Below are 144,179 nucleotides of genomic sequence, written 5' to 3' on the forward strand. Positions count from 1 at the left end.
TAATCTCTCCCTTTGTTGACTTCCTTCCCTGCCTCACCCAGAATCTCCACCCCCTGCGACCACCACCTCCCCCCTCCCTTGTGAAAAACCCACCCCCTACGGCCACCCCTCCCCCACTCCCTTATAAAATGACGTCAACCCACTCCCTTCGACCACCACTTTATCTCCTCCCACTCCACGCTCTTTATCTCATCTTTTCCACCACCTTTAGCCTCTCATATCAACCCTTGTGAACAACCCCAACCCCCTGCGAACAACCCCACTCCCGTACCCCTGTGAATTAACAACCCCTCGTCCCCTGCGAATTTCGTCATTGTTGATGGTGTTCAATGTTCGTGATGAATTGATGATGGTTTAAGATGGTGGCGACGAGTTGTTTGGCGAGTGGGGGATGGTCACAAGGGGGCGGTATGGTGCTTTCGAGGTGGTGGTGTTCGCAGGGGGTGTGGAGAGATTTTATGAAGAAGTTTGGTGGTGTAGAGTTTTGGTGCGACTGCGTGGCGGTGGTTAGTGGTGTTGTGGGGCGATATGGGGGTGTTTGGCAGTGGTCGTAGTAGTGGTGCCTTGGTAGTGGTGTTGTTTGCAGTGGTGTGTTGGTTGTGGCGTTTGTGGTTATTTGTTTTAGTTAAGTTAATTAAAAGTTAAGTTGACTAGTTAAATTAGAACGAATTAGAATAAGGTCGTGTGCAATTAACCCATTCTATTGGTCGTCAACCTATTTCAACAGGTCACGATTCAACATGAGCGTATTGTGCTAAAAGTTGGGTTATTAAAAAAATAATCAAAAGGTGGGATTAATTTGAGCGACCCAAAAGTTGGGTTACTAATATAATCAATTTTTCCTAAGTTTTTAGGTAGCATTTGTCATATTAAACAACATTAATACTTCAATTAGTATTGCACCAACCTAGTTGTGGAGATTGTTACATTTACCCACTAGTTATAGATAATTAAAAATACTTCATCCGTTTCGTTTTAAATGCAACAAATGAATATTTTATATCTAATAAATAATACCCATTTGTTGCATTTAAAACGAAACAACGGAGGAATTAATTAACTTTGCTGAGTTGTACTCTACTAGGTAGACAAGGTTTTTTCCCTCGGTTGTATAGTTAATTTCTATGATGGGTCACTTTCAAGTTAAAATGAGTCATTTTTTAGGTTTACCCCAATTTTATCATATATAGTACTGTGAGCATGATAAACCCAAGACTATTTTTTTGCTCATTGATCATTTGAAATAATCCAAATGAACAAAATTTATGAAAGGGAGAGTTTCAAATAAGCAAAGAATTAGTCTTGAGTATACCATTAATATGGTACAAGTACACCTCGCTGTATGATGAATGAATTTGGTTAAGAGAGGTTACTTTAAAACAAAATATAATTTTTAACCTTAAACGAGTCACTTCTATTCCCTCCGTTTTTTAATCTACACATTATCACTAGGGGAAAAAACAGAAAGGGCTGCGCAGGAAGGGTTGCGCTTTTCCTAAAAGCGCAGCCCTACTAGTGAAGGGCTGCGCTTTTTTTAAAAAGTCCAACCCTACATAGCAGAAGGGCTGTGCTTTTTTAAAAAGCGCAGCCCTTCACTTAGTAGGGCTGCGCTTGTAGGAAAAGCGCTGCGCTTGTAGGAAAAGCGCAGCCCTTCTTACCTACAGAAGGGTTGCGCTTGTCCTAAAAGCACAACCCTTCTGCTATGTAGGGCTGCGCTTTTTAAAAAAAGCGTAACCCTTCCTAAAAAAATTTGAAATAAAAAAGTTCGCGGGCTTCAAATATTAAGCGAGCTACGTCAAATATATCCCTCATTCTTCTCTCTCCTCTCTCACGTCCCTCATTATGCCTTTCCTCCTTCTCTCTCATCCTCTCTTCTCTTTCATCCTCTCTTCTCTCTCATCCTCTCTTCTCTCTCAAAAACTCCCAAAAACGTTGCGACAAAAACGCTGAAATGATTTGCACTAATCATGCCGACGGAGTCCGATTGCCTATTGTGATACCTTTTCGGAAGCGGAACGGGCCAACGAGTCAAACACACGGCTATGCCGTGATGTTTAGGCTTTTTAAGCCATCCGAGTTCGTTTAAGCATCCAAATAGGCATTTTAAGTTTTTCCGAATTTTTTTTCCTTAATTATGTATTAGGGTTTTGTTTTATGTATTTAAACATTATTAGGTTAATGTTTGGAGGTAGTTCTTGTATTTTCAGATCTATAATGTTCTTGTATACTTCTCTTTGTTTTGATTAATGTTCTTGTATACTTCTCTTTGTTTTGATTAATGTTCTTGTATACTTCTCTTTGTTTTGATTAATGTTCTTGTATTCTTCTCTTTGTTTTGATTAATGTTCTGTATTTTCAGATCTATAATTCTTCTCTTCTGTATATTAGTTTTGTTCCTTTTTTTCATTTCGTTTCGTTCTTTTTTTTTGTTTTGGGTTTAGTATTTTCATTTTTGTTTCGTTTCTCTTCTCTTCTATTTAATTTCAGAAAATGTGAGATTATGAGTAAAAAAATGTCGAATTTTTTTTTTTTTTTTTTGGTAGGAAGGGCTGCGCTTTTCTAGCGCAGCCCTACTTAAAAAGTGAAGGGCTACTACTGAAAGGGCTGCTGTCAAAAAGCGCAGCCCTACATGCCTTTTTCAGCGCAGCCCTTCTTCATTTTTCCACTAGTGTATGCACTTTGACGCTATTAACATACATAATTTTGACCATCATTTGTGATTTATATATAAGAAAATATATAGTAAACCTGCGTGTATCATGCTTATGGTACATCCAAGACTATCTTTTGCTCATTGCTCATTTGCAATTCTCCAAATGAGCAAATTTATTTCTAATCACTTATTCTCATTTACCCAGATGAGCAAACTTTCTCATATGGGTAAATGCTTCTACTCATTTGAGAAAATGAGCAAGCACTTTTGCCCAAATGAGTAAACCTCAAACGAACATAAGTGCCTGCTCATTTTGAAACTGCAATATTGATTTCAAATGTGAAACTAAGTCCACCATTATAATAATGAACTTTGAAACTTCAATATTTGTTTTGCCATTCATGAAACCCAAATTTTCAAATCATATTTTATAGTTCATCAAGTTGGTTGGCTAAGATGGGAAAGAAACTGTCTAGAAGAGTAAAATTTAGAGGTTGGAAACAATAAAAGAGAGAGAAATTTTGAGGTAAGAGAAACAATGGAGTTAAGATAAATATAAAATTGGGAGAAAATTCATAGTAAAACTGGGTGTACCATGCTCATGGTATACCAAGACTTTTTTTTGCGCGTTGCTCATTTGATATTCTCTAAATATGAAAAATTTTACTCACTTGTGCTTATTCACCCAAATGAACAGACTTCCTCAAGTGGGCAAAAATACTCATTCGAGAAAACCAAGGAAACACTTTTGCCCAAAATGAACAAACTTTTTTTTTTGCTCATTTTCCAACCGCCATATTGATTTCTCATGTATAGAACCATTAATGAACTTTGAATTTTCAATTTTTGTTTTTGCCATTAATGAAACCAACTTTCTCAAATCATATTTCATAATCCATCAATTTTTAATTAACCACGATGAGAGAGAAATCATGAATGAGAGAGAAATTTGGAGGTGAGAAATAATGGAGGAGAGAAAATATTTTGGGTAAGAGAAATAATGGAGTTATGAGAAACCTAAACTAGTGTTGATTCTCAAATCATCTTTTGCATTATCGATCATTAATGCCACCATTGAAGAATCTCGAGCACTCTAGTTTTAATTTCAAGCTAAAATTAATTCCACCATTAATGAAATTCAAAGCTCAAATATTTGTTTGTGCCATTCATTGATTTCAATGAAGGTTGGTTAATGTAGGAGACAATTTTGGAGGTGAGAAACGATGGAGGAGAGAGAAATTCGGAGGTGAAAATCAATGGAGGAGAGAGAAATTTAGAGGTAAGAGAAACAATGGAGGAGAGAGAAAATGGAGGTAAGAGAAAAAATGTAGAAGAAGAAGAGAAAAGAAGGTAGAGAAATAAGTGATTATAATTTAGAATGAGTAAAGTTCTACTCGTTTGGAAAATTTATTACAAAATTGTCCTTGAGTTTACCATGAGTATGGTACACCCGGGTATACTATGAATGGACTCTAAACTGGTGTTGGTTCTTAAATCATCTTTTGCATCATTGATCATCAATTCCGTCCTTGAAAAAGTTATGGGAACTTCAATGTTGATTCTTAAATATGAAATTACGTCCTCCTTTGGTGAAATTTGGAGCTCGTTGATTTAATTTTGCCATTCACTAATTTCAAAGAAGGTTACAAAACTGGAGGAGAGAGAACCAATGTAAGAGAAAAATTTAGAGGTGAAAAACAATTGAAGAATGAGAAATTTGGAGCTAACAAACAAATGGAGGAAAGAGAAATTTGGAGGTAAGAGAAACAATGGAGGAGAGATATAAGGAGAGTTAAGAGAATAATAAAGAAGAGAAATGAAGAAGATGAGGAAAGAAGATACCGAAATAAGTGATTAGAAATGCTTAAAATATTGCTCTTTTGAAGAATTTATTACATAATTACCCCTAGGTCTACCATGAGTATGGTACATCCAGATGTACCATGTACGAACTCGTGATTTTCTTAGACTCGATGATATATATTTTTCAAATATCAACTTTTTTTTTATTTTATTAAAAATATTAATGGTCAAAGTTTTATATTGACAAGCGTAAAAATGAAACTATATAGATTAAAAAAATTAGAGGTAATATATAAGTAAAAGTGGTTAATGACAAATGGTTATCATTGTCTAAAAGTAACTTTTTAGCTTAAAGGGGTCACTTTTATATAACTGACTCATTTAGGGAAAAAAGTTTCCCTTATTGTACAATATTTGTCATTTATCATACAAGATCATTGTTTCAACAAATTATATTTCCTCCATTTCTTTACTTGCAATATTTTCCATTTTAAGAAGTTGCATGTTAATTAGAACATAGACATTTTTGGTAATATATTCTTATACACACATAATATTGTCTCCCCATTTGAGTAGTTAATGATGATATATATGGTAATTAATTTATATGTATCTATTATTTTAATAAATATTTTTAAATAAAAATAAATGATTTTATTAATATCAGATTTTATCTCCTTAAAAAGCTCATTTTTGAATTTGAAACAATACATTTGATAAATATAAAAACAATCTTCAAAAGGTCGAATTTAATAAAAGAATCGGTCAGATCTAAGTTCGTCTAACACAACGTAATGAGCATGGGCAACATTGATGTTGTACACTAAAATGAAAAATATATACGAAGCCAGTGTGCAAGACATACAAGTTGCTTGCCTAGTGCACAACTTTTTCCTATTCGCATAATTTTCGGTTTCATTTGCCTATAATTACCTACGTTTCTTCGAACTAAAAAATAAACTTTGACGAATTACAATACGCTTTAATATTACAGACACTTTTCATAATATAGTTCAACACGTCACATCTCATCTCACGATAAAGACATAAACACATCAAACACATTCATCATCATTCAATCTTCCATAAGTTTTCGTTGTAAGCGCCACAATTGCTCCTCCAGAAGGTCATTATTCTCCCAAACCCAAGCCATACAAGTATATTTCTGAGTATCCATAATATTTCCTTTTCTTATTAATTTGCTTGAAATTATGATAGACCGTCGTACACCTGTTAAAAATAATTCATGCAAAACCTTCTAACAATGTAGTAGGGTAAGTAGGATCGAATCCACAAAGAGATGGTCGTTCTAATCTAACTTCTAAGGTATGGAGAAAATAAAAAGATCAGAGATATTATAATTAAGGTTCTAAACTATGAAAATCAAACTAAAAGGATCTAGGGTAATGTTTCACCGTGTTAATAACTAAAATCTATCAAATTATAATCAATAGTTCAATTAATCAGATATCTAGAGCACATGTTAATCCTATGATCGAGTCTTAATGCTCTCAAATCAACATATGCAGTACGATCGATAACATAATCGGATTTGCTAACTGTAGGTAAGCCTCTAAAAAGTAAGGTCTTGGTCAATGCAAACAATTATTAGCAATATTTAATTAGATAATTGATCAGATTGCAAGATTAATAATAAAACAATAATCAATTAGAGATATTGATAACTAATTAAACCATCAATAAATATCGATCAAGAATCATAACGTATAAACATGGATTCCCCAACCTTAGAAATAAAAACTACTCTAACATGACATAAATAATAAAACCTAAATGTACAAAAAAAAAAGCATAATCAAAGAAATCAGTGAAAGAAAGAGAATAAAAATACTAAACTCATGAATTGATGAAGAAAAGAGAAGCTAGAGTTTGCCATGAAAAAACTAGAGAGAAAAAAAGAAGAGAAAACTAAAAACTAGAACTAGAATAAAGAAAATAACGTGTGAGGGAGGAGAGAGAAAGGAAGACTTATTCCTAATCTAAATAATATTAACAAACCTAATATGACTAGGAAAATAATTTAAAAGATAAGGAAAGTCTTGAATAATCATTAAAGGGGCGGATTAGTGATCCGCACGTACGGTAGCAGATTCAAGCAGAAATAATGTAATCTCCGAAAAGCATAACTCCTTGAATAGAAGTTTGCTCGAGGCGTGCCATACTGCCACCTAACATTAGAAAGCTCTTTAACTCTAGTTTCCAAATCTGCTGAAATTATTCAATTCCAAGAAGCACATCAAAAGTTATCATCAAAAGAGTAGACATGACTCCTTTTTCACATTTCTTGTAATAGCCCTATTTATAAGAGCATTTATTAAATGCTGATTATATTTATTAAGTTAATTATGTTTCGAAAATCTTCTTTTATTTGAGTTATAGAATATGAATTTTATTAGCCGTATTTGTAATATATTTGTCATATTAATTTTATGAAGTTATTATTATATTATTTTATATATCGCGTTTAATGAGCAATTTGTTGATTTGTAATTATCCGATTAGGAAATCAAAGTCGGGTTCCCTTCCTTCCTTTCTGTTGTCGGTTAATGAGGTAATAAACCCCTTATTTCTTTTTGGTCGGTATTCTCACCCAAAACCAAAACCCTCTAAAACTAGTTCCCTCACCCCCGTAAAACCCTCACGCCTCTTCCTCTCAGTTGTGCTCCTCGTGTCTCTCTCCTCCTCGTACCTTCTTCCTGACTTGTGCCGGAGTTTCTTCCCCTTACTGCTCGCCGGATCTCCTCCCCAGTGCGTCGTTGTTAGGTTGTTTTCAACTCGTCGCAGCCTTGTGTGGTGCTTGTTTATGCCAATTTCTGATTAGGCAGAACTTAGCTGAGGATCTACAGCTAATGAAGATGCAGCTATGAACAACAAGGAAAGCTAGCTACAAAAATGAACAAGTGCGACAAAAGAACGGGACTCCAAGAAATGGTGACGCGGAATTCACCAGGAAGAAGGGTAAAAAACCGCGGGTGGAATTGAGTCCACCAATCCACTATATCTGAGTATTACATCTTACAGCTTATAACTTGTGCTAGATACACTTTTTAGTATAATAAAGAGCAAAGAAGATATTTGAATGTAAATGATGTCTAGAACTTGTTTTTTACCTTAGATAATTCTCCACTATTTATACAAGTGCATTTTATTTAACGTTGTTTACAATTAGCCGTTTAGCAACTAACTCCTACTATCTTGCCACCATTTCCTAGAATCAAGGAACAGCTCCACCTTCTGCTCAACCACGGATCTCGCCCTATTTTTTAGGCATGACTGCTGAAACAACGTCTATTGACCAAGTCTTGATCAATAATTTATGCTCCCTTTTTGAATTATCTTCCAAAACTTGCGATCACTTGCAATTGCTGTTTCCTGGCTCTCTTTAGTTGATCCCCAGATAGTAATGACAGACGTCTACCTGCACTTTCCAGCTTAAGCAAACATTAGGCCACAACAATTGCCCCTAACTTGTGATGCCAACCTAGGCGCACTTAGTTAAATTCACAAGTTACCAAAAAAGAAATGAAATACTTTAGCAAACAACATCAGTAGCGAATCACTAAACACATGTAAGCTGTCAGCTTTCAGGTCATATGCTAATATCATTCCTGCAATTAGGGCTTCATACTCAGCCTCATTGTTAGTAGCTTTAAAATCACAACAGATAGCACGTACTATCATGTCCCCTTGTGGCGACTTTAGTACTATACCTAGGCCAGCTCCTCTGAAATTCGAGGATCCATCCACATATAGCTGCCAGGATCCGGACTTACCTACTTGATTGATGTGACGCACTTCTTCTTCAGCTGCAGCTGCTAGGTCAGGATTGAAGTCTTCCACAAAGTCAGCTAAATCTTGGGATTTTATAGCTGTTCTAGGCAGATACTTAATGTCATGCGCGCTTAGGGATATAGCCCATTTGGCCATTCTCCCTGAGCATTCTGGTTTCCTTAGTACAGCTTTGACAGGATAGTTAGTCATGACATGAATAGGATGAGATTCAAAGTAATGTCTTAACTTACGTGATGCCATGTATAGAGCTAGTACTAATTTTTCTAGTGATGTGTACCTGGTTTCGGCGTCCAACAAGGATTTACTTACGTAATAGACTAGGAGTTGTTGGCTTTCTGCTTCCCTAGCTAGCACTGCACTTATCGCTTTGCTGCTGACGGCTACATATAGCTGGAGTGTCTCGCCTGTAGCTGGCTTCGAGAGCAGGGCGGTTGGGCTAGGTAAGCTTTTAGATCTTCTAGCGCAGCTTCATGCTCGGTCGTCCAGTCGAATCCCTTGTTCTTTTTCAGCACGTTGTAGAACAGATGGCATTTAGCGGAGGATCTGGATATGAACCTATTGAGCGCAGCTACTCTCCCAGTCAGCTTCTGGATTTCCTTTAAGTTTCGAGGTGATTGAATATTGATCATTGCTTGCACTTGGCTGGGATTAGCTTCTATGCCTCGCTGCGTGACGATGTACCCCATAAATTTTCCTGCAGGGACTCCAAAGGAACATTTACTAGGGTTCAGCTTCATCCCATACCTTTTTAAGACCTCGAAAGTATCTTGAAGTGAGCCACGTGATCTTCAGCTTGCTTTGTCTTGACCAGCATGTCATCTATATAGACTTCCATCGTATCTCCCAGCTGCTTCTCGAACATTTTGTTAACTAGCCGCTGGTAGGTGGCACCTGCATTTTTTAACCCAAAAGGCATCACCTTGTAGCAATAAATACCTCTTTCAGTCATGAATGCCGTCTTTTCTTGATCTGCAGGGTCCATGAGTATCTGATTATAGCCAGAGTATGCGTCCAGGAAAGTGAATCTCTCATGTCCAGCTGTAGCGTCTACCAATGCATCGATATGTGGCAGTGGAAAGGGATCTTTTTGGCACGCCTTGTTGAGATCGGTGAAATCGATACACACTCACCACTTGCCATTTTTCTTGTCGACGACAACCACATTAGCTAGCCAATCTGGATACTTGACTTCTCTGATCTTCCCAGCTTTCAGCAGCTTCTCTACTTCCTCATTGACTATTAAATTTCTTTCTGGCGCGAACTTCCTCCTTTTTTGCTTGACAGGTTTACAGTTGGGGTCACCGTTTAGCTTATGAGTGATGATGTCAGGTTCAAAGCCTACCATATCTTCATGACTCCATGCAAAACAACTTATATTCTCTCTCAGGAATTCAATGATCCGCTGCCTTTCTTCAGCTGGTAGGGATGCCCCAATTTGAACAGTCTGCTCTGGCTTTGCTGGGTCCAGCGCTACTTCATCTACATCTTGCTCTACTGGTTTAGCTGGCACTGGACCTTGCTGTAATTGCTAGCTGGACTCTTTCTTTGCTTTGAGGGATATGCTATAACATTCTCTTGCCAGCTTGCGATCGCCCTTGATTTCTTGCACTCCCCATTTGGTAGGGAATTTGATAGTTTGATGATAGTTTGATGGCACAGCTCGCATTTTATGAATCCATGGTGTCCCCATAATGATATTATATGCTGAGGGGAATCCACCCCATTGAATTTAGTCTGCAAGTTGACTCCTTTTGCATAGGTAGGTAGTATGATTTCCCCGAGCGTTGTAGCTGGCTCGCCATTGAATATGAATAAGACGGTTGCTTTTTTGAGGATGTCAGCTTCCTGCAGTCCCATGCTTTCGAGGGCACTTTTGAATATGATATTAGCTGAGCTGCCGTTGTCTATTAACACTCTCTTCATAAGGGAGTTGCTGATGGTGAGGGATACGACAAGGCCATCATGGTGGTCAGCTTCTTCATCTCCATCCTCCTCGTCAAAGCTGATGGTCATGTTTCTGAGCTTTTTCTCCTTTGCACTTCTATATTGCTTTGGTACAGCTTTGGAGCCTTCTCGGGCGAATCTTTTAGCTGCAGAGTAGGTTACTCCACATATTTCTGATCCACCAGAGATAGAATTGATTACCTTATCATGCGTAGGCTCAGGTGGAGGACGAGGTTGTTGCTGGCTGGGACCGAATTTATTCTCTTGTTGTCCTTTCTTCCCCATGAGATGCTCTAGATAGCCTTTCTTAAGCAGCCAAGCCACTTCTTTCTTGAGGGCGTTGCAGTCCTCCGTGCGATGGCCATGGTCGCCATGATAGTTGGACCATTTGGTGGTGTCTTTCTCGCTATTTGGCATGTCGCTCTTGCGTGGCCACCTGGCCGTTGTCCCTAGCTTTTCAAGCGCGTTCACTACGCCTCCTGCATCCATGTTAAAGCAATAGGAAGCAATAGACGGGTATTCATTGTCAGTAGATTTACCTGCAGCCTTGCTGGCTACGCTGTTGGTTTCACGCTTTTGATAAGGCTGGTGACGCCAGTCATTCTTCTTCTAGCTTTGGGCTTTTCGATCGTAGCTGGGCTCACCCCCGTACCTAAACACCTCGTCTTCTTCGACGCGGATTTCAGCCATAGCTCGAGCCCTAACCTCCTCGAACATGTTGTAGGGGTACCTGGTCAATTCATAATATAACCTGGATTTGTACGTTAAGCCCCTTCTGAATGCTTCGATGGCATTAGGAATATCGAGGCTTTTGACTGAGATCATCTCCTTGTTGAACCGGTCCAGGTATGGCCTCACAGCTTCATTTGTCTTCTAAGTAATCCGGTACAGGTCGCCTGTATGTTTTTCCAGGACCCTGCTGCTGGCAAACTGTAGATAGAACTTGTTAATCAGAGCAGCTAAGTTTGGGATACTACCTGGTTTAAGGCTTATTAGCCATTGTAGAGCTGGTCCGGATAAGGTGGCTCCAAACGATTTGCACATGGTGGCCTCTAGGAGGTGCTCAGGAATGGATGAGGTCCACATCTTCTGCTTGTACTACGCTACATGATCATAGGGGTCCGCAGCTCCATCATACAGCTTATTAGGCTGGGACACGTTGATCTTCTTGGGGATCCTGGCCCTTGCAATTTCATAAATGAAGGGGGACTGCGCATAGCCATTGGGAGATTCCTCAGCTACGGGAGTTGGTGCTCCAGGCAACTAACTTCGCCAGCATGCGGAGTATCTTCCTATTTTGAGATTCCAGGAGTGCCATCTTCTTAGCGGCAGGATCTGCTTCCTCTTCGTCGGATCCAGTCTCATTCCCCTCATCTTCATCTTCGCTAGTGCTGGAGTCATCGAGATTGAGATTACAGGGGGTCAGTCCCTGGCCACGGGGCTTGGGAGTTTTGCTGCTTTTGACGGACTCCAGCTCCTTTCTGAGACTATCAATAGTCTGCTGAGTTTCAGATTGAGTGCGACGAAGATCTTCTTGAGCTTTCAGCAAAGCAGCCTTCATCATTTCGACAGTATCATCAGCCATTTTTTCTAGAATGAAATGCGTGTATTTTCTTTTTGGGATTTTTATGAAAATTTAGCTGTAGAGCCCCACGGTGGGCGCCAAACTGTTTATGCCAAATTCTGATCAGGCAGAACTTAGCTGAGGATCTACAGCTAATGAAGATACAGCTATGAACAACAAGGAAAGCTAGCTACAAAAATGAACAAGTGCGAAAAAAGAACGGGACACCAAGAAATGGTGACGCGGAAAACCCCACGAAGAAGGGTAAAAAACCGCGGGTGGAATTGAGTCCACCAATCCACTATATCTGAGTATTCCAGCTTATAGCTTATAACTTGTGCTAGATACACTTTTTAGTATTGTAAAGAGCAAAGAAGATATTTGAATGTAAATGATCTCTAAAACTTGTTTTTTCCCTTAGATAATTCTCCACTATTTATACAAGTGCATTTTATTTAACGTTGTTTACAATTAGCCGTTTAGCAACTAACTCCTACTATCTTGCCACCATTTCCTAGAATCAAGGAACAGCTCCACCTTCTGCTCAACCACGGATCTCGCCCTATTTTTTAGGCATGACTGCTGAAACAACGTCTATTGACCAAGTCTTGATCAATAACTTATGCTCCCTTTTTGAATTATCTTCCAGATTTGCGATCACTTGAAATTGCTGTTACCTGGCTCTCTTTAGCTGATCCCCAGATAGTAATCACGGATGCCTACCTGCACTTTCCAGCTTAGGCAAACATTAGGCCACAACAGTGTTCGTGTTCTCTCTCTCTCTTGCCTCTATTTCCCGCGTCGTTGATGTTGTTGTTTAGCGGCACTGCTGCACAGTCTTCAATTCGGTTCGTGGTGGTGGTGCCACCGCTGCTGGGACTGTTATTGTTGCTCGTGTGTCCCATCCCACATCCTTTTGTTGTTGCTGCTGTTTGTCGTTGTGTTGCTGCTGTCGTTGTTGCCTTTGTGGCATCCTTGGCGCCACCGTTGACTGATGCTACCATCACCTTGTTGTTGGTGATGCTGGTTGTTGCCGCTGCCGGAACCTAGTCCCTACCCTTGTCGTGGTCTCCTCTGCTCTTGAAGCAGAGGTAATGACTACCTCTTTCTTTTCCTCTTGAAATTATGATTTCAAGTTTTGTAACTCAATCCCAAGTTGTTGTTGTTTGTGCTGTTGTGTATTGTTGTTGTTGTTAATGCGCTGTTGTTATTATTGTTGTTGCTCTATTGTAGTGGTGTTGTAGGGTTGTTGTTGTTCTGTCGCTGTGGTATTGTTGTTGTTAGGGTTGTTGGGGTGGTGGTGTTGTGCCACTGTTGTTGGGTGGTGGTTGTTGTATTGTTAGGTTGTGGTTGTACGTTGTGGTATTGTTGTTGTTCTTGATTTAGGTAAGGTTGTGAGTTAAGTTTTAGTTAGTTTGGTTCAATAATTAGAATTCTCATTATGATTTGAAGATTATGGAATTGGGATGGTTAGTGTAGATAATTTCTAAATTGGGAATTGGTTATGATTGTGTTTTTAGTTTAGATTAGTTTAAGATTGGTTATTGATTACTTTTATTGTTATGAAGGTTAAGGATTGTTATGAATTTCAAGTGAGTTGATGAAGTTACGAAGTTAGATCTTAAAGTTCTTATCGGTCAGAGCTAAAGAAGGTTACGCGTATGAGGTAACTTTTATGTTCAGTAAAATAATTTACTCATGCCCTTCTGTGTAGATCTCTGTGTTCTGTTTTCGTAAATAACTTCGTACTATGGCCATAGTTATGAATGTGATGTTATGAGTTGATTCTGAAAATATTATTGGATAATTATGAATATGCAACTATTTTGCTGGCTTAGTTTAGGAACTGAAAATAGGAAGTGGGCAAGGTATGAGTGGATGATGGTTACACTTTTGACCTAATACGGTCGGCTACTTACTCTCCATATAACGAACCGTGGGGATAGTGTTGCTGGGCTCCATAACGAACCTTGGAGGCAGCGTTTGTCCAAAGCCTGTACTTGCCACTGATTTGTTTAATAGAATAAGGTATGCCAACGTTGTAATGAAAAGGAAATGATTTTGCATAAAATGTTTGTAACGGGCAAAATTAAAGGTTACGAGTTTCCCACTCATTATAGAATTTTATTTGTTTTGTATTTCTTCCCTGAATTTGCAGGTTTAGTGTTGTGAGTTCGGAATTGGAAGTGAAGCAAGATTATGATGTCACCCTAGATTAAGGATTGAGTTTGTATTTTAGATAGTTGGTTCGAGAATAGTTATTTATATTTCGTGGTATATAATATTTTGAGAATTTTAGTGGAGTTATTGGTGTAATTAAGGATATTTTTCCGCTGCGAATTTATTAATTAAGATTTGGATTCTAGTTTATGGTTGTTCAGTGTGTTTAGCTAGCAGCTTGGAAGAGCGTGCTGTTGCATTTCTTCTAATGATCTTCAACTTTGTTTTCGCTCAAACTCGTACTATAACATATCCCTAGTGATCCTTATGCATTTCACCTTCCTTCCAGGTGGTCCTAATCCTCAAGCTTTGCTAATCATACTCCAAATACGTTCTCATTACCTGAAATTCATCAAAAACAAGAAAACATACCGAATATGAGTAGAATAACACAACTTAAGAATATAATGCAATTTTGAACCTAAATATGAATCTAAATGCTCTAAAATGCAACCTAAATGCACCTAAAAACTATATATAAATATGATTTATCAAGTTACTAACCATCTTTTCATGATGTAGATGATCTCTAAGTGAAAATTCGTTCATTGTACGTTCTTAATCTCTACTCCTTTTTATTTTGTACATATTTTCATGATTGACATGCTTTCATCACCCACATAATATTATTGCTTAGAAAATTGTTCTAACTCCTAATAAGATAATTGGACAATTGATTTAAGTATCTAGTAATTTTGATTGCTTAATAACATACCACCAAAAATGTAGTCTTTATGTGTTTAATGAACCAACCTAGACTAATCTTTTTTAGAGTGTTAAAAATATTATTTGGTTGTTTTATTGCAATAAATTTGTCTATGACTCATGTTAAGCAGAGTTAAGCAATTGGCCAATGTGATTCATGATCATGTTCGTACCCTCACCCTTGAACTCAATTTTTAGCTCATGACTATTTATGAAGTTATGACGGAAAATTATAAATTGGATAAGTCTTAAAGTTGTCCCTAAGATTCTCTAATATCCAATTAGGTTTATGAGTTTTTCCTTTAAAAATTTCTTGGCGACTTTCAAGAACTTTTTTTGAAAAAATCCTTTAATGAGGTAGTCAAATACGCTTGTGTATGCAATTTTTGCCTATTATTTGCATGTAAAAACATTGGTATGTATTGCACTTAAAATCGCATCTTAATATATCGTCAAATTGATAAAACCTTCGCCAAATTGACAAATTTGCATGCTGGGGAAAGTGCGCCAAATGCACCTAGGCACGCCTGGCGCACCACTCTTGCGTTGGACGCACAATTTTTGCGTCCCGCGCAATAATGTTGCATGGCACGCAACCTCTGCATCTCATGCTATTGTCAATGTGGCCATTGTATTGGTCAAAATTGTCCTTCATTCGTCTCGACAACTTTAGAACTCGTCAAAAGTGTCCTTCACCGGTCTCTAAAATTGTAGAACTAACCAAAACCACGCCCAAATTGCCAAATAACATGTCAGGGGACATTGCGCAAAATGCGCCGCGCACATTATCATTGTCGGACGCGCAGCCTGTGCATCTCATGTTATTGCCAATTTGCGCGTTGTAATGGCCATTCACATTATTTTTCCGTTTGCATTCATTTAGAGTCATGATCATTCCTAAGTAATTTTGTCGAAAACGAATCTCACTTAATTTTGATAAAAAGTTATTCTTCTTTGTTCTTTTTGAGTCCTATCACCACCGTGTCTTCCTTTCTTCTATCCTTATCTCTGTCCTATCTTTTCATGTCATCTTTTAGGATTTGTTTTAGTGACCATCTTTTTTGTAAAAAAAACACCAATCTAGTTAGGAATTTTGATTCCATTATTAGAAGTACATCTAGCCCAAATGTCTAGGTTCACCCAATTTCACTTCACTTAGAGTTCTTAACCTTGTCAAACTTCATCAACGTTAGGATTCTTAACCACGTCTAAGTTCATTCAAGCACGAATTCTAAGGTTATTAGAGTTCTTACCATCGTAGGAGTTCAGAATCCATAGAAGTTATTCTCGCGTAATAGTAGTCTAAATTCATTAGAATTCTATGCATTTAGGAGGCTAGGTCCACTAGCATCTCACACGATGCATTAGAAGCCGTGCATTTTAGTATGTTTTAGTATTTAAACAATTTAATTCTTGAAGGGTTGACTATTTGAAAGTCAAAAGAATTATTTTAATGATTTAAAGAAGTCAAAATATTAGTTAGTCATACTTTGAAATATATTTGTAAAGTTTAAAACACTTTTTGGGTTGTGAAAAGGATTTTAAATTGGGTAGGAGGAACCCAACCACTCAAATCATCAATCACTAAATATTAGTTTTAGCCCAATCACCTTTTCCTAAGCCCAAAGGGAAATCTATATAAACTCCAAAAATCTCAATTTCCTACATACTTATTTTCTCTCTCCTCCTTTTCCCCCCAAATTTCCGCCCCCCCCCCCCTCTTATTTCTCTCTTTCTTTTGTTTTCCTTCCTCTCCTTCCTTTGGCCTTCCTCTTTCGAACCGACCAATACAACCACCACCGGCTAACCGCCACCATCCGACAGGAATGCCGCCTCCCTTCTTGTCGTGTCTTTCTCCTCTTCTTTGTTTGGTTATTTCTTCCTGCTCAAGTTTTATTTTAATGTAAAACTTATATTTTTAAGGGTTTATTTTAATATGTTTATGTTTAAAATCTATAGTTTGATGATTTAATTATGAATATAAGATTAGATAATTTATGTAATGAAGTAATTAAATTTCAGATTTACTTATTACTCCCTCCGTTTCCTGAAGATCTTCCCTCTTTCCGTTTAAGTGCGTTTCCAAAAGATCTTCCCTCTTTTACTTTATTCCTTATTAGGAAATTTTTTTTCCATTTTTATCCTCTCATGTCCCTATCATATGGTCCACCATTACATTATTAATTCAATTTTACTCCCTTCTCTCTCCTACTTTAACCCCTTTTTATTTGTTTATTTATCTTAACCCCTTTCTCTCTCCCACTTTACCCACTTCATACCCCACACAAATGTATCCTTCTTGGTATCTGTAAGAACAGTAACAAGGAAGATCTTTAGGAAACGGAGGTAGTATGTTTGAATTGGGATTTTAATAAACAAAGCATGTATTTTTAGGGTTTTATGAGTTGGAAAATCATAGTAGTATATTATATTTTATGAAATTTAGTTTTCTTATGATTTCAAGTATTTTTAAGTATCTTTAAAAAGGGTTTTGGTATATATTATGTTGTTGGAAATTTAAAAAGGATGTTGATGATGGAGTTCTTATGATTTAAATATGATTTTTAAAGGAATTTTAACAACTAGTGGAGTAGTACTATACTAGCAGGTTTTAATATTAAGTTTTAAAGATGGGAAAAAGGGTTTTAAACACTTTTAAGAATGGTTTAAAGCATTTTATTATTACTGGAAATTTATAAAGTATTGTGTCGTATTCCATGTTTTGATGATGCCAAATAATTAGGTCTTGTATAGTTTTATTTTGGAAAAATATAAAATCCTATAAATCTTGTCTTGTTAATTTTTATATATCTTGTGGAGAAAGATTAATGAGATTTAATCTAGTCAAGATATCATTTATATATTTTGGTTTTGTTATATGATATGTTTAATGTATCTATTAACTTAGAATCTTTGGGTAAAAGATGATCAAGTTATTAGAGATATTTTCCTACCGTAAATAGTGTGTCGAATAGGTTGAAATGTGTGGCTAAAATTGTAGAACAAACTGCTTGGGGATAGCTAACTACCTCAGTCCACTTGCTGAATGTGCGCCCACTGCAACGACTAGTGGAAGTTGTTAATATTGTTGCTACAAACGTGGAGTAGTGCAGCAAATAGTGGATCATGATGCCCATGATTATGGTTGGATAAGAACGTGGGGCATTACTCTTATAGAAGAAGATAATCACAACAACTACTTAAAGAAGAAGACTTGTTTTGGAGAAAAAATAACTTTCAAGCAGTCAAAGTTTAATTTTTTCTTAGAAAGTTTTCTGTAATTTTATTCTTCTTCTACAATACATATCAGTGTAATATTCATAGTGTTTGGGTGAGTGAAAAAGTTCAGAATTTCCATGTAACCAAGTGAGAGAAAGAAAAGAGAAAAGAGAAGATTTCGAGTGAAGTCAAGAGGGTCATCAGTTCAGGGGGGGGGGGGAACCGAGTGACTGGGAACAAGTTGCTAAAGAAATAGTTAAGGGTCCAATAATAGGTTGTAAAGAGAGTCTTTTGGCCTATTATTAGAAAGAGAAGTATTGAGTTAAAATCCCTTGGGGTCAAGGTTTTTCTTTCAATTGGGTCTAGGAAGTTTTCCTTGTAGGTTAAATCTTGTGTGTAATCTTTAATTTTTTTCATTCTGACTTTCTATTTTGCGAATTACATTCGAAAATTTCCCCTCAACAACAATTCACCTCCTCTTTTAGTTGGTCTAGTGTTCATGCTAGAATAACAATTGGTATCAGAGCTTGGTACCTCCGAATCAGTTAACAATCAACAACTTGTACTTGGCACCATGAACGTTATGGGAGAAAAACTTGATGAAAGGTATTTTACCTAGCGTCCATCCATGTTCAATGGGAAGCATTACCCACAATGGAAGAACTGCATGGAAATTTTCATTAAAGCGGAAAACTACCAAGTTTGGAGGGTATTTGAACTTGGCGATTTCGAAGTTAGAACAAAAAATGAAAAGGGAGAGCCGCTTATTAAACCCCTTGAAGAATTTGATAAAGATAATTTTATTAAAATGGAGATGAATAATTTGGCTAAAAAGCTACTCCATTGTGGCATTGGTCATCATGACCACAACAGAGTCGTGGGTTGCAAGACCGCAAAGAAAAAGTGGAAACTCTTTTAAATTACTCATGCAGAAACAAGCGAGGTGAAAAGATCGAGATAGACATGCTTATGCATAATTATGAATTATTTCAGATGAAACAAAAGGAGCCTGTTCAAGACATGCTCACTCACTTTTCTAACAACATAAACGAACTTGAGTCACTTGGAAACATTATTACTCCAGAGGAACAAGTTCAAAAAGTTATAAGGAGTCTTCTATAGGATGAGAAGTGGATTGCTAAAGTTACAGCTCTATCGGAGACAAAGGATTTCGCCATATATAATGTGGAGCAACTAGTTGGTTCCTTGATGACCCATGAATCACATCTACTAACTCATGAGACTGAACCTGTAAAACCTAAGGCTCTTGCTCTCAAGATATATTAAGAAGAGTCAGAGACAGACGACGAAGAAGCCGCCATGATTGTGCATTTAAGAAGCTTATGAGAAAGTTAAAAATGAGAATTATTTTTTAAGTATGGAATTGGCAGAGTGGAAAGTCTTTGGTTCCTGAAGGAACATCTTTCTACTAGTACCAGAACAGATTTCGAAAGACTAAAAACTAATTACGAAAATGTTCTAAGTGATAATCTGGTACTTAAGAAGGAAATGGATTCCTCTAGGAACAAAGATCCTAATCCAGTAAGTTGGATACAAAAGTATCAAAATAAAGGAAGAGATGGACTCGATTTCAACTACAAGAAGAAAAGAAAAAGAAAAAAATATGTTGATCTATCAAGCAGTAAAATATGTTCTTACTATGGGAATAGTGGGACACATAGTGGCTAACTGTTCCACCAGGGAAGAATGTATTGAGAGAAATACCTACCTTGTTATGCAAGTATGAAAGACTAAGAACGATTCAAGTCCAACAAAGGAACCCAAGCAATACTGGGTTCCTACCACTGACTAGATGCTTTGGATACAGGCTGAAGTGAGAGGGAACAACCTGTGGTTCCTCGCCAGCAGTTGTTCTAAGCATATGCACAAATAAATCAAAGTTTCTCTCATTCTCAGCTTACCATAGAGGAACAACGACCTACAGAGATAACCTTACAGGTATATAGTAGTTGTTGGTAAGATTGGTAATTCTCCGTCATACTCCATAGATAATGTATTTTTGGTCGAGGGCATAAAGCATAGTTTACTTAGCATTTCTCAGTTTTCTGATAAGGGCAATATAGTGAAGTTTACTAACGAGTCATGTGCTGTAAGCAATGAAAGTACAACAACCAAGATCCTTGAAGGGACACGGAAAGGGAACACCTATATGGTTGACCTGAACCTTGTTCCTGGGAACAACCTTACTTGTTTGAGCTTGATCGAAGAAGATCCTCTACTATGGCATAAGCGTTGTGGTCATGCCAACTTGTCTTTATTACACAAACTAAGTGGGAAAGACTTAGTGGTTAGGTCACCTACAATTAAGTCTACGTCCCATGGTGTTTGTGATCCATGTATAAAAGCCAAACAAGTAAGATCCTCTTTTAAATCTAAGAAAATGGTAAGCACACAAAGTCCATTGGATCTTCTTCATATGGACTTATGTGGCCTGTACGTGTCCAAGTAGATCGAGTAAGAAATATGTATTGGTTATTGTTGATGATTTCTCTAGATATACATGGATTATCTTCTTTCATAGTAAGGACGAAACCTTTGATGAGTTCTTACTTTTGCTAAAAAGCTTCAACGAACAAGTGGTTTTAAATTGAAATACTTAAGATCTGACCATGGTAAGTAGTTTGAAAACTCCAAGTTTGATAAATTTTGTAGTAATGAAGGCCTAGATCACAATTTATTTGCTCCAAGAACACCACAATAAAACGAAGTAGTTGAAAGAAAGAATCGAACTGTGAAGGACATGACAAGAACGGTGATTATTGCAAGTAGTATTCCGAAGAGCTTTTGGGCCGAGGCAGTAAACACAACATGCTACATCATTAATCAAGTCATGCTGAGGCCAATAACTTTAGAGACACCTTCTGAACTCCTTAGAGGAAGAAAACCACATATTTCTTACTTTCGTATTTTTGGATGTAAATGTTTTGTTCATAACAATGGAAAGGACAAACTAGGAAAGCTTGATGCTAGAAGCGATGAATAAATATTTTAGGATATGCTTCAAATAGCATGGCATATCGAGTTTATAACCAAAGAACAATGTGCAGAGGAGAGTGTCCATATAATTTTTGATGAAACTAATTCCCTGCAGAGTTATAATGATAACTTTGAAATTGGTTTGACTCGACCTGAAGATTCAAATCATTATGATGAGCAACTAACCCATGCAGGAAAGGAGAAGAAGCATGTTCCTGAACCTGAGAACCCTGTGCCTGATCCTCAGGGGGAACAAGTAGTAGGAGGAACTCAGGAAGAAGAAGGAACTCTTGAACATGAAGAAGATTAAAAAATTCAAATACCTCATGAAGCTCCAAAAGTAACTAGGAGATTTGATCCAAAGCCTTGGAAACACCAAAATTCTCACCCCTTAGAGTTAATTATAAGTGATATTGAAAAGAGAACTCAAATGAGATCCCAAATGAAGAATTTTTGTGTTTTTCATGCTTTTCTATCTATGACATAACCTAAGGATCATATGGAAAAATCAAAAGAGGCAGATTGGATCAATGTTATGCCAAATGGACTGAATGAGTTCCAGAGGAACAAGGTCTGGCACTTGGAGCCCAAGCCAAAGAACCAGAAAGTAATTGGACTTAAATGGGTCTTTGGGAACAAGTTTGATGAGCATTGAACAACTGTAAGAAACAAGGATAGACTTGTAGCCAAAGGGTACAATCAACAAGGTATTGATTTTGATGAAACATTTGCTCATGTTGCTAGGATAAACGCAATTAGAATTTTGATTGCCTTTGCCGCATTTATGGAATTTAAGTTGTACCAAATGTACGTAAAATGTGCATTTTAAAATGGCTTTTTACTACAAGACGTTTATGTGGAACAACCTCCTGGATTCAAAAATCTCCATCTTCCAAATCAGGTCTATAAGCTTGATAAAGCTCTATATGGGTTAAAATAAGCTCCTAGAACTTGGTATGAAATATTATCAAAATTATTACTTTCACATGATTTCATAAGAGGTAAAGTTGATAGAACCCTGTTAGTTTGTTCAAAAGGAACATACATATTAGTAATCCAAATCTATGTTGATGATATAATATTCGGTGCTAGTAATGATTTTCTCTGTAAGGAGTTTGTTGATCTTATAAGTAGTGAATTTGAAATGAGTATGATGGGAGAATTGAACTTCTTTTTGGGCTTGCAAATCAAGCAAACTAGAATAGGAACAATGATCCATCAACAATAGTATGTCAAGAAACTGCTGAAGAAATATGGACTAGAACAATCTAAAACCAACCACACTCTTAGAGGAACAAGAACAAGGTAGGACGAAGACATAAATGATGAGTGCGTAAACGAGAAGTAGTATAGAGGTATGATAGGTTCTTTACTCTACTTAGCTGCAGTTAGACTAGATATTGCTTTTAGCGTTGCTTTATGTGCTAGATTCCAATCAAATCCCAAAGAATCTCCCTTAACCGCGGTTAAGAGAATTCTTAGGTATTTGAAAGGAAGTGATGACTTATGTTTGTTCTACGCTCGAAGTGATGTGTTTGATCTAGTTCTAGAGATTATGTTGGGGACTTGGTTAATCACGAAAGCACATTAGGTATTATTTAGTACCTATGAACAAGCTTGGTCTCATTGAGCTCAAAGAAGCAAAATATTGTTGCCTTATCCAATGTAGATACAGATTATGTGGTTAATGCTGCATGTTGTTCCCAAATTCTATGGATCAAGCAACAAGTACGAGATTTTGGCATAAAATTTAAGTGTGTTCATATCTACTGTGATAATACTAGTGCAATATGTATCTCCAAGGATCCAATACACCATTCTAGGGTCAAGCACATACACATTAAAGCATCATTTTCTTAAGGAAAATTCTCCTCGAATTTCACAGCTCTCTTCTGCTCATCAAGAACTAACCCCTTGGCAAAACTAGCCAACTCCTGAAATTTCACATATAACTCATGAACGGTCATATCCATGCATGATGTCATTAAAATTTGTCCTCTTCCTCATATGGGGTGAAAAGAACTCCTCATAGTTCACCTTCTTAAACTCGGTCCAACCAAACTCTTTCTCTTCCATGAGCTCTTCTCCTTCCTCATCCACAATCACCTTAGTAGTCAAATCAAACTTGTTCTGAGTCCACTAAATATCAGCATCCTCAACCAGATCGTAGGCAGCAACATCAAAGGGGGACGCGGTGGAGGTTCGTCTCTGGGAAGGAGATTCAGAGGTGGTGCAAGAGTTAAAGTTTGGTTTCAGTGAGGGATTCTTGTGTTTTTTCTTTTTCTTTTTTTTTGTTTTCTCTCTCTAGGGGTCTCTAGCATCTTTTGGAGCAGTTTTAGAAGTAGTCTTCTATATCACAACAAGAAGAATGTATATGTATCATAGTGTATTATGTTAAAAAAATTGAATTAAAAAATTAAAATATTTCAAGAAAACCAGTATTTGGAAACAATCTCTTATTTCACAATAACTTTTTTAATTAGTTAAATAGTTAAACTTAAAAGACTAGTTTTAGATAATCAATGTTTTCCTATATTTAAGAGATGGGTTAGTAACCTCAACCGGTCTCCTATAGGTAGTCTCTTTGGCCATTTTTGTAATAGTGACCCTCATCTTTCAGGGACTTGAAAAGTGGTAAAATTTTTGTCAAACTCACTAATCCAGTTCTCCATCTTGGTAGGGTCACCCTTACCATCAAAGAAGAAGGTTTCTTCTGATCAATTGCTTTAGATATCACAACAGTCTTGGAGCTAACATTGCTAGAAATAGGAGTAACAGGAGTATTAAGGGTAACAACTTAAACCTTAGCAAGTTTCTCCATAACATCAGTACTAGTTAAGGCTCAAGTGGATTGAGCTATCTCGCGCATCATACCATTCGAATTTGAGCTTCCAGCATGCGCGTGTCTATGCATCATCTTAAAAGCACAATAGAAACAAAGATAAACCAAAAATAATTCACTCTCACTAGATAATTCTTAAATAAAAAGGAGAGAAAGAAAAAAAAATATATGAGCACTCAAATACTTCACAATCTTATCACTTTCTAAACTCTAATAAATTAAGCAATAAAATGAAAAGAGAAGTATATAACATCAACACATAACAATATAATTCCATGTTTCCCCATATCACATCCTCGCAACGGATTTTCAATTTTAATAAATTTATTTACCTATTCTTGTTTAAGGTCATCTTAAAGAAGTCATAGTAACCTAAAGCTCTGATACCAACTCTGACAACTCTGAATTTTCTATACTTCTAAAAACATTTTATAATAAATAAACTCGAAAATTTCAAAGGTGCTACGCCGCAATAACTAATAATTATAACTGGAAGGCTAATGTTTCTAACTAAAAATAATAAACATAAGTTTTAAATAATTATTACAGACCAACTAATAGAATGTAAATCACTATGACAAACCAATATAAGTTATAAAGTCAAATAAATAATTATGGAGGTCTTACTAATGTTTATTAAGTTTAAGGAGATCCAACACACTCCATAACCCAACCACAAGCTACAATCTTCAAGTCACAACACATTAAACACTGTAATATCAGCCAAAAGCTGAGCAAGATTTAATACTATAATAAAACAAAACTATTAACCCTAAACCCTTTTAGCCTAATTAATCCTAAATCCTATCCTAATCTGCCCTCTAACCCTAATTGACCCTAAACCTACCCTAACCACCCACCCACCACCCCAGCCGCAGCCCCCTCCCCTTTCCCCGACAACCCCACCTCCTTCCCTTTCCCCGGCAACCCCACCAACACTAATCTGCCCTTTAACACCAACGAATGCCGACACACCAGCCACCACACCCTTGACCCTCGAACTCAGGTGCAAGGGAGGGGGAAGGAGGGTTGTGGGACTGCAGAGGAAGGGGAATGGGAGGGGGTTGCGGGATTGTGGGAAAGGGGAAAGGGAGGGGGGACTGCGAGGGATGGTGGGTCACAAGTGTGCGACTGCAGGTGGGGAGGAGGGACATAGGTGCGCGACTGCAGGGGTAGGGTGGGGTCCGAAAATCCGATGGGGCTGGGGTAGGGTTGGTTGCGAAAATTCGGTGGGGGTGGGGTAGGGTAGGGTGCGAGAATCCGGTAGGGGTGGGGTAGGGTGGGGTGCGAAAATTTTGTGGGGGTGGGGGGCGGGGGAGGGGGCTGTGAGGTTGCGGGGGTGGGAGTAGGGGTGGGGGTGGTGTGTTGGCGAGGTTGCGACTGGGGGTGGGGGTGGGCTGGTGGGGCTGGGGTTGTTGGGGGTGGTGGGCTGGGGGTGGGCATTTAGGATTAGTTAGGTTTATAGGTTTTTTTTTAGTGTTTTTAGGGTTATTTAGGATTTAGGGTAGTTGATTAGGATTAGGAGAGGATTATGGCCTAATGACTAACGGAAGTCTAACACCGTTAGTCAAAAGGGTAATTTGATGTATTTTTCGAAAAAAGTGAGGGGTATATGATGAATTTGGAAACTTGAAAGGGTATAAGGTGCAAAAAAATTTATCAGGATATATGGTGAAAAAACCGTTAATAAAATCATGCCCCACTAAAGTTTACATTGTTAATTTAGGTTGAGGTTCGTTTTGAGAAGTTACCACCAGAGTTGGAACTGTCCCAAATTAATCTAAAATCAAACCTTCTAAAACAGACCAATTATAGTTCATACTAATAGTATATTCACTGGTACTAATATCACTTATTAATAATAAAAAAATTCCATTGTAAAGCATGGAATTTAGAAGTATTATAACTAAAAACAAAGATTAAGATGATATATTCCATGCAAGGTGAGCTGGCCGTCCAATTGGACTCAAACACTAATCAAATTGTATCAATGAATATACTTCCTCCATTTAGAAATAGTTGCACCATTTCATGTTTTCATGCATGCTTGTCGATGTGTGTTTTCAACCATTCATATTTTTGATTATCAATAAGTAAACATTATAAAAGTTGATATTAAGAAAATATATGTTGAGATGCATCTAACAAGATTTCACATAACTATATTTCTTCTACAATATAAATCAACAAAGACAATCAAAATATAACATGTAACTAGTAAATATTATGCAAACGATATAACTATTTTTAAAGGTAATTAGGTAAACCAAAAGACTGTTTCAAGCCAAATCGAATTTCCCTTATATACTCTCTCACACCAACCCTCCAACCAAAGAAAGACCCAATTGAGCTAGAAATCTACTTGTCCCAACTCCCATATTAATTCAATTGATCTCCATCCAATTGGAGGTTTTGAAAAAGAGAAAAAAGAGTTATTGCTGAAAAAGTGGAGGGCGGTAAAAAGAGTGAAACAGGTAAAAGAAAAAAGAAGACAAAAAGGTCTCTTAAGTTGGGTTAGTCCTTTCTCATTTGGTAGTTGAAAATGGATATGCTGATGATGCATAGGTTTCAACATCATCAGCTGCTCTGTTTGAGTTTGTGTTTTTGTTTTTGTTTCGCTGTCTATGACTCGTCAAGCACAAGAAGCTGCCCCACGTTCGGTTTCCGTCTTGATGGTATCATCTCTTCTTAATTCTCATCAACCTTTCTTCATCTTCTTCTTCACTTATTACTTATTATTCTCTTCTCTTTGAGATCTGCAAGCTTCTTGTTATTATCTTTATTTCACTGTTCAACTCACGTGTTCTTCTACTTGCCCAAAATATTTTAAACCCATAACTTTGATCTTTCTTATATTACCTTTTCAATAATTCTTCATTTCATTTCACCTATTCGCAGCTTCTCTAATCTGCCCACTTCTGTTTCTTACAAGGTCCATTTCTCTTCTTTTTTTTTTTTTTTTTTTTTTTTTGCTGTAACGACTTCATTATCTTGAGTTTTATTTCAGTCTTATATTTCTTATTTCCCTGTTATTAGAAGGCTATATTTTTTTTTGGTGCTAAATTACTAGAAAATTACAATTTGGAGTTCAATTTTTTTTTATGCAATTTGGGTTTTATGTAATTTTCTAGTGGGTAATGGGTATGATTCATTTTATGTCTGTTACCTTTTTTATGCTAATATTTTTTATCCTGCGAGTTTTACCAATAGTAGTCAACTAGTCACTGTGCTACTACAATCCTTTTTGTTGTTTGTGATGGGGGATAGTTAAATCATGTGAGCTTGACAAAGAGGGTAGAGATAGAAAATAATAATAATAATAATAAAAGACAGAAAACGGCACCTCACACTTAATTTTGTTGTCATGTTTGTGTAATCACCTATTTCTGGGGGTATGTTTTTTTAATTGGTGTAGAGAGAGCCACAGGGGCTAATGATGTAGACGGGATTTCGTCCTAGGTCCTTGGGATATGGGTGAATGTAAATATGATCTGCCATTTTTGGCACTGTAAATATTATTGGCATAATAATAGTAATCCTGTGATTTTAATGATGGTATGGAGTAGGGTCAGAAGAGACCTGACACAAACAGTTGAAGGAAAAAGACAAAGAAACTTCAATTTTGTTAGCTTCAAGTGGCAAATATGGTTGAGAACATGAAATTAATCTTATAAGCACGTTGATAATAGATTTATAGACTTTTACAGAGGAACTAAATTTACCAGTCTCTTGGAACTTATTGTACAGGCCTGATCTTGGATAAAATTTGGGTGTGAGTGTCAGACATATTGGTACTTTTAATTTAGAGAGTCAGCCTGTTTCGGGCTGGTTGGAGATGCTAAGATGGCAAAAAAGGGAAAAATTGCGCTCTATCGAGAGAGATTGGATGAGACGCTAGCCTCTGATGATCTTACTGATGAGAATAACCTGAAGATTCTTGTCAAAGATCATATCTTACGGTCATCATTGGACAATATGTCCACAGGTGGGTGTTCTTTAGCTTTTATGCTAAGCTGCTATCTAGTGGTTCATTTTGTGTTGTATTTAGCTATTTTCTATGACACTGTATCATCTTGCAGATTATATTGATAATATTACAGAAAAAAGGGCCCCGGAAGTGTCGAATTTTCTTGAGATGCTGAGAAGTGCATCTGAAAATTACAATGCTTTATCACAAGAGACTCATCATACAAGTTGGAAAGTAAGCAATTAATCTGCAGCTTAGCTATTAAGGGAAACATGTGAATGAATCTATACCAATAGTGTTAAACAAAAAAAACCTAACATACTACCCTGCCTAACGCTAATGTTTAATCAACAAAACCTCATTTGGCCTCTACTGCTTCCTCTTTCAAAACAAGAAATTCCCAATAAGGCGGGGTAGGTGAGGAGGGAGGGCTATATGTGCACAACCTTATCCTTGCAGAATATGTTACTGGAGTTCGGGTATTCATGTTGGACACCAGTACATGTCCAACAGTCCAAGTGTGCAACTCTGTTCCTTCATTAGTCCATGATTTTGGCCCAATTTGAAGTGTCAAAGTGTCCGTACCCATGTCGAAGTGTCGATGGTCCAATGCGGCCTGCGGGTACTTGGAGTAAAATGAGGAGTTTGAGTAACATAGCTTGCAAATAAATAAAGACTAATTTTTGCTAGATTCTTGATTCATAATATGTTGACTGCGTACAGCATCGTTTGAACTAAGGGGGGCTGAAGTACCAGTTTGATTCAGTCTTTTGTAACTTAATGCACAGGCCATTTTGTTCTCTTTTCTTCTTTCTCCCAAATAAAAAAATACTTTATTTATCAAAGATATAGTGTATGTTGAACTGCTTGCATTGTTTAAGCAATTATTTTCATAGGAAGTTTCTTATGGGATGTCATTCTTGATCTAGAGTTAGAGGTGTGGTTAACACTTAACACTATTAGCTGATGTGGTAGAGTTTGGTGCCTTCATTGTGCCCTTTAATTCAGAAAAGAGCTATGTAGCCGTGGCTGTGAGGAAAGGTTTGTCATGTCTATGTCTAACTACCCTTCGTTCCAATGTTCCAGAAGAAAATTCTAATTAAGAAAGTGTGAATGACATATCCTTACAGAATATACCACTCAAGAACTCTAGTTGGGCCCAATGGTGGGCTGGCTCTTCTATTTGTTCACAGATACTTTTTTGTTTTCTCAATCCTGTTTAGTCTTTCCTTTATGCTTTGGGATCTTAGCAACATTGCTTTTCATGTTTATGTGTCGAAGCTGTTTGATTTCATTTTATAGATTCCATGAAACAAAGTAGCAGTCCCAGCTTGCTTAATTGCAATAAATAATGGGCTGACTTTCTGCTTGACGGTAATGCTTTACTCTAAGCTGTTCAAGGGAGTTTTTGTCCGAGTTCAATATCGTTTGATCTATAAGGGGCTCTCGTTCACTTAAGAGTTCCATTCAATGCAGCTGAAGTTAGTTGTATGTCTTTAACAGTTGAAACAGGATACTGAAGATTTCCGTGTCATGTATCGGGAAGGACCTGTAGGTTCTCCATTTCATTCACTACTTGTAGAAGGTTATATAGATGCTCCTCTAGATGTTTGTAAGTCAACCTAACATAGTTACTTTTAATTTATGTAGCTTCTTTCCTTTACGCCATGTGGTAATTGAAGAGACAAGTCTTTGAGATGATGAAGTTATGCTTTTTGTAGGTTTGTGTGTTTCATGGGAATCATCCCTCTATCCACGATGGTAACTGTTATTCTCTTCATCATCTTGTGAAATTAAAAAATTTCTGTTGTTTAATACTTTTACTGTTTCTCTCTGCTTATTCTACTAGGTTTCCTGAAACATTAATTCCAACTTTCAAAGTTGCAGAAGCCAAGTGTTTGCAGAAGGTCAGGATTGGTGAAGATATATCTTTAGTGAGGTTTGTGATAACGTTGCTTAACATAAGCTTTCCCAGTTTATTTCCAACAGAGTTTTGTTACTGGGTGCTGACTGCTGAGTGCTGACTGTTCTTTTACTCTTTGGAAGAAAGGGTGAAGCTTTCGTGGCCATTATCCAGTAGAGAGGCTCTTCTCCACTATTTTGAGTTTGAGTACCTTAAAGGTGATCTTGTCGTCGTGCTGCTGAACTCGGTAATTGTTTTCTGTACTCTAAACATTCGGATTTTCTCAATTATAACTTCTCTAACATTGTGTATGGTTCACTTTAGATTCCTAACGCGGATAACATTCAATTGGAAACTCATGGCTTCACCAATGAGGGAATACCGAATGCTGATAATACTGTAAGAATTGATTTAGTGGGAGGTTTTGCTTTGCAAAAGGTGACAGAAAACAGGAGTTATTTTAGGTACATTGTTGTTACTAGTTAATTTTACACTTGATCAGGCAACTGAGTTCTTAGTTGTTATGTCCTGAAAAGTTCGTACCAAGATCTAATAAAAAAAATTGATTCTTCTAGGTAATATTATTATGATAGTAGATCTGTTGCTGAGATTGGAGTTAGATGTCATTTTTTGTATTCCGAAGTCAAATTTATGCAAATTTTAATGTCCAATCAGCAAGTCTTTTATGTAAGGTGAATTGGCTGTTTAGACTCCTCTTTTGTCATTGCGCATATATCAGAATAGGAGCAGATACTCAGATTCAAGACTTCTTCCTCACCTACACTAAACACTGATCATCTGCCAAGCTTGTATCACTGAGACAGATTCCCTCCTCTGAATCTCAGGAGGAGCTATAGTTGTAATATATCAATCTGTCCTTGTCCTCGATATTTTATTTTATTTTGAGAAACTTGTCCTCAATATTCTTGGTCAACATTATTACTGCCAATTAGCGCTTTATAGCCTGATATTGGTGGAAAATAGGTCCGTCTGAAGCTCGAGTCCTCATGGATTGGTCATTCTTCCCTCTTTCTGACTTGAGGATCCAGGTCAATTTTTGTAGCATAGAAATTTCAAATGTAGAGATGATCCCTTTGCTAGTCAACAAGTAGTACGGTAGAAAACTATAGTGTACAGTTTTAGGTTCGGATTTTTATTACTAGAAGAGAGATGGATAGAAAACAAAAGCGATTATGGCTATCGAGAGGTTTTGGAGGAAGAGAAGGCAAAGGTTAGTTATCTGAAGAAGTATTTGCTTAATTTCCTTGGAAGATGTTCTGAAATTGGGAAATGTGAGCTCATGAATTTCCATGTAATAGAGAGGTCAACAATTTCTCGGATGTTCACCACAACCAAAATTGACTGGATTGATGGCACATATGTCTTGACTGAAGTACTCTAACTGTAATTTTAACCTGATCACTTCATCTTCGACTCTAATTATTTTTCTTGCTATTTGCAGGACAATAGGCAACTTGGACATCAAACTTGACTTTGTTCCTCCATCACTTATTAATTTCATATCAAGACAATTGATAGGTAGCGGTTTCAGGTTCTATAAGAAGGTAACAATTTCTACTCAGTTTGCACTCTGATTTTTTGGGATGGTCAATCTAGCTTAGATGCAAACTAGTAGAGCTTGGGGGATAGCCTGAGATTCACCATCAGTCATTTAGTGTGTTTAATGGGTGCGGATGTTATGCTGTGGTGGGGAACTTCACATAGATGCTAACAATAGTAGAACTGATGTCATGAATAATATACATATCTGATACTGAGAGAGTGACTTAACATTTCGAGATATCTTATCGGCAGAGAAACTCTTACCTGAATTATCCTTACAGTTTGGTAGAAAGAATTTGGAAGGAAAGGAAAGGAAGTGGAAGGAAATTTGTTACTATCCAATGTTTGGTTCGTTAAAAAAAATTAAGTGAAAGGAAATGGGAGGAATTTCACTTTCCTTTCCTCCCAAAAGTGAGGGAATTTGGGAGGAAAGATTTTTTTTTTTTTTCTTTCTCTTCCATTCTTTTCTTTTCTCTTCCTTTCCCTTCCTTTCTCTTCTTTTCCTTTCCTTTACTAAAAATGAACCAAACACACTGTTAGTTACTGTTTCTCCAAATGGCTATCATTAGTTGAACAGTTACAGAAATTACAAAAAGTACAAGGTAAATTGAACATTTAGGGCAAACCTCCAACACGATTGACGAGCATTTACAAAAAAAACATGTGCCATAAATTTTACTATAAAAAAGGAACCTTGGACCACAGTTAACGTTTGAATCTGCCTTTTTGAGAGTTGCTTATGGATGCTATCTTACCTACAACATTGCTGACATCTGATGTTATGCAGACAGTTGCTTCTGTATCTAACGGAGACGAAGATTTTTCCAAGGCATTGAGTGACCCCCTTTACAGTCGATTACGCCAATCTGTATACTCACACAATGAATTGGAAAAGAACCTTAGAACACAAATCATACATGACCACATAGGTATGGACGATAGGGAGCAGAAAACAGCTAAGCAAAGTACATCTAAAAAGGAAGATGTGAAGGTTCTTGGAAATGAAGATAACAGATCTTCAGAGGAGCGCAAACCAACTAGTAACGAGATTGAGGAAGAAGAAATCAATGAACGCAATGGACTTGATAGCAGATGCAAACCAGCTAGTGAGATTGAGGAGGAAGAGATGAAAGGGAGCGAACATAGAAAAGGGAACAGCAAAAAAGATGCAAAGGAAAGCGATGGTTCAACTGATCAACCACGATTAGTAAACTTCCAAAATAATGTTCCAATAAGTCCCCAGGTGGAGAGAGCTTTAGGTAATTTAGATAAAATGATCAGTGTTGTAAAAGCGAAAAGACTCAAAGTCCAGAACTGCAATCAATTTGGCCCTGAGATAGGAGGAGGTTTAGCTATATCCTCAACCATGGGTAAAGATGTGAAATGGGTAGATAAGCAGGGTACTGTGATGGAAGAAATTGTTAAAGCTACTGCAAATGTATCTGGGAATCGCTTCAGCACTAATGGTTTGAGGTAAATTACTGAACCTTATAGATGTATTGTATTCTCTATTACTGAACCAAATTACTCTTTATTACTCTATTTGGGATGATATGAAATAAAAATGTTTTCCGTGGGACCACACAGAGTCCTTCATTTACTAGAATACTCCAAAAATTACCGAGAAAATGAACTGATTCACGATGTGCACTTTCGCATAACATTTGCAGAGCTTCTTTTCAAGAATATATCTCCGTTGCGTGCTTAATGTGTGACTTTCCTGCCTGCAATACCAAACTTATATTTGATTGAATGATTATATATGTATGCCTATGATGATTTTAAAATATGCCTTTCTTTACTTTCAGGTCTGAAAATTCAGATCTTCATGCCCAGGAAGCAAATTCTCATATGATATCCCCCGACAAAAATCCGGAAATTGCAAGAAGTGCAGCAATATCAGGAAACAGTCCTGGTGTAGCTAGTCCAAATTTTGACTGTCCAATGAGCCTCGAAGTTAACGGCATTCATGAGAACAAGAAGAAGACTGGGCAGTCGAAAAAGTGGAGGCTATGTTGCTTTCACCTTGTTTCGGGGAGGTTGGTTTCATGACGATGAAAGGACAACACCAATGGTGGTGTTCCTTATATCTAACAAAGAAGTAACTTATTGTTAAGTTAGACTAATAATCAGCTGAGAATTGCACAACAACTTTGTTCGAGATTATACCCTGTACACTAGAGCGCCACTTTTAGATGATATAGTTGATGTATCATATTTTCAGACCGATACAGAAAAATAATCATAGGATTTGTTTCCTTTTTTTTTCTCATTTTGAAAAATTTTGTTTGTAAGGATGTAATTTGGCTTTTGCTTGTATGTTTACTGTAGAATATTAGAGGGCATGTCCTGTATTATTGCCATTTTTTCAGATTTTTGCTTTTTGAGATTGGAAAGTTATATTGCCCGCAAGGGGAGAGCATGTACTAACATTGCAGATTGATGCATTTTTTCTGTTGTAACATTTTGAGTTTTATGTTTGCTGATACATGACTTTATTACTCATAATTTAAGTTAGTAATAATTGTAACAAGTTTACTCTTAATGTATACATTGAAATAAATTTAACATCTTATACATTGAAATTATTTCTATATGTTAATGCAAAACTTAAAATGGTGTCACTCAAAGTAACTTAGGGCCTGTTCTCTTCGGCAAAAAACAGCTGAACTGAACTGAACTGAACTGAATTGAACTGAACTGAATTGAACTGAACTGAACTGATCTGAACTGAACTGAACTGAACTGAACTGAATTGAACTGAACTGAACTGAAATGAATAGTGATATGTGAGAGTAAAAGTATTGTCAAGAGCTGAACTGAACTGAACTGAACTGAACTGGTCTGAACTGATCTGAACTGAATTGAACTGAACTGAACTGAATTGAACTGAACTGAACTGAACTGAACTGAACTGAACTGAAAATAAGCTGGGGAGAACAGGCCCTTATTATAACTAATGGTTTGCCCGTGCACGGTTTGGAGTAGCTAGATTGGCACAATGTCGATCAACTAGCCTACAATATTTCTTGTTATCATAAAGATTGTCGACATGGGAAGCACATTCTTTTTCTAAGAGTAATTAACCTCAATTTTTTCATCTAGTAATATATATTGTTACTTTTAGTTTCAACTAAGGAAATTTCATTTCCCCTCACATTTTTCACTCCATATAGCCATATTGCCCCCATGTTATTACTCGTTTTTGTTAGTGAATCTTCTTTAAACTATCAAGATGAAAACTTATTATATTTAGAAAAAACTTTAGTCCCTATATAAAATACCAAATTTTAAATAAATAGCATTTTCAAATGTCCTATATATAAAATACCAAATTTTGAATAAATAGCATTTTCAAATGAAACATGTCAAACAAGATCCACGCAAGTACACATGTTAGACAAAAATGCTTTGACAAAGCTAAATTTTTTATGTTTGAACATATCAATTTCACTCGAGAACATGATTCATATGCATAGAGGAAGATGCGTGCGTTACTCCAAAATGTCATATTGGTTACAATTAAATGCCTCTATAATCTTTTGTTTGAACCACATGTTTAATAAATTGTTGGAGAGGATAATTTCAATGTACATTTAGTGACCACTCATAAGAGACCACTTTGATGACATAAGTGATTATTTAGCAAAAAACACCTAATTTCTTAAACAAGATGTCTCTTATATTATGATAAAAAGACCTCCTTTTTAGACATGTGGTCTTTTTGCACATCCTTAAAATCACAAATATTAAAGAAACCACTTATTTTTGTTAAGTGGTTATTTTGATTTTATATCCTTTTAGATAAAATATGGATTTTTAAAATATATATTAGCGGGTATGGTGATGAATTGTAAATTAAAGAGGAAGAAAAGGCGCCTGAATTTTTTAAACAAGGAAGTGAGGAATAAACTTATTCCAGTTTTAAAAAACCTTATGCCCATTTTCATGCTTCAAATTCGAACAAATAGTTTCTATTGATTGTTTAAGGACAGAAAAGACTTCTTGTTTACACTTTGATAGATAAGGTATGTGAATACAAGTACAAGCACAATATCTAATAAATAAAATGCACAACAATTTATGTCATGTAGACTGGTGTTCCTATCAGCAGCCCGTTGATTGACACAAGTGATCCCAAGCTGATTAATCCCACCAAATGGATTTCAAAATTCAACTTAGAATTTGTCTCCTTGAGAGTGAAGTTACAGGGTCTACTTGTATCACGAGGTGTTTAGCGCTAAGTCATTATTAATGGTTTCCAAATCGAGAGTTTCCTGCAGTATAATTGTATATCTTTATGATATTCGTAGACAACTCTACCAATATTTATAAGTTTTATAAATTGTCTTGATAACATGGCTTTGTACAAACACCCTACTAAATTAGTCTAAAATAACTATTGCTATTATGACCGAGCAATCTTTGTAAGCATTAGTATTTGCATAGTGAAGTATCAAAAAAGGAAGGCAAATACAGAAATGGGGAGCAAAACACTATGGTGTTGATTTGTATTAGACTTAGCACCGAGTTATTTATCCCTAACTGTATATTTTTTTAAGCATGAACATGATAGCAATAAAATCTATTTGATTGTTATAGATAGGTATATACGGAGGAAAACTAATTTGGGCATACAAATATGCTTCTTTTTTTTAATCAACTAATTGCAAGAATGTTATATAAATAAATAAAAAGGACCGCAAAAGTTCAAAAAATTCAACATCCAAATGAAGCAAAGAAATGAAGGCAAAAAGAAAAAGATAAAGATTACTTAGAGAATGGTCATTTCCTCTTTCTTTCCCGTTTTCCTCTTTCTCTTGTTAGAAAAAAAGGAGATGAAGGTATTGAATGACCGAACTCGATGATTCCAAAAACCACATTCATGGTGGTCAAATTAGACCACTAAACACCATATCCTCAACTCTCAAGTACCTATAATACAAAACAATATTAATGTTATAATTCAGATTTTTCAATTTCTTAATAGGGGATTATTTGATGCGCTGTAAATTTGGTAGACACAACAACAACAAAGGACACGCCCAAATTACAAACAAGAATAGCATAAACTGGTTCAGAGATAGACTTTTTGTAATTATATTTAGCATGTCATTTGTATCTTTAAAATTAAGCATCACTCTTATTGTACTCCCTTTGATCCAAAAACAGGATCACCTTAGTTTATAAAATAAAATATAAATCACACTACAATGGCATGCAAAACTAATGACACTAAAATATCAAGAACTAAATTAGGTTAAACAGACATATGAATAAATAGATAGACTAAAAATGATAAATAATAATAAAAAAAAGAGTACCAAGTGAGGAACACTTGTTGGCCACTTCAAAGTACCAATGAAATTTTGACCAGAAATATAAGCAACTGGCTAGTATATACTACCTCTGTTTTTATTTAGTTGCAACGTTTTGACTTTCACGCTTGCCAATGTACAATTTCAAATCGTTTTATCTCTAATTATATGTAAGTAAAAATTATGAAAATTTGATATTATGAAAGCTTACATCGAAACGAATCAAACAAGACCCCACATGACTATATTTTGTTTAACATATAAATCAATAAATGTGGTCAAATAAGAGAACATGAATAGTACAATTTGTCAAACGTTGCAACTAAAAAAGAACGGAGGTAATATGTAAGTTGATTTATAGTCCTTCATCCTCTAAAGTTCTAGATAATTATTAGACTGCAAAATCATTACTACGATCAATGATCATCTTAGGGTCCTTCACACTCTTTTTGGCTAATGGTATAATTAATTATAGTCAATATGCGAAATATAGAATTCTATTTTCTATAAACTTAATAGTGGCCTAATTGTAAAAATCAATGCAATGATTGATTCCTGCAGGGTTCTATTGACACAATATACATTTTTTAATATCAATATCCCTAAAAATATGTTCTGTATTTGATAAGTATATGTTCTATTTAAGTAGTTGAATTCTAGTAATGTTCCACTTCAATAATAAAATGTTTATTTTCGTAATTGGATTCTAGTAATGTTCCACTCAACAATAAAATGTTCTTTTTCGTAAATCAATTCTTGTAATGTTCCATTTCAACAGTAAAATGTTCGTTTTCGCAAGTGGATTTTTGTAATGTTCCACTTCAACAATTATATGGTCGTTTTTCGTATTCGTAAATATTCTATATTGTATTGTGCGAGCACACTTCTCATTATGTTCCTGAGTAGAGGTGTCAATTCAGTTCAACAGTTTAGTTATGGCTATATCCAAACAGTTCAGTTCATAACAGTTAAAACTATTAACAGTTCAGTAACAAACTTTTCAGTTTAGTTTAATTCAGTTACAGTTCAGTTGTAATTTATACCAATTTTATCCGAACTATTAAACCAACGGTTGAATCCATAGCAGTTAAAACACGTTGCAGTTATTTCCAGTTTCATTTCAGTTACTGGCGAAAATCACATAAGTTCGACAATAATCAAATCGGTTCAGGTAGAAGCTAGTCACATTCTTGTATTTGTTCGATAAAAATGGAACTTCTTGTCGGGTTTTGGCCAACTGTTTTTTCAGGTTCGGTTAAAATTAACGTGGCAAATATGTATAGTCTGACACTTGCCTCGAAAAAACCAGATTGTATTGTATTTCACAAAAAAGTGTATGAAAGTGGCATCGAATATGTGTACAAGACTGATATAGTCGACAATTTGGAATAAAACAATTTTATATGTGTCGATATTCAATCTTTTAGTTGCGTGCAAATTACATCATGTTTGGTTAAAAAGGACGTCTTATATCAGTATAAATTCTTAGAAACATCCTCGAAAGACGAGTTAGACATTTTTTTAAAAAGTTGATTAGATCAATGTCTTACTCTTACTATATTAGATCAATGGATCAACATAATTATACTATTCATTAAGCTCTACGCATTTGAAAACTGAAAACATATAATCAACGTAAAATAAGTTAATAGTGGATTTTTAACTGGGTCTGATCACCTGTGCACATTTTTTGATCGGATTTGCGCAGGTCGTATTTGAGTTTCATGTATGCTTAGGTAGAGTCAAGTGTATTCGGGTTGCATCACTAACCTTAGTTCGATCATTGTGAAGCATCATATCCTTTCGATATTGAACGTCAATTCAACTTCGGTTAACGCCTGGCAGGGTCTTTTTTATTTTGTTATAGATTTTGTAAACGAATCATATTATTACAACTATTAAGATCCACATATATATACATATGTATGTGTGCGATAAATATATGGATGATAACGAAAAACTAATAAAAAAACTATATTGTAGAGGTGATCATGGGTCGGGCGGGTTCGGACTGGGCCGTGCCTAAAAAATCTTCCCATTGTTCGGGTCGGGCCGATCCAAATTTCGGGTCAAAATTTTGTGCCCAAAGCCCGCTACTTCGGGCCAAAATGAGCGGGCTTTTTGGGCCAAAATCGGATTGGGCCAAACAACAGAATAAAAAGTCATTTTTGACTTGAACAAAGCAAACAAAATTAGGTCGGGCCCGACCGCGGGCCAAAAAAATCTTCCCAAAACCCGCTCGGAAATCGGGTCAGGTTGGGTCGTGCTGATTTGATCAGCTCTACTATATTGTTTATCATGATGTTTAGTGTAATATCTTAGTCAACTCTTATTTCGACTAATCAATTGCGTAAAACCACTCTAATTAGTAAAGGAGTAGAACGAGTCTTTGTAGGGTCTACTATTATATATTATAACCAATGACACTAATAACGAGTAGATGATCAATTCCAAGGTTTATATATTTGACTTTATTAATTATTATATGCATTATGATTGATATATAAGTTTGTAAATAATTGTGATGATAATGAGAACAATAATAATAATAAACATAAAACAATGATGATAATGATAATGATAATAATAATAATAACAATAACAAGACATAACGCGTTATATGTGTATTATGTTATGACTATATATGATAAAGTATAAACAAACTATTTTATCAATATGTCTAATCATTTAGTAGTACATTAGCCTTCTTTGCACGCAATGCGTGCATGGATTATTTTAGCGATTATTATTAAATTTCATCCAAATGTAATTTTGAATAATGTTATTTACAAATTAAATATCATGTGGTGTAAATACAAAATATAAAAATTACTTGATGAAGAAGTTGTTTTCTTGGTATTTTTATTACTTGTTAATGCATGTTCGTATTGTTATTACATTTCAAAGTTTAGGTAAGATTAAAACTTTATGTATTTGGTTTTGTAATTGATTTGAAAACTACTTTAGTTATGTTAATTTGTTCTTCAATCATAAACTTTTTCTTTCACTACACATTTTTATGAAAGTTTATTTTAGCTACTTTGAACTTCTTTTGATATACATATTTTAAATTAAGAAGGGCTATGGTTGAGGAAAATCTCAAAATCTTAATAGGTAAGTATTTTTATTGAATGAAGAGTTAAAAAGTCTTTTGATATCAAAATAGTTGTAAAACCACTCTATATTGTTTTGATTATTATAAATGAGAACAACGACTCTTGATATGTTGTAATATTATAACAAATGGCAGTCGTATGTTTACAACGACGATTCATATGAGGCCTAAGTGATTATAACGGGGGTTCATATATTGAATCTAAAACGTTAATTTAATCTAAACCCTTAATCTTGACCGTTGATGCAATAACAATAGAATCCAACTACCCACCATTCACTCTATCCTTAGATATAACCTAAGCCGTTAGATCTAATCCAAAGGTTGAAAAACTACCCCAAATCATTCTCCCCTATAAAAACTAACCCTATCTTATTAAAAAGGAAGGTCAATAAGTTAACTGTTAACAAGTAATTAAGTAAATAGGTTAACAAATACTTACTAGATAGTAACTTTTTAACAATCATATGATAACCTAACACTTAGTTAATTACTTCCATAGACTTATAATAACTCACTAACTTTTTGAATTATTAATTGTTACCAAGCTCATAAATAATTAATTAACATATTGATAAATTGATAAGACATTGAATCTTAATATAAGATTATTTAAGTTGATTGTTTAATAAGTTAAATTTACTATGAAACTCAAATCATCTACTTCCTTCGTTTCATATTACTCGCTACGCTTCTCAATTTACGGACTCCCAGACAATTTTTGGAGAAGAAAGAGGTAGAGAGTAAAGAAAAAAGGGACTCATGTGAGAGGAGAGAGATAGAGAGAGTTTATTGTCCAAAAAGAAAGTGTAGCAAGTAATGTGAAACTTCCCACAATGGAAAGTGTAGCGAGTATTATGAAACGGATGAAGTAATTGAATTGTAAAAAATTGTTATTAGTTAAGATTAATGAATGTATCAATATAAGTTAGGAAAAATTGATAAGAATAATCCGACCTTTGGCCGATCTTCCACCAATGGTACCACCTTCATTTAATCCAGCTATAATCCCACCTTTGACATTAATATTCTCTCAATGGTACGTTACCTGAAGGTAACTTGTTGCAGCAGGTAAGTATGTAGCCGTTATGTTTATTTATTTTGGCTTTAATTTTTTTATCTTGTCCCTCCTTATTAACTGCCACTTATCTCTTTCACCATCTTCCTCCTTCATCCTCTCTCTTCCTCACACTCTGCTTCTCACGCTTTTTTCCTTTTTATTTTTTTCTTCAAATCTCTTCTTCCTCTGTTCTTATAGCCATGGCAGGAGGTTCATTGAGTGGTTCATCCTCTCATTCTTCACGCAAAAAACCAATCTTGTGTAATCATGGAGGAAGCGCTGTTGTACTTACTTGTAAGAAGGAAGGTCCAAATTTTCGGAGGAAATTTTATCAGTGCTCGAAATGGAATGTAAGTAGTGTTACACATTCAGCTTAAATTTCCTGATTAATGTTAGTTACAAAAAAATTAAATTTCCTGATTATTGTTAGTTTAACATTCAATTTTTTTCTGTTTTATTTAGGGGGAGAAAGATTGCCATTTTTTCAAGTGGGTTTGTGATGTGGTTGAGGAGGAGGAGATTTTCAGTGAGATAAGGGATTTGCAATTCAAAATTTTGGACAAAGACAGTACCATTATTGAGCTTGAAGTTGAGAAGAAGTTTTTGGAAGATAAACTAATCAGAATGAAGAAGGAAAAACATGAGCTTGAAGTGGAAAACAAAAGATTATCATCCAACATTCGTCTATTACGTGTTCAACCGATGTTAGATAATAATAATAGGGAGAAAGCTTTTCAAATGGCTATGGTTATGTCTTGGATTTTATTTGGCATTATTATCTACATGTTGAAGTGAATTGATGTAGGTGCTATGTTAGGGCTTAAAATGTACTTTATGCTTTATCATGAATTGTATTATTTGGAAGTATTAATGAATGAACGTGTTCGGGTTTGATGCACTAAATAACATTGCTAGTAGCAACATTTGAAGGATAAATGTCAACAACATTTGAGAAATGCAACGCAAAAATGTTTGATGTTTGATGTTTGAAGTTGAAAATTTCATACACATAATTCAAAACAAACACCATTGTATTGTGTTCAATATTGTTCAACACGAATAATAACCATAATCTATTACAAAACATCGATCCAATGTTCAACAATAACACAAACCATAATCTTATAAAAAAACGACCAAATTGTTCAGTGAGATCCTACACGAAGTACTATAAAAATCATTGTTGCATGGAGAAATTCTGATTTGCCACGGAAGTAGTCGATGTTGATGCTTGACTTGAAATAATTCTCGGACCTCGTGTCCCGGGTTCCTGAAAGCCAATATATTGATAAGTTAGTAAACCGAACTTTTACATAATGATCATTAGGAGGCAAAATTATTTCTAAGAACAATTACATTGGTGATGGTTGATCCATCATTCATTATCAAGACACCAAATCCAGTTGGAATATGTTAAGAAACAAAACAATCGTAAATCAATGTTCGTTAAAAAATTAAAACCAAACCATAACAACAAGTATAAAAACTGACATTGTTCCTTCCTCTTCCTCTTCCTCGACCTCGACCCGTTGCAGCAGCAGCACCATTGGCAGCTTCACCCCTCCCACCAGCAGCTTCACCCCTCCCACCAGCAACTTGCACCTCTACCACCACCAGCTCTACCTCTGCCACCCCTTGATCCTCTACCTCCTCTGATCATTCTGCCACCCCTTCCAAGTGTTGTGGGTTGTGCAGATGTTGTGAAGTGGCTGGCTTGTTGTGTGTTGCTTGTTCTGTGGTTGCTTGTTGTTGTTGACAATCAGCCCAGGCCTTCCCCTTGGTCTCTTGCTCTGACTTACTCCCACACTCACAGCAGAATCTCTATTTGGACACCTCCTTATTATGGCCCTTAGTTTTACATATGGTACATGTCATCTCAATACCACGCCTACTCATCTTCCCAGAGTATTTAGGATCTTCAAAAGGGTCCTTAATTCTGTTTTTCCTAGGCCTACCAGGTCCAATTTTAATTGGGGGTCTAGTGGAAGTGAAACCTTTGGCCAATGTCTCTCACCCTCACATGGTGGAATGGAACCTGCATATGCCTTGAGATACACCTCTCTTTTGTAGCATTCATGGACAAACTCCTCTGCTTCTTTATGACAGAAAAAAATGGCAGCAACAGCATGACAACAAGGGTAACCACACAAATCCCATCTCCTACATGTGCATGTTCTTGCCTCTAAATCAACTATCAAACTGTCCAGTTGGTGATTCACTTGGAATAGAGTTTCAGTAGATGGTAGCACATCACAAAAAGCAGCCTTGATTTTTTCTTTTTCAAGCTTTGTTTTGATTCTAGGGCAAATGAGGGAAGCAGACTTCTCCATTTCTTGCTTTTTTTTAACCAATCTTTGCATCAAAGATGCCCTAATATCCTCTAGCATATAGATGACATGTTTTGTCCTAGCATTTATGATCCAACCATTGAAAGTTTCTGCTAGATTGCTAGTAACTATGTCAGCTTTAGTGCTAGTGCTCATAAATGCCCTACAAAACAGTTTGGGATTGTATGCTTTGAAACTATGTGCAGCCTCATCACTCACTTTGGCTAGATTATCTAATGCATCATTATAATCTGCCTCATTGTATGCCTTTACTATACTCCAAAACAATAGTTTCATCTCATCCCCCTATAACTCTTATGCCACAGAGCAAAAATGTGCCTAGCACAATGTCTATGTTCAGCTTTGGGGAACACTAATGCAACACCATTTATGATAGACTGATAGATAAACATGCCAAAAAAATATAAAACATAAATCAGTTCCATCATTCATTATTGATTAGATGTTGATGCTTGACTACTTAGTTACTTAGTTTAATGATAAATCAAAACATATGTAATATAATAACCTACTTATCTACTGTGACAGTAAATAAAAAACAGAAATTAGTTCATACCTGATGCTCATCACTCACAATTGTAGGCCATCACCATCTCCAAGTGCCAAACTCCTTTGCAACTGTCTGAAGAACCACTCCAGCTAAGGTTGTTTTCACCTTCCACAATAGCCCAAGCTATTGGATACATCTGATCATTTCCATCCCTTCCCAGCTGACATCAATTGCCCCCCAAGAAACGTCTTTAAAAAACAAGCATCAACACAAAATATCTTCCTACATCCTTCCTTCCATCCCCTTTGTAGACCCTCATAACACACATATAACCTCTGAAAAACAGGAGGTTGTTTCTTCACACTTGGATCAGTGTACAACTCCAAATGAGTTCCTGGACTAGAAGCTTTTACAGCTTCTAAATACCTCCCAATCTTCATATAATGCTCTTGCATAGAGCCATGAAGAAGCTTATGTGCAAGGTACTTAACCTTGTATGCAACATCCCTTTTAATCACAATCCTATATGCTCTCCTAACAGTTTCTACAATTTCTTTAGCAGGCCAATGTGGTCTACTCTTGAATACCTCTATAAACTGTTGTGCCAACCAACTTGACTTTAGTTGGTGATTCCTCTCCATTGTCCTATTACAACTATGCTCACTCTTAACCATTTTCACCAAGTATGTTGCTCTCCTAGTATCCCAAGAAGCATATAGCTTAAATGGACATCCCTCTACACAAACAACTCCAAGTCTTTCTAGCCTATTTTTGTTACTTGAAATATACTTTAAATTTCTGCCTTGAAGTATACCATACTTTGAAACAGCTTTCCTAAATGCAGCCCTACTAGGAAATCTTTGACCTACTTTCCAATTGAATTTGGAAAAATCAGCATCTTCACTAACCAACATTCCCCTAGCACTTCTCCTTTCATCCTTAGTTCTTTCATCACCACTTTATGGTGGTGTATGGATGTCATCATCTGTACCTTCAGCATCACTACCAACCTCCCTATGTTCACTTCTCCTTACTGCCTCAATACTGCACCCTAACCTCCCCTCTGCAGCCTCTTCCTGTAATTGTTTAGCTATCTGCTCTAACTTAGAATTAGTTCCCCTAACTTTGTTCAAAGCCTCAGTGTACTCCTCATCACTGTTTTCACCATCTTCAAATTCAAATTCAAATTCACCTTCTAATTCTTCATCCAATCCAACCTCTGTATACTTCTCCAATTCTTTTTCATTTAAATCTTCATCACTACCCTCACCCTCTGATGGTTCATACTCATCTTCACCATCTTCATTATGTTCCTCTAAATCTGAAAGCCCTTGCTCAGCAAAGAATTCATCCCAATTGAGATTTTCATCACTCCTAGGATCTAACCACTCATAGTCATCTGGAACTTTGCTTCTAATGAAAGTGGATTTTGTTGTTGACTGGGAAGGGGCAGATTTAGGGTTATCAGTTGTTTCAGTGTGTTGCACAGGTTTTTTTGGTTTCTTTTGGTTTTCTGATTGTTGTGTTGGTTGGGATGGGGTAGGTGTAGGTTGATGTGGGTGGGTTGAGATAAACGTTTCAACTGGGGGAGGTATTTGTGCTTTAAAAGGTGATGTTGTGGAAGAATCTTTTGGAAAGCTATCCTCTCTTTGTCAAACAGTTAGTAATTCAACACTAACTCCACGTGGACTCCTTCTAGGTGGACCCCTCCTCACAGGTAACTTGTCCCTTGACTTTTTGGGTGTTTGACTTGATTTAAGAAGGCTATTGGATTCTTGTGTATTAGGCATCTGAGTGTGGGAAATAGGTGTATTAGTTTGTTCAAGATGAATCTTAGTTTGTGAAGTTGGGTTTTCAATGTGGAAGTGGGCTTTCAATGTGGGAAGGTGGGTTTTCATCTTCTTTGACTGGGTTTTCACTCTCAATTGATGGACCTTCTAATGCTAGTGGAATGTTAGGCAAAGTTTCAGGATTATCTACACCATGTAACACATACATATCAACACACCTATGCTTCAAAACAAGAGCAATTAGATCTCTAACCTCATTATCACCAAAAGTCTGCCTCAACCCATTATCAAGAGTTGTACCAGGTATCAAATAATACACAACATCAATCTTCTTATAACCCCCACATTCCTGAGCTAACTCCTTTAACCAAAACCAACATAATTCATCTGAATCTACAGGAAAGGTTCTACCTTCTCCTCCTAAATAAACAGTCCCTTTACTAGTTTTCTTAAACATACTCCCATGCCAAAACCTAAGTGTACCAAGTGTTGATTCCATATCATATCAGGAAGCGCATGCAAAAAATTCAAACCCATAACCTATTTTAATGAAAATAATATCAACAGAAACATACATGCAATTAGGGCATATTCAAACACTTTTTAACAAATTATAGGGCAACACATTATCAAAAGATGCGATCTTTAACATAAATTTGGAAATTTAAATCGCGGATTTGAAAATTTACATACCTAACTAAGATGAGGGAGCTTTCAATTTTTTCTGGGCACTTTGAATTCCACGAACTTCAATGATGGACCTTGATGTTTTCTGGGCACTTTGAATTCCACGAACAGTTGCAGAGATTTTTGGTGAAGATAAGCTTGGGCAACAATGGAGGTTTCGCGTTTATTTGGAGAAGAAGATGTTTAGAGGTTGGGGATAAGTTGAAAGGACAAAGTGATTTTGGGGGGGAAAGTAACTGGCATCCTTTTTTTTTTTTACCTATTGAACAGGTTGTAGGTCTTAGGTACCATTGAGAGAATATTAATGTCAAAGGTGGGATTATAGCTGGATTAAATGAAGGTGGTACCATTGGTGGAAGACCGGCCAAAGGTCGGATTATTCTTATCAATTTTTTCTATAAGTTATAAGATTATTTAAGTTAATTGTCTTTACGTGAAATGCATTTTTAAACTAAAAACATCTAATTCAATTGAAACAAGTTGTTATCTGACGAAATCAATGAATTTATCATTGCAAGTCGGTAAGCTAATTCAATGTAATGCTACACTATAAGTTCACTTAAATAAATATAATCAAACTATTAGTTAATTAAGTTATAGATTGGTAAAATAAGTAACGCTATAAAGAGTCTGATTAAAATTAAGAAACTCAATTCACAGCTTTAATTTAATAATAAGAATAATAGTTATACTATGCCAATTAATAAATGGTAGTTGTACTTAAATAATACTAAAATAATTCCAATAAAGATAATCAAAATTATAAATCATAAATTATAATAAATTAATATTTTTTTGACTAATTACTAAAGATGTAAGTTACTAAACCAACACAATTACTAAAGATTATAATAATATAAGATTATCAATCCATATGTGCTAGATTATTCTATTTTTCTATTTGCTAAAGAATGATATCATGAATCATGAATCATGAATTAGAACGGGAATTTTCTCTCTCTAAGCTTTTCTCTCGGTGCAAATTAACATGTGTAGTGACCTGCCATGGCTAGGAAAACTCGAGCTAAAGTCAATTCCAAAACCTCTATAATTCTCAGTGAAATGGTCCTTGTGAGATTCACATCCATTGAGAACAGAGACAAGGTTTTGATGGGTGGATCGCAATTTTTTGATAAAAAACCTTTGATGATCAAGGTCTGGTCACCAGATATGGATCTCTCTAAGGAGGTGTTGGATATTGTTCCACTGTGGATTCAATTGCACAAATTAGACATCAAAGACTGGGGTGAACGAAGCCTTTTTAAGATTGCTGGTCAAATTTGGAAGCCAATAAAGACTGATCAAACAACACAAAAAAGGGAGAGGCTGACTTTTGCTAGAAATTTGGTGGAGGCCAGTTTTAGTAAGGTGTTTCCTCATCAAATTTCTTTCCTGAATGAGAGAAATGAAGTGGTTCAATTGGATTTGATTTATGATTGGAAACCTGAAAATTGTGAAGTTTGCAAGTCATTTGGGCATGTTGTAGAAAACTGTAGAAAGGTCAAAAGTAGGCAAACCTGGAGACAGAAAAAACAAAATGTTCCTAATGTGCCTGGTCCAAGTAGGCAGCAGCAAGAGCCTCAGGTGGATAGAGATGGATTTCGATTGGTGCATAATTCAACAAAAAAGTCCCCACAAAGAGCTGCTGAAGTGAGTACTAGCAATATATTTCAGATACTAGCAGAGGAGGAAGTTACAATTGGAAACATTGTGTGTGAAATTGTTGATTCAAAGGCTGTAAGGGGTGAGAACCCTCCAGTTCCTGATGAGTAAGGTGTTATGCTGGAATGTAAGAGGCTTGAACAGTCTAGCTAAGCAAAGAGTAGTTAAGAATTTCATTCATAACTATTCAGCTGTACTGGTCAGTCTCTTGGAGACAAGGGTAAAGGTCAGTAATATGGAAAACCTTTATCTTAATGTTTGTCCTGGTTGGTGTTTCAAGTCTAATTCCCATTGTCATAAAGGAGGGAGGATTGTGTTAGCCTAGAATCCTAATTTTTTCCAAGTGTGTATAATTAAATAATGCACCAGTCAGCTTATTCATTGTCTCATCAAGCCTAGAAATGGTGGGGAGTTTTATGGAACGTTTCTGTATGTCTTTAATGATGCTGGTAGTAGGAAATAATTAGGGTGTGATTTAAAACATTTGAAGGAGGATACCGTTGCTTGGGTGTGATGGGAGACTTCAACTGTGTCCTTCACATTGAAGACAGATTGGGGTCCCCTAAAGTAGTGAATTCAGGGAGTTTAAGGAGTATGTTGATCAGTGTAATATGGAAGATATGAAAGTAACAATATGCTAGCTTTTATACCTGGAACACTAAACAAGGTGAGGGTGATTGAATTTTTTCAAAAATTGACAGAGTCATGTGTAATTTTGAGTGGGGGAGATGTACCCTCACACTGAAACAAAATTCCTTCATGAGGGGGATTTTGATCATATCCCTATGATCCTAATCTCTCATCCTGCTCCTCATATAGGGAAAAAACCTTTCACGTATTTTCCAATGTGGAAATCTGTTGCAAATTTTGATGCAACAGTGGCTAGAAGTTGGAATGACATTATCAATGGCAATCCTATGTTTAAGTTGGTGGAGAAGATGAAAAGGTTGAAAGTTGTGTTGAGGCAACCGAACAAAGAAGGATACTCTAATTTGCAAGCTAAGGAGATTCAAGCATCACAAGTGCTGAAAAGGTGTCAAGAACAACTTCATCAGCATCCTGAGAATCTTGATTTAAGGAGACAGGGGAGTAATGCTGCTAGACATCACAAAATTGCTCATGAGACATACATGGAATTCCTTAAACAGAAAGCTAAATGTGCATGGCTAAAGGATGGGGATAGTAATTCAAAGCTTTTTCATCGAAGCATCAAGAAAAGGAAGTGCAGAATAATGTGTTTGGCATTCATAATGGTGCTAGTGTTCGGGTTGATCAACCAAATCAAGTGACTCAGTCCTTCCTTGAATACTGCCGGCAACTGTAAGGGACAAGCAAGAATGACAGAAGAAGTGTTAGAAGGAGCATTGTAGGTAGAGGTCCACTGATTACTGCCCATCATTGTGAACACCTTCTGAGGCCAGTGAATTGGGAGGAGGTGAAGAATGCTCTATGGTCCATTCCTGAAGATAAGGCTCTAGGGCCTGATGGATTTGGGAGTCAATTCTGTAAGGATTGTTGGCACATTGTGGGAGGTGATGTGGTGGCAGCTGTGGTGGATTTTTTTAGTCATGATAGATTCCTCAATGAGGTAAACTCCACCACTATAACCCTCATTCCTAAAGTGTTATACCCTAATAATGTGGGGGATTACAGACCCATAACTTGTTGCAATGTCATCTATTAATGCATTACAAAAGTGCTATGCAATAGATTGAGAGATGTTTTATCTGATATTATCATGGAGAATCAAGGAGCATTTGTGCATAGTAGATACATTATGCATAACATAATGATTTGTTAGGACCTTGTGAGATTTTATGGCAGAGCTAAGACTAGTCCTGGGTGTATGCTTAAAATTGACACGAGGAAAGCATATGACATAATTGAATGGGATTTTGCTGAAGGAAATGTTAGAGAATTTGGGATTTCCTTCCAGATTTATTGGGTATATTATGACATGTGTTACTTCCCCTTGGTGTTCCTTTATGCATGGGTATCTATACTAATATATTAAAAGGCATGCTTAAGCCAGAAACGGTGCCACGTGGCGCTCTCCCTAAGGGGGTTTACTCCATGTAATCCACAACAATAAAAAAAACTAGAAATTGCATAGTGTAAGGTTTGATCCCGAACCTCAAGAATATACACTAAAGTCTTAACCACTAGACCAAATAATATTTAGTGTTATCATCGTAAATTATAATATTAATAAATGAAAATTTTCCTTGCCCAGGGCGTAGCCCGGGCCTAATAACTAGTTTCTTAGACCCTTAAAAAGTTGGAAGTTGAGCACTGTTCATTTCTACAGTGTTCTGAGTCACGTTTGGCTGAAATCCACTGTTCATAAGCAAACAACGATCTGAGCCATCCATCATCATTCACTCTCAACCACACGATTATTGTTCTCCTTTCTTCTGCCTCTCCTCTTTCTTCTCTCTCTGTCTTTTCATCTGGTTTCACTCCACACAACAAGGTTTTTCTCTCCTCTTTCTCATCGTTTCTCTATCTCTCTCAAAACCACAATTCAATTTCATCGGCATCAACAATCGCCAAGAAGCATTTTTCGACTGGAATGTAATTGGGCTTTGAGGAAACCATACGTATTCTCATGATTTCACAGATTGGGGTAAGATTAGCTTTTTCTTGGCAATTTTGTAAGATGAATTTATTTTTTTGCTTTTGTTGGTTCTTGTTTAATATGATATTGCAGCAAGATCAGCCCACTAAGTTTTAAAATTCTTTTTGTTTTCTTTCTCTTCATTTTTTCAGTTTTATGTGTTGAATTTTATGAAATTTAAGTGTTTCTAAAGCTTCAGATCCCCACTGATGTTTTCCCTACACTTTGTCATCAAATTGCCTTATCTCGATGTCAGGAATATTGAGGAAAATGTTTTTGAGAATCGAACTCTGTCGACGAGAATGGAACTCGAATTTCCCAAAAGTCGAAGGTATGTTTACGATTATTTCTTCATACAAGCTTTAAGATTGATCACATGTCTTCTTCACACAAATTTGAGTTAGATATCAAAAATTTATAAGCTTTAGATCCACTGCTGTTTTTAAATTTTGTGAAATTTAACTGAATCCCCTCATTTGATACAATTGTACTCACAATTAGGTAAAAAATGAGTGTGGTGGGATTTGATATTCTAATTTCTTTCTGCGTTGTCATCTATGCTAGATTAATTCCTTGCTTTATATCAATTTGGGTAAAGCATCAAATGTTGTTTGCTTTTTTTTGAATTAGGTTTAATTTACTCGAGTTTCTCGAATTTTGCATTTTTTTCCCTCTAAATTTCGAGTAATTTGGGATTTCTGTTTTGTGTTTAATTTGCGTTTAATTTGCTCGATTTTCTGTTGTTGATGTTGAAGTTCTATGTTTAAGCTAGGGTTTTTGATTTTTATATTTTTACCTTTTGAAGTCTTTATCGATTTTTTTTACGATTTCATGGTTGGGGTTCGTGGGCTCGGGTCTTGATTTTTTTTTTAGGGTGTGTTTGATCTGCGAAAAAATCTGAATTTTGCAGATTCTTGAACAAATCTAGGGCTGCATTTTGCCGATTTCTTGAACAAATCTAGGGCAACATATATCATGTAAGCATTTCTAAATGATATTTTTGTTGTACTCTTCATGTCTTGCCACACATTTTCATATTTTGACCTTGTGTTTTAGATTGAGGAGAAGCGCATTTTCATATAGTACATTTCTAAATGATATTTTCGTTGGTTGGTTCTTTACACGAGTCATGGTCTGAGAAGAAAGTTCTAGATCCGCAAGGCCCCTTTCTTCAGAAGTGCAATAAGATATTTGTTTTATCCTGTGTTATTGCAGTCTCAGTAGATCCTTTGTTTTTTTACACCCCCGTGATCAATAATAATAAAGAGTGCCTGGATTTAGACCATAAGTTGGAGATTACGGCTAGCGTTTTGCGAACCTCCACTGATATCTTTTACTTGCTTCATATTATCCTCCAATTTCGCACTGGATTTATTGCTCCATCTTCTCAGGTCTTTGGTAGAGGGGTTTTAGTCGAAGATGCAAAAGCAATTGCAAAAAGATATCTCTTCCTACTCCTGGATTGACGTTCTTGCTGTACTTCCCTTACCACAGGTATGCAGGATTTCTTTACAATGCAGATTACTGTTGTAAATTTCACTATCACTATTATAATTGACCTTATAGTTAATCCTAAATGAAGTTTAGTTTGCCTTACTAAATTCTGTTCTGAGCTTTTTGCATCTGGTGAATATAGCTTTTTGTATTATCTTCTGCTGTAGTGGTGTGTACTTAAATTATACTTCGACTGAGTACTTAAAGTCCTAGAACTGCCTTATGTAAAGTGATTTGCCTGGATTATTACTAATAACATATATATACACTGGATTATGTAAAGTGATTTGCCTTTTTTTTCTTTAAATTCTGGTTTTGAGAGATTTTGATGGGCTTGATTCTAGCCTCTCTCGGGCTTGAAGGTGTAGGCTTTATCATATATATAGTTCTTGTAATTCTTATGATTGATCGTACAATTTTGTTTTGTGATTACAAAAACTTGAGCGTATCCTTTTGTGATAGCACTAACCTTTTGCGATTTTGTAATTCATATGAACTCAAGCTCCCAAGTTTTGTGATATAGTTTTGTGATTTATATGAACTCAAGTTTTTCGTATTATCCCTGCAATTCAATTTAATATTCATATTATTGCAGTTTTGGGTTTTTATTTCCTTCCTTTGAAAATTATCCCTCCATGTTGTGTTTAGGTGATTCTGAGCCTGTGAAAGTGTTCGAGGGGACTGCAAATCTAGAAAACAATCAAATTATTAATAACCGATGTGATCCCTTGGAGAAATGGTTGGTTCTGATCGGAATTGCTCTTGGATCCCTTAAGGTATGCTTTTGCCTAATTTCCATAGTTAACTGCAATTATTGATGATGGTATATGAGAGTTTACATAATGAATATGGTGGAGCATTGTTCTTTCTCTGTCTTTGCATCTGATTCCCTCCACACACCAACAATTTCTCTTTCCTCTTTAATAATCTTTTCTTCTTTATCTTAATTTTTGAACTTCTATTATTTCGTTGTTACTTTTCATTTACTTTGCCAATCATAGTTGGTCTATTTGTCCTATTAGCTGATTTACTCTCTGAATAGGTGGATTAAAGAAGGCACTTGAACACTTAAAAGCTACCTTCTTATTTGCTTAGAGAGGTGGTGGATCATTTTTGGGTGGGTGTACAAACTACAAAGTTCTCTAGCTTTTGGAGGTATGTTTATTGTTGATTTCTAAATGAGTGCAACTTTTCTTTTCCGTCCATAGCATGCTTGATGCTTATGTGAATTCTCTTGATTACTTATTTACAACACGGTAAGTTGGGGATCAAGAAAGAAGTGGAAATCTATCTACATCTGAGATTGAGCTAACAATAGCCTTTAGTGTTTAAAATGGCATACTTTGGTGTTCGCAAGTAATTAGAGCGACGTTTAGGGATACATTATGTTGGAATTTTGTTATACTTGTATTAGATAGAAATTGGACCCTAGATAATAATAAGATCAATAATCTACTCAGTCTATCTTTTCTGTTTACTTTTATCTGCTTCCTAGCATAATTACTTAATCAAATACAACTATACCTTCTGTTAGCATTAAATGGGTAGTTGAAGGCCTGGATCAATGTTATATAAGTTGTGGTATTAGAATGGATATGAGAATGTAATTGCTACATGATCTTGTCGAATAGTCCACAAGTACACCACTTTCATGTGCCAATCCACCTTTTTAAATCTTAGTTAGCGGGAGACTTAGTGAGTTGGGACACTCTCAGAGATGGATGGCACTTGTAAGCTTTTCATTGCAAAGTTAAAAGGTAAAAAGAAGTAAGAAAATATTGTTACAATTGTTTGGACCTCTTATTCTTCCTGCCAAAGTGTTGTTTTTCCTTATTTTGGGTATGTTTTGCACTTTTGCTCTTCTTTCTGTCTTTTTCTTCCTTTCTTTCAGTTTTGCTTTTGCCTTTTCCTTGCACTTAGCATCCCTTCTCTTTTCCAAAGCTGTTCATGATATGTAATTCTCTCATTTTCTCTCTCTCATTTGTTAGCCATCTCTTCTGTGGATCTTCATCAATTGCTTCCTCTTATTTAGCTTCTTTTCTAGACTTCGTTCCACCACTTGACTTCCTCTGCAGTTGGCAATCGAATTTTGAGGGCTTAGATTTCAATTTGCCTGGTGTTCTCTAATGATTTATATGAGTTCTGGTTATTTGCAGTTAATTGATTGTTCTGGATTGGATACCTTATATTTGTGATTGAATACCTTATTTTATAGAGGTATTGTTACTTTATGTATTTAGGAGATAGTAAGTATAATCTAGACTCCGTTCCACCACGCATTTGACTTCCTCTGCAGTTGGCGATCGAATTTTGAGGGCTTAGATTTCAATTGGTCTGGTGTTCTCCAATGATTTATATGAGTTCTGGTTATTTGTAGTTAATTGATTGTTCTGGATTGGATATCTTATATTTGTTGACAATGAGGACACGAAGCTTGCTGCGGCTGCAGCATGGAAAAGTGTAACCTCTGCATGAAACACACGAGAGATTGAGGTTAGTGCTAAGCTCGTGATAAGGTTGTTTTGATCACGTCATCATTTCTATTTATTTTATATTTGATTATCTTTGTAGGAATCCCTCGATTACACATATATTGGTATCAAGTTTCTATCATGACTTGAAAAGTTGAGCACTGTTCATTTCTACAGTGTTCTGAGTCACGTTTGGCTGAAATCCACTGTTCATAAGCAAACAACGATCTGAGCCATCCATCATCATTCACTCTCAACCACACGATTATTGTTCTCCTTTCTTCTGCCCTCTCCTCTTTCTTCTCTCTCTGTCTTTTCATCTGGTTTCACTCCACACAACAAGGTTTCTCTCTCCTCTTTCTCATCGTTTCTCTATCTCTCTCAAAACCACAATTCAATTTCATCGGCATCAACAATCGCCAAGAAGCATTTTTCGACTGGAATGTAATTGGGCTTTGAGGAAACCATACGTATTCTCATGATTTCACAGATTGGGGTAAGATTAGCTTTTTTGGCAATTTTGTAAGATGAATTTATTTTTTGCTTTTGTTGGTTCTTGTTTAATATGATATTGCAGCAAGATCAGCCCACTAAGTTTTAAAATTCTTTTTGTTTTCTTTCTCTTCATTTTTTCAGTTTTATGTGTTGAATTTTATGAAATTTAAGTGTTTCTAAAGCTTCAGATCCCCATTGATGTTTTCCCTACACTTTGTCATCAAATTGCCTTATCTCGATGTCAGGAATATTGAGGAAAATGTTTTTGAGAATCGAACTATGTCGACGAGAATGGAACTCGAATTTCCCAAAAGTCGAAGGTATGTTTACGATTATTTCTTCATACAAGCTTTAAGATTGATCACATGTCTTCTTCACACAAATTTGAGTTAGATATCAAAAATTTATAAGCTTTAGATCCACTGCTGTTTTTAAATTTTGTGAAATTTAACTGAATCCCCTCATTTGATACAATTGTACTCACAATTAGGTATAAAAATGAGTGTGGTGGGATTTGATATTCTAATTTCTTTCTGCGTTGTCATCTATACTAGATTAATTCCTTGCTTTATATCAATTTGGGTAAAGCATCAAATGTTGTTTGCTTTTTTTTTGAATTAGGTTTAATTTACTCGAGTTTCTCGAATTTTGCATTTTTTTCCCTCTAAATTTCAAGTAATTTGGGATTTCTGTTTTGTGTTTAATTTGCGTTTAATTTGCTCGATTTTCTGTTGTTGATGTTGAAGTTCTATGTTTAAGCTAGGGTTTTTGATTTTTATATTTTTACCTTTTGAAGTCTTTAGCGATTTTTTTTTACGATTTCATGGTTGGGGTTCGTGGGCTCGGGTCTTGATTTTTTTTTTAGGGTGTGTTTGATCTGCGAAAAATCTGAATTTTGCAGATTCTTGAACAAATCTAGGGCTGCATTTTGCCGATTTCTTGAACAAATCTAGGGCAACATATATCATGTAAGCATTTCTAAATGATATTTTTGTTGTACTCTTCATGTCTTGCCACACATTTTCATATTTTGACCTTGTGTTTTAGATTGAGGAGAAGCGCATTTTCATATAGTACATTTCTAAATGATATTTTCGTTGGTTGGTTCTTTACACGAGTCATGGTCTGAGAAGAAAGTTCTAGATCCGCAAGGCCCCTTTCTTCAGAAGTGCAATAAGATATTTGTTTTATCCTGTGTTATTGCAGTCTCAGTAGATCCTTTGTTTTTTACACCCCCGTGATCAATAATAATAAAGAGTGCCTGGATTTAGACCATAAGTTGGAGATTACGGCTAGCGTTTTGCGAACCTCCACTGATATCTTTTACTTGCTTCATATTATCCTCCAATTTCGCACTGGATTTATTGCTCCATCTTCTCAGGTCTTTGGTAGAGGGGTTTTAGTCGAAGATGCAAAAGCAATTGCAAAAAGATATCTCTTCCTACTCCTGGATTGACGTTCTTGCTGTACTTCCCTTACCACAGGTATGCAGGATTTCTTTACAATGCAGATTACTGTTGTAAATTTCACTATCACTATTATAATTGACCTTATAGTTAATCCTAAATGAAGTTTAGTTTGCCTTACTAAATTCTGTTCTGAGCTTTTTGCATCTGGTGAATATAGCTTTCTGTATTATCTTCTGCTGTAGTGGTGTGTACTTAAATTATACTTCGACTGAGTACTTAAAGTCCTAGAACTGCCTTATGTAAAGTGATTTGCCTGGATTATTACTAATAACATATATATACACTGGATTATGTAAAGTGATTTGCCTTTTTTTCTTTAAATTCTGGTTTTGAGAGATTTTGATGGGCTTGATTCTAGCCTCTCTCGGGCTTGAAGGTGTAGGCTTTATCATATATATAGTTCTTGTAATTCTTATGATTGATCGTACAATTTTGTTTTGTGATTACAAGAACTTGAGCGTATCCTTTTGTGATAGCACTAACCTTTTGCGATTTTGTAATTCATATGAACTCAAGCTCCCAAGTTTTGTGATATAGTTTTGTGATTCATATGAACTCAAGTTTTTCGTATTATCCCTGCAATTCAATTTAATATTCATATTATTGCAGTTTTGGGTTTTTATTTCCTTCCTTTGAAAATTATCCCTGCATGTTGTGTTTAGGTGATTCTGAGCCTGTGAAAGTGTTCGAGGGGACTGCAAATCTAGAAACAATCAAATTATTAATAACCGATGTGATCCCTTGGAGAAATGGTTGGTTCTGATCGGAATTGCTCTTGGATCCCTTAAGGTATGCTTTTGCCTAATTTCCATAGTTTTCTGCAATTATTGATGATGGTATATGAGAGTTTACATAATGAATATGGTGGAGCATTGTTCTTTCTCTGTCTTTGCATCTGATTCCCTCCACACACCAACAATTTCTCTTTCCTCTTTAATGTTCTTTTCTTCTTTATCTTAATTTTTGAACTTCTATTATTTCGTTGTTACTTTTCATTTACTTTGCCAATCATAGTTGGTCTATTTGTCCTATTAGCTGATTTACTCTCTGAATAGGTGGATTAAAGAAGGCACTTGAACACTTAAAAGCTACCTTCTTATTTGCTTAGAGAGGTGGTGGATCATTTTTGGGTGGGTGTACAAACTACAAAGTTCTCTAGCTTTTGGAGGTAGGTTTATTGTTGATTTCTAAATGAGTGCAACTTTTCTTTTCCGTCCATAGCATGCTTGATGCTTCTGTGAATTCTCTTGATTACTTATTTACAACACGGTAAGTTGGGGATCAAGAAAGAAGTGGAAATCTATCTACATCTGAGATTGAGCTAACAATAGCCTTTAGTGTTTAAAATGGCATACTTTGGTGTTCGCAAGTAATTAGAGCGACGTTTAGGGATACATTATGTTGGAATTTTGTTTACTTGTATTAGATAGAAATTGGACCCTAGATAATAATAAGATCAATAATCTACTCAGTCTATCTTTTCTGTTTACTTTTATCTGCTTCCTAGCATAATTACTTAATCAAATACAACTATACCTTCTGTTAGCATTAAATGGGTAGTTGAAGGCCTGGATCAATGTTATATAAGTTGTGGTATTAGAATGGATATGAGAATGTAATTGCTACATGATCTTGTCGAATAGTCTACAAGTACACCACTTTCATGTGCCAATCCACCTTTTTAAATCTTAGTTAGCGGGAGACTTAGTGAGTTGGGACACTCTCAGAGATGGATGGCACTTGTAAGCTTTTCATTGCAAAGTTAAAAGGTAAAAAGAAGTAAGAAAATATTGTTACGATTGTTTGGACCTCTTATTCTTCCTGCCAAAGTGTTGTTTTTCCTTATTTTGGGTATGTTTTGCACTTTTGCTCTTCTTTCTGTCTTTTTCTTCCTTTCTTTCAGTTTTGCTTTTGCCTTTTTCTTGCACTTAGCATTCCTTCTCTTTTCCAAAGCTGTTCATGATATGTAATTCTCTCATTTTCTCTCTCTCATTTGTTAGCCATCTCTTCTGTGGATCTTCATCAATTGCTTCCTCTTATTTAGCTTCTTTTCTAGACTTCGTTCCACCACTTGACTTCCTCTGCAGTTGGCAATCGAATTTTGAGGGCTTAGATTTCAATTTGCCTGGTGTTCTCTAATGATTTATATGAGTTCTGGTTATTTGCAGTTAATTGATTGTTCTGGATTGGATACCTTATATTTGTGATTGAATACCTTATTTTATAGAGGTATTGTTACTTTATGTATTTAGGAGATAGTAAGTATAATCTAGACTCCGTTCCACCACGCATTTGACTTCCTCTGCAGTTGGCGATCGAATTTTGAGGGCTTAGATTTCAATTGGTCTGGTGTTCTCCAATGATTTATATGAGTTCTGGTTATTTGTAGTTAATTGATTGTTCTGGATTGGATATCTTATATTTGTTGACAATGAGGACACGAAGCTTGCTGCGGCTGCAGCAAGGAAAAGTGTAACCTCTGCATGAAACACACGAGAGATTGAGGTTAGTGCTAAGCTCGTGATAAGGTTGTTTTGATCACGTCATCATTTCTATTTGTTTTATATTTGATTATCTTTGTAGGAATCCCTCGATTACACATATATTGGTATCAAGTTTCTATCATGACTTGAAAATTAGAAAATCATGATTGTATAATTGTGTGTTGTTAAAATGTTTTTAAGGGATAGTAAGGAAATAATAAAATCGAAAATAAAACAGCAAGACGTGTCTTACATGTCGTGACACTCCACGAGAATGTTGATGTACCGTGCTTTAGGTAGCACTGCTGTGGATGAGCATTTTGAAACTTCGTGAGCTTTCACCTATTCTTGTTGTAGTATAGAGTATGGAGGCTGAGTCACTAAAAATGAATATTCACAATTTATTTTTTCTTTTGCAGTAGTAATTTTGTGACAGGGTTCTAGAAGATGGGCTAGGATTAGATTTTCCGATTAGGTCAGCAACTGAAGCATGCTTTCTTTACTTTCTTAGATTCTAGCTTTTGCGCCTATAAAATATGTTGAGATTTAAAAATTATATTGAGTAGTTAAAATATATATTAGATTTTCCGATTAGGTTAGCAACTGAACTCATGAATATAAAATATGTTGAGATTTAAAATATATATTCCAGATTTTGTGTTAAAGAACAGTTTTATTGCCGGATTTTCCTTGGATGCTTGAAATCCTTTGTCAAGCAGTGGCTAATTTAATTTATAATCTAAATCCTTTAGTCGTTCTGTTTTCTTTTTGGGTTGACCTTTTGATTCACTATATGTTTCTATTGGTTCTTGATGCCTCTTCAAGGAGAGGAACACTCTAGGGTTAGTTTCATTCTCTCTCTTCCTTTCTGTTTTAGTTTCTTAGCTTGGTAGTTCTTAGTACATTGGAGATTGTAACATTATGAATTAATATGTCAACCACAAACATGCAACTAAACCTGCAATATATGCACTTGGTTGATCTCAGGCAGTCGGTATTAGCATTCGATTCTCATCATGATCGATCGAGGTCCTACAGTAGTGCCTGGAGAATAGGGATGGCTTAGCTTAGAGAGCTAGCTTTGTCGGTCGGTGGTGCAGGGTTGTTGGCTCAAAGCTTCAGGTGGCTTAGTGGTAATGATGGGAAGGTGATAGGAATATAGGATAAGCTTAGTTGATTTCCCGTCACAAATGGTAAAGTTCTTATATAATATTTTTTTTCCCCTTTGTCTTTAATCTGTTTTACTCTTCTTTACCTATGTTATTGCTTGGCTGGGTTTATATTCATGAGTTCTTGAAAATTTCCTGCATCCTTATAAGATCAGTAACATATAACATGTTGAAAATAGAGAAGAGGTAAAGAGGTTGTCAAAGTTCTCAAGATCATGTTTATATTTTCCCTTTTGTCTTTGATTTGTTTTACTCTTCTTTACCTATCTTATTGCTTGGCTGGTTTTATATTCATAGTTCTTGAAAATTTCCTGCATCGTTATAAGATCAGTAACATATAACAAGTTGAAAATAGAGAAGAGGTAAAGAGGTTGTCAAAGTTCTCGAGATCATGTTTATATTTTCCCTTTTGTCTTTATTCTGTTTTACTCTTCTTTACCTATCTTACTGCTTGGTTGGGTTTATATTCCTGAGTTCTTGAAAATTTCCTGCAACGTTATAAGATCAGTAATATATAACAAGTTGAAAATAGAGAAGAGGTAAAGAGGTTGTCAAAGTTTTCAAGATCATGTTTATATTTTCCCTTTTGTCTTTGATCTGTTTTACTCTGTTTTACCTATCTTATTGCTTGGCTGGGTTTATACTCATGAGTTCTTGAAAATTTCCTGCATCGTTATAAGATGAGTAACATATAACATGTTGAAAATAGAGAAGAGGTAAAGAGGTTGTCAAAGTTCTCAAGATCATGTTTATATAATAATATAGGCTCTTGATCGTAATGTTCATAGTCTTAGACACTGCTATAGCTCAGAATGTATATGAGATATTTATTTTCTTTCCATGTTTCTAGCTAGGGTTTGTTTTGAAAATGGAGATGTGATGGTTATAAAGAGGCTATTAAAGTTCTCCTGATAATTTTTCTTTTTAGATTTGTTTCTTGGGTAACATAACTTATGTATCTGTCTTTTTAGCACTGAGATTGAGTACTTCTGACTACTGGCTAAAATAGAAAATATACATACAACTATTACAAGCAATACCAGAAAAGGGCTAAGCATGTATTAAGTGATGATTGTCAACCTAGAAGGTACCTAAACGAACACGGAGTCTGCTATATTCTCCTCAGCATATATCATATCCCCTCTAGCTAGAATCTTTTGTTGTGTCTACAAATTAATTACGAGGTTGATTTAACTTCTTAGTCGCGAAGTTATTTGAAAGGTCGATACATATCTGCAGCTCTGCATATGCCATTCTGGTTTATTGATATCGACACTTCTGCTTATGCCATTGTAGTTTGTACCATTATAGTGTGTAGTTTTGTTATATAGTTGTAGCGCCTTTTGCGGAGGGAAAGAAGAGTCGAGTTGTTATAGGGATGTGTAGCCTCGAATAAGTCCTATGCTTGTCCAATTTGTTTATGTGAAATATATTTGCTACTATCGTCAGTAATGGTGTTTATGGTGCTTGGTCCTCTCATCTCTTGTGCAGCATCACTTCTATTACCTGAATTTGAAGTTGCTTTTTCAGATATTACACTATGCTTGTGTGCTTTAGTGAGACTTTAATGAGAAACTCATAATTTACAACTGTTGTATTTCCAACTCGACTTTAATGTCAATGAGGTGATTAACCTCCAGGGAAAAAGAAAAAATTGACTCCCTTTAATCGGAAATTGATTTTTGTTGTTATGATTCAGTAAATTCTTCCAGTTTTTGCTCCTTTTTTTTTCAAAATCTGGTGTTCTTTCTATTTCTAGCTGTAATTAACTTCCTTTTTTTGCCTAATTTTGTTAGCTTTTTAGATCTGAAATGTGTCCATTGATGTCAGGTATTTTTATTTTTTTTGCTTTCTTTTCTTTCGATACGTGTTGTGAAATTAAATTGGTTCTTTATTTTGTTACCTTACTTACATTTAATTCAAATCATCATCGTTTGTTTCCAATTTTTCTTCAGGTATAGCATATTTTAAATTTTTTTTCATTATGCTTTTGCGCTCCTCTTTGCTTGCTGTCCTCACTCCTCTGCTGATTTATTAAACCCTCCAACATGTCGCACAAATTATGTGTTGCAAGATCCTTTCTCTAAGCAAGAGGTTAGGTTTCTCTCGCTAAATCTCCTTTTTCTCATGCAGGGATTGAAATTAACAAATCGATTTTATTATTTGTTTAAAATTTTGGATTGAAATCATGTAACTCTACTTTCTTATTTTTCCTTATAACTACTTTAAATATGGTAATTGTTTAGCGAAGGATTTTTAGTGGGTTCTCTGTCAACTATTGGACTGGTATTTCTTTTATAATTTAGCCCTTGCCCTTGTAAATATATTTAGGATGTGCTTGATATCTCATAGCCAAAGCTTTGTGTCCATTAGTTGATTGCATCACTAAGGAGCTGTTAGTGTCTCAGTACACATTGCACACTATGCACAGGATCATACCAGACTTAGTGATGGCCACAAAAAAAGTAGTACCTCTTATCTTACTAGATGAGAGGTCTTTTAAGCTTCAACTCTGTTAGTAAACTACAAAGTGAGGGAGAATATCTTTTTTATGCTTATTGCAATATATGTTACATGTGCAAATCTATGATTGATTCTTCTTTTTCATCGTGCATCTATTCATTTCTCTTTATCACAGGTTATGCATTTTGACGCTGAAAAAGAAATGATGTCGTAATGTGCTGCTCTACTTGGGAAGTTTATTGCTGCTTGGTGAGCCAAACATAGATACCTTGGTTTGGTAACTTCTAGGAACCTGAAGTTTGTGATTATATGTCTGAAACATTGTTGTTTGGATGGATACACAAACTAGAACCAAATCTTTTCGTCTTAAAATGTGTGGCAAACACAGTCCATATTTTGCTTGCTTTGTTCCCTAAGACCAATCTAATTGGACATGTTGGTTCAAAAAATGTTGGGTATATATTCAGATTTAGGGTTTAAATTGAAATCATCTGAAAGGCGTTGCTATACAACTATATGGAGCTCAAAAGCATAGTGAATTGTGCGAGTCCAGTGTGTATATGCTTGCAAGAACTGATGTGCTCAGGCAGGGCTATTGTCCACCGGTGATGTCCATGTGTTGCACAGAGAAGAGGAAAGTGAGGGTGGAGAGAGAGACAGATGGAGCATGTACTTTCTGAGTTGGCCTTTGGCACATAAAACTAAAATTCATCCCATGTGATAACCTTGTTCTTTGTTCTTTTGACTGCACAATTGCTCTCTTACCCATACATATAACATCATAAGTCATAACCCAAGTACCTAATAAACTATTGTAGGAACTAGCCTTTTCATGGGCTAACATTACATGGAAATTAAATATGTATGAGTGTCTCTACTTTCAACGTTTGCTCAAATTATAGGTTTGTACAAATTCTTTATAACAAAAACCAAACGCAGGTAATCCAATATACCTTCAAAAGCAAGTCATTTCCAAGTAGCATTGATTTTTCAGAGCACCGGAAATAGAAGGCTACTCCATCAGGAAGCTTCATAAGAAATTTCTTTGTTGCACAAAGTGATGAAAAAAAGGCGCAAACAAATGGCGTAATCTAATAGTTTGAACATAACCTAACTCATAAACTTAACCACCCCCTTCCACTTTCTCTATAATCCTCCTCATTAGTGCAGCGCTCTAGAAATATACGGTTGCAGCAAAACAATTTCAATTCAGGGTAAGTTATCCATCTCTCCTTGAATGTATCTCTTGATTATCTACTTTAATCAATGTTCATTTAATATATCAGTAGTGGTTGTTTTACATTTGGTGAAAATTTTGTAGGTGATAGCTTTGGTACCGTATTGGTGATTTAGGTCTCCAGCGATGAAATTCTTGTGGATTTCTCTCTCTGAGGTAACTCTCCAGTTTGTGGTTCTGTCCCTCCTCCAAGCCCTCGAGAGGTAGAATTTCAGGTAAATTCATGTGTGAAATTGAGATTCTTTTGAGTTATTTTGATGTATTATCTAATTTTTTTTTTTTGAAGGAGTATTGTCTATCATATTGTGATTGTAATAATTAAGCTTTTATTACAGTGGGTTAATACGAAAGCTATTCTGTTCCAAAGTTGACTTCTTAGCCTTTTAGGGTCTTGTGATTTTAAAATTTGGTATTTTAAGATTCCTATTTCGTGATTCATTGATGCCTGGCCTTAAATTGGATTGATTTTAGGATTTTTCTTGAATGTTATTTGTATACAAGAGGTCTGCTTTGTGATTTCTATCTTTCTTCTATTCTGCATTAGTGCTTAATAGATTCAGAATTTTTTGCAGTCTTGAGAAAACATTATGAAAAATTCCTTGTAAAAGAAATGTGATAACTATTTATTCATTCAATTCTAAACCACAGCTTATTTCCTTATTCAGCACATTACTATGTTTATTTTTACTTATTGACTTGTGTCCTCCGTCTAGGTTGCTTGTTTACTTTAGTACATGAAAGTGATCAAAACCATGGATTTTATGGAGATAGTTTTGTGCATATACTATGTGCTAACATAGGTGCATTACACAGGTCTTCCCTTTTCTTTTCGCCTCTTTTTTTGCACCAACAATGTTCCTGGCTAACTTAAAGCTGCTTGACGCATCGTCACTTCAATTGAGCTCAGAGATTATCGTGGAAAAGTGGAATTTGAACGTTCTAATATTTGCACTTGTATTTTGAAGTTTTTTTTTATTCCAATCTTATTCTTACTGCCACTGTATGTGAATGTAAGGTGTTTTACTTTACTATGAAAGACGATTATCAGCGTATCGAGTTTAAGCCTGGTGATGAAAGGAAATCTATGCTGAGGATATTATGCAGACCTAAAGGTCCGCTATATGTTTTTTTATTTCTTTGTCTATTTCGATGATAGATTTCTAAGCTATGATTAATTTAGCAATCACCATCATATGTAGCATTATGATTGAAAATAAGTTGATGTACTTTCCCCCTTTTTCCCTGGGCATCGCATATCCTAATGTCAACCTTTACTGACCAATTAGGCCTGCCAAAGATTGTCCCTATCCGACATGTAAAAAAAATATTATGCTACTGCTTAGGATTTTTCTTGCATATTTTCGGTCTCTATATTCGTATCCAATTGTTATGTCATGCTTAAAAATGTGGTGAGTTTAAAAATGCCTTGGAAAATTATAAAAATGTCCAATTTTGTTTAACATTTGAAGGTAGACTCTTTTGATGATTCAGTTCGAGGCGGAAGCTTTAGTAATCAGGTGCTGATTTTGCTTAGTTTGAGACTCTAAGCACTTGTATGTGTAGTGGCTTTCTTATCTTATGTGCTCACAATTCAGTTTTAGGCGGAAGCTTTAGTGACCAGGTGGTGATTTTGCTTAGTTTGAGGCTCTGAGCACTTGTACGTATAGCGGCTTTCTTTATCTTATGTGCTCACAATATTATAGAACTATTCATTGTTTTGCTTAATTAGATCTTTTGAACTATCTAGCAATTTGATACACTTTTCGGTTGGTGATATAATCAGATAAGAGGACTGATTCTTCACATATTGGCCAGTCTTGGATTGTTGTAATTTGCAGCAAATCGTTAAGCATGTTGTCATTTGAGCAAGTGAAGTGAATATATCAAGCAAAAAACCTGTTGAAAGGCTAAGTCAGGTATAACTTGCAAAAATGTCTATTTAATAAAGCAAAGACTTAAGGTATTATATAGAGTTATAGCCTTATATACTCCTAAAAAAATATATTATGCTCTGAAAACCTTCATGTATGATGAACGGTTAGGTAATGCACCTTCTGCCTAACTAATAGCGAGTTGCTTATTTTATTTATCTAATCAATAGTTGGATGCTTGAATTTGAGAAATAAAATATACATAATGTTGTTAGATAGTATGCACCTTCTGGCTAGCGAGTTGATTATTTTATTATCTAATCAATAGTCGGATGCTTGAATTTGAGAAATAAAATATCCATGGCTAGATGGATGTGGCGGGTACATCAGTACGTGAATTTGTAAGCCATTTTAAATTAATATTCGCTCCCTTTTTTGGATCATAAGTCCTCCACTCCTTATTACTCGCCTTATATTGTGTCATTGCCACCTTATTAGAGGGGAAGAGGACGACAAAAGCAACTACGATTATATTTCTTTCCGTCTCTAAAAAACCTGGTTTTACGTTCTCACCCTCCATATGTATGCATTTGGATTTAGATACATTGTGTCATTTCCCTTCTTTGAGATCCTCGAGTGCCACACGAGGCTTTCATGCCTCACCATGCCACTTAGCCCTCCTTTGTCCTTCCCCTTTCCTCAAATAACATGGAATATATCAAACAAGTTTTTGATGAAGATAAGCTGAAATAGCAAGGAACTTGAGGAGGACGTGGTGTCCATATCTTGTGCAAAAAGTGTAGCATTGCATGTGAAAAATTTAAGATAAATTTGAAATAAAAGCTCTAAAAAAGGTTCAATTATATAAACATCCTTTCAAAGATCTCTTTGAAGTTACCCTCATATCACTTGCAAGTTAGTTATCCTCTAAAGTTACCCTCATATTTCACTTACAAGTTACAAGGCATTGATCTCTTCTATAGTATTGAAAATCTTGGATATATCAAGAAAAGTTTTTTGACTTAAGTTCTTGACTCCTTGTTCATTCTAGACAACTAACCTTATTTTGAATTTCTGAAAAATCAAGTGTGTGAGTTTTCTAAGAGATGGTGCATCACGGCATCTTCTTTATTCAAAACTTGATTTTAGACAACTAAGTTGGCACATGGTTCTCACATTTCTATTTTTGTGGATTGAAATCAGATTGTGTGCAGTTAAATTACTCCCCAATAGTTGTTGTGAGATGAGCCAATGATAACAAACTAAGAACCTTAGGCAGGGTATTTGGAACTCTTCTTATGTCTTAGAAACGATGCCTGAGCCTCTATAATATTTCATGGAACTTTTTTGCTATATATGTATCTTTTTTGCAACTAAAATTATTCCTAAACTATGAACTCATATTATTTTAACTAGCTAGCTATAATTAGGAAACTTGAACAAAATTATGTTGCTACATTCACTAGATCATTGTGGAAAGACTTATTTTTTTTTCTTCTTTTTTTTTTACATCGATAAAACGTGCATTGATTAAAAACGAAATACAACCTATTTGCATCCTCTTTCTAGGCCTTTACCAACATCTTTTGTGAACTAATGAATACAAGGTACTTGATCCAAATCACAACAATTGCATCAATTTCAAGAAATAGGTTGTTGTAGTGGGGAGCCTACTATCTACAGGAATAGATTATAGCTCCATTTTAAAAACACTTCAAAGGCACGCGAGAAACATATAAGTTAACAACAATTTCTGAATTAAAGTTGTTACCTTAGCTATTGGAATTGCACTTCAAATAAACTTAATTATGTATTCTCTTTTCAAATGAAATTAACGAGTAAATAAATAGTGTTTGCACACCGGACTTCATTGGTTTGATTGATACAACTAATACAACGTATGTACTCAGCGTCTATTTGGAATACGTGCTAAATAGATATTTCACCACTTAAGGCTAACGGACTACAAATATCACAATTACACTATTTTGGGGCGCCGTGCGCGTAGGCGCGCGGAGCAACAACTAGTTCCTTCTAAAAGAGGTATTAGACAAGGGGATTCCTTGTCTCCTCTTTTATTTGTAGTATGTATGGAATATTTATTCAGAATTCTGAAGAGAGTTAGTGATCCAAAAATGTACATCAATGTAATTAACTCATCTTTGTTTTGCTGATGATCTGCTCCTATGCTGCAAAGGGGAGTTCACATCCATTCATGTGATTCTCAGGAGATATAAGCTATTTTCTGAAACTTATGGTTTACAAGCTAATGAACAGAAGTCTGCCATATATTGTAGTGGTATGAGGGAGGATGATATATAGAGAGTTTTGACAGATCTGGTTTTGTTAGAGGTCAATGTCCTTTCAAATACTTGGGGGTGCCAATTTACTCAAGGAGAATTAATGTTGCTGATTGTGAGGGTTTACTTGAAAAAATGGTGGCCAAAATATGACTTTGGAGCACCAGGGACATCTCTTTTGCTAGTAGACTACTACAACTAATTAATTATGTGTTGATTAGCATTCATTCCTACTGGGCTCAGGTTTTTGTTTTACCCAGACAGGTGCTTCATGAGATTGAAAGGGTATGTAGGGCTTTCTTATGGTCAGAGGAGTATTATAGTAACAAGGTTGGGTATGTCAAGTGGTCCAAGGTGTGCACATCTTTAAAAGCTGGAGGCCTAGGAGTGAGGAATGTTCATTTATAGAATATTAAAGCCTTGCAAAAGTATGTGTGGGTTGTTGAGAATAAGAGTGACAATCTCTGGGTGAAGTAGGTGCATGATGTATATATTAAGCATGATACTTCGTGGGAACATGTTCCCAAGAACACTAGCGGCAAATATGCTCTGTCAAGGAAAAGATAAAAGTGCATTATTCTGCAGGACAAATACATCAATTATTCAATTCAAAAGGTGTATCGAAAGTACACTGGGTAACATGAAATAAACCACTGGTGTTCTGTTATCTGGAGTACAAGTGGTGTTCCTAAGCACCAATTTTGTTGTTGGTTGTCGAAAGACCAAGGACAGATTACACAAGCATGGTGTGTGTGAGGATGACCTTTGTCCTCTGTGTGAGGAATATGATTAGGATCACAATCACCTTTTCTTTGACTGTCACTTTAGCAAAACGTGTTTTGAGCAAATCAAAAAGTGGTGTGGTGTGACTACTCAAACTACGAATATGCAGAGAGTCATTGAATGGCTAGTCAGGAGAAGAAGGGGGTCACATTTTAAAAGATCAGGGCAGATGGTATACTTTGTCTGGCATGCTAGAAATGAGGTGGTATCGCTTGGAAAGGTACATAGTATAGAATATACTGTAAAGCAAATTAAAAGTATAGTGAAGTACAAAGGTATAGGGTATATGCCAAAGAAAGTTAATGTTAGTGATAAAATGTAGATTGAATCTTTGTAAATAGTGGTGTTTGCTTTGGTCCTTGTTCAATCAAGGATTGATAATTTATAATTGGCGTTGGATGTTTGGAATATACTGATCTCACTTGCCTATCAAAAAAAAAATCATGAATTAGAACCATTGATTTGAGAAGGATTAAAATCTGACCATTAATTGTATATTGAAACATAAAAGAGGAAAGAAAAAAAATATGAAATTTGATCTCAACCGTTGATGATTTCGATACAACAGATGAGATTAAATTTGAAAACCGTAAGGCCTTGTTTGATTGTATATAGGAAGTCTACTTCTTAGGAAGTTATTTTTTCCATGTATTTGAAATTCCTAAGAACTTCCTATGGGAAGTAGAACTTCCTATGGGAAGCTCTACTTACCTAGGGGGGCCTAGGTAAGTAACTTCCTCCATTTTGGAGGAAGTAGAACTTCCTAAGAAGCGCAAATTCCCATGATTTTGTCAACAAAACAACTTCATATACTTCTACTTTCTAGGAATTTGCACGTCTCATGATTTATTTTGTCAACCAAACAAAGCCTAACATCATTAGGTATAAAAGAAGTTTACCTCAAACATTTCTCTTCTGCCTCCGATGCTTTGCATGCATTACCAGCCAATGTGCTGGTAGTTCCTACCAGGCTAGTAGCCTTGGTAGGGGTTAGCCTTGGGCTGACTTAATTATCCAATCAAAAAAAAAAAAAAAAATTCTCTTCTGCCTCCCTCGACGACCGATCCTCTAAGATTTCTTCCTCAAACCTCACAAGAACAGAAACCCCAACTCCTCGTGTTTCTCTCCTCTTCGACGCCCTCGCCTGGTGGCTTCTCCTTCACTGTCCCATAGCTCGCCTGTAGACCTCCACACAGCCCGAGCCTAACGCCGCGCCAGCCCATCTCTTAGATCGCCTCCCCCCTCATCTATGAAACCCTAACTGTGATTCAGGTTAGTTTATGTTATTTCATTTTTGTTTTCGTTTTTCAATTTTTGGTTTTTTCTTTTCTTGTTTCGTTTCGTTTATGTTTGTTCTTTCAATTTTTGTTTTCGTTTATCAATTTCTCGATTCTTTTCAGTTTTATGGGTTTTTTTCATCTTCGTTAACAATTTTATGACATTTTTGATTTATATGTGAACATGTGTGTGGATATATAATTTCTTTTAGAATTTACAATTTAGGGTTCGTTTTACGAGAATGAAAATTAAAATTTTCAATTTTGGGGTTAGTTTATGTTTGTTATTTTATTTTCGTTTTCATTTTTCGATTCTTTTATTTAGCTTTACTATTAGGTTTTAGTTTGTTCACTTTTATAATTACTTTTTTGATGACTATTTTTGAACTTTGTTCAACAGTAAACTGCTGTCGATGAGTTGCTGTGACTCTATTATTACGTTGACATGAAAATTGAGTGAATCATGAATTGTAAATGTAATTACATTTTTGTTTATGGGAAAATTGTATATTTGATAGTGTGATCAAACTCTGATCTTTGTGCACATCTTGAACATCAAGTATAATTTTGTTGTGGAGTATGATATAATCATATAATTATACTATTTTGTGTCTTGGTGACCTCAAAAACATATCATTGTTCACTATTATATTTATGTGGAATTAGAAATTCGAATTTGTTGTATGAAATTTTTTGCATGTTATCCAAAAATAAAAACAGTAGATAAAGCCCCAAAAAATAACCTCTTTTTAGAAAGAAAAACAAAATGCTTTTTTTCCAATTTTGTGATTATGTAAATATCACATAATATACAATACTTTTCTTTTACTTAATTTGAAATCAAAAGGTGAATTTTTAATGTTTATTTGATCTTTAAACATTCTCTCAATAAACTAGCACCGTATGAATTCGTGGGTCAAAAGTTGAATCCTACATTTATATACTAATATACTTACATAATATACAACAATTTTTCAAAAATATTATATGTTCAAAAATATGCTTCCTTTTTTCTTCTGTAATCTAAGTATTGTGGATCTTCTAATATACCATTTGTTTGGGACATATTGGTGACTAAAATATATCAACTAAAATGTTACACAAAGAAAAAATAACATATTGAAATGACTTTAGCTAGTTCAATCAAATTCTAGTTGAATTTAGGATCAATTGTAAATAAATTGGGTTAAACCGGATATTTATTGGGTTTAGTCAGGTTTTGATTAATATCTTATTGAGATACGGTCAGGTTCGGATTTGAATGCAGGTCTGTGTGGTCATGTCAGAATTTGAACTTGTTAGGTGCTGGTGAGGTATGGGTAATCTCATGTCAGGTTTAGGAACTGACTCTCACAAGTCGAACCAGGTTCAAGTCAGGTTGATGTCAAATCTATTTCTAACATCACTAAAGTGAAAGTATATCATAAAGTTAGAGTAGAATTTAAATTGAATTTGGAGTATAAAACGAATGAACTTGAGTATATAGCGTGGGTTCAAAACTTTGGAAAGAAGAAAAAAAATTCTGAAAAAAAAACAATAAAAATAGGTGAACAGAAAGGAAGCGTGTATTAAATAAAGATAGATCAACAACAGCTCAGTGGTTCCGCGTGTGAAACTTTAGAAATCTGCTTAGCCATTACGCTTCCCAAGTTCGAGCCCAATAACCTAAACCATTTCTCAGAATTTTCTCTAATTCTCTCTTCTCACTTTTTACAAAACCTAGGGTTTAACTCCACTCAACAAACGCACAAACAGGCTTTCACCTCTCGCACTCCGACGACAGGTGGCCCGCTGGCCGTGGCATACTCGCACGGACGTATTTCTCATTTCTCCTCTTCAGTCTTCTTTAGCCTCTACTCGAATTTGTTTAGGTAATTGGCTAATTTCTTTGCTTAAATTTTCATTTACCAATTCATTTAGCAATTAAGTAATGCTTGGATTGATGGTTATTTACAAACTAAATTATTGGAATGCTTGAATGAATTGAAATTATTGATTGCTATGAGATTAATTGAGACTCTCAAGTTTCAATTTTGTTGGGTGAATTTACTATTGTTATTGAAGTTAAATTTGGATTTTGGGTAATGCTTATTGGTTATTGAAGTTTACTTTGTTGACATTAGAGATTTAGAGTATAATATAGTAATGTCAAATTAGGATGGGTGATCAACTATTGAATGATAATTTAGTGATGTCAAAATATGAAAACTCGTAGAATGATTTTTTAGTATTTTTAATGTAATTTAAGTAGTTATTCTCGTATTTATTGGTTGTAATTATAAACTTGAATTGACGTATTTTATTTTTAAGCAATTTAAATTGGTCTTTTTTTTATTTAACATCTCGTTAATTCCGAACCCACGCTGGTGAAATCCTGGATACGCCACTAAACTTGAGTACTTGACATAGTTGAAACTTATCAAGAAATTAAGTTATATGTTATAAATTCAAGTACTAATAAAAAATTATCATGTTAAAATTTGTATGTAAATTGGAGTACTATCCTGAATTTGGGTAATGTGTGAATTCAGTTCAGATACAGTTAGAAATCAGTTTAAAACAATTTCAGTTTAAAATTCTTTCAGTTAATTTAGCTACATATTCAATTCAGTTCAGTTGATCAATCAACTTTTCAGTTTTTCACGGTTATTTTCAGTTACGGTGCTATGAACTGATATTTTAGGGTAAGGGTAATTTAGGTATTATCTTAATGAGTAGCTTAGGGAATAAGCTAGGTAGTGTTGTTAAGAAAATTACTCTATATATAGGGTTAATTAGAGAGAAGAAAGGATGTTGAAAATTGTTGAGAATATTAGGGAGCTTTTAAGAGTTCATTTGGGAGTGTGTCAAGTCACTCGAATACTTGGCAATCTATCTTTAATTTCTGTAATTTTCAGTTTATCAATCAAATCTTCATCTTCTTCCTCAATTTATGCATTTATTGGTATCTAAGCTATGTTGATTCATAGCAAATGGTATCAGAGCAGAACAATTCTAGGAGATTAGAGTGTTGATTTTTCAAGTTTTTCAAAAATAAAAAAAAAAAATTCTGCAATGGAGGTCGCCGGAAGAACTGTAGCAAAACAGATGCAAATGTGGATCAATGAGGAGTTCGCATACATCACACACAAGAGAGATCGAGGATTTTCAGATCTCGAAGAAGAAAGGAGGATCCGAAGAGAGCTTCAACTTCCAGAGTTCAATGGAAGGAACCCTGAAGGTTGGATCATGGAATTGGAGGACATCTTCCATTTTTTCCAGTTGGATGAGTCGGCGAAATTAAAGGCTGCCACCATGACTCTTGTGGGAGACGCGCATCGGTGGTTCGAATGGGAACACCGACGACGACCGTTCCATGAGTGGAAAGAGCTGAAGGCCCTCGTGTGGCGATATTTTGGTTCGACAATGACGATTTCATGGCAATCAGATCTAGAGAAAGGAAAGGTGGTGGAGAAAACGAACGCCGTTCAACCAGAGGAAAAGAAGTTGTTAAACGTGAGTGTTAGTCAAGGGTTTGAAATAGTTAAGGGCTTAAACCGTGGGTCTGGTGCTTATTTAGGTGGCTTCACTGTTGCGGTAGGAGGAGAAATTAATGGGAAACCATTGTTGAGCAACCCTCGAACCAGACCAGAGAGTAGGAAACAGGCGGTGAAAACAACCACCAATGACTTTCCACAACCACATTGTAATAGCCCTGTTTTTACGAACCTTTATTTAAAAGCTTATGGATAAGCATCATCATTCTTAGTGGTTAAGAAAGCTTGTGGATAAGCATCATCATTCTTAATGGTTAAGAAAGCTTGTGGATAAGCATCATTATTCTTAATGGTTAAGAAAGGTCAAAGAAGATAAGAACCATCATTTTATTGGCTAATAAGGCTTTGGAAACCAATAGATAAGTGAGAAAGTCCTTGAGAGCCTTAAACATTAAGATTATGAAAATCGTTTGGAGATTGTTTTATCGGGTAGCGATGAACTTCCAGTTAAAGAGCCATTTGGGATTGAATCCGAGCTCAGAACCCAACCAAACTTGATATATGACATCTTGGGATGTCTTAAGGTTAAAATGGTCATTTATGCCCAAGAATTACGTGGCTAATAAGGTAAATTGCTTACATAGTAAAACCTGGCCAGCTGAAATTACAGCTCAGACCTATCCTCAAAGAAAGCTGCTTAGCAGCTACTTAAGTGTCGATCTCTCAAAGAACTTTTTATGCATGAAAGCCAACACCTTAGGCTAACACCTCAAGCAAGAATCACCAAAAACGCCAAGAAACCGACCTTGCCCAGAAGAGGTTTCCCTCTCCCAGGGGTACCGCCAGAACAGACTATAAAAGCCTGTTCTGGATTTTCGTCTCTTTTCTCTTATTTCTTCCTCTTGGACACCCACTTTTCTTTACATAGAACTCTTCTAGACATCCATACAAAGTAGTTCAAGCTTTGGTTCCAATCTTTAGACCTTAAACTCATATAGAAAACCTTGCTGAAAGATCACATAAGTTGTGTAAGTTCAACAGTTTACACCTCTTGTATTTAAGCTTAGTTTTTCATATCTATAAGTTGTTGAAACTAATCTTTAGCATTTTATACATTCAGGGGAAGCTTAGGAGTAGTTAACCAATGGATTAAGGAATTTCGTGGCTTTAAGCATCCTTAGTTAAGGTACACACTTAGTTTGGTTTTACCCTAGAGATTTCCATACCTATAGTTAGGTGATTGTTTCTTTCTAGTGTAAAGCATGTTATGAAATGAATTTACTTATGATGTGTATTTATTATTGTATATTGAGTATGTTAACATGGATATACATGCTAAGGTTCATTAGAGATGTTTCATTTGACCTAAACAACACTTATACACTAAGTCATTACGATTATGATTCTTAATGGAATGTGTTTAGTACATGGACTTGTGGAGTAATTATGATGATTAAGGTGGAGTTGTTGTGGTGGTTGTGGTGAAGTTGTTGTGGAGTTGCTATTGTTGTTGTTGCTGTGTTGTAGTAGTGTTGTTGGGTTATTGTTGTTCTGTCATTGTGGTTGTGTGGAGTTGTTGTGAAGCTGTTGCCTATTGTTGTTGTTGTATCGTTCTTATTGGATAGTCGTTGTTGATGATGCGAGGGAAGTCCTAATCTTAGAATTGGGAAACTGTTATAATTATTGTAGTTGGAGTTGATATGTATGAAGTCGAGTTATGAGTTATGGGAATGACTTCATTAATTTCTATTTGGGGATTCAGTTTTATTAGCATAATGGTTGCGTTAGAAGAAGATAATTAGAATAGTTAAGATTGGTTGTTGATTATTGTTATTGTTATGAGGTGATTATTGGAGGATGATTTTGGAATGGAGTATCATTCGGAATTATGAAGGAGATTATAATGTTGGAATTGATATATTGGTTAAGGATTTGAGTGCAACATAGAAATCAGTTTATTGAGGTTTATTTACGAGTCGAGCTAGCTTTATATTCTCAATATAATTGTTGGTAGCACAATTAGGTGCTTGATTTAGGTACAGTTGTGAGTTATGTTTAGTTTGTTTAGTTATATAATTTGGAATTTGATTATGAATTGGGATGCAAGTCGATGTAGCTAATATCATCGAAGTTATAGATATTAATTAAGGATTAAGGAAATTAGAATGTTAAAGGTTGAAATTTGTGAATTGGGAATTAGTTTAAGTTTGGTTATTGATTATTGATGTTATCGTGAGATGGTTGTTGGAGAATGGCTATTAGAAGTATATAATTCAAGATGATATGGGAAATCAAGTTATGATGCTTGGAGGTTTCGTATAATTGTTATAGAGTTGAGGTAACCTTTGGGTTCAGCAAAATATATTTAAATGCTCCCGTGGGCTTATATTGAATTTTGGATATCATATAGTTTGTGGTAATGGCCATGATTATAGATACATCTCTATGAGTTAGTTGTGAATTGCTATTGGATTGTTATAAAAGTATCATTTTGTTCAATTATCGAAATCGTTCGAAAATACTATATTTCTCAAAATATGATTTGGTATGATAATGAGGAAATGATTCGGATATGAGTTAAGACCAGATAAGGTCGAATATGGTGTTATGTTATGAGTATTGAGGATTCAAGTATGAATCATTAAATATCTTATTTTATAAATATGAAAGTGAGGCATGAATAGGCACCCCGAGTTAGGGCGGGTAGAGTCCCTAGCTGTTGCCTTCCAGGAGGGCGAATTCCTGGCGTTATAGGACATGTCCGGGTAGTCTTGCAAGCATAACAATAAAAGGCTGGGTGACGACCCTCAATAGTTTGGAGACAGCTGGTACTGCGTGGTACCCCTCTCCACTCGCGTTCATGCCGAACGATCTGATTTTGTGAAAATATATCAACTAAGTTGAGTGTGATTATCTGCTACTATAACTATGTGTTGGTTTTCAAAATACACCTAAACTTGTATTTTCTATTACACAGTGTGTACTCAGCTTTGCTGATGGTGTTGTCATTTCTGTGGCCTGTCACTTGGTAGGTGGCAGAGTCAAACATTGTTGCAGGTTTGGTGTTGTAAGCTCAGGATTCTGAAGTGAAGCAAGATAAAGATGTCGTCGTAGCTTATGAATTGAGTTTGTATTTTAGATAGTCAATTATGGAATAGTTCTCTGATATATTTCATTGTATAATATTTGGGAATATTAGTCGAGATATCGGTGTAATTGAAGGCTTATATAAAGGATTTTGCTTTGTGGGCCAATAACCCACAGGTTCAGGATGGTTTTGTAGGTTATGTTTCCGCTGCGAGTAAATGTTTAATTCGAGGCTTACTAAGCATTGATTGTGATTAGTTAATCTTAAGTGTGCTTACCTAGCAGCTCGGGAAAACGGGCTGTTACACACATGAAGAAGAAATTGGAGTAGAAGAAGAGCCTATGAGAAACGGATCTGGGAAAGGTGCTTTAGGCGGTGGTCAAGGAGGTCATGCCGGTGGTAGATCAGATAGTGGGACAAGTGGAGTCACTAGTAGGCGAAAAGGAGGAAGACAAAACGAAGGAAGAAGTGTAGGTTGCGGGTCAGGTGGTGGTCCAGGTTTCTCCGGTGGTGGTGGCGATTGTGGTAGTTACGTGAGAGGAGGTGAAGCTGCTACTGTAGGGTGGCGAGTTAGAGGAGATTTGCCGGAAAAAAACTACCAACGAAGGTTTAGATTTCTTGTCCGGCGAAGATTCTGGTGGTGAAGAATGGTGGCGCTTACATTGGGTCTTGTTGCAGAACTCTTCAGAAGATGAGCGTAATAGGAGCATGGTTGGCTTGGAGAAGAAGCCAATTAGGGAAGAAACAAGTAAGGGCTTTTTTGTACAATTGCTAAAAGCAAGTGACAGCACACCAAAAAGGCATATGCCTTATTCCTTCAGTCAAAAAGCACACCCTACTTTAATGAATGAGACAAGGCCTGAAAGTGGACCCTTTCATATCAAACCCATTTATTATTCAACTTCTGATGACAGGTTTTTTAATGGGCTCAATAAGTCTAAACCCACTTTCCCCCCACCAATTCTGAAACCCATTTACCTCTCTAATTTTACTCAGTCCAAACCCAATCTCTCTTCCCAGTTTTTCATTTCCCATTTTCCTTCCCTTAAGCCCAATCTGCCACCATATTACAAACCCATTTTTGAAAGCCTTGCATCTAAAACTAAACTCACCCCTCCAGCTTATATTTCCACACCCAAACCAACAAACCCAGCTTTCCCGCATCAAATTCAAAATTACGTTTCCATCTTTTCCTCCCACCTCAACCATAACTTTATTCTCTTCCATGACAACTTTCATTTACCTACAACACTCACCAATGAGGAGCTTGAATGGCAATGGAAGCCGGGCATCAATTTTCAACAAAACAATGTCAACTGCTGTAGAGGCCGGGAATTCAGCGCCAATTACTATCCACCTTGAGGACAAGGTGGAAGTTTGGGCGGCCGGTAATGCTATGAACTGATATTTTAGGGTAAGGGTAATTTAGGTATTATCTTAATGAGTAGCTTAGGGAATAAGCTAGGTAGTGTTGTTAAGAAAATTACTCTATATATAGGGTTAATTAGAGAGAAGAAAGGATGTTGAAAATTGTTGAGAATATTAGGGAGCTTTTAAGAGTTCATTTGGGAGTGTGTCAAGTCACTCGAATACTTGGCAATCTATCTTTAATTTCTGTAATTTTCAGTTTATCAATCAAATCTTCATCTTCTTCCTCAATTTATGCATTTATTGGTATCTAAGCTATGTTGATTCATAGCATACGGTTTGTTTCAGTTCAGTTGTAGTTCAGTTTTAGTTTTCCATTTACAGTTTATTTCAGTTTGAGTTCATCATTTTTCAGTTGATTTCAGTTACAGTTACTCCCAGTTTAGTTTAATTCAGTTCAAATTTCAATTCATTTTAGTTTAACCATCAGTTCATTAACCAAACTGAGAACTCTACTCCTAGGAGCACAATGCACACATTATACCCAGAGGGCAGAAGGCGAAAACTTGATACTCACTCAGGTTAAGTAACACCTGCTAGAAACCAGAAAGTACCTATTGCCTATTGGCTTCAACATTGCAAGATAATATGATGAAAACCGTCAAAGTCCTATGTCGTCGATTCTCAGTTTTCTCCCGCACAGAACTTCGATCCATCTCTTCCGTTTCTCCTAATACCTTCCATTACCACACTCAGTCTCTCTCTTCTTTTTCCCCCACCTCTCTTCCTCATAATTTTCTCCATACTTTTCCCAATCAATCATCCAAGCTTTTTTGCTCCCAATCTTTTTCAAATTCCGAGCTTCGACGATGCTGGAACTGCAATTCATCTGCGACAACGTCAGACCTCTTTCTCGTTTGCAATAATTGTCGCTGCATTCAACCCGTTGATCCTTCAATTGATTACTTTCGTATTTTTGGCTTGTAAGTTTTCTCTCTCATCTTTTTCTTCTCTTCCACTAGTAATGCAGACTGCAGAGGTTATTTTTGAAATTAGATTATGTTTTAATCTGTTTTTTCTGTGTTGGAAATTTAGCTTACAGTTTCTATTCTAATTTGCTGGTTTTGTGAACTTCTAATTCATGCAATTTTAAGTGACAATATTTCCTATTTGCATGGATTATTTTCCATAGTCAGTTGCACAAGGATTTTCTATATGTAGAATGAATTTTGGGCTATAGGAGTTCCAATTTGTAGCATTTATGACCTATGATTTCATCATGGTGATTTGCATTTTATGTAAACCAAGGGTAAAAGTTTAAACAACATCAACAGATATGCACTAATATTTCACAGTTATGTAGTCACATAGATAAAGGTATATAATAGGTCCTCCGTTTTTTTAAGTTTCTACACTTGCATATAGTGACCACTAACCACTATTTATTAACTGATCTTGTCCCATACGTTAGTCCTTACGTATAAGAGATAACATAGTTAGGTGGGATCTTGTTTGATTAATCTTTATGTAGATTTTCATAATATCTTTTTATAGTTTCTCGCTATGCGTTATTGAATATAGGGTTTTCCTATGTAGTGCGGTGTGCTTGACGAAATTCCACGTTGTACGCGACCTTTTTGAACTTTTCAAATTGCATCCATAAGCTTTTTAAATGTTACACAAAATGCCCTTACTAATTGAAGATCGTACCCCGAACCCCACTCAACCTTCAATTTCTCAGGATCATACCCAAAACTTTACTCAATTAACAAGGCTTAAAAATCCTATCCTATACCCACATGGTAAGAAAGTCCTAGAATCTACTGGTTAGTATTTTATACAAGGGCATATTGCATAACGTTTAGTTATATCAGGGATACAATGTGGAAAGTTCAAAAAGGTAGGGTACATCGTGGAATTTTGTAGAACACGGACACTACGTAGAAAAACCCTTAAAGATATTATTGATCAAAGTAATGCATTGGTGATGGTGTGAATATAAGAAGTGTATCAACTAAAAAAAATAAATAAAGGAAGTATATCGCATCCATTTCCACACCTTTTTTTACAATTTTTACCCCTTGATTTGCAAATCAAGGTGATTAACTTGGACTTTGTCGAGATAATATGTTTGCCATATTAGAAAGGAAACATGAGGCAACATATTATTTTCGCTGTGATAAATGTTGATCCTGTTGTGATAGTATACTTCAGCAAAGTGTTTAAATGTTATAAGAACTTAAAGCTAAAATGTATAATCATACTATGGATATGGATTATTGCATGAGACCTATGTAGCATGAAAAGAAGAGAAGCTAACAATTCATCACTGAGATATGTGAAGCATATTACAATTGCAATTATGTGATTTTTAGAAAAATCACATAATTGCAATTGTGATATCTCTAGCTTCTTTAGCACAAGTAGTCTAGAATTTCGGGACGAAGCATGGGGAAATCTCAGTAGTCTAGAGTTCTAGAACGGAGATGTTTGGAGAACGAGTAAACCTTAGGTCCAGAGGTTCTGTGCTACGTAGTATGAGACTACCTGTTTGCCCTTAAAAAGAACTGAGACTACCTAAAGTCCTGAAGTTTTACTTGTTTGGAATGTCACAGGGAGCAGATATTTGACATTGACGAGAGTAATTTGGAGGGGATGTATAAAGACTGGCAGAAAAAATTACATCCTGATCTAGTTCATTCGAAGTCTGAGGTTTGTTTTTATATGTTATTAGTATGTTTGGGAACACGTCTTGTCCTTGTAAGTTGGCTAATTCTTGCCGTGTGTAACTAGAGCGAAAAGGAGTATGCTGCTGAGCAATCTGCTCGAGTTATTGATGCATACAAGACGCTAAGAAATTCCTTGTCCAGAGCTATATACCTTGTGAGTACAACTTGGTCTTTGCGTTTTCTGTTTCCTTGAGATATAGTCAGGCTTTTTATTTCGGGGCTGTGATTATGTATGTTGGACCACATTTGTCAATGCTATATGTATTTCTTCTTTGGGATGCTTAGCTTAGTGTAGCAAACTCAATTAAATACTGTCAGTGAGTTTCTCATCTAGGGCTGGGTAAGGGAGGTTAGCTGTATGTGGCCTTACATAGACAATTGTGAAGAGGCTTATTTAGATCTTTGGGCTTTACCTCTATGAGTGCCTTGAGGTTGGTCTTTTTAGACCTTGAAACTGCAAGTTGATTGACCGACCTACCACTTAATTGTAAATAAACAAAGACAAGTTAGTGTAACATCTGGTAGCTGAGTCTAGGCCTCTAGGGTACTCCAACAATGTGATCTTGATCAATAGTCACTTCCAGCACGGAACAAATGTCATCAACACAAAAGCTGTATTTTTTGTATTAATGAATGTTGGAAGAGTGATTTCTCAAAAATGATTAGATTTTCCATGCACCACTGCATTACTATACCTTCACTTAGATTCTCGAAATGATACCTCAGTATGGAGTGCTCTAATGAGAATGTGTGCTTGATTTTTGAGAATATTAAAGTCATTGTTATTAGGAAGATTGTTTAAGCGGTAAGTTTAGTAAATCTGGATGGACATATTGAGATGATGTACTGATGTACATATACAAAATTATGCTTCTCGCCTTATGCAGATCTCATACGTTTTGGGAGTTAGCATATTTCTGCATATGTGCACATCTTATAATGTCTATTGAGAATAATCTTTTCAACGACCTTCCCATGTCACCAACTTGCACGCTCTGGAAGGCCAAGCACACATGTTCATCAGAAGACTTCCTACTAAGGTTCCACTTGGTGAATGTAAGAGAAGCTATTGTATCATTTTGGTGAACGGAGAACCTACAAGATATTCCTATGAGGGACGATGGCTTCTTAATATGAAATACTTACAGCATGCCATGAATCTGTGATGAATGTTGTGAGAGTTTTAGGGTATGATCTTGTACCCGCAAGTCAAAGAAGTGCTCCAGAGCATAACAACTCATCTGAGGTTATGAAGTGCAAAGCAATTCTCCACAACTAAACCCTGAATATGAAGTCAACGAGGAAGTAGATCTAGAGTAAGAAGAGTAATTATAGCAGGGTTAGAGAATCTAGTGACGATGAAGGTCATGTGTACCGAACTAGTTCCTAATATATTTGTTTCAAAACTGTTTTTTTTTGCATAGCTTTTTCATGTTCTCTTTTAGTAATTACTTGACTATGTGAAACACTTAAGATCAATGAAGTTTGGCGACATCATTCTATACTTGTCGAGATGATGTGCTACAATAGTAAGTTTTGCAACGATATTGTGTGATGTAGTTCCTTTTGAATGGGATATGCGATTTCGATCTTGATGCATATGGATGTGAAAGAATGTGCGCAGGTTTAAAAATGTGAATAGATGTGCTTTGGTGATAAGCGAGTGTTAATTTGCAGGTTATGTATGTAGCTTAACTACGTATACACTAGCTGCCGTAGAAGAAGATACAAAAGTATGGCTGAAACCCTAGAACATCTTCTTGCTTGTTTAGGATCTTGAATGGTTGTTCCATTATTTTGGGGTTAGTGCTGCAAAACCAATTGAATAACCATGAAGGCCTAGAGCCTTAAGCTGCAATGGTGAAGACATTAGCCACTTTGAGACCCACAAGTCTGTATATCATTCTTGAAATACCATTTTGTGGCTGGTTAGAGATGATGTGAAACACGCGTATGGTAGGGGTTTTTATTTCATAAATGTAATTGAGATGTTACTTCAATAGCAAAAATGTCTTTGGCACTGGCCTCAGCTGCTAAACCTTCTGGCTGTTGGTACTCTCAGTATTTCCCAAAATTATTGCATTAATTCTACAGGCAAGATCTGCAAAGATCTTTAATATCAAATTCCATTTCTGTTGGACAATTTATCAGTTATCTACTACCTCATCATTTATCAGACTCTAATATAAGAGGAGCAGGGAGCATAGAAACTATTCAAGAATTTATATGGCCGCTATCTTAATATCCTACTTAGACAAATGTCTGCACCGTGGGAAGGTGAGGACTGCCAATATGTGATTGAAATTGACTTATCTATTATTCAACTCATATAAAATTATAAATAGACTGTCCGAGGTTGAGTGTAAAATAGTCAACGATTTTGCTTTTGGCTATTGTGAAATTCGCATTGAAATTTACCCACTGGGGACTGGATTAATATACATGGTGTCAAATGTATTGTTTTGTATTCTTTTAGTGTTGACTGACAAGTTACTTATGATTCTGATTTGTCCTCCTGTTAGATCTTCATCATCATTCATCAGACCTCATTTAAGGCGAAATTGATATTCAGTGCACTTTACCTTGGCAGATGAAGCTACGGGGTGTGCATGTTGATGAAGAGCAGACTGTTTCAGATCCAGAGTTGCTAGCTGAGGTGAGATATTTAGACAATTTATGGCATCATATATGCTGTGTAACTTGTCATACCTTCATCAGTAGTTCAGTACCTCACAGAAACTAACCATATTTGCTACTGGAATATGCATGGTAAAGTAATCTGTTGCAGGACTGTGTTGCATGTCTACACTAATTTAATTTGGGACCATTGGACCAGAAAGAACCAACTGAATACTTGTAGCAATGTTTTCCCCTTGAACTGATGTTTTAGAAGTTCGTCTATGCTGGTAGGTTGATGGGACTTTTTTTTTTTTTAATCAGAGAAAATGAAAAGCCTCACTTTCTGGGTTACAGATAATACAACATTTACTAGATGCTACAATTAGGATTAAAAACAGAAGGGACAGGAGATCTGTTAATAACATCAGCTAATAAAAATTGTCAAGGTTTCAGCTGGTCAAATGTCATTATGTAATTTGCACTTCGTGATGATTTAATGTTTAGCATGAATGTTACCGATGTACTATATGAATCTGTATGGAGATTGGAGAAAAGTTGAAAGGAGATTACATTTGGTACTCCTTGCTTTAGACCTTTTTTATGATGGAGTGGACTATGGTCATCTTTTCTTTCGCTTTCATTTACAGTGTCGTTTTAATATGATTACTGTTCATATAGGGATCTTCTTTTCTTTTTCAGACAGCTGATCTCTTTACAGTGGATAATATTAATATATAATTGATAAGCAAACTAACCCAGTTCTTTCCAATCTTTGAAAGATTTATGTCTATTCAATTGATGGGTTATGAAATACGAATTTCTTTTTACCCACTAATTATCTAGTATCATCCTTATGGTAGTTCCCTAGTTGGTATATATTTAGGGGTTTAGTCAACGAAATATTAGCGACTTTTGCGAGAAGATGATTGAAAAGTCACTAAGTTAACGATATTGGGGCACAGAGTGGAATAATAATGTCATCGTCTGCTACATACAGAAGTCGAAAATATAAGGGCATTTTTAGAAAATTTCAGAACATTTGGGACTAGTATTAAAGTGCTTTCTTGTTTGCTAGTCTATACAAATATATTAAAAGGCGTGCGAAAACAAGAAACTGTGCCACGTGGCGCCCTCCCTTGGGAGTTTTAGTTCATGTAATCCATGTACAATCAAAAAATTAAGAAATTGCATAGTATAGGGTTTGATCTTGAGTTCTCAAGTACATATACTAAAGTTTTAACCACTAGGCTAAGTTGTATTTAGTGTTATTATCATAAAATATTATATTAATAAATGAAATTTTTTCTTACTCGGGGCATAGCCCGGGCCTAATAACTAGTTTTATTTCCAAATCATTGCTAATTTTGTATGCTTGGCTAAATAGGTGAACTTTTTTATCATTTCAGATTATGGAGCTTCGAGAATCTGTTGAAGAAGCTCCTGATTCTCAGGCATTGAAACATATCCAGCATGAGGTTTGAGAATTTTAATTCTGAAATTGTGTTTCTTGTTACATTTTTTCAAATTACTGTGGCCGGCTGATCTGCTATCTTGAAACGAGAGCTCTGGAAAGGAAAAATTGAGAATATATTGTGTATTCTCCGTCCCTCTGCTACTAGATGGCTTAATTGTTCGACTGGTATAAATTCATGAGTGATAACATATGGAAAGTATAACACAAAGTTGCAGATATCGCTAGTTTGATTATGTCGGCTTTATGGTATATATGGAGTTTTCATTTTCCCTAATAATATGTTACCATATTGGTCCAGGTACAAGAGAAGTTGAAACAGTGGTCTGAAAGATTTGCAGGAGCGCTCAAGAAGCAGGATACTGAAGAGGCATTAAATGTCATCCGTAGAATGACATATTATAAACGTGCAAATGAAGAAATCGTGAAACGGTTGTGATATTGAATGGTGGTTTTGTTCTTAGAAATATTAGGTGATGCGCTTGCTGTTTGTATTCGATTCTTTTGGGTGTTGCGAGTTTTTGCACTCCGAAATTGCAGAGTTGAAAAAATTGGCCCGACTCCTTTTCAAGTGTAGGAGTAAAGTTGGCAAAAGCATGACATAGAGCAATGGTGGGAGTGGCGTGGTGATCATGAACATGCCATAGGAGCGCAAGAAGTCTATAGATTAGCTACATCCTGACTTTGTCTTGAATAATTTTGGTCAATACTTCTTAGGATAGCTTGGATGATGCATAATCATAAATGTAAAATATATCTTTATAAATATAACCGTGATATACACGGGCAATATGGTCTAATAAGTTATAGAATTATGGTGTAAGTTCTGATTTTTTTTGGATGCTCCTATATGGAGATAAGATATTCTTATAATTGTTTAATGCCGCTATGAAGAGAGATATTGATTGAACCTTGTTGGTACGGTTATGAGCCCAAAGAAGCAACTTAAAGAAGAAAAGTTAGATGGCTCGAGTGGTTTAGAAATAAGATTCTTAATTCTTTTATTTAGTTTGGAGGCAAATGTTTACCCAACTTGATAACTCGATATGAAACTGACTTGAAAATTACGGGTTTGGGTTGAGATTTTTGATGTAAAATAAAAAATGGGTCAACCCAATCCATAATACAAAGGGTTAGGTCTGGATTGACTTTTTGAACATAAAATAAACCGAATAACCTAATTCAAAAGTCGGATTATTTTCAAGTTGTGTCAGCTTGAAGTTAAGCAGACTTTCATATATCACCTATCTTTTGTTATTCTTATTTGTATTGGGCCAAGCCCATTTCTTGGATCACCTAAATTTCGTTTCAAGTCATTATTTTATACTTTCATAACTTAGTGTGTATAGTTGATTTTCATTTCAGGTCATTTTGGGTTGGTTTCGAAATCAGTAAGGTTGGGTTGGGTTATGATTTTCAACCTGAAATTAGAATCTGGTAGGGTTTGGGTTAAGAGTAAGTGACCTGAAATATAAATCAAGTCAACCTGAAATCGACTCAACCCAACCTGATTGTTAGCCCTGTGTCTAGGTATTCAAATTCACTTTGGTGTTCCATTCACATCTTAAATCTTAACACTTTGGTGCTTTTTTTTTTTTCCAAGATACATTCATTTCATTGTTTTTTTTTTTTTTTTTTTACTTTTTTAGGACCTAAATGACTTGGTGGCTACTGAGCATTTTTGTTGTTAAAAAAAATAAATTATGGTTAATAATGAAAATTTCGAACTTTTAACTTTGGTTGGAATTGATGCCTATTCAACTTCTTTGACCAATTTTAGGAAAAATAAGCCCAATAAGTAAATATGAATGTGGAGTAGATATATGTCAACTCTTTCTCAAAACATTATCTACTTGTTTTTTCTGGTTTATAAGACACATTTTTGATATTTTATTATCTTTCGTTGCCAATAAAAAACATGAAAGATGTTGATATCTCACGAGTGTGTTTAGATAGAAGGGAAGTGTTTCCCAAAAAGTCGTTTCTTCGTACTTTCTTTTGTTTAAATTAGACGCGATTTAAGAGGGAAATATGTGGGCTGATTTTATCTTCAAGGGTCAAAAAGTTACTTTCTCTTGTGAGGCACGAGAAACCGCACTTTCCGTCATTATCAAAGGCATTATCCATCTCACTTCACAAAACAATATTTCTCTCTCCTCAACTAAAGTGTGCAGAATTATTCATTCTTTTTTATTCCGGTGATTTAGTTAACTATATCTTCTCTCTACTCTCACGCATTTTCCATACTTTAAGTAATTGGAATCATTTAAGTAGATGTTTTTAGTTTCGAAATGCATTATACACTTGAAGACAATTAGCCTAATGATTAATCACTATACATTGACTAATATATACTCGTACGATCTTGTGTTTATACGCTAATCTATAATCAAAACGCAATCAATTCATCTATACACTAATATATACTCATAACGCAATACATTGATCTATACATTAAATCGCTAATTTGGTTGAGCCTAATGATTACCTACTTACACTAACTTTAATCATCATCATCGCCAATTATGATCATTCATCATTATCAAGTATCATCACTTAATCACCATCAATTATCAATCCATCATCAACAGTTACAAGTCAATATACATATTGAAAAATCCAAGGAATAATTGTGTTACATAGTAACGTTACAAGTTATCATACAAATCAATGTAGATTTTAGTATTCCTAATGTAATCATAATCAGCACACAAAGATGCAATAATTATGCAATTGAAAATATTAATTAGAAATTTTGATCATCAACCAAATGTTTAACCTGTAAAATACAATAATTTCACATTAAACATAGCAACTTTCAATCGCGTTTTTGTACACAAATATAGACACGTCTCTTGATGGTATCACTGGTTTTGATAATTTCAACCAGAATGATAAAAGCGAGTTCAAATTACCCGGTGTGGTTAATCATTTAACCTGAAACGCGATAGGAATCAAATAAAAAGAAGCATATGGATTATGGCATAACTAGTATCAAATTTCACCTAGGTGAAACTGAAATCAACTGAAAAATCCGAACTGAAAAATATTTGTTTAACTAATATTAATAGGTAAATAGTCAATTGTTTGAACCGAAACTGTATGGGTCAAACCAAAAGATAATTGTAAACTGAATTGAATTAAACTGAAAATTGAATTGATGGTATGGATTGAAAGTGGAATCGAAAAAAGTTTAAGCTAAATCAATTAAGTTGAGAAAAACGAACTGAATTAACTGAAATGAAATCAACTGAACTGTTTGGTTTGAAACAGAATTAAACTGGTTAACTGAATTAACATCTCTAGACCGAGGGAGTAACTAAATAAATACCTGAGGCACTAAACGCCGTCCTACTTTCTCCAACAATTCGCGTCCTTGATGAAACCCACAAATAAGTACATGCACCCAAGTGCATGTAGAGCATGGTACACCCTTTTCTAAACTACATCGTTTTATCATTTTTAGAGTCTATAATTTTAAAAAATTATTGTTATTTGTTTCCTTAAATCTTCTTTCACCTTAAATGTAGATGTTCATTTACTATATGTTCTTTTCATTATAACATTTGTTCTTTTATAAATATATATTTACACGTTCTTTAATTTTAAAGTAGAAAAGTTATTGAAAAACGTTCGTGTTCTTTTATATTAAGGGTGCGTTCTATTCAACTTATTGGACCTGAACTTATTGGACCTTATCTGAACTGAACTTATTGAACCTGAACTGAACTTATTGGAACTTATTAAACCTGATTGGACCTGATTCAACTTATTGGACCTGATTGAACCTGATTGGAACTTATTGGACCTTGTTGGAACTTATTGACCTTATTTAAACTTATTAGACCTTATTGGCCCTGATTGAAACTTATTAGACTTTATTGGACCTGATTGAAACTTATTAGACCTTATTGGACCTGATTGAAACTTATTTGACCTTATTAGACAAAAAAATTGATCATTAATAACATAAATATTACCACTAACGTAAATACTACCCCTAAATTTTTTATATGGAGTAATAATTATTATAATTCGTCCTTTAAAAAATAATGATTATTAATTATCTCTCATGATAATTAATTTAACAAAAAAATTTACTATTTATATATAACTTTCACCACTAATATATCTAATAGTCTTGTTTTGATTTTATAAAACACTAGTAGAAAAGCAAAAATTCTAATATGAATAATAAAATAATAGACATAATACAAATAAATAATAAAATAATGTAATTATAATTATTATTGCAAAATATTGTAATTATAATTATTATTATTATTGTTAACCTTAATTATTTGACCATGATTATAATATTATTTAATAGCAATATGAATAATCAAATAATAAACAATAATACAAGAATAATAATATACATTGTGGTGCTTTAATAAAAAATTCTAATAATAACATAATCAGCTAATAGTAATATGAAATTATGAATAACAAAATAATGGACAATAATACAAATATTTATTAAACATTGACTATTTGGACCTTATTGGACCTTATTAGACCTGATTGGAACTTATTGGACCTTATTAGACCTGATTGGAACTTATTGCACCTGATTGGAACTTATTGCACCTGATTGGAACTTATTGGACCTTATTAGACCTTATTGGAACTTATTGCCCTTATTAGACCTTATTGCAACTTATCTGAACTTATCTGAACTTATTGGACATGAAACTTAATTTTTTAAGTTGAACAGAACGCACCCCAATTGTATGTTGTTTTTGATCCACGCTTTGAAACCATACATCCTTGATCCTTCCGTTCTGTTGTTGTGTTGTAGATTGTGCAGCAAGAAAGAAAAATGGGATGGGTTTGGAGAGACGAAGACGAACCTAACGACTCAAATTCCTTCGACATGGCGGAATTCCAAGACCCTAACGCTAATCGCAGCTCCGATTCAGTCGATCGTTGTTCAACGAGGAAGATTGTGCAGTCCAAATGCAACACCGAGGAAGTTGAGCCTGGTAAATTCATTAGAAAGTGCGAGAAAACTGAGCAGCTTCTTAGGGATTGCGTCGGCAAGTCAGTCTCTCTCTCCTTCTCTTCGTTTTTATTGCTTCTTTCGCTATTGTTTGCTTTCAGGAATAATATTTTTTTTTCTCCCATTTTTTGTGACTTCGTCTAGTTGCTGCTTATTTGAATTTAATTATTAGAATTTGATATTTTTACTTCTTATCATATACCTTTAATCTTTTCTGTGATTCGACGATTCAATTACTGTATGTTCTTGGTTTAATAATAACAAATCATAGGTTTGATATTGCTGAAAGTTTTGCTGAAGGAAGATGTGTTTCATGCTTGCATATGGCAGAGTCACAAAGTATTAGATGTCATATGCAGTAGAATGTTTCACAACTAAGCAAAAAATGTTATGAGTGACTTAATTCGATTATGAGGCTATGAGATTAGAAAATTTAGGTATAAAGTTACATTGTTCCCGAGGTATATCGAGTACTGTCCCTGCTCATTTGGGGGAAAATGGTGCATATGAGTTTCAGTTCATCACAAACAACTATAGAGAGAATGGACATGAGAGAGTAACATCATAAGAGACAAAGGACTTGCAACACTTTGATTTTCTTCCTAATAATGCCCCGAACAGCAGTGATGTCTAGCAATCGCTCACGCTGGTGTGTGCAATTAGACACTCCCCCTCTTTTCTTCCAGATCAGAATAGTAAAGTCCACAGATATTTAAATGTAGCCAGTGAGTTCTGATCTTGAACACAGATTTTGTGATTGTGTGGTTGGCATGAGAAAACATAGGAAGTAGTATTCCCCAAGAATTGGAAAATGGGTTAGTTGTTTGGTTAACAAAAAGAAGGGAAAAATGGGGGATGTGGAACTTTTTAGGAATTTCTACTTCTCATGAAAATGATGGAAGTTACTCACTTAGGGTCCCCTAGGCAAGTAGAAATTCCCATAGGAATTCACTCCCCCCCATTGTCAACAAAATATTTTTAGCAAAATGTTGTTTTCAATGCGTTTCAACACAATACGTACAGCTGCAAATAGACTTCTGTCTGAGAATCAGATTTCAGCTTCCATTGCTACATGTAACTGAAGGCATAAGCTCTGTTGCTACATTAATAGTTCGGCAGACTCAAATCTGCAGGGATTGTAATCACATATCATCAGCTCATATAATCTTCTGACTTCCTGGCTTATTTGTCTCTCTGACTCTTCATTTCAAACAAAGTACAAGAAAGAAACAGAGAAAACATATTTCTTGAAACAGAGAGAACATATTCCTTGAAAAGCCACCTGTGACTCTTCTATTCTAATCCAAACTTACACCAATATTTTTGCCCAATAGCTCCTGGTCAATAATCAAGATGAAGCTTGATGGCTATGCTTTATCAGCTATACTTGGAGTGATATTTTCTTATCGTGTGTAATTGTGGATGTGACTGGAAATATATTCGAAGAAATGCATGAATGAACAACATTTGGGGGTGTTCCGATTCCGAAAATACTGTGCAATTCCTTATATATTGTGGGGATCTTTACTTTGTGGATCTTTTAGGTGTACTGGTACGTCTTATCAGATGTGTCTTGCACAATTGCTAGACTAGTGGTGCTACTTAGGGGATTTGAAATAATAGAAATGCAAAACCTGCTCAAGAATCTGTTCACCAGGAGAGATTGTGGTGCTAGCTAGGGAAATTATACATGGCTTGAAGACGACTTCTTATGGTACCCTTTTCATTTTATTATTTATCTCCTGGGTTCTCAGCCCCATAAGTGTTGTGTAGACAAGCATATGGCAAGTTTTTCTTTGTTTGCTTGCAATTTAATTGCATACATTGCAAAGTTTTATGTGTTGGAATGAAAGAATCCATCTGTAAACCGGACTCCCTTGTTAGTGGCTAGCTGAACATGACCTTTTCTTTCTTGCTTTCCTGACTATATGTTTACCGTTCATTTTCCTGTGGAGGCTTCGGTATGCATTGCATGATGTAGGATTTTGTGTGTATGGGGTGTTGACATGGTTTATGTTGATGTTCTTTTGGTAGAAAATGCTTGAAGTTTGGCAGTATGGTATTGGTTATAATGTACTTCCTCCATTCTTAAAAGATTGCTCCACTTTCTTTTTAATTTTGTCCCTAAAAGATGGCTCCATTCCATTTTAGGTGACATGATTCCTACACTCTCTCTCTACCTTCTCCCTAACACCACATACATAGATAAAAAAAGCAACCTACCTACTTTATACAACTCTTAAAAAAGTAACGGAGTAGAAATGGGGTAAAACATTGAGGACAGAGGGCTAGTGAGGGATTCCTTTTTAATGGCATTTATAGAAGCAAAAGTTTCACTTATTTTCGCTTTTGCTTTGTTTTGTCTGTTTGAGAACTGTCGAATAATTGTCTTTCTTGCGTCCACCGGACATTAGCATCTCTAAGAGTATCTAGTATTATTTCACACATGTAGCCTAGGATGGCTATCTTTTGAGTTGGAGTTCATGCAATAGGTTAATAGTGGGTTTTTTGATATTTTTTTCTAGGTATGTCCACTTCTGCAGCTGCATCACTTCTATATTATGCTGGCATTTAGGGCTTTTTGATGCGTCAATGTTAAAGAATGTCGAATGAGTGAGCAGACTTTAGCTTTTGATTTCCATTATATGGTAGGCTGGGTGAATTTACTTACCATTCTGTCCCATGCTTCATATCTGTGGAGTAGCAGGCAGCTAGGTATCTTGGATCTAAATGGGCACAATCTCTCTGTTACTCTGTGAATAGCAAGATGAGTTTGTGTATTTGTTGCTTAAGACTCTGCCGTAAGCATAAGCCTTCTATATTGCATTTCTAGTTTGTTTGATCTCTAAAAGCATTTTTTCTTTTCAGATAACTGACAATGATTGTCTAATTTTCTCCATGTTCAAAGGGCTGAAAGTCGGGCCTGAATTTGGGCAACCAATTCAATTGCCTGGCTTTTTAATCGGCCCAAATCACTTTCACGGTTTCACCAATAAACAAAGATTCGACTTTTTTATGGTAGAAAAGAATTGATGATGACTTCAGACCTTAGGAAAAATGCCATTTTAGCTGTATTTCTTTATGCATTCAACCTGTAGACTATTACTGGGGCTAATATGCTGTGTATTCTTATTGAAATTGTAACAGACCTACTGAGATTGTGCAATCAAACAAAGAATACACGGAAGAAGATGTAACTGATGAGCTAAAGAATGGGTCATCCATCCTGTCTGCTAATACGATGCGCCCCTTTGAATTCCCTGGACTCCGCAGTGATATTGAAGCCATTGAACGTAGTGTCTTTGGGGGTATCAGCCGTTTCTTCGGAGTCGCTGATGAGATGAGAAATGAGTTTTCCCGTTTACTGGATGATCCATCATTGTTCAGTGGGGCCTCATCGTCATCAAGGAGGCAGGAAATACCCATTCAAGGCCGAATATCGAAGGAACCAAAGACAAATCTAAACAACTCAGAGTCTGGAAATGTTGATCTTTCTGGACTGGCTAGGGATGTCTAGTTCTGTCGGGTGTTATTCATGCACCTTCTAATTTGTGTTATCTAACATGAATCACTTTAAAACGGACATGTTTTGTCTGCCAGTCTGGTATGTGGTAAAGCAAGAATCTCATAATCAAATAAATCTCAGCTGGATTTTTGTACAGTATATCTATTGCCAGTTATTATCTTTGTTTTTTGGATCTGGAATCGGTCTTTATTGCCTTGACCTGAACTAAAAATTGGGCAGCAGAGGTGGAGGGCTGGACCTCAGCAAGGAAGTACCTGGTTTCCGTTTAGAGCTCTATGGCCTAATTGCTCTTCTTCTTTCACGTTGTTCTAATCAGTGAACTGTTGGAGTTATACTTCTAATTGATAGCGAACTTCTGAAAAAAAAAAAATTGATACTAGTCGGTTTATTATCATTATCTGCGCTTGGAAATTACTATTATTGCTAAAGCATGCTCGTATCAAAGACGTGCCGACCTGTTGCCCGGCTCTTCAATGCTGTAAAATATTACCAAGTAATTTGGGTAAGTACAATGAAGGGGTTGCAACTTGCAACTTCTGACAATAACAGGCTTCTTTCACCCAAAAGTACTTTTTTAAAAAAATATGACGGACATGCAAAGTAGAGGAATCGTGCTTTTTTAATCGTTTGGTATTAGGTAGTTATGGGATTGGGAAGAGAGTACTAATTCAGACTTTGATAAGAAATTATAGTTGACTTACAATGTACGAGTGGTGGGAGAGACTCTTCGTCTTTCTTCCATTATGTATGAGTAGAAGCGACTGTAATGAGGTAACTTCACTAGAACCAGATTGTGAACATGTATCATATGCACCAAATCATTAACCAGGAAAAAAAAAGAGAGAAGTATAAATCTTGTATCAATCACATGATCACTCTATGAATATATCAATTCTCTGTGACATCCCACCATTCATGACATTCCTTGCTTCTCATTGCGAGCGGCTTAGCTCCGTTGAGAGTTTCCATCGTCTTGATAGGAAACTGTACTATCTTTTCCCTATTGTATTGCATCAATAAAAAAAGGTCAGTGCTATGGCCTCTTATTGTTTGAACCAATATTGATTAAGAACAAGTTCCGACTTCCATAGGTTCTTGGTTTGACCTCCTTTCGTCAAGTTGAGGTACTAAATGGCAAAGTTTTATAAAAGACACCGCCCTTTTTACATAATAATATGATTTATATGACGTTAAATAATTTGCCAAGTAGAGATACCAAATCATAAGATGTTAGAAAAGACAACACCTTTAATATAATAACTAGTTATTAGGCCTGGATTATGGCCCGAATAAGAAAAAATTTCATTTATTAATATAATACTTTATGATAATAACACTAAATACAACTTAGTCTAGTGGTTAAGACTTTAGTATATGTATTTGATCTTAGATCAAACTCTATACTATGCAATTTCTAAATTTTTTTTTATTGTACATGGATTACATGAACTAAAGATCCCTAGAGAGCGCCAGGTGGCACAATTTCTTGTTTATGCACGCCTTTTAATATATTTGTATAGATAATGGTTGTAGACACAAAATCGTGTCCCCCCATTTAGTACACAAAAATGAAATATACCGTTGTCCTAATTGGTTCCGTTTTACGAACATAAAATCTATTTATTATAACCAAGCCCATTTTTAAAGGCTCAATTAATTAATCTTGATAATTAATTATATTTTTTTATATTCGTAATTATTATTCTAGATAATTTTTTTCTAAAGGATATTTCAAAAATCAAGTTTTTGTTTTTAAAGATAGCTAACTCCGGATCTTAAAATACAAAATTTCATCAAAGATAAAAAAGAATCTTTAAACGATTAAAAACCGCACAGATATGCATTGCGTCAAGTGCACGCTGGTGAGTTTGATGCAATGTCTTACAAAAGCCAGAAACGGGAAGCAGGTGTGCTAGACGCTCGAACCATGTGCATGGTGCAAAGCCCATGCTTGTGCATGAGCCAGGCATGGAGCACACAACCTGTGCACCTAGCACATGGTTCATTCTTATCTCTTCGCGTCGTTTTCGGTGTCCTTTCCCTATTAATACTTATGTTGTCTACGAACGTTTTTCACGACACTTTCACATACTTTGAGACACAATATTCCATATACTTCAACACTTAACAACACACCTTCACACACATACATACCTTAAAAACACATTTGAATACATTAAAACTCCATTGATTTACGTTCGAACTCCATTGAAGCTTCAAGATTGCTCTTCCTAGAGATCATTACATAAGACCCATTAAATCCGAGGGTTAATTCCAATTTAATTTCTTTCTTTTTTTTTTTACTAACAATTTACTTGTCCTAATGTAGATCTTAAAAGAATTCACGTTATTTAGTATATTCTAATCTCTATTCTTCGCTTTTTTTTTTTTTTTTTCAATATTATTCATATTCATATGCTTTTTTGTAAGATTTAATGCTTTCATCAGCACACATACTTAAATTCAGATAATTTGGACAATTGAAATAGGTTCCTTGTAATTTGATTGAATAATAACATGTCACCAAAATTAGCCTTTTCCGTGTTTAATGAACCGACATAGATTAATTTACAAATTGCATTAACATATTACTTGGTTGTTTTATTACATAAATCTTGACATTAATCGTTATTAAGTAGAGGCCAACAATTGATAAATTTGATTCTTGATCATATTCATAGCTTCACCCATTTGGTTCATTGACCATTCATGGAGTAATGATGGAGGAATCTACATTGAATAAGTCTCTAAGTTGTCCTTAAAATTTTCCAATATCCAACTAGGATTATGAGTCTTCCTTTAAAGACTTGTTGGTGACTCCTGTATTAAATAAAACCTTTACAATGAGGTAACCAAATAGACATTCATCCCGCGTAGGCAATAAAAACACGCCTACAATAGTAATTGTATAAATAATTTGATAACTACATAGGAAGTTAACTAATTACATAATGCAAATAATGTCAAATGATGCTTATTAGGATATATACTTCCTCCATTTCAAAATTAACTAGTGTGTGGCCCGTGCGATGCCCCAGGTGTTACTGTTTATATTTTTACTTTACTTAACTCTTGTGTTTATTGTTTGTGGAAATAGTGTTATTTCCTTTTTATCATTTAAATGTAATATACTTTTTATCGGTCATTAAAAAAAAAACTTGTCCCATCAACAAATTATGCATTTAAAAAGGCATTCCAACCACAATATAGTATAATACAGATAAGAGCTTCATGATGTTTATAAAATAAAGAGATTGACAAACAAAACTAAGGCGAAGCACTGAGTCTTTTCTTCTAATTTTTGAAAAAGGTGTTGTGATTCATCATGCTTTATCGCTGGGGGACATTCAATGGGCTCCTCATTCTACAAAAAGAGAAGACAAGAAATTAAAATATATAAAGATTATTAATATGGCTATCGGCAAAGAAAATTTAATGAAAGATGAAATAGTAATTACTTAAATAAATATGCACATTCTTCAGCCCAATCGACATAAGTTACATAGTCTACCATATAAGTCGATAGATGAAGAGGATGAAATACGAAAATATATGCATTGCGCACACGTGTGAGAAGCTTGGATCGTAGCAAAACTCTATCATGCACCTGCAATAAACAAATCAAAATAACATAATTAATCTCAGAAACTACAAAGTACATAATATTTCAATTTGGTCATGTTATCAATAAGAGTAAAGTTCATAAAATTATACTGTACCACATCAAACATATGCTTCAATCTTGCTTTAGTTGAATGCAGTATAAACTCAATATGTTTTGTAAAGAGTTTGACACGCATTGTACCGGTAGAGTCGAATATAGTCATATATCCAGAAACACTTTTTTTAATCGTGGAAATATATAAAACATATATATAAAGTTAGTAAACAGATTAATAAAGAGTAAAGATAACTTTAACACAACTATAAAATTTATATCCAAATAGTATAAAAAAAGAGTACATAATAGCTGTTGGAGGCTTTTCTTTGTCACAATTACTACAAATGATACGCTCACTACTATGTTTAGTATGTTGTATATCAAGTCCACAAAATGTGCAAGCATCATACCATATAAAACTATCAACATCGATATCAATTAATCTCCCGAACAATCTATAGTGCTTTCCCTGCATATTAATCAAAATAGTAATAATTTGGATAGAAAAAGTAGATTTCTCCAAAAAAATGACTCCTATGAAAATAATTGTGTATCATATACTTTTCTTTTTCGTTTGTAGCTCGCTATTGTAGTCCGAATTGCATTTGATGTCGACAATGCCCGATTTATTGATAGTCCGCAATTATTAAACCACTTCATTTTCCTCTTGGCAAAATTATCACAGACAAACCTGATTATTAACCACAGGTTAGTGATTATAAAAACAGACACACACACATATATATACATAATATTTAATAAATAAAATTTAATAAATTTGAGTTCCTTCATTACCAATCCAATAGAGTTGATGCATCTATATTATCTGGATTGATAAATAACCTTGTGTATCTTCCTGTGATAAGAAAATAAGCTGAAATTGAACATGAAATTTAAATTAAAACCTCAGCTATAAATATTACGAAAGATAATTAGTATTATCACTTTTAAGAAATTTAAACTATTATTATCACTTTTAAGAAAATCATTTTAATTTGTGTAAGAATCGCACCATTCATTTTTCTAACATACACCCCACAAGCCAATAATGTGTTGTGCTGGCTTGCACTTTGTTGAACTTGATTTTCATATTCACTAACAAATTGGTTCATAAGAACCAATCTAATAGCAACGCAGCTGCATCAACATTGGAAGATGGAAAACTACATTATTTCAAATTGAAAATAAATCATTATAGTATAAAATATAATAAATTTGAATATATCGATAATCCATACTCAATATAAAACTAATACTCCATCCGTTTTAAAATATACGGCATTCATGCTTTACCAAAATTTACTTTGACCACAAATATCTCGCACAATATGATAAATAAAAATTATAAACTACCATTGAATTCGTCTTGAAAAATACTATAATAACATTATTTTTTAAAAATTTCTATCAACATCTATTGAGAGCAATTAACGATCAAAGTTCGCTTTCGAACATCGTGCGTGCCTTATATTTTGAAACGGAGGGATTAAAAAAGATTAACAAATATAAGTGTGAACACCTTTTATCTAGAACAACAACCTCTTGCATGCAAGTTGTGTCATCGCCACAAATAATTGCATTACCTGCATGTATGACAATCCCTAAAATATCTACAATATATATATTTTAAGAATCAACACGCTAGAGGGGAAATAGTATGTGTATTTAATTTGTTAAAAAAATTGATGCACAATGTACCTAAAAGCTTGGTGTCATTGAAATTGCAGACTTCTATTGATTATTGAAGGGAAACCAACTTGTAAAAAGCCTTGGGATACATCCAATCAACTATATCACTGTTGTGGACGTTAGTTTCTTGTGTCATATGAAGTCGATATTGATTTGGAACAATGACATAATTTTTATTGATTGGGACAACTTGAACCCTCTGAAAACAATATATAATCCAAGCAGATGACCAAATAAGCAAAAATGTTGTCAGTTGTACCAATAGACCTAAAACATCCTATAAAAGAAACAAAAATAGCAAAGGCCTTAGCAGATGCTTTGGCAAGTATAATAGGGGAGAAAGCAAGGTAAGAGCATTAAGCCTCATTTGCTGAGCTTTTGTAAGGTTACAGCTACATGACATTCACTACAGAAAAACAAAAGTATAAGGACACAATAAGTAAGCAACATATAAGAGCAAGACTATGCTTATTTTTTCTGTCCTGTCAAGGGTAGATAAATAGCTGAACTGTAGAAGACCGCACACATGAAGGGGCGCAATTGCGGCTATAATAGTTGATAACGCTAATTGGAGCCTTAAGGTATTAATGTGACTCTAGTTGCCCACAATGAGAGATGGAACTATCCAAAAACGAGATAAACATAAGGATTTCAAGATCTATAATTCTAGCTTGTCGTGGACTAAAAAAAAGAACTTTATCGGATACAAGCAGGTTACATCAATAGGGGAAAAAAGCCTATTAGACAAAAAATATGAAGCCAAAACTCAAAAAATGATCCCAATATATATATTAACACCCCCAATCCCTCCCCCGGTTATGAAAACTCAAGAAGATTCAAGAAAATCAAACAATATATATTATTGGCACCAGTTTCACTATTTGCGGAATGATAATTACTGTCAATCTAGCACTATATTTGATAATTCTGCTTTATATTTTTTACTGATTAAGATGTCGTGCAGGCACTCCTATTGCTAGCCTCTAGTCATCTTGGCACCCAGTAATCCCACTCATATTGTGCCATGTGGCTAGGAATTCGTGATTTTAGAACCTGATTGTCATGGTAAACCTTCATATAGTAGTGCTTCAGGTTCTAAGGAGATCTGATTAATTGAAATAAATGAAAATGAAAAAGAACCCTTTTATAATGGGAGTTATAAGGTCAGTGCAGACTTGATTTTCTTCTCATCCAAGGGACCCTGAAACCACGACCCAAGATTGTCTATTAGGATTTAGGATGGTTGCTGCCTGCTGATATAGTTTCCAAGAAACATAAGCAATTAAAGTTGAAAGATAATGCAAGTGGGGAGGTTTGAACACAAATTATGGAGTCTTGAATAATTCAAACCATCTGAAACATAACATATTAGTGACAAACCAATAACATATAAGCAGACTTAGTGAGAAAATTATCATTGAACATCACTTACATTAGACCTAATAGTTGCCAAATAATGTGTGTTCTTTACATTATTATAAAATCAAACAACATTCTAATTTTCCAAGAGAAAGCATCAAATGTGGATCATACTTCTATATACTATGAATTGTAGGGGATCATGCACTATATGCAACACAAAATCCACAAGCAGATCATAAAAATACATGATAACCTGTATCAAGTAATCAAACTACATAACAGAGACGGTCAAAGCATCAAGAATGCTACATTGCAAGAAATCTAACAGAAAGTTATAATATGGAGTTCTGGGTATCTACCTACACTTGGCAGAAGCAATAATTGCAAAAACAAAAATATGTATCCGAGTTATCCTTATAACAAACCCGAAGGATTCACCCCCCAACCAACCCAAATTATGCCATTATTGAATTTACACCCAAATGCTTCAAATCTAAACAAAAGCAGACCAAGCGCTTTGAAAATCGATGTTCGCGCCTCGTTTATCCGATCCTTCTCCCAAAATCCATATAACTTCAAACTTCACAATCAAATAAAAGAACATAACATTCATCAAATACAATATGGACATACCTTTGCTACACATCTTGATTCCTCTCTCCAATCGTGAAGTTTTTTCTCCGCTTGTTTGTGCTGCAACCGGGTCTCTTCAACATGCTTTCTTTTCCTTTCATTTTTTTTTCCTTTCTTCTTCTTCTCTCTGTCTTTTCTTAGCTGCATTTTCATCCTCTCTTTTCTTCCTTTCTTCCTCTTTCAATTTTTTCTTCCGTTCCATTTCCTTCATGTTTTCTTACTGTTGGGGAGTTCATTTCAGTTACAAAATTATGCCATTATTGAATTTATAACTGAACTTCGATGTGCATTAAGAATACTAAGAGGATTTAGGAGTGATTCGTGAAGTAATTTGGGTTTTTTGCTAAGATTAAAAGCAAGAAAAATTTGCAAGCCATTAATTACGGAGTAGAAGAGTATTTTTACGTTCATGGTGGATTTGAAGAGGTGAGAGTGAGGGCATGAGTTATTACATTTATCATCTATGAGTGGAAGTCTGGAACTCTCTAAATAGGTCTTGACTCTTGACTGTCATATTATTACTAATTAAAACGTTATCTGTAGTTTTATAAGAATATAAAGCACTGAAAAACCTTAGATCAGATGGTGAGATTAGTTGGGAATTCTTAACTAAGGTCTGCGGTTCGAATCTGGACTTTAGCATATTTTTTTAAATAATGGTTACTTGATTTTGTTGAGTAATAGACACGTGGCGAAATTCTGGTGATAGGAGGAGAGCGCCGCGTGGCGCATCGACGGTGTCATGCACACCTTTTAATATATTAGTATAGATGTAACACTTATCTCAAAATATTCTCACATAACATGAAATGTGGTACATTTATTTTGGAATGGAGGAAGTAATTAATATTTTTAAACAAGGCATGATGTCTCCGATTATTGTTAGTTTAACTAGTTAAGGTTGTGACTCTTATTTCTTTTCTTTGAAGAAGCATATTGACATGGAGGTGTATGAACTTTATATAAATATATATATATATATATATATATATATATATATATATATATATATATATATATATATATATATATATATAATATTATATATATATATATATATATATATATATATATATATATAGATTCTTGTTTTTGATTTTGAAGGATATCCTATCATAGCTAACATTGTAAGGGGTTATTATATTTATGAAAGGTGTTCCCAAAATTACAGAATGGTGTATATTGGTAACAAGGACAAACTGGCTTTTTAGTGAAAGACCTTGATTTAAAATGCTGGCTTCAGTTTTTCCTTCTATTTGCATCTTGGTGTTATTAGCAGAAGTTTTTTTTGATGAAAACGTCTCGGGACAAGACTAGATTTAATACAATTTAAATCTGCCCCGGTATCGAATAAAGCTATGGTATTAATTATAAAATCACTAGAAAATTCAAGTGTAACCTTTATATAATATTTTCTAGAACTGATCTGTTTTAAAACAAAGAGGAAATCCTATGGGACTTTTGGGCTATTTTCTTCACCTGGGTCGGTATCAGGATCACTCTCGTTAGGGGTGTCTGTAGCGATATGAGAGGTTAGAAGTTGAATTATGGCAGAGTCATGCTGTTGTTTTGTTTTAAGATCTTATGTCAGCTTTAATGGTTTTAACTTCGGCCTGAAGATCCTATATGGTTCTTTCTGGCTTCTTTCTGGAACTCCTCTTTTCTAAAATAGAGGTGAGGTTGTATGGTTCAGTGCTGGGGGAGGGGGGGTTGAGATCCTTTTCTTTAGGTTTTTCTTCAAGGGACTCACGAATATATATATATATATATAGGGTTGGGCTCTAGTGAGAATTCTCCTATGGTGAGAACGGTCAGAACCACTTAAAATGAGAAAAAACATGAAATGAGTAGAATACATTAAATGAGTAAAAACGTGAAATGAGAATAAATATAAAAATGAGAAAAAATGTAAAATTAGCATATAAAAGTTAAATGAGAAAAAAATATAAATGTATAAAACGGGAAATGAGCAAAAACGTTGCGAAATGAGTAAACAAATAAAATAAGCAAAATATGAAATGAGCAAAAACGTTGCGAAATGAGTAAACAAATAAAATAAGCAAAATATAAATGAGCAAAAACGTTGTGAAATGAGCAAAATCTTCGTAAAAATGAAGAAAAATGAGTAGTTCTCACGTTTCTCACCATAAGGGTGATTCTCGTATAAACTTAAACATATATATATATATATATATATATATATATATATATATATATATAATATATATATATATATATATATATATATATATATATGAGGTTCTAAACTAAATTGATGTAATGTTGACGACTATATGCAGTTAATTGCCTTCAAATATTCTTTCTACTCCATTTAAATTGTTTGACATCAAGATGTATGTAAAAAAAACTTTGAGGGCAAAAGTAAAGCTAGCATTAAGAAAGGATTAAAGCATCCATAAGTACATAGCTCCACAATTTCATTTGACCACATTGAATCTGGTAGTAAACCTGATTGAGTATCCATCATGAGCTACTACATAGGCGGGTTCAATCCTATTCCTTTAGCAGTTTTCAAAACTAGTTTCTTGTTTAGACCTTTCGTCAACGGATCCACAACCTCTATGATTAAATTAAATAATATGATGTCTTAGGTGTATATGCCTGCTCTTGCCATTATATGCCTTATTCTTGGCAATATGAATGGTCACTTGTGAGTCAAAATGAATTTAAATAGATGGCAATGGCTTTTCCCACAAAGGAACATCAGCCACAATATTTCTTCACCACTTTGCTTGCCAACCAGCCATCTCTAAAGCAATAAACTCAGACTCTATTGTAGACTTTGCAAGGCATGTCTGTTTGGAGGATTTCCAAGACATTGTTGCTCCCGCTGAAGTAAACACAAAACCATTGGTTGAATGTATATCGTCACTCTTCGAAATCCAGTTTGCATCACAATATCCCTCCAAAATAGGAGGATGACCACTATAAAATAATCCAAGACTCATAGACCCTTTAAGATACTTCTGCGAACGAATCAAAGTATTCCAATGATCATGATCGGGGTTATGAGTATACCTGCTCAATTTAATGACTGCATAAGCTATATCGGACAAGAATAATTCATCAAAAACATAAGATTCCTAATAATCTTACCATACTCAACCTATAGCATCATAGGGAGTTTGAACAGGTTCCACATCAAAATAACCAAACTTTTTAAGAACCTTTTCAACATAGTGAGCTTGTCTAAGTTTGAAACCACAAGTAGTCTTCTCAACTTTAACTCTCAAAATCACATCCACTTCACCCATATGTTTCATGTCAAAGGAAGATTTGAGCAAGACTTGGTTGAGTTAACAACGCACATACTAGTACAAATAATGAGCATATCATCAACATAAAGAGCAATAATCACATATTTAGAAGAATCGGTTCTTATAAAATTGCATAAATCAACATCACAAGTTCTAAAACCAAGAGATAAAACAACAATATCAAGCTTCTCATGCCACTGCTTAGGAGCTTGTTTCATACCATACAAAGACTTTACAAGTCTACATACCTTATGTTCTTGTCCAAGAATCTTAGAACCATCAGGTTTCTCCATGTAAATTTTCTCATCAAGATCACCATTCAAAAAACCAGTTTTCACATCCATTTTATGCACATAAAGACCATAAATAGAGGCAATAGCAAACAATGCCCTAATAGAGGCAATCTTAGTAACCGGGGAATAGGTATTAAAGTAATCATAATATTTCTTCCGAGTTAACCCCTCAGGAACGAGTCTAGCCTTAAACTTATAAATAGATCCATCAGACTTGAGTTTATTTCTGAAAACCCACTTACAACCTATAGGTTTACATCCACGAGGTAAATCCACAACCTCGTAAGTATGGTTAGACATAATGGACTCGATCTCACTATCAATGGCTTCTTCTATAACACAACATCAACATATCTCATCACCTCATCATAGGTATTAGGATCATCCTCAACAATAAAAGCATATACAAAAGACTCGTCTAAATCATCAACATACCCTATAACAAAAGTAGTAATAAAATCAGATCCAAAAATAGTCTCAACTCTAGGTCTCTTGCTTCTCCTAGGTTCAAAAGAGGCTTCAACAATATTTTCGGGAACATCAAGCACATCGTTAGGTGGACAAGATGAATAAGGTAAAGACTCTAATGAGAAATCAAAAAGTTTAGAAGACTTAAAAGGAAATATATCCTTAAAAAATTAAGCTTCCATTGACACAAAATATGACCACAAAAACCAAAGTTGGCATCCTTAGCTATAAAGATATAGGCTGTAATATTCGGGATATAACTAGATTTTCTCACAATATTCTTACAGTATGCAAGATCAGTATTGATTAACTCTAACAATTAGATTTGACTCTTAGTTACTTCCTCAAAATGTTTCTTATGATACTTGGCCTTAACACACACTTGACACTTTTGTATCTCAAATTCATGCTATGTATGCGCTTAATGGACATACCATTTACATGTCCAAGTCTAGAATGTCAAGTATCAACATATTCAACAAAATAAGCTGAAGAGGATGATGCATTCATTTCAATGTCAAAAACAAATAGACCACCATTATAAAATCCTTTGTCGACAAATTGGCCAAACTTAGACAACACTAATTTACGAGAATCAAAAGAAAGCTTAACACCAGCATTATTAAGCAAAGATCCAGAAATAATGTTCCTACACACTTCAAGGAAAAATAACACATTTTCAAGAGCTAAAGCATTTCCAGAAGTGAGTTTCAGAGTGACCTTTCCTTTGCTGTGAATTCGAACCTTGCCGGAGTTTCCCATGTACACTTACTTACCATCACCATAATCTCTGAGCTCCTTGAAGAATCCTTGTTGGCGCTAATGTGACATGTAGCTCCAGTATCAAAAAATCCAATTAACTTGATTTTCAGTCAAATTGACTTCAAAGAGAACAACAACAACAACATCCTCACATATTTCATGGAGATTGACTTGAGGCTTTCCTTACTAGAATTGTTTATATGAGCCTTGTAGTTCTTGTTGTAACTTTTCGGGTTGTCTTTGTTACCTTTGTTTTCATTTTTCTCACTATCAATCCTAGCATAACATTGGGCATAAATGTGTCCTTTCTTGTGGGTTGTACAAGCATTATCCATCAAACCTCTTGTGCTTGTCATTCTGGTCACCACTCTTGTATGTACCTGCACTCTTATATTCAGCAATAACAATAGAGTTAGAAGTATTAATCTTAACACGTTTCTAGTTCCTGTTAGCATCCTCAGTCTTGATATGAGCAACCATTTCTTGTAGCTTCATATCTTTTTTCTTAAATCTCATATTCTTTTTATATTCTCCCCAAGAAGAAGGTAACTTCTTAATGAGTGCATTGGCTTGAAAGTAATCAGAGATTGACATGCCTTCAGCAATTATCAAAGAAATCAGATTTTTATATTCATGAATTTGATCCATAATAGGCTTAGCTTGTCATATTCAATCTCAATCTTAAGCGACTTAGAAACGACATACTTCTTAATACCAACATCATCATAACATACTTAGCATCAAGAGCCGTCCATATATCTTTAGCATTGTTGCATTTACAGGAAATATCAAACAAAAAGTTATCCATATAATGCAACATAATTCCTGTAATAATACAATTATCCTTAGCTTTCTTAGTATCATAACGGTACGTGGCAGATTCAACAAGAACAATTTCTTCATGTACACATAATCAATATCATATCATTGGAAATAGAAGGAAATTTTTTTAGACAATCAAGCGTTTGAAGTTCTTTTCATTCAAAGTTTCAGATTTGTACATATCAGGGACAATCTTTTTGCGCATGGTAATAAGAGTATTATTAGGTTGAGCAACATGAATATTGTTCAGCAGCCATGTCAGATTAAAAGTGCTAGAACCTAACATAATATCAACTTAGATTGTTGGAACTAGTAGAGAAAAAATTGCAATAATAACTTATCTGAAAATCGAGACGTCATGATATGATCATTGCCCTAAGTCGATAGACCTACACAATATGTGCGATTGGATAGTAAGCACAGACTCCAGGGTTAACATCTCCTCCACGACCAGGAGTACTTCGGTAGATGGAGTGGGAACTGAACTCGAACGGAAGGAATATAGTGAAATATGAGTGGAAAAAGGTAACTGACCAATGGCGGTGTGCGGGAGATTGTCCACTATCTACTCCATAACATATTTAAGACATTGTACAACATTTCTCTACATAAATTAGGGTACAACTTCTTCCACCACCAATACGACATGACAACAAAAGAAGTTTAATAAACTTCCAAATTTGGACGAACTCCAAACTATTCTAACAATAATAAGTGTACATAAGAGTTTGAAGGCTTCCGTATTGCAATTAAAAAGTATTCGAACACTTACATAATAGCGTAAAATCTACCATCTTGCAATAAAAAAGAAATCACAGCACTATCACACCAAGATCTATTTATAGCATCTTCTAATGCAAATACAAGACTGAAAATTATTTTCACCAAAACATATTTATTTTATAAACAACAAAAAATACCTTTATAAGCACTATGTCACACTAGTATGTATTATCTCTAATATATATTCACCAAACATATTTATTTTATAAACAATAAAAATTACAAGAGTGAAAATTATGTTTTATCGTCCTTGTTGGTCATTTTGCACAATCAAGTAATAATAAGTTATCAGTTATTTACCAAAAATCGTTATACAATTGCTTGTGTTTAACACATTTAAGTAACGATTTATCATCAAATACCCCTAACAAATCAAGAAATTCACCATATATCCTCAATGTTTTAGATATTCACCATCTATCCTTTTTCTAACGGACGTTAAGTCGTCGTTAGCTTTATTTTTATATTGCAATTATTAACCCCTAACCCTAAAATCTAAACCCTAATTCCTAAAATCTAATCTAAACCCTAACCCTAAAATCTAAACCCTAACCCATCTCATCCCCTCCACCAACCCCCACCTCTCCCCCTCCCATTTCCCCTCCCCTCCACCACCACAGCCCCCTCCCTCCCCCTCCCCTCCCCTCCGTCGCAGCCCTTACCTCCTCTCCCCAGCCCAAATACCCCCGACAACCACCATTCGAACCACCCTAAAATTAAACCACCATCTCCACCATTCGAAACAACCACCAATCGAACTACCACCTCCACAATCGAACCATTTGCCGAAATCGAGCCACCCAAGCCCAAAATCGAGCCACCCAAGCCCCAACATCGACCCAACCTAGCCCAGAAGTTACCCAAATAGATGGTGGTTTTCGAAGTGGTTGGCGATTTTTGAAGGAGATGGAACGGTGGTTGTGGATCGATTTGAAGGTGGATTATTGGGTTTTTGAAGGTGCCTAGGTTTGTTGAGGTGGATTCAAAGGTGGTTGGGTTTGTGGAGGTGGATCCGAAGATGGTTGGTTAAGGTGTCATGGGTTTAGGGGATTCGTGGTTGGGTTTTTTGGTTTCAGGTGAATTAGTTGCAGGGGAGGGGAGGGGGGCTGGGCTAGCAAGGGGGTGGGGGGCTGCGGCAGTGGGGGGGGGGGGGAGGGAGAGGGGGAAGGGGAAGGGGAAGGGGTGGGTTAGGGTTAGTGTTAAGGTTAGGATTAGGGTTAGGGTTAGGGTTAGAGTTTAGGTGATTAAAAGTTAGGGTTAGAGGTGAATAATGACAAAATTGTAAATAAAACAAACATCAAGTTAATGTCAGTTAGAAAAAGGGCATTTGGTGAACGTTCTCGAAAACTCTTGGGCATATGGTGAATATATGAAATATTGAGGTTATATGGTGAATTTCGTGATTTGTCGGGGATATTTGGTGAAAAAACGATTTAAGTAACCTTAAATGAGTAAGTGATAAAAGTTTAAGTTACCTAAAATAACTAGCCGTGCGTGAGGTAAGAGTTTAAATAAAAAATTTACTAAAATTGAGTTGCTATCAAATATAGCATCTCAAGTTAAGGTGCTGAAATTTTTAGCTACCTTATCAGTTTAGCTCAATTCAACTACCGTATCAGTTTCAGCTATATTTCAACTTATGTTCCCAAACATGCCAACCGGCTAATATATTACTAGTTAAATCAGCTAATACAATCAACTATCAACTAATACAATTAGCTAATAACTAACAAACATTCGCTAATTGCCAAAAAGGACCAACATCTTCAATATTAATGCATTTCCATAGAAAAACAAAATACCAGTTTATACACATCTATACTAATATATTAAAAGGCGTGCGTAACAATGTCGATGCGCCACGTGGTACCCTCCTCCTGCCACCAAAATTTCGGCACGTGTCTGTTAACCAACAAAGTCAAGTGGTCATTATTTTAAAAATAAATATGCTGAAGCGTGGGCTCGAACCCATAACCTTATGTAAGGGTTTTCAAAGAATCACCATCTCATCTAACTTCTCTTAGTGATCCATGCTTCCACAGTTAATGTTATTAAACATATCTCTTGCATCCTTAAAAATAAATAAATTTGCATGTTCATTAAAATTAATTATGTATGCATGATACCATTTGAATAGCAGTGTTGACTACTACAGTACTACCCCTAGGGAGTTTTAGTTCATGTAATCTATGTACAATAAAAAAATTTAGAAATTGTGTAGTATAGGGTTTGATGACGAGACCTCAAATACATATACTAAAGTCTTAATAACCACTAGGCTAAGTTGTGTTTATTGTTATTATCATAAAGTATTATATTAATAAATGAAATTTTTTCTTACTCGGAGCATAGCCCGGGCCTAATAACTAGTTGTAAATAATAAAAAAAAGTGCTACAATAAGGAACTTATAAAAACAGGTTAATGGAGCATATAGGGGCAATATAAAATGGAGGAAGTCCTAATCTTTCATTCGTACCATTGTAGATTATTTAACTTCTTTGGAAAGTGTATATACTTGTTCCATTGTATTTCGATATTTTCTTCACAACCTTGAAGACCTAATCTTAATCTGGCATATAGGCCGGCAACAAGGCTGTGTTTTGGTCAAAATGTACCCTCATAAAATCCAACATCTAAAATTAATTTTACACCTAATATATATTCCATCCATCCCATTTTATAATTCCCGTTTTATTTTAGGCACAAAAATTAAGGAAATCATGTGTATTATATACTTGTATTGGGAGTTGTTGTATTTTTTTGAAATTATTGTCATAAAAAAGGAAAAAGAATTAGAATATTAATGGGTGAGCATGTGAAACGAGGAGAGAAAAAAAGTAATAATTTTTTTTTCTTATACCCAACCAATGAGATTGAAGGAACATTAAATGAGTGTATCAAAAACCCGTAAAAGAGAAGAGAGAGAGTAAAAAGTGGTGTTCAAAAATGAAAACAAGGAAAATGAAAACAACATTTTGGGACACCCAAAATGGAATATGAGAACTATAAAATGGGATAAAGGAAGTATTACTTAATCTAACTAGCTTTTATGCATACTATGCATGCGGTGACATTTGGGCATAGCTATTGGTCAATAAAAGAAATCAAAAATGAAAGTACATATCTAAGTTCACCTCCATGTGGTGAATAAGCAAGATTTAAATACTTACAAATAGTATTTAAGAACATTTAAACAAGTACAGTAATTATAAGTGATGAAATTGCATATCCAAGTAATGAAGAAGACATAATTTTTTTTTGGAGTTTAAGTTTGTAATTTATTTTGTATTGTGGAAAAATTTATTTGAGTTTGAATATGAGTTTTCTCCGAGAATGCTGTCATTTTGATATTGTTTGTGGTATTAAATTTTGGTAAGTTCTTGATTATAAATTTGTTTTATTTGATTGGATGTGAATTTAATTTGATTGAATTTTTTTGTTGGCAAGTATAGGTTATTGATCATTATATGAGTTGATCGAGTTTAGTAGAGATTTGATTGGAATACTTCTTCGCAAGTTTATACATGTAAGTAATGGTTTTTGATTTACCATTGGAGGGTGTAGTTGGATTGTAATATTTATGTTGGGGAGGGTTGAATATGTAAATTCATAGGGGGACACCATTACTTTCTTTGACTTGACTTATATAATAAATATAATAGTATTTATGTTGTGGAGGGTTGAATATGTAAATTCATAAGGGGAAACCGTACCATTAATCTCCTTGACTTATACTTCCTCCGTTTTTTTTTTTTTTTTTTTGAGGGGACTTCCTCCGTTTCTAAATAAGTGCAACATTTGCATAATGTTTACTATTCACAGTTTAAACTTTAATTAGCTTGGGTGATTTACATTTTAGGAAAAACATAATCATGTGGGATCTTGTTAGATTCGTCTGAATGTGAATTTTTTTAATATCAACTTTTTATAATTTTTACTTATTGATAATTGAAAATATTAATGATTAAAATAATGCATTGGCAAACGTGAAAATAAGAAATGTTGCACTTATTTAAAAAGGAATGAAATATAATAAAGATGATAAAAAGTTGTGTATCTTACAAGTCATATCAAACCCGCACTTTGGGAAATTTTTGGGGTGAGAACTCCCCTAACCTTTTTTTTAATCCAAAAAAACCGTATAACTTTTTCCATGAATTTTATATCAACCAAACAACCCCTTCTATTTAAAAAAAATATCGTTTGCTAGTTGGGTTTGTCACAACTCAGACGGTGAGAAATACAAGTTTTGACTTGAAAAAATAATTTACCCTATTATATACTACTAAAACATTCACCGTTGATCTCTGAAACCCACAAAATCTAACCACAGGAATTTTCAGAGTTGCACCAATATAATGATTTTATATTTTCTGTTAACTGATGCCACGTCGTTGGAATGTAAAAGGTTTCTAACAGAAAAACCTGTAATTCTTTGCAATTTCTGCCCTCTCTCTCTCTCTCTTTCCAACTTCCTCTCATTTCCTAAAACTTAAAGACATCAAAACCCTTTTTACCTTCTTCCAACAACGTTTTGAATCTTGTTCAATTTCAACTTTCTTTTTTCTGCAACCCCTACATTTCCCTCCCATATATGTTAATTTTTTTTTATCAGAATTTATTCAGAATAGGTTATTTTCTGAATGTGGGTTATTAAGGATTCATCCTAATTTTTCATCATTTACCCTTGATTAGGTTTTCCAAGATTGTATTTTATCATTGCAGAATTTTCGTAATTGAATCATTCAATAAATTTCTGGGTTTGATTTAGGGCAATGCAATGCTGAATGCCCTATTGTTAAATTGTGCATGTTTATAGAAATGAGGAATTAGTAGAAAAAGGTGTTTGATATTGGAAAGAAAAACCCTGAACCCATTTGGGGGATGAGAAGAGAAAAGGGTATTGAAAATAGATGATGGTCTATTAATTATAAAAAAAAAATAGTGAGGTAAGAATTGAGTTTAGTATGAGATGGGAAACAACTGCATTTCAAGACTTGGGAAGGTTGGGTTTTGGTTTAAGCCACCAAAAGGGGTGATTGGAGAGAGTGAATCAAAAGGAAAAGAAAAGTCATCAGATGTGCAATTTAAGGCACCTGAGGTAGTGAAGATTGGGAGTAAATTAGGAAGACAAGAGAGTCGATTAAGTAGACAAGAGAGTCGATTAGGAAGGCAGGAGAGCCGAGTAAATAGGCAAGAGAGCCAGTTAGGGAAGCAAGAAAACAGATTAGGAAGGCAAGAGAGCAGGTTGGGGAGGCAAGAGAGCAGGTTAGGAAGACAAGAAAGCCGATTAACAAGGCAAGAGAGTCGAACCATAAGCGTGAATGTGAATGTAGGAGATCAAGAAAAGAACAAGAAGCAGCAGCAGCCGCCTGTAAATAATAATAATAATAATGTCAAGAGGGTGTCGAGTGCAGGGTTGCAAGTACACTCGGTTTTGAGAAGAAAAACTGGGAATTTGAAGGAATTTTACACCTTGGGGAAAAAACTTGGACATGGGCAATTTGGAACTACCTTTCTCTGTGTAGAGAAAACGAGTGGGAATGAATTTGCTTGCAAATCAATTGCGAAAAGGAAGCTTGTGAACAAGGAAGATGTAGATGATGTGAGAAGGGAAATCCAGATTATGCATCATTTGAAGGGCCATCCTAATGTGATCACCATTAAGGATGCTTATGAGGATGGCGCGGCTGTTCATGTTGTCATGGAACTTTGTGCTGGAGGTGAGCTTTTCGATAGAATTGTCAAGAGAGGCCATTACACCGAGAGGAAGGCAGCTTATCTTGCCAGGATCATAGTTAGTGTTGTTGAAGCCTGCCACTCGTTAGGAGTCATGCATCGAGATCTTAAGCCTGAGAATTTTCTTTTTGTGAATGAGAAGGAGGAATCACCTCTTAAGACCATTGACTTTGGGTTGTCCATATTTTTTAAGCCAGGTATACTCCTGAAAGCTCTCGAGCAAAGAATGATTTACATTTTGTCGTGTTTGCTGATCTGTAACATCTTGTATGCCCAGAGACATTTACCACGAGGTTGTCACTGCTGTGCTAATTGTTCTCTGAAACCAGCTGCATTCATTGTTAACCTCTGAATTGTCACAAGTCTATATCTCCTTGTTGTGTTCATGTTATTTACCTCTGTAGTTGTCACTTTTAACCCCTGACTTTGGATGGTCAACTCTTGTCAAAAGTTAAAAGCTAGACTATGACATGAAAGGAAAATAGTACAATGTAGAAACTACTCAAGGATGGAGATATAATTATGAAAATGTCTACTGCTGTTAAGAAACTTAATTATGACTGTTTATAGATGATTTAAATGAGGTAGGTCTCATTTTGTGAATTCATTGGAAGAAAAGAAAAGGCTAAGTCTTTCAAGAACAAAATGAGAATGTAAACATTTGACTGCTCCTGTTAATGTTGCAGAATTGGTGCAAATTTTATGCTTATGTTGATTTTCTCATAGGGTATCATGCTTCATAGAATTGCTACAAGTTTTTACTTTGGTTGACTTTTGTGATTCTAGGAGTTTCTACAAGTGTTTCAGACACTGAGCTGGAACATATGTTCATCTTCAAAAAATTCTTGTTTCCTTTATTTGAAACATGAATTTGCTTAGATAACTCTATATAAGCTAGAGCTGTATCTTTTGTTGATTGATATGAGGTAGCCCTTCAGACAAAATTGTCAGCACTAGTTACCTGCATAAGATGTCGCTTGCTTTCTTATCTTGTCCGACACTTTGCTGTTAATTAAGAAGTATGGACAATCCCCCCCTTTTTTCAATGCTAACATTCTTGATTGCAGGGGATGTCTTTAATGACGTAGTTGGGAGTCCATACTATGTAGCACCTGAAGTATTACGCAAGCGATATGGTCCAGAGGCTGATGTTTGGAGTGCTGGAGTGATCCTTTATATTCTTCTAAGTGGAGTGCCTCCATTCTGGGCAGGTAAGAGATTATACGCTGTATTTATATCAATATGTTCTCTTTGCCGACCTTGATTAATTACTTGAAATGTTACTGAAAAAGCAATTGCTCACCAATTTTGTCCTCTATTGATGTAGAAACTGAGGAAGAAATATTTGAAGAAGTTCTACATGGTGATCTTGATTTTGATTCTGACCCATGGCCTAATATCTCGGAAGGTGCAAAAGACTTGGTCCGAAGAATGCTTGTTAGAGACCCCAAGAAAAGATTAACTGCACATGAAGTTCTATGTAAGCACTACACAGGAAATCAGATTTTCTAGTTTTGATATGGTCTTCTTTGGGAGATACATGACTGCTAAATTATGGTGATTCTTATTTTTAATTCTGATTGCCTTTCAGGCCACCCCTGGATTATGGCTGATGGCTTGGCTCCTGACAAACCTCTTGATCACTCAGTCATAAGCCGATTGACACAATTCTGTGCCATGAACAAACTTAAGAAAATGGCCCTCAGAGTAAGGATCCATATAAGATATAAATGGGTGAAGCGTTTAGATCACGGCTTATCTGAAGTCTTAATCGCATTTTTTTCTTCTCATATACAGGTTATAGCTGAGAGGCTTTCGGAAGAAGAAATAGCAGGGCTCAAGGAGATGTTCAAAATGATAGACACAGATAATAGTGGGCAAATAACTTTTGAAGAACTTAAGAATGGACTCAAAAGATTTGGCGCTAACCTTGAAGAGTCTGAGATTCACTATCTTATGCAATCCGTAAGTTTTCCGCGAGTAAAATGCAATTTGACCCTGCTTCCTATTACTTCCACAGTTCCACTTACTTCCTGTTTGGTTCAACTCGGGAATGGGAGTGGAATGATATCAACTACTTGAGGGAAGGAATGGTAACAATAGCTGTTACCTTTATTGGATTACGTTTTCGGTTCCATTATAGAAACGAAACACTTATAAGTGTGGGACAAAGGTGGGTACCATAAGGTTGAAGACGGTGTTAATTAGAAAGTTAACCTCAAGAAAATCAAAATCATTACTCCATCCCCACATATGCTAAACAACATGTAACAGACAGGGTTTCTTCATTCCGTTTCAGACACTTAAATGTCACACCCAGCATGCTCTTTATGTAGTATAAGGGTGTGTTAGCTTCCCCTGAACTTATTTGAACCGAACTTATTCCACTTGATTGGACCTGATCAACTCTGATTTAACCTTATGATTGCACCTGATTGGACCTGTCCCCTAAAGCTTTCCCTTATAATGTGAAGAGAATGCACCACAAGTCAGATTTTTGTTGTTACATTACTTCTCTATACAATAATGATAGCTTGTGATTACGATTTGGAGGCAAATATGGGCCACTAACTATGTATGGCTGGTTAATAGTGTAAATCTTGAAAGTGCAGGCAGATGTTGATAACAGCGGAACCATTGATTATGGAGAATTTATCGCGGCTATGCTGCATCTCCACAGAGTTGACAAGGAAGATCATCTATGTGCAGCTTTTGCCTACTTTGACAAAGATGGAAGTGGATACATCACAAAAGATGAACTACAACAAGCATGTCGAGAATTTGGGATGGAGGAAATTCATGTTGAAGAAATTATTCATGAGGCAGACCAAGATAAAGTACGTTTCTTTTGTCCTTTAATGATTATTGTAAAGCCTTTTAACTGAAATAAATTCATTAACCAAATAGAACAGATTTTTCTTCGAAAAAGGAATAAAAGAAGTCTCTCGTCTCATTGTTACTCTAGTAATCTTACTAGCTGTTATGATTTCTGTTATGATGTGCAGGATGGTCGCATAGATTATAACGAGTTTGTCGCAATGATGCAAAGAGGAAATGTTGACTTGGGTAGAAGACAGAAACCTTCTAGTGCTGCGGCAAAGGAAGCACGTCAGGTTTGTTGTTAGCAATTCTTCTTCTTCTTTCCTCTGTTATTTGGTTGATATTATGAATATAAATATTACTTGAGGACAGAGTATTAAGTATATGGCTACCTGCCTATGTTAGTCAGATCCCGTGACTGTCAATTTTTATTATTATCAGCCTAGCTGGTCTACTCTCGTTTGAGTCCATGCAGATTTTCCAACGCGTATTTAAGCTATGTTCTCTTCAGCTTATTTTACGGAAGTGAACTTATTCTTGCTGAAATTAACTATTTTTTGCTGAATTTAGCTTATTTTTTGCTTGATTCATTTTGCTTAAATGAACTTCTTTTGATAAGTTTAGAAGAATAGTGCCAAGTAGACAAGAAAACAAGAGTACGATTCTAGAAAAACATTTTATGTTCCACTCCCACCTCCCTTTCTTAATAAAAGTTAAATCTACAAACCATGCTGCACCTTAACAAGAGACTTACATTAGAGCAATGCTCCTCTCACAGTGATGACGTAGATGGGCGGATAATTTGGGTTGACGCCACAAAAGCTTGAAAGAAGCTGTTTTATCCGAGTGGTTGGAGCACGGAATTCAGGAGAGCCTTAGTTTTCTTCAAAATCAATGTCCTCATTCTAGTTAGGAAGAAGCAACAGTTGGATCATAGGGGGCGTTCTCGATGTGAGTTGATTGATATATGGGATGAAATTAGATGCTGGTTGTCTCTGCTGCTTAAAGAAGCAAGTGCAAAACCCAAAACCTTCCTAGGCAGGATTAATGCTTCATTCACAGGGTTGAACTATTGCTTGTGTACGTGGGTGGAGTCGCACGAAACGAGAGCATGGGATTCTAACAGGTGCAAGAAGATTGAATCGGCATCCACATTTCAGCACTTTGGATTAAGGCTTGGACATTGTTGTTGTTCTCATCCCCTTGGAACTTTGGACTAAACATAGCTGAAGTAAATTGTAATCAGAAATTCTTTAATAGTAATATCTGCAGCTGGATTTGTGTGAAATGTAGATTTTAAAATGTAGAGGAATGAGTATATTGATATGTATGAGTAACATCTTTTTAGATTTTCTGAGGTGATGAAATGTAACATTTACAAGTGGAATGGTAGACTTCAAGCATGTACAAAGGGAGAAACATTAATTTTCTAACAGTGAGAAATATCTTTTAAGCTGTTGTAAAAAGTTTATATGTGCATATGTGTCTTCTTTAGTATTTCCAATTTTATCTAGGCCAGGTTTATTAAACTCTCATAAATGCAGACACTATTTCGATTTCTTATCAACTATTGTAAAATGTTTGATTGGGAGGAAAACATTTCTTTGGAAAAGGAAAAGTTATTTTACCATTTTAATTTGTTTAGTTTGATACAGGGTGAAATTTTTGTCAAAGACGGAAAACAATAGCAAGGATTGGAAAACATTTTTCTTCTCAAATGAAGGGATGACATATGTTTCTCCTCATTCCTTGTCTTCTTCTTTCTCTTCTCCTCCCTCAAACTAAGTCTCATGTGCCATTCATTATACGATCATTACCCCCTTTTCTCCTCCTCCTTTGAAAAAAATTGGGGGCCCAAGCCCTTTCACTTCCTCAACTACTGGCTTTCTCATCCAAATTGCCTTAACATTATCAAAGAATCATGGGCCTCAAGCCAAAATCTTTCCATTCCTAACAAATTCAAAAAAAATCAAAACCTGCCTAAAAAAGTGGAACATCTTTGAGTTCAGAATCATCGACTCAAAAATAACCAACCTTGAAGCCAAAATTCAATCCCTTGATAACATTGCAAATTTGTAAAGCCTTAATGACAATTAGCTAAATGAAAGGAAATCAGGCCAACTTGAGTTATGGGAATGGCTAAAACGTAGAGAATCTTTTTGGGCTCAAAAGTCAAGAATTCAATGGTTAAAGGAAGGCGATAAAAATACTCATTAATTCCACACCATAGCTTCTATTAGAAAAAGAAAAAACCTGATTGATTCCATCTCTCACAAGGGAATTGTTGAGGATTCGTTGGATGCCATTAAAAAAGCCGCAACAGATTACTACAAAAACACCTTCACTGAAACTTTCCAAAGCAAATTTACCTTCTTAAATCTCGATTTAAAACGTCTAAAGATGATAATATATCTTCTCTCATTGCACCCTTCACAAACCTTGAGATTGATGAAGTTGTTGCTTCATGTGCCTCCGATAAAGCTCTCGGTTCCAACGAACTTAACTTCCGTTTCATCAAAAGTGCATGGGAGTATATAAAAGAAGATGTGTACAATATTATACACAAATTTGGGACTCATCTCTTCTCCCTCACGGCAACAACATATCCTTTATTTCCCTAATCCCTAAATTTGATTCCCCGAAGAGTTTTGAGGACTTCGATCAATCAGCATGGTCAAAAGTCTATACAAGATAATCACAAAACTTCTTGAAAGAAGATTGCAGGCTATTAGCTCGGTAATCAGTCCGTTTCAATGCTCATTTGTCAAGGGTTGCTAAATTCTAGATGGCGCCCTCATTGCATCAAAATTAATCGACTCTTGCAAAAAGAGAAACATCCCTGCCTCAATATTCAAAATAGAATTCCACAAGGCTTTCAATTCGATGTCATGGTCGTTCTTGGATTGGTCTCTCTCTCAAATGGGTTTTCCAAATAAATGGTTGAGTTGGATTCAAGCTTGTGTGACCTCTGCTTCACCTTTTATCCTCATAAATGGCTCCCCCACCCCATCTATCAAACTCCAAAAAGGTTTAAGGCAGAGCGATCCTTTATCACTCTTCCTCTTTGATATTATTGTCGAGGTTCTTCATCTTTTGATCACAAAAGCAGTGACAATGAACTTATGGGAAGGCTTAAAAGTATGTCCGGGGGGGGGGGGGTGTGAGCATCTCTCACCTATAGTATGCAAAACCTACTATTCTCTTCTGCCCTCCAAATATGGAATATTTACAAAACATAAGAAAAACACTCATTCTTTTTCATCTCGCATCCGGACTTCAGGTAAACTTCTATAAAAGCTCTATTATGGGTCTTAGTTAAATCAGACTATTTTTCTGTCAAATCATTTTCTCTCGAACTCTCAATACAATCTCTCCCTAATCATCATGACTTGGTCATAAAACTATGGAGGGGTTTAGTTCCCCAAGAATTGATATATTCTTGTGGCTTACTTGTCGGGGGAAACTAAATACGAGTCATCCGAAAAAGTTGACCATCTATTATTGCATTGTTCTTTCTCCTGGAAAATTTGGTGTTGGTGGGAAAGGATATGGGACCTCAACTGGATTGCACCCTCGTCAATTATGGATGTTTTCAAGCAATGGTTGCCCCCCAAATCAACCCCTTTTTTTAAGAAGGTTTGGTGGGCACTTGTTTACATCATTATTTGGTCCGTTGGAAAGAACGGAATGAAAGAATTTTCTATGATTCTAAATGCTCCCTCAAACATATTTATGATCTCATTCTCACTCGTTTAGGGTGGTGGATTAAAGTGTGGGGAGACGCTTTGCCATATTCTCCGGAAGATATCATCCATAACCCGCAATGTCTTCAATGGTGTGAATCTAAGAGGCTGCCACTTCAACCTTGTTCCCTTCCTCTCCCTCCCTCATGAATTTCTCCTCAAGCAAGCTCTATGGAATGGAATGTGGACGCGTCATTCAATCTACAGCTGAACCTACATGCTATTGGGGGTGTATTACGTAACTAATGGTAACTTTATATGCATCTTTTCCGCCCCAATCCCTTCAATGGAAATCAATCATGCCGAAATCAATGCAATCATCCGAGCTCTACAAATCTCATCTCTTTTCCCCACTAAGTCAATTGTGAAAACCTCATAATCGAATCTGATTCCTTTAATGCTAGTTAATTGGTGTAATGCAATGAATGGTGGGCCTTGGAACCTAAACTGTCATTTGAACTACATCGTAAACTTCCTCATAAGAAACGTCTCTACATCAATCATTCATTAACAGAGAAGTTGCAATCATGTTGTTGTTGCATTAGCCAAGCGAGGTCTTCATAGAAACTCTGAATTCATAGCTTGATTTAAATAAAAAAGGCCAGTACCTCCTCATCTGCTTCACCTGAATGCTCTTAGTTTTTTCATATGTAATTCAGTTTTAATGAGGGAGTTCGTTTGGGCCGTGACAATCTATTTCTTGTATTAAACTTGGAATGATTTGGGCTTGCGCCTTAATAATAATATTGGAAACAAAATTATCATATATATATATATATATATAGAGTCGGGATCCGGTGAGAATGAAGAGTTATGTGAGAATAGAAAACTATGTGAGAGTTAACTACAACCGTTAAATAAAAAAGATCTAAGGGCTGCGATTTACCCATAGAAGTAATAACAAAACCACTCTTGTAGCAGCAACATTTCAATTCAGCGTTCACCGAGAGAAAAATCAAAGATTCATACCTCTCAATCTCTCATCATCGACCTATTGATTACAAACAAAAATCTGAACTTTCCTTTCCTGGTCGAAATTCATCCATCAAGTAATCATCAATTCATCATCAGGTACGAACAAAAATCTAAACTTTTTAAAATTGATGTACTTGCATTATATGCTTAATCATGGATTCCATAATTATAAGATAATTATAAGCTATATTTTTCAAATCTTATAATCGAAAATTGTCTTTTACAAACTATACCTGATGGAATGTTACTTGAATTTCTGTTGAAATTCTACTTTTTCTCTCTCGTTTGACTAATTTGCTTAATTTCATGTTTGATTTTGCATCTTTTATTATGTTCCTAATGGATTGAATGTGTGGATTGTGTTTTTGGAGGATGAATTATTATTTAGGTTATTGATGCAAATTTTATGAATTTGCTAGATTGTGAGATTAGTGTAGGAAGTGATAGAATTTGCCCAACAGGGGAATTACGAGAGAGGAAGATTGACTTACTGTTTGGAATGTCTTTATTCATCTTTAGTATTGCGTGAAAATCGGTTTTGTAATTGGTGAGAAAATTGGTTGTAGTTGTTGATTTAGATGTTGTTGATTCTGACATGTTCTATGAGCAGATGGTGAGTTAAGTTCCTCTAGAAATTATGAAGGATTTGAGCATGTTGCTTCTGTTGATCCCGTAGAATTCTATAGGCAGCTTTGTGAGTTGCCGAGGGATGCCGAATTATGCAGGGAAGATTGGCAGTTATTACCTGATATATTTGGCTTCTTATCGCGGTCTACTTAGGAATCTATGCAAGCTTTGGCTATATACATTAGTGCATTATTGTTCAAGTATGTTATTTTTGAAGAATTTGATAATCTTTGGGCTTTGTTTGGCTATGGGTAATGGGTACAATCTGATGACTTTGGACATGTTCATCCGATGTTTACTAGGTGGTACATGATGTTTCGTGATGAATGGTTAATTTTTGCACTTTTCTTCAGTAGGATGCGTGGCTAGTGTTTGTGTTTCTAGCCTCACTCATGTACATCACATCTTTACTACATATACATCACTGGCGCTCTATAGGTACATTAAATCTTAATTATATACATCCTCTTTATGAGAAAATTCGAATATCCGATTAAGCAACATTGACACAACTATTCTGCAAAAAGTTATCATATATGCCTAAATAAACATTAGATCCAATTCTCTCATATTAAAAATAAAAGTTCTTATTTATAGAATTTCATACATTTTTCACCAAGTACATTGTCGTGCTTCTATGAGTATATCAAGCGACTTGTGCAAGTATATTGAAGTGTGGCTAGTTGTTACCACTTTTTCACATCTTCTCATCGATAATTTGGGTTATTTGCAATATCATACACAAACATGAAAGGAAAAAGTTATAAAATATATAGGAGTATCCATGAACCTATTAATTGTAATGTGTGGTAAATGAAGAATATGAAGAAGTATGTTTTGTTCCCCTGTTCTTCAAGAGTGTTTGTTTCTGTTTTGTTAATGGCAAGATATTAATGTTCTTTTAGTTTCTGTGCTTGTGGTTTCTTTTTTGCAATTGTGATTTTTGTTACCTTCATGATCTAATGGTAACCAGAAACTCATTTCTATATATGACTTGGCTGATGTTTATCCTATCTATTTGGTTTTTTATATCGCTATACTAAGTCTACTTTATGTAATGTACATCATATCTGTACTACATATACATCATTGGTATACTACATGTATATTAAATCTCATATATATATACATCATCTTTGTGAGATATTTCAAATAGTTATCTGCGGAGACTTTTCTTCCCCAAAGATAAACCCATGTGTTCTTTTCGCCCTTTACCTTGAGGAGGTTGTGTGCATAGTATGTTACAATTTATTAGGCCTAACTGGCTATGGCACCCCTTTAGCGCATATTTATGGTTCATTCTGATAATTATTGCAGCCCCTTTTGCAAAGTCAATTGAGTTGTGCAGCTGGGAGAGTTGCATTTATTTAGCATTCATATGTCGTTGTGATTCTATGTTAAGGCCTTGATTATCATTCATATTGTTTAAACATATAAGCCTACATGGTATTGTTTTTTATGTGCTACTTTTATAATTTTTAGGAAGCCAATCACAGGAACACCCATGACACTTGAAGAAAGAAGGCCTTGATGATCCTTCATTCCCTTGTGTATCTTTGAGAGTGAACCTTATCTACAAAATAAGGTTACTTAGTGTGGGCAAGATTTTATGCCTTGTCGGTTTTTTTTTTGAGGTTTGTCTTAGAACATATCAATCACTCACCAACTACGTTAGCAGATTCTTTGCTCACATGAACGAGTAAAATGTCCATTTTCATTTCATTAATACATGGTCCATTCGCGTCTTCTGTTGCAGTGTCACCACCTACTTATGTTCAGTTTTTGGAGATGGAGAAGAAGTTCCATTTGCTACAGCAATATGAGGCAAAATGGATGCGGGGTCAACAATATTATATCTTTGTTGAGCAACACTTTGTAATTCCAAATTCCTCTCTTAGATGTAAACTTTGTTATCTCGTAGAGAATTATCGAGACTAACATTTTGACTAGCACATTACTCAGGGAAAATTACTTGTATATTTAGCCGAGTTCTTCTAAGCTCATAAATTAGTATTTAAATATTTGTATTCTTTCTCCTTGTACGGTGAGGCAGAATGTTAGTGGCTCCTTATGAATGTGGCTGTTTATTGTCTTGTTGGATATCTTGGACAACAATTTATTAATGCAATGAGTCACCTCTTGAGCTTTTATTAAAAGCACATCACCCATGGCTTGAAAGTACATCACTCATGGCTTGAAAGTATAATAATCTGAACACGAGGAAAATTTATTCCATAATCATCATTCATACTATAAGCATGAAAAGCATAATATGTCTTACATCGACCAAACTTTGTTATGCCACTTCATGAACAACTAATATTCTCAAAAATGGCTTATACACATGAAATTCTCAAAAATAGAATTATACACATGAAATTCTCAAAAATAGACTTATACACATGAAAATCTCAATACTATCATATAATCTATCGCTTATGTACATCTCTTTCTTTCCTTACAAAAGATATGGCAAATTTCTCTTAAATACAAATTTTTCCAAGTTGTTCGCTGGTTTCATTGCCTTAGCATTTCTCAAGAGATCTACAAGCATATATTGATGACTCTGATGCTCAAATGTTTGTGGACAACTTTAAAATGAAAAAAATTAGTAAGTGAACTTCAAAGGAAGAAATTATAATGTACTAAAAATATCGAAGGTTGACTGTATTATCCATTATCATAATTACTAAAATATGATTAATTAAAACTAAATATATAACTCATTTTGTAATGTAAGGTACAACTATAATACATACATGAGGTGTAAGCTTGGCTTAATGAAACTAACTTCAAATTATATTCGCTATATAACTATATGAGTTGTAAGGTACATCACCAATGACTTGAATGTACATCACCGATTACTCAAATGTACATCACCAATGGTTTGAATGTACATCATAGATTGAAATCATAAATACCAGGACACGAGGAAAATTTAGTAAAGAATCATCATTGATACTATAAGCATAAAAAGCATAATATATCTTACATAGACCAAACTATGTTACGACACTTCATGAAGAACTAAATTCTCAAAAAACGCTTATAGCCTTATACACATAAAATTATCAATATGTCATATAATCTCACTTGCAAAAATCTACATCTCTTTCTTTCCTTATAAAATATATGGACTCCAAAATACGAATTCTTCCAAGTCGCTTGTCATTTCATCGCCTAAAATTTTCAGAAAAAGAGCCTAAACATAAACATATGTTTATTAGCTTTACAATCAAATATAACTAGGAAAAAGAACTTAAAAAACGTTTCTTACATTGTTACTTAAGCTAGTATCCCATGAACAAGTTTCTTGCACCATATACCTTTCTAAGTATCTCATTGCAGACACACCACTATCAAAATCATCATGCTCATTTGTTCTCCACCGCATTTTGATTAGCTTTAGGTCGAAATTCAATACCTTCCCGGCTCTTGGGTTACCACTTGACTCCAAAAAGTTAGAAAATGTCATATCCTACACACGCACATTATTAATGGTATTATAAACTATGTTCATAAAAAGAACAAAGTAGTTGATATGAATTAACAACAGTAAATTACCAATTACCACTATTGTCGCATAACCACCATAATTCATCAACCACACGTGGCCTTAACTTCAGCTTTGAGTGACTTAATTCTTTTGAACCACACATGGCCTTTATGAAAGATAGAAGTTGAAATCATCAACCACAAGGATTGTTCATACATCTAACAAGTATCAAGCATACATGTTTTGGCATCTAGTTTACACACGCTTAGTCAGAGACAATAAGTCATTACATTTCCGAAAGTACATCACCCTTGGCCAAAAACTACATCAATGATTGCTTAGAAGTACATCACCCAGGGTTTTAAAGTACATCAACAATTACAAATGTTTAATTTCGGAAAGCATAAACTTGTAATAGTCTGCATCTTTTTCTTTTTTTTACAAAAGATTTGGAAAAATTCTACCAAATCCAAGTTCTTCCTATCACTCGCTCATTTCACCGCCTTAGCATTCTTCACATAGGTTGTTGACCACATTGAGTTATCCTTAAAAATCTCAGAGCAGTATTTGCTTTGGTTCCGAAATTTTTCCGAAAATGACCCTAGAAACAAAATTAATATATTCATTATCAATTTTTTCAAAAAAAATTATTTCAACTCATAACCACAATAGCCTTCAATACAAAATTCATATCAACTCATAACCAATATGCAACAAGTGAAATCGAAACAAACTGATGTGATCAACATCTACGTCAATTAATTGTCTCCAAAATGAGACTTACTTGGGTATGTTGTTGCAAATAGCTTAAAATAACTTAATAGTTAAGTTTCTTTTTCTCCCTTTTTCACAACACCTTTTTTCTCCTAGAACCTTATATTTCTAGTCCTATTGAACTAAATGGCCGAATAAAGACTCACTACTCAATTCTAAGGCAAAACTCCTTCCTGCATTATTTACAAAAATTTTACTTCTGTTTTTTATTTCCTACTCACGTATTATAAGTCAATCTGTAATATAATACCAATACATCACATTTAGCTAGCTAAAAGCTCAATACACACAGAGTGAAAGCCATATACCAATACATCACATGTACATCAAATCCTAACCACATATACATCATTGGTACACTATAAGTACATTATTGAATCTCATATATGAGAAATTAAGTACACATAAGTACTTAAACTTGGATAAAAAGTCGTATATTTAAAAGATAAAAGAATTTTTACTAGTCTGCTGCTCCCACCATCAATATCTACCTTGTTTCTAAGCAAAATAAATGGGAAGTTGTCTGGATCAGTTAGGCTTGCCTATATACAAAGAAGAGTATTTCTCAATATTTTCCCCTTAGGCAGCTGCAAATATCCACCTCTACATTCCAAATAAAGCTAAGGATTTTTTATAGCCCACAAACACAAAGGAAACCTCTCTTAATGATACCAACTTCATAGAGATCTATGAAAACCATTCTTGAATTTTTTTTTATTCACATATTCCCGCACTCTAGAGTAGGAAAAATTCATGTTTTAAAAAATACTAAAGAGATTCATAAAGTACAATTTAAGATGCACACAAAAAGAGCATAACTTCATAAGCCAATGATAGTTGCATTGCCCAACTAGTAACCACAACAGATGATCTAGAAATAATTCTGAGTTTCACTATTTAGTTTTTTTTATCATTAGTCTGAAACACATCTTCTATTTAATGGATATATCAGCTAAAAAACCACACAAAAAAGAAAGGACATAGCGGCATATTGTACTTAGTTTGAAGCATCTTTCAATAATTACAAGTGTAACGCGAAATTAAGCAGCTAGGCAACCCAAAATCTGCATAATCCCTTCCACAATTATTTATATTTAGTAATTAATTAAAAGAGCTTCAAGGGTCAAGTGACAAGAGTCAAGAGACAAAGGAAATGTTAATCAATCTTCTACAGGACAACACTTTTGGGAGCCAGTCAAAGACTATAGCATGAGCTTTAACAAAACCCCTCTGAAAAGAACAACCATAAACATAAATAGGAACTTCTAAAAATTCAACAATGAACAGGAACAACATAAATAAAAGTAAAAAGCTCAAACAATTAAATATATAGAATTGCAGCAAATTAGTACAACATGATACAAAAGCTTATTGCACTGGAGTTGAAATATATCAGGGAGTTCCAGTTCGGATTCATGAAACTCTATAGTGCATTGGACAAGAATTCAGGCAGAATTCATAACAGCACAAAGTGAGTATAAAAACATTAAATCTATAATTTCTAATATCATATTCTCGAATGCAATGGGTTAAATAAGCAAGGGGACTCACTATAAATCCCATAAATGTACAAGATTAGAGAAACATTAAAGAGAATATGCATCAACTCACAGAAGTTTTCACCATATGTTTACAACTTGTGTACTCTACAAGAGTTAGTATCAAGCATTGAATGAAGTCATATCCTATAGAAAGAAAGGATCTTTAATGGAAAAACCCTATCAAAAGGAGATGGGTAATTGGAAAATGAAAATTAAAATCAAGCCATGAACAAAAAGGTGAACTTCTTGAAATTGCCCAGAATTAACGTGTGAAACAGAATAATTGAAAAATAAAAGGCTTTTGTAGTCATGTACCCTGCTTTATCTCCCCTTTTTCTTAAGATGATACTCTTGTCCCTAATCTTGCTTAAGCCACCTGGTACGCTAGGATAAACCAATCTTTGGTGGCACTCTCTGGTACTCTCTCTACCACGATAAAACTCAACTTGCATCACAAAATTAAGGAATTCCTATCCGTTTACGGACCTTATCTCATGAGCACTGAAATCAGTATTTGAGCTTCTACTTCGAAAACTCTTCCAATGCTTTCCACTTAGTTGCTGCCAACAACATAATAGGGTCAAGTTTACTCACAGGCAACATATAACTATCCCCATCTTCAAGGGAAGTTGATACCAAAAGGATAATTCCATTTTGTCCCAAACTTATTTAGAAAAAGAGAACTCCAAAATCAGGTGTTAGCGTCTTCGCACTATTAGCAAAAAGAATCCAGCATCAAACTAGTGCTTGTCAAATTTTTCCTTCTTATCTCATTATGACCATTGCAACTTCCAGCTTAGACTACCCTTTTTACCTTATCAATAATCTCAAGCTACTATTTAGGATAATATCAATTACATATATTTACAGTATTAATATTTCAAGCTACTCATCAAGATATTATCAATAACCTATATTAACATTATCAATAATTTCAAGTTATAATCTTAGGACTCATTATCAACTGATGTAACTAATGGTGGCTAAAAGTTCATCACCAATAGCTTAAAAGTACATAACCAGTGGTTTAAAAGTACATCACCAATTATGAATGCTTAATCTTAGAATCACAGACACATGCACTTAAACCAAAACAAATAAACGCCATATTACGCAAAAATAAAAGATGGAAGTATAGACCACTTCAACAAAATTCCAGACAAATCTTACCTTATAAAGTTGTAAATCCAAAACAAAACAAATAAAACAAATAGGCAAAATGAGAATCACATCTTCCATCGCTCGATTTCAAACTAACAACATCAAAATTTTGTAAACTAAACCCTAAAATCTGAGAAATAACTGAATAATAGAGCATATAACATTCGAAAAAATACCACTTTGAATCTCCTTCGAGTTTCAATGAAGGACTTTGGATCTTTTTCGAGCGTCAATTGAGGATGAAATTGAGATTTACTGAGAATCACATCTGCCATCGCTCAATTTCATAGTAACAACATCAAAATTTTGTAAACTAAACCCTAAAATCTGAAAAATAACTGAAAATAGAGCATAAAAAATTCGAAAAAATACCACTTTAAATCTTCTTCGAGTTTCAATGAAGGTCTTTGAATCTTTTTCGAGCTTCAATAAGGACGAAATCGCTATTTTGCTATAGTAGCTCGAGCTAATTTACCATCTTCGAGCTTCCATGGAGGACGAAATTGCTAATTTGCTTGTATTAGTATGTCGAGGAAGCACGAAAGTGTTTTTGGGTTAATGAAGAGATAAATTTCAGCCATTAGATTAGAGGATCTAAGGGCAGGGATTTATTCTCATATAATTAAGTATTCTCACATAACCATGTTATTCTCACATGAGCTCAAATCTATATATATATATATATATATATATATATAGGCGTGTCGCGCACCTAACAAAAATAAATAACCTAACTAATCCTCCTAACTATGTAGTAGGGTAAGTCAGAGTCGATCCCACAGAGAGAAAGTTGTTCTATGATTAGCTCTTAAATAATGGTAAGACTAAAGGAGATTAATATCAATGATCGTCGAAAACTATACTAATCAATATAAAAATAAAAGACTCTACAGTTAAGTATCCCCACTAGCACGAAATAATACAAAATAATTTCTACCCCAAACTAATAAATTAAATGTTCACAAGGAAAAGTACACCCTATAAAGTACCATAAACCTCCCGAGTATCTATGGCTTCTCTAATATGCATTCAAGCCTACTCCCGTGGAATCATGCAAATTAAAGACATTAAACACGACACTTTAACTTCCTAACAATTCATTCTACCTACTCCCGTGGAGAACTTCATGTCCTTAATTGAAATACTCAAATCCGTCAAAATCCAACTCCCGTTGTGATCAAGACAATGGAATCATAACAATACTAGTTATATATATAATATTATATTATATATATATATATAATATATATATATATATATATATATATATATCATTTTTTTTTATTATAAATGTTTTTCATCGCATCAGACAAAATCTTATAGAGTATTTGAATCTCAAAGGATTCTGAACACTTGAATGATGATGCTTGAATTTGTGATGACATATCAAATATACATAGGGGTCAAAATACAATATTAACTACGAACTACTAGCTAGGAGCCTCTCTCCACACCGTATACTATTACTCCTTTCGTCCCTTAACATATTTCTCATTTCTCCAATGCACTTTTACCAATGCACATTTTATATCGTTAATATCTTTAATTACATATCAGTAATATAGAATTTTGATTTTCCAAATGTACAAAATGAGACAAATCAAACAAGACCCCACATGATTATGTTTTATCTCATATATTGATTCTTTTTTTTAGGTTTTTCTTTACCTATGAATAGTACCCAAATTAGAAATTAAAAATCTATCAAGGAATGGAGGAAATAAAATACATTTAGTAAGTGGGAAAAAATGATGATAATACTAATGAACATACATTAATAATTATATAAACATGGTTGTTTACACTTTAGTTGAAACATTACTTATTGCTGATAGTTTAAGGCTATGTTTAGTTCACCTGAAATTTTCTGATCTGAACTTATCTGATCTGATCTGAACTTATTTTTTCTGATCTGATCTGATCTGATTTACAAGATCTTATCTTTTATAAAATATATTATTACTATTATATTATTACTTTGTAATCTATTATTATACAATACATTATAAGATCTTATTTTTAGTATTACTATTATTATCATTTTATTTCTATTACAACTTTTATACAACTTTTATTATTAATAATTATTATTATTATCATTATTATAAGAACAACAACAATAGTTATAATCATAATAATAATAATTATTACTAAAAATAACTATATAATCCAAGCCATTAATTTATAAGAGCACTTATACAATGTTTCACACTTTCCCTTAAAAAAAATGTTTCACACTTGAGAAGTCGGCAGACTCAACTCTTTTTTTTCATATAAAATAAAATAAGATTTACAAACAACTATGACTTGCGCAAGAAAGAAATAAATAACGTGCAACTTCAAATAGCTAGAGAGATTTGGAATTCGGTAGGAAGAGGTATACCAAATCTAAATTTATTATTTGTATATCGCACTTAGTATTTTCGTTGTCATGAATTTGAACTATCATATTTTATATATTTCTTATTTTTGCGTCAATCTTATGTTCTTAACACGTGGCTTCTAATTTTCTATTATTTAATAACAACAACATAACTTAAAATAATTATAACAATGACATTTATAATGATAAATGCAAGATTAATAATAATTACCAATATTAATAAGAGAAGGTATTGTGTCAGACCATCCGACCATAATCTTTGGTCGGACGACTTTCAGTTGGTTTCAATTTTTTTCCAGTTGGTTTCAATTTTTTTCAGTTGGTTTCAATTTTTTTTTTAGTTGGTTTCAATAATTTTTGTTCAGTTGGTTTTAAATTTTTTTCCAGTTGGATGTAAGTTACCTCTAAATGAAAGTAACTTACCTCTAAATGAAAGTAACTTACGTCTAAATGAAAGTTAGTTACCTCTAACTGAAAGTAACTTACCTCTAAATGAAAGTAACTTACCTCTAAATGAAAGTAACTTTCATTTCTCACAACCAGCAAAAAAAATGAGCGGTGAATGTCTCAATAATTTTCTCTCCTCTCTATAATTTCCTCTTCTTTTGGTGCTTTAATTTATTTCTTTTTCTTCTTCTTTGTCTTCTTTAAAGAATATCCCAGCTCAAATTCATCACATTCATCATCCACCCCCGAAAATGACGACAATTCTCTCGGTGAACGTCTCAATACCTTCTCTTCTTCAATCAATAAGCTCACAGATTCCATCCCCAACTTTCCTTCACTTTCCTCACATTCCACATATTTCATCAATTTCAATGCTGCATTTTTCTCCGATTTCGACGACGAAAACCTAGGTGATCGCCTCACAGATTCCGTATCATCAACTTTAATCTTCTTACTTTCCTCACATTTCACATATTTGATCAATTTCAATGCCGGTTTCGCTGAAACCCTAGGCGATCGCCTCACAAACTCCGGAGCATGAAGTTGAATGTTGTTAGTTTTCAGCGGAGGCTGGTATTAGGACTGGTCCGACCAAATGTATTGTGTCAGACGGTCTGACACAATACTTTCACTATTAATAATTAATAAGTACAACAACAACAATAACAATCCTTTTGAACAAATGTAAGTAAATAATAATACTCCCTTTGTATTTTTTTTATCTTTCTCACTTAGAATCTTGACACTATTCACAATTAGAGAGAATCTTTTAGATTTTTCTCAATATATAAAAAAATATAGTCATGTGGGGTCTTGTTTGATTCGTCTCAATGAGTACTTTATTAATATTCAATTATTATAATTTTTACTAATATGTAATGAAAGATATTTAATAGTAATAATGAGTTTTTAAAATATAAGCATGATTTGATCTAATCTGATCTGAACTTATTTTTTTTAATCTGATCTGATCTGATTAGTTCTGAAATAAGCAAAAATAAGATGAACTGAACATAAGCTTAGTCCTATATATAATATTTTTCATCCTTATTTTCATGATTAAATTAAAGCATAAAATATCAAAGATAATTATTATTTAAAATTGAGAGGAGCTGAGGAGGTTTCTTATGATGATATTGTCGATACATATCCTACCAAGTTCCTGGTAAGAGCATTTTAACGATATCAAGAGATTAAACTTCAACAAGACATAGGAAGTTGCTCCATATCAAGAGATTAAACTTCAACAAGACATAGGAAGTTGCTCCATATCGTACCAAGTCCTTTAATAAAATATGAATTGCTAAAAAGATAGTCGCCACAACTTATCCACCTTTTACTAATGTTGCGATTTTACAAGTTCTTATAACAATAAGTACTAGCTTTTTATGCACGCGATGCGTTTAGGCCTAATTATTACTAAGTAGTAAACAAAAAGAAAATGCAAGCTAGTTTTTACGGTCACCTCCATTTTGTGAATAAGATTCTTTGAAATACAATCAAATAGTACTCCTTCTACATTTGTTCTTTCTTTTGCAGTCATTAACTCTTTGCATTTAAGTAGCATTACAGTATTACTCCCTTAGTTAAACTTATCTCTATTGAACAAAAAAAAATTGAGTCCATATTATCTGTTACGTTGAATTTCCAATGCAACAATATTATAATTTGGCTAATTTATACTTTGATCTACACTTGTATTTGAAACCCATATTATAATTTGGCTAATTTATACTTTGATCCACACTTGTATTTGAAACCCAAAATTTTGAGTGACGTGTTGTAGCCTGTAGGCACATCCTTCTAGAATTTTAACAAAAAAAATTTCACTACCTTTTCCACTACTTGGCAACATTTGTATAATTCCACTACTTTTGCTATTCATTTTCTCTCTCCTCTCACTACAAATCTACGAACCATATTTTCAAGGAACCTAGTTCATCAAACTATACACTATACAATAAGAAAATCAGCCTTTTCAAGTATTAAGCAAAGCAGTAGATCTAATTCATCAAAAATCCATCAGCCGTATCAACCACTTTTGAAGGAAGCAAACCAACTTCAGTTTTTTCTTAGGTCGATTTTCTAACAAAGAAAGGTAATTTCTTAAATCAACTTCAGTTTTTTCTTGGGTCGATTTTCTATCATCCCAAAATTTAATCCGAAAAGTATGAATCAATTTCAGTTTTTTTTCCCTTGCCTAACATCTAAATTATGATTTCACAAACTTATATTTAAAATTTTCATCAGTCTCATTTTTAAATTATATTTGAGATAAAATTGTAAATTTTCATACACAATTTATTAATTGTTTTTTAAAAAAAAAAATCTTTCTTTTATCTTGTTTTCTGATTTAACATGAAAATGAATTAAATTTAAATTGTATAAAAGCCCTTTTTTTCCATTTCAAAATTTTAAGTTGTCTTGGTGCTTAATTTCACTATTTGTTTTCGCAAAATAATGTAATTTTTTTTTTGAAAATGGTTTTAGCAAATTAATTTAATTTTTTTCTGAAAATTGATTTTTGCAAAAATCATTCGCGAAAACTTTGATTTTGGTTTTTTTTTTCAATTTTTTTTTTGTGAAAATGGTTTTTTTGCAAAAGTTATGAGCAGAATTTTTAATATTGGAATTTTTAAAAAAAAAAACTAAATTTGTTACTTTTATCTTGTTTCTCATTTCATGTGAAAATAAAGGCTTAAATTTAAGTCCGTTTTAACTAATTGCTATCATCTACTCCCTTTTTTCTGTTAGTCGCTACATAACAATTGCTATTGTTTTTTCAACTAATTTGAAATAACTTGGTAGATTAAAAGAATTATGTACCTTTTGGAAGTTTGCAAATCGTCGATGGACAAATGTGTGATATCCCCGTAGAAATTGTATGTTTTTTACAGATTTTTATGCATAGCGTGTATAGGTAAAGAATAATTTGTAAGTGAAATTTGTGAGTTCTTGAGAAAATGATTTGTAAGTGAATTTTGTGAATGTTTTTTTTATGTATTTACGCCTACTATATTAGTTTTGGTTTGTAAGTTAATTTTTAGTTTTTTGTAAAGTTTAGTGATTACGGGATTTCTTGAACGTGATTTAGAAAGGGATTTGTAAAGTTTCCTAACATAAGTGATTTGGGAGTGATGTTGAAATTTAATTTCCGGTAGCTTTGTTTGAATCCCCATTTTGGTATTGATATTATTTTTATGATTTAGTAAGGGAAAGGGGGGCAAAATAGTCAGTTCAAAAGAGGACACTGTTGAACCCTAGTTTTGATAATGACAAAGAAACAAAGGAACAAACTAAGTAGTGAACTAATGAATTATTTAAGTGTATGGTGTTTAAGGTATCAATGCAAGGAACTGGGAGAATACGAAGTCAATGAAGAAGTCAAGAGAGGATTTCAAAGGCTAAGTAAAGAAGTTTCTATGTTGATACTGGAGCAAGCATTGGATCAAGAATAATAGAAGCTAGGCGTTTTATTTTCTAGTTCCAATGTAAAGGAACAAAGAAAGAATGGTAAGAAACTGTGGCAGAATATTTGAGAATGAAGCGTTTGTTCCGTTGTAAGGAACAAACTAAGTGGCACTTAGCAAATATGTTAAAGGAACTGAACTAATATAAGGAACTAGACTTAGGCGTGTACTTAATGTAACGGTTAAAAGATAATGGAGTAAGTCATGCCTAGATTATAGGAAATTAGTTATTTCTAATTTCAAATGATAAAATCAGTTTTAAAAAGAAAATCTGTTTTGGAAAGGATTTTATTTTTCGGAAAATAAGAAAATAAATATCCGGTTGTTAGAAAGATTTATTCAAAGATATTATTTTCTTAAAGATTAGAAATTCAATTTAAAGATAAAAAGATTTATAAAAACTGATTTTCGGATAATGCTCAAGGAACTCCTATTATTTAGGAGTAATGGCTGCATTTTATCCACGTTCATTTATAGTTCATGGGATCATGGGACATGATGTAAAACGTGTTCCTTAGGGGAAGGAACATCATGGGTAAATGGATTAAAACGTGTACTCTAACATTAATCCCACGTTCTTCTTAATTAACACTATAAATATAGAAGTCTAGATAAGTTCCAAAGTGTGTCTGACTAAGTAATTAAGTGAGTTTAACTTATTAAGTGTCAGTGCCTTCATTCTCTCATAATAGCCATTTGTTCTTTGCCTTCTTACTCTAATTCCACTAAGCTTATTTCGATCAATTGTATTTTGGTTTTTGGGGTAAGGGAACTTTGAGTGAAGTTCTGTAAGAGAAAGGCTTTGAGTGAAGCTTGTATGTGTGAGAAAACTTCGAGTGAAGTTGAGAGGAACTGCTGTTAAGGGAACAGTGGTTCAGGAACTTGAGTTTAGGAACTCAAGGTGTGGCTCGAGTTAGAATTAGGTTGTAACAGAGTTGTTTGGCCTAATTAGTGAAAGTGTTGAGTTTAAAATCCCTAGTGGTCGAGGTTGTTTCTTCTTGTTGGGCCCAAGAAGTTTTTCCTCGTAAAAATCCCTTGTGTTCCTTTAGCTTGTTTATTCGTTTAAGTTTTAATTTCCGCAAAAAGTTACGTTTATTTCTACACCTACAATTCACCCCCCCTCTTGTAGTGTTCCTAGGGAAATAACAATTGGTATCAGAGCAGAACTCACGTAAGATAGGAAACCCTATTGAGGAAAAGATCCAAGGAACAATGAATACCACCGAGAAACTTGAAGAAGGTTATTCCACTCAAAGGCCTCCTATGTTCAATGGGAAGTACTACAACTATTGGAAGAACCGCATGGAGATATTCATCAAGGCTGAAAACTATCAGGTATGGAGAGTCATTGAAGTTGGTGATTTCGAAGTCACAACTACAAATGACAAAAATGAGGTAACTCTTAAACCCCTCTCTGATTATGACAAATCTGATTTTGAAAAAATGGAAGTAAATGCCATGGCTATTAAATTATTGCATTGTGGACTTGGACCCCATGAACATAATAGGATCATGGGATGCAAATCCGCAAAGCAAATATGGGATTTACTAGAAGTAACCCACGAAGGAACTAATGAAGTTAAAAGATCGAAAATTGATTTACTTATGAATCAATATGAACTGTTCTGCATGAAATCCAAAGAAAGCATCCGAGACATGTTTACTCGTTTTACTAACATTATAAATGAGTTGGCTTCTCTTGGAAAGTTTATTTCATCTGAGGAACAGGTTCGAAAGGTTCTTAGGAGTCTTCCTAAGGACAGATGGATGGCTAAAGTCACGGCTCTTCAAGAAACAAAAGACTTCACTAAGTTCAACTTAGAACAGCTGGCAGGGTCACTTATGACTCATGAGCTTCACCTTGATACTGAATATGGTGAAAGCTCCAAATCAAAATCAATTGCTCTCAAAGCAGATGATGAAGATGATTCGGACTCTGAAGAAGAAGAAGCAGCCCTCATGGTTCGAAAATTTCGAAAGATGTACAGGAACATGAAGAATGGAAACTTCAAAGGTAAAACTAAGAAATTTTCTAACAAAGCTGCTTGTCATAAATGTGGAAGTACAGATCACTTCATCAAAGAATGTCCTCTTTGGGAAAACGACAAAACCAAAGAAAGGAACAAGGAACGCTTTGCTGAAAGGAACAAAGAATCAAAAGCACCTTTCTCTAAGGCAAATGTGCCAAAGCTATGATAGCTGCTTGGGGAGATTCAGAGACGGAAGAAGAAGAGGAACAACCAACTGAAGAAACAGCAAACCTTTGCCTCATGGCAAACACTGACGAAAAAGAAGATGAAGAAAAAATTGAGGTAAGTCAACATGGACTTGAGTCAGAACTAGATGGTAAAACTAGGACTGAAATATATGATCTTCTTTATGATGCAATTCTTGAATGTAGAGATGAACGTGAAAAACGTGAACAAACGGAACAAGCCTTAAAGGTTTGCAAGGAACACATAGAATGGCTTAAGAAAATGAGAACTGATGTCGAGACTAGATTTTTTGATTTGTTTGATAAAAACTTAAAAATCAAAGAATGTTATGAGAGTTTGAAAAATGAAAATTATTTAATTAATTTAGAGATTTCACACTTGAAGGAATTTGTCCCTGTTCTGAGTTCCTTTGATATAAGATCAACCCCTTTGAAAGGATACAGATCTGAGATTGAAAAAATAAATAAAGAGAAAAATATTTTAAAGGAACAGATCTGTAATCTTAAAAAGGAACTGGTTGTCGCAAGGAACAGAGGCAAAATCATGAAAGTTCCTAAGTGGATTGAGAAACCACAGACCAAAAGGAAGGAAGGTCTTGGTTTTGAAAACTACAAGAAAAGGAACAAGACAAAGAAATATGTTGATCTACCTAGTGATAAGTTCTGTATGTATTGTGGCAAAATCAATGTCAACTAAAATCTGAGATGATTGGGAAAAATGTGACAATAAGTAAGAAAAAATGGGTTGTCAAAACAAATCCTAGTCAAGAACAGGAACCCACGAAAGATGGGGTTCCTTCAACTAACAACTAGTTGATTTTTGCAGGTTGGAGTGAGGGGGAACAACACTTGGTATCTCGATAGTGGTTGTTCCAAGCACATGACAGGAGACAAAACGAAGTTTCTCTCACTCACAACCTATGAAGGTGGCAGTGTAACATTTTGGTGATAATAAGAAAGGTAACATTGTTGCTAGGGTAAGGTCGGTAAGTCACCATTACACTCCATTGAAAATGTATTTTTAGTTGAAGGTCTAAAACATAATCTATTAAGCATTTCTCAATTCTGTGACAAAGGAAATACTGTAAAATTTGATAAGGAAAAATGCTTAATCATCAACATTAAAACTAAGAAGGTTATTTGGAAGGAACAAGGAAAGGGAACACATACATTGTGGATCTAGACCTTGTTCCTCAAATCAATTTAACTTGTCTTAGTGTTATTGAAGATGATTCACTTCTATGGCACAAGCGTCTAGGACATGCTAGCTTTTCATTACTTGAGAAACTTAGATCAAAAGACCTTGTTTTAGGATTACCATCTATAAAATTTCATATTGATCAAGTTTGTGATGCATGTGCACGAGGTAAACAAGTAAGATCCTCTTTCAAATCTAAAACGATTGTAAGTACCACTAAACCATTAGAGTTAATTCATATGGACTTATGTGGACCCATGAGAATTCAAAGCAGAAGTGGAAAGAGGATGTACTTGTGATTGTAGATGACTACTCTAGGTACACTTGGGTTATTTTTCTCTCTAGTAAAGATGAAACTTATGATGAGTTCCTTGTCTTTGCTAAAAGAGTTCAAAACCTAAGTGGACATAAAATAATGCACATTAGATCAGATCATGGCAAGGAATTCGAAAATTATAAATTTGATGACCTAAGCAGAGATAATGGCCTAGATCATAATTTTTCTGCCCCTAGAACACCACAACAAAATGGTGTTGTAGAAAGGAAAAATAGAACTTTGGAGGAAATGTCTAGAACCATGTTAATTGCTAGTGAACTTCCAAGGAACTTTTGGGCTGAAGCTGTTAATACTGCTTGTCACATAATTAATCGTGCCATGATGAGACCTATCATTAATAAAACTCCTTATGAACTTTACTTTGGAAAGAAACCAAACATCACCTATTTTAGAACATTTGGATGCAAATGTTATGTGCATAATAATGGAAAAGATAATCTTGGAAAATTTGATGCAAGGAGTGATGAAGCAACATTTTTAGGATACTCCTCACATAGTAAAGCTTATAGAGTATATAACAAGAGAACTATGTGTGTTGAAGAAAGCATTCATGTAATCTTTGATGAATCTGACAAACATAATCCAAGCATACAGGTTGATGACTATGAGATAGGGTTAGCACAACCTAGTCAAGGAACACAGATTCACAAGAAGAAGAAGAAGTGAAAGAGGAAAGGAACGAGGAATTCGAAAATAATGAGATCAATGATATTCCTGTTCCTCAAGGAGGAGAAGATGCTCCTGTTCCTCTAAATGAAGGAACTGAGTCCACCGAGGCTAACAGAGGAACAACTGAGCAGAGTTCCTCATCCACTCAAGGAACTCATGAGGAACAACATGTTCCTATAAGAGAGTTTCAACCAAAACCTTGGAGATTACAAAAGTCACATCCTGTGGAACTCATAATCAGCGACATATCCAAAGGTACGCAAACTAGATCTCAGTTAAGGAACTTTTGTGCATTTCATGCGTTCCTATCAATGATGGAACCAAGAAATCATGAAGAAGCCTTAACTGACTCTGATTGGATTATATCAATGCAAGCTGAATTAAATGAGTTTGAAAGAAACAAGGTATGGCATCTAGTTCCTTCATCTAAACAACAAAAAGTAATTGGCTTAAAATGGGTGTTTAGAAACAAACTAGATGAATATGGAACCATTGTAAGAAACAAAGCTAGACTTGTAGTAAAAGGTTATAACCAACAAGAAGGAATTGATTATGAAGAAACCTTTGCTCCTGTAGCTAGATTAGAAGCCATTAGAATCTTAATTGCATTTGCTGCTTACATGGGATTTAAATTATATCAAATGGATGTTAAGTGTGCATTTTTAAATGGCTATCTAAACGAAGATGTATATGTTGAACAACCCCCTGGTTTGAAAATAAATAATCTCCCAAATCATGTCTACAAGCTTGATAAAGCTCTTTATGGGTTAAAACAAGCACCTAGATCATGGTATGAGAGATTATCAAAGTTCCTTTTAGAAACAACTTTAAAAGAGGAAAGGTTGATAAAACCTTGTTCCTAAAATCTAAAGGAACTGATATTTTGCTTGTTCAAATATATGTTGATGACATCATATTCGGAGCTACTAATGAAACATTGTGCAAAGAATTCTCAAGTCTCATGAGCAATGAATTTGAAATGAGTATGATGGGTGAGTTAAATTTCTTTCTTGGACTACAAATCAAACAAACTGAAAAAGGTATAATTGTTCACCAACAAAAATACATAAAGGAACTATTAAAGAAATATGGCCTCGAAAATTCAAAGATAAATCACACTCCTATGGGAACTTCAACTAGATTAGATGAAGACTCCATAGGAACAAGTGTTGATCAAACAAAATATAGAGGAATGATTGGTTCACTTTTTATCTAACTGCTAGTCGTCCAGACATAGCTTTCAGTGTTGGTTTGTGTGCTAGATTTCAAGCAAATCCAAAGGAGTCTCACCTCACTGCTGTGAAGAGAATTCTTAGATACCTTAAAGGAACAGATGATCTTGGACTCTACTATCCAAGAAGTGATACATTCGAACTAAAAGGATATGCAGATGCAGATTATGCTGGAGATCTTGTTAATAGGAAAAGCACCTCAGGTATGGCACAATTCCTTGGTCATAGTTTAGTTTCTTGGAGTACCAAGAAACAAAACACAGTTGCTTTATCCACTGCTGAAGCAGAATATGTAGCTGCTGCTGCATGTTGCTCTCAAATGCTTTGGATAAAACAACAACTTAGTGACTATGGAATAAACTTTGAATGTGTTCCTATTTATTGTGACAATACAAGTGCTATAAGTATATCTAAAGATCCAGTGCATCATCTAGAGTAAAGCATATACATATTAGACATCACTTTTTAAGAGAAAATGTGAAAAAGGTTTGATTAAACTTGAGTTTTGTCAAACTGATTATCAGATTGCTGATATCCTAACTAAGCCTTTGCAAAGAGATAGATATGAAAAATTAAGGCTTGAGTTAGGCTTAATAAAAATTAAGTGATTGTTCCTATGTCAATTCCCCCATGTTTGAATCAATTTGAGTGACTTTGTGTGCTAAAAATAATTGTGTTTAATTGCCTAAGACCATTGCAAATTGGAATGTTGCAAAACATAACATGAAGTCAAAGAAATAAACAACTCACAAATGTCACATAATACTCCCCTTACTGTTCCTAAGGTCAAGAAACATGCATAGTATGAAGGATATTGATATGTAGCATTAGTTGTTCCTATAGCACAAGTTCCTTAGCATTTATTTTCTTTCAAAAATTAAAATTCATAAAAATCCGAAAAATCCGATAAAATCCAAAAATTAAGGGGAACCAGTTTAATTAAATCTTGGTTCTTTTTATTTTCGTTTTCTTCTCTTTTATTTTTATTTTTATTTCTTTTGCTTTATTTCTTTCCCGCGTGTCATAATTACTATTACATGCAAAACTTCCTTCTTCAATTCATCTAAGAAACCGTGTTCCTCTCAAACGCTTCATCTTCACCAAATCCGAAACCTCATCACACCCTTTGATACTCCATAAAAACCTCCAAACCTTCAAAATCATGGCAAAAACTTCAAGAAACTCACCTTTTCCAACACAAAAACAACCGACACTTCAAAAATGGAAATTTCTTCATCTCCAACTAAAACCCTTGAAACCGACATAATTCAAGAAAACCCCATAGAGGAACAGCAATTAGAATCTCCTAGAAGGAGCATGAGAAGAAGAAAATTGATTGGGGAAGACGATGAAGAAGAAACCCCGGAACAATCTCAGGGGGAAGAAGAAGAAACTGCACCTGTTCCTTCCAAAGGAACTGTTTCTTCGTCTTCCAAGAAAAGGGTCGAACGAAGTGAATCTAGGTATGTCTTGGGCTTTTGCGTCGATTTAGAATGGGCAATAAAATTGAATTTCTAGAATTAACCTCCATTCTAAAGGAACAAGGCATGGAATTCTTGTTTGAATTCGCCTTTAATAATGCTCTTGTTCCTCTAGCTATGGATGAGTTTTGTGCAAATTTTGTTAATACTAATGGAACTTGCACAACTGAAGTTAGAGGGAAGAAAATAAGGTTTAATCAAGCAACTTTAAGCAAAGTATGGGAAGTTCCTTGCAAAGGAACTGATTTGTATTTTAAAAGGAAAGGAACTGTTTCCTTTCCGAATTTTCCTCAAGACAAAATCTTAGAATATTTTGGAGGAACAGCTGGCCAAAACAAACTTAACCATAACCTACTCTCTCCCCTTCACAAAGTACTGTTTAACTTGGTTTGGAGAGCACTCATTCCTCGAACTGAAAAGAGGAATGAAGTGGGTCTCTTGGATATGTGTTACATGTTTTGCTTGGACCACACATACAAATCAATTTCCCTTCCCTCTTCATTCAACATTAACCACTGTATTGAAAATATTGTGTATTGGTACGGTGCCTTGATAACTTCTTACTTCATCTTTGAAGTAAGACTTACGGTTGGACCACCATAGGGTCAAACAAGGGAACATCTTGAATGAGAAGACCCTAAATGGACTTGGTTGTCTGTCCAAGAAGGTGTTCTCATTCAAGGAAGAATGGCTTCCAGTTCCTCAGGAAAAAGAAAATGCCAAACTGACTTAGAAGAAGATGATGATGTAATCTTGGATAACCCTGTTCCTAAGCCGGAGAACATTGCCACTAAGCCTAAACCCTCTGTTCCTTTGAGAGTGAGAAAGAGCACTCGTCGAAAAATTGCTCCTGTTCCTGTTCCTTCCAACGAGGATCTCCTTTAGTCCTTTCGGATAATGAGGAACAGGTACCCTCTACTCTCAAGGAACCAACACCTCCACCATCTCCCAAACTCTCTGCTCCTTTCACAAAAATACCCTCCATTTCACCTTCGTCCTTCTCTGTTCCTTCAAGTTTTGAGCAGTTGAAGGATGAAATAAAAGGCCAAATCCTTTTGCTTCCACCTCCACAACTCTTCCACCCACACCACCATTTCTTCCTCCCATTTATCACCCTTCACCTTCTGTTTCCATTCCTGGAACAGATGAGCCTTCCACTCAAACCTCCCCAGTTCCTTCACAACATCCCCCATCTGCCTCTAGTTCCAGAAGGGTAATGGAAGTCTGTGCTTCCTGCACAACATATGATAAAATTTTACAATCATCTTCATTGGACTTTGGATGCCAAAACTGATACTATGATAAGTCTTATGAAGAAATTGAGTGATACCGTGGTTGCGCAGCAAAGAAGATGGAACTATGGCTCGTACTTGGAGGAGCTGAAGGAACAGGTTGAACTACATCATGGGGTGGTGATGAAAAAGTTGGAGGATGTGGTTGAAGAAGAAGTTGTAGAGGAACACCATTCCCCTTCCCTTTCTTAGTTTCTTTAATTGTTGTTCCTGTTTCTTTCATCAAGGAACACAACTTTTGTTTCTTCTTTTTCTTTTCTTTCTTTGTTTTGTTATGGAACAAGTGCTATATAATCAATGACTTTTGCTATATTGTCTATGTTTCTAAATGCTTTGCATAATTTCTTCCTTGGAATGGCTAGTATTATGTGATTGATGTTTGAGCAAGTTTACTCTTTGATTTTCTAACTTAACCACTAATGGTGCTTGCATATTGGTCTTAAGGTGTTAAATCAATTCATCAATTCATGCAAGTCTATTCTTTTTGAGGATGACAAAGGGGGAAAAGGATTTAAGGAACAAACTGTACATAAACTTAAAAAAATGAAAATTGAAAAAATTAAAAATTGGATAAGGTAAATGAAAAATAAAAATAGGTTAAGATAAATGAAAAATCAAACTTCAGTTACTCACATAATTGTGTTTTATTTTTCATTTTCTTCTTTATGTTTTTATTTTCATTCACTTATATTATTTGTTATTTTCCTTAGTTTGTACCTTTGTTGTCATCATCAAAAAGGGGGAAATTGTTGAACCCTAGTTTTGATAATGACAAAGAAACAAAGGAACAAACTAAGTAGTGAACTAATGAATTATTTAAGTGTATGGTGTCTAAGGTATCAATGCAAGGAACTGGGAGAATACGAAGTCAATGAAGAAGTCAAGAGAGGATTTCAAAGGCTAAGTAAAGAAGTTTCTATGTTGATACTGGAGCAAGCATTGGATCAAGAATAATAGAAGCTAGGCGTTTTATTTTCTAGTTCCAATGTAAAGGAACAAAGAAAGAATGGTAAGGAACTGTGGCAGAATATTTGAGAATGAAGCGTTTGTTCCTTGTAAGGAACAAACTAAGTGGCACTTAGAAATATGTTAAAGGAACTGAACTAATATAAGGAACTAGACTTAGGCGTGTACTTAATGTAACGGTTAAAAGATAATGGAGTAAGTCATGCCTAGATTATAGGAAATTAGTTATTTCTAATTTCAAATGATAAAATCAGTTTTAAAAAGAAAATCTGTTTTGGAAAGGATTTTATTTTTCGGAAAATAAGAAAATAAATATCCGGTTGTTAGAAAGATTTTATTTCAAAGATATTATTTTCTTAAAGATTAGAAATTCAGATTTAAAGATAAAAAGAGTTTATAAAAACTGATTTTCGGATAATGCAAGGAACTCCTATTATTTAGGAGTAATGGCTGCATTTTATCCACGTTCATTTATAGTTCATGGGATCATGGGACATGATGTAAAACGTGTTCCTTAGGGGAAGGAACATCATGGGTAAATGGATTAAAACGTGTACTCTAACATTAATCCCACGTTCTTCATGATTAACACTATAAATATAGAAGTCTAGATAAGTTCCAAATGTGTCTGACTAAGTAATTAAGTGAGTTTAACTTATTAAGTGTCAGTGCCTTCATTCTCTCATAATAGCCATTTGTTCTTTGCCTTCTTACTCTAATTCCACTAAGCTTATTTCGATCAATTGTATTTTGGTTTTTGGGGTAAGGGAACTTTGAGTGAAGTTCT

General features: G+C 34.9%; 7 protein-coding genes and 2 long non-coding RNA genes across 22 annotated transcripts; 7 read left to right on the forward strand and 2 right to left on the reverse strand.

Annotated features, from left to right (window-relative positions):
- Positions 1-9,760: 9,760 nt before the first annotated feature.
- LOC104893348 (uncharacterized) lies at positions 9,761-10,702 on the reverse strand. Its single transcript, XM_010679444.1, has one exon. It carries the CDS (start codon positions 10,700-10,702, stop codon positions 9,761-9,763), a length of 942 nt encoding a protein of 313 aa, XP_010677746.1.
- Positions 10,703-26,267: 15,565 nt separating this feature from the next.
- Positions 26,268-33,681, forward strand: LOC104893183 (uncharacterized). Of its 5 annotated transcripts, XM_010679266.4 has the most exons (12): positions 26,269-26,435; positions 26,659-26,692; positions 27,508-27,745; positions 27,840-27,961; positions 29,231-29,339; positions 29,449-29,488; positions 29,577-29,666; positions 29,778-29,877; positions 29,955-30,094; positions 31,093-31,195; positions 31,981-32,666; positions 33,002-33,681. In XM_010679266.4, exons 3-12 carry the CDS (start codon positions 27,604-27,606, stop codon positions 33,243-33,245), a joined length of 1,776 nt encoding a protein of 591 aa, XP_010677568.1. In that variant the 5' UTR covers positions 26,269-26,435; positions 26,659-26,692; positions 27,508-27,603; the 3' UTR covers positions 33,246-33,681. The 5 variants fall into 5 exon arrangements, with proteins under 5 accessions (XP_010677569.1, XP_010677568.1, XP_057251053.1 ...); XM_010679267.4 differs by lacking the exon at positions 26,659-26,692 and having other exon boundaries at positions 26,268-26,435; XM_057395070.1 differs by lacking the exon at positions 26,269-26,435 and having other exon boundaries at positions 26,445-26,692.
- Positions 33,682-42,578: 8,897 nt separating this feature from the next.
- Positions 42,579-44,438, reverse strand: LOC104893349 (uncharacterized). Its single transcript, XM_057394666.1, has 3 exons — positions 43,851-44,438; positions 43,625-43,744; positions 42,579-43,319 (listed from the first exon to the last, which is right to left on the reverse strand). Exons 1-3 carry the CDS (start codon positions 44,436-44,438, stop codon positions 42,579-42,581), a joined length of 1,449 nt encoding a protein of 482 aa, XP_057250649.1.
- A 2,568-nt stretch (positions 44,439-47,006) lies between these two features.
- Positions 47,007-47,774, forward strand: LOC104893350 (uncharacterized). The gene has a single exon (XM_010679446.1). It carries the CDS (start codon positions 47,007-47,009, stop codon positions 47,772-47,774), a length of 768 nt encoding a protein of 255 aa, XP_010677748.1.
- A 3,489-nt stretch (positions 47,775-51,263) lies between these two features.
- Positions 51,264-54,360, forward strand: LOC130591585 (uncharacterized). The gene is made up of 3 exons (XR_008969413.1): positions 51,264-51,774; positions 52,817-52,929; positions 54,152-54,360. It is a non-coding gene; the product is annotated as an uncharacterized LOC130591585 (long non-coding RNA).
- Positions 54,361-55,538: 1,178 nt separating this feature from the next.
- Positions 55,539-64,693, forward strand: LOC104898515 (uncharacterized). 5 transcript variants are annotated; one of them, XR_007274404.2, is made up of 7 exons: positions 55,539-55,708; positions 56,122-56,224; positions 57,265-57,377; positions 59,680-59,885; positions 63,264-63,538; positions 63,646-63,776; positions 64,375-64,693. It is a non-coding gene; the product is annotated as an uncharacterized LOC104898515 (long non-coding RNA). The 5 variants fall into 5 exon arrangements; XR_008969414.1 differs by lacking the exon at positions 59,680-59,885; XR_007274409.2 differs by lacking the exon at positions 57,265-57,377 and having other exon boundaries at positions 55,544-55,708.
- Positions 64,694-69,552: 4,859 nt separating this feature from the next.
- Positions 69,553-85,453, forward strand: LOC104893185 (iron-sulfur cluster co-chaperone protein HscB homolog). 6 transcript variants are annotated; one of them, XM_010679275.4, is made up of 8 exons: positions 69,553-69,787; positions 71,516-71,663; positions 78,247-78,707; positions 80,340-80,436; positions 80,518-80,607; positions 83,044-83,109; positions 84,479-84,547; positions 84,845-85,453. In XM_010679275.4, the coding sequence occupies exons 3-8, from the start codon at positions 78,373-78,375 to the stop codon at positions 84,980-84,982; spliced, it is 795 nt and encodes a 264-aa protein (XP_010677577.1). In that variant the 5' UTR covers positions 69,553-69,787; positions 71,516-71,663; positions 78,247-78,372; the 3' UTR covers positions 84,983-85,453. The 6 variants fall into 6 exon arrangements, with proteins under 6 accessions (XP_010677577.1, XP_048500641.1, XP_048500642.1 ...); XM_048644684.2 differs by lacking the exon at positions 84,479-84,547; XM_048644685.2 differs by lacking the exon at positions 80,518-80,607.
- Positions 85,454-89,311: 3,858 nt separating this feature from the next.
- LOC104893187 (hypothetical protein) lies at positions 89,312-93,209 on the forward strand. Its single transcript, XM_010679278.3, has 2 exons — positions 89,312-89,586; positions 92,693-93,209. The coding sequence occupies exons 1-2, from the start codon at positions 89,366-89,368 to the stop codon at positions 93,060-93,062; spliced, it is 591 nt and encodes a 196-aa protein (XP_010677580.1). The 5' UTR covers positions 89,312-89,365; the 3' UTR covers positions 93,063-93,209.
- A 17,962-nt stretch (positions 93,210-111,171) lies between these two features.
- Positions 111,172-116,920, forward strand: LOC104893188 (calcium-dependent protein kinase 17). Its single transcript, XM_010679279.4, has 8 exons — positions 111,172-112,759; positions 113,630-113,773; positions 113,890-114,042; positions 114,154-114,269; positions 114,360-114,527; positions 115,175-115,399; positions 115,568-115,675; positions 116,161-116,920. The coding sequence occupies exons 1-8, from the start codon at positions 111,796-111,798 to the stop codon at positions 116,161-116,163; spliced, it is 1,881 nt and encodes a 626-aa protein (XP_010677581.1). The 5' UTR covers positions 111,172-111,795; the 3' UTR covers positions 116,164-116,920.
- The last annotated feature ends 27,259 nt before the right edge of the window (positions 116,921-144,179 follow it).

This window comes from Beta vulgaris, chromosome 5 (genome assembly GCF_026745355.1).
Source record: "Beta vulgaris subsp. vulgaris cultivar EL10 chromosome 5, EL10.2, whole genome shotgun sequence".
Taxonomy (NCBI): domain Eukaryota; kingdom Viridiplantae; phylum Streptophyta; class Magnoliopsida; order Caryophyllales; family Amaranthaceae; genus Beta; species Beta vulgaris.

Excerpts from the sequence above, each read along its gene's own strand:
- LOC104893348 (XM_010679444.1), bottom strand. The coding sequence starts at position 10,702 with ATGGATGCAGGAGGCGTAGTGAACGCGCTTGAAAAGCTAGGGACAACG.
- LOC104893183 (XM_010679267.4), top strand. The coding sequence starts at position 27,604 with ATGGCAAAAAAGGGAAAAATTGCGCTCTATCGAGAGAGATTGGATGAG. Across the intron at positions 27,746-27,839 it reads ATTGGACAATATGTCCACAG|ATTATATTGATAATATTACA; the intron begins GTGGGTGTTCTT and ends ATCATCTTGCAG. Across the intron at positions 29,340-29,448 it reads AGATGCTCCTCTAGATGTTT|GTTTGTGTGTTTCATGGGAA; the intron begins GTAAGTCAACCT and ends TGCTTTTTGTAG.
- LOC104893349 (XM_057394666.1), bottom strand. The coding sequence starts at position 44,438 with ATGTTGGTTAGTGAAGATGCTGATTTTTCCAAATTCAATTGGAAAGTA. Across the intron at positions 43,745-43,850 it reads CTGTTTTTCAGAGGTTATAT|CTGGGAAGGGATGGAAATGA; the intron begins GTGTGTTATGAG and ends AATTGATGTCAG. Across the intron at positions 43,320-43,624 it reads GAGTTTGGCACTTGGAGATG|GGGGATGAGATGAAACTATT; the intron begins GTGATGGCCTAC and ends TAAGAGTTATAG.
- LOC104893350 (XM_010679446.1), top strand. The coding sequence starts at position 47,007 with ATGGCTAGGAAAACTCGAGCTAAAGTCAATTCCAAAACCTCTATAATT.
- LOC104893185 (XM_010679275.4), top strand. The coding sequence starts at position 78,373 with ATGATGAAAACCGTCAAAGTCCTATGTCGTCGATTCTCAGTTTTCTCC. Across the intron at positions 80,608-83,043 it reads TGTCCAGAGCTATATACCTT|ATGAAGCTACGGGGTGTGCA; the intron begins GTGAGTACAACT and ends TTACCTTGGCAG. Across the intron at positions 83,110-84,478 it reads ATCCAGAGTTGCTAGCTGAG|ATTATGGAGCTTCGAGAATC; the intron begins GTGAGATATTTA and ends TTATCATTTCAG.
- LOC104893187 (XM_010679278.3), top strand. The coding sequence starts at position 89,366 with ATGGGATGGGTTTGGAGAGACGAAGACGAACCTAACGACTCAAATTCC. Across the intron at positions 89,587-92,692 it reads CTTAGGGATTGCGTCGGCAA|ACCTACTGAGATTGTGCAAT; the intron begins GTCAGTCTCTCT and ends AAATTGTAACAG.
- LOC104893188 (XM_010679279.4), top strand. The coding sequence starts at position 111,796 with ATGGGAAACAACTGCATTTCAAGACTTGGGAAGGTTGGGTTTTGGTTT. Across the intron at positions 113,774-113,889 it reads AGTGCCTCCATTCTGGGCAG|AAACTGAGGAAGAAATATTT; the intron begins GTAAGAGATTAT and ends CTATTGATGTAG. Across the intron at positions 114,043-114,153 it reads AACTGCACATGAAGTTCTAT|GCCACCCCTGGATTATGGCT; the intron begins GTAAGCACTACA and ends ATTGCCTTTCAG.